General features: G+C 53.8%; 5 protein-coding genes across 6 annotated transcripts; all 5 read right to left on the bottom strand.

The window, feature by feature from the left end:
• Positions 1-10,394: 10,394 nt before the first annotated feature.
• Positions 10,395-13,459, bottom strand: LOC104259597 (sulfate transporter). Its single transcript, XM_009815029.2, has 3 exons — positions 12,842-13,459; positions 10,845-11,993; positions 10,395-10,769 (listed from the first exon to the last, which is right to left on the bottom strand). The coding sequence occupies exons 1-3, from the start codon at positions 13,457-13,459 to the stop codon at positions 10,395-10,397; spliced, it is 2,142 nt and encodes a 713-aa protein (XP_009813331.2).
• A 14,312-nt stretch (positions 13,460-27,771) lies between these two features.
• On the bottom strand, positions 27,772-32,338 carry SLC26A2 (solute carrier family 26 member 2). The gene is made up of 2 exons (XM_009815028.2): positions 31,691-32,338; positions 27,772-29,381 (listed from the first exon to the last, which is right to left on the bottom strand). The coding sequence occupies exons 1-2, from the start codon at positions 32,330-32,332 to the stop codon at positions 27,876-27,878; spliced, it is 2,148 nt and encodes a 715-aa protein (XP_009813330.1). The 5' UTR covers positions 32,333-32,338; the 3' UTR covers positions 27,772-27,875.
• Positions 32,339-44,445: 12,107 nt separating this feature from the next.
• Positions 44,446-51,492, bottom strand: LOC104263798 (E3 ubiquitin/ISG15 ligase TRIM25). The gene is made up of 9 exons (XM_059825478.1): positions 50,872-51,492; positions 48,940-49,035; positions 48,146-48,379; positions 48,008-48,030; positions 46,702-46,838; positions 46,235-46,265; positions 45,965-45,996; positions 45,092-45,130; positions 44,446-44,751 (listed from the first exon to the last, which is right to left on the bottom strand). The coding sequence occupies exons 1-9, from the start codon at positions 51,490-51,492 to the stop codon at positions 44,705-44,707; spliced, it is 1,260 nt and encodes a 419-aa protein (XP_059681461.1). The 3' UTR covers positions 44,446-44,704.
• Positions 51,493-52,246: 754 nt separating this feature from the next.
• Positions 52,247-58,793, bottom strand: LOC132318339 (E3 ubiquitin-protein ligase TRIM58-like). Of its 2 annotated transcripts, XM_059825273.1 has the most exons (7): positions 58,084-58,793; positions 57,353-57,448; positions 56,049-56,282; positions 55,931-55,953; positions 55,056-55,198; positions 53,185-53,603; positions 52,247-53,077 (listed from the first exon to the last, which is right to left on the bottom strand). In XM_059825273.1, the coding sequence occupies exons 1-7, from the start codon at positions 58,717-58,719 to the stop codon at positions 53,072-53,074; spliced, it is 1,557 nt and encodes a 518-aa protein (XP_059681256.1). In that variant the 5' UTR covers positions 58,720-58,793; the 3' UTR covers positions 52,247-53,071. The 2 variants fall into 2 exon arrangements, with proteins under 2 accessions (XP_059681256.1, XP_059681255.1); XM_059825272.1 differs by having other exon boundaries at positions 52,247-53,603.
• Positions 58,794-69,386: 10,593 nt separating this feature from the next.
• PPARGC1B (PPARG coactivator 1 beta) lies at positions 69,387-118,984 on the bottom strand. Its single transcript, XM_059825587.1, has 12 exons — positions 118,901-118,984; positions 82,567-82,740; positions 79,889-80,101; positions 77,889-78,005; positions 75,912-77,079; positions 75,258-75,294; positions 74,784-74,848; positions 73,527-74,295; positions 72,949-73,024; positions 71,944-72,065; positions 71,421-71,575; positions 69,387-69,684 (listed from the first exon to the last, which is right to left on the bottom strand). The coding sequence occupies exons 1-12, from the start codon at positions 118,982-118,984 to the stop codon at positions 69,581-69,583; spliced, it is 3,084 nt and encodes a 1,027-aa protein (XP_059681570.1). The 3' UTR covers positions 69,387-69,580.
• Between the last annotated feature and the right edge of the window lie 20,764 nt (positions 118,985-139,748).

Here is a 139,748-nt window from a genome sequence, read left to right as displayed (position 1 = left end):
CATAGAAAAGCGATGAATACATTCCTTGGCAAGGATGGTTTGAAATGGAAACAACTTTGACATATCAGCATTCACCACTGTTATTTCTCCTCACTTTATTGAACTTTAGTATCTATTATCCATTACCTGCTTTGTGAGTCTCAGCTGCTGTCTGGGTTGGCATGTATTTTACAATACATTTAATCTTGTCTCTACTTTATGAAGAAACCACAATTGTACCTGCTGAAACACACTTCTCAGTCACTGAAGAAAGAAAGAAAATAAAAGAAAGATTTTCTTCTTGTTGTTTCTGTACTTTTTTCCATAACTATGTGGGATATACGCTTTTTTTTAAAAGGTGCAACAGCTATCTTCACAGACTTTAGTGATTCCCAGGAGCCGGGGCTGTTCAGACACCCACCAAATTGCCCCAAAACTGCAAGACCTGACAAAACTGCAGGATTTTGCCCTGGATGCCAAGGGCAGCAGATGACCAGAGCTGTTCCAGTGCAGCTGAAACTGGAGTCCAGCTTAATGCTCACCCTCTAAGTTCACCTCCTCTATGTCTCAGGTTTTTTTAGACCAAGCAAATGAAGCTCATTTCATTTCAGTTCCTCTCCCTGCCTTGCCATCTCTCTCTCTTTACCATCTTCCTGCCCTGCTTTGAGCTTTTTCTTACTTTCCTGAAGGCCAAGAATCTTGGAGGTTTTCCTTGCTGCCAGACAAGTGGACACAAAGTTCCCTCTGCTCCTATTTTGCCCGTCGCAATAACGCCGTGTCACCTCCTGCCCACCTGAACTGAAACCCTGCCCTCGCCACCCCTGTGCCGCTTGCCTGACGGCTGCTAGACAGCGGGATTACAGCCTCTTAGGGGTATGTTGAAAAACAATTTATCCTCCTCACTTTTTTTCAATGGCAGCACCAAGGAAAGGAGTTTCCCTCAAGTTTCTGAGACCTATATTTTTGGTAGATTAAAAAAAAAAAAAAACAGAAACCCCATCATTTAGCTGTGCTCACGACACCAACCTCTGCCTTAAGCCCTCTGTGGAACACCATTTGCCTCCTCAGCTTGATGTGATAGCAGCTGAAGATTATTTGGGCCATCACTCACTTCTTCCAATATCCCCCGCTTTGTGCCAGAGTGGCACGTCTGCCACCCCCATGGATCATGGCAAGCTGTCACCTACTGATTGCCACACGTGGAGCAAGCAGAGCTACATCATGGAGGTGTTCACTGGCTTCTCCAGCACCAGTAATAAGGTCCCCATGGTCAGGAGTCTGCTTGTCAACTCTCCTCTGATGTCTTTTCATTCAAATTGAGGTATTCTTGGGCAAGCAGCTGCAAAGGAGGAGACAATAACAATATATCAGAGATAGAAGGTTCGGTGGCGCTTCTGAAATTTCTCCAAATCCTTGTCCCGCTCAGGTGGACCATGACCATCTCCTTGTAACATTGGCCTTGTCCCTGGGGAAGAACCTTGGGGGAGTCCCCTTGGTTATCCATGCAGTTGAACATCCAATCTCCTCTACGGTTTGCTTCCTTAATGATTTTTAATCTTGACTATTATCGTTGTTGTTATTACTAACAAGTACTTCAAACTCTCAAAGGACATGGTAATGTGCACTAATTAGCCAGCCACATCACGGCTGCCAAGAAGGCAGCACGGAGCCCGGTGCTCCCCGGGCTGGGGTGTGTGTCAGTGTTCATGTCTGTGTCCATGTCCATGCCTATGTCCACCCCCCTCCCCTCCTGCCCCCTCCTTGCTTTCCTCAGTCCTGCCGGCACAGGCTTCCCTGCTTGGACTGTTCAAATCGTAATTGCCAGTAGCTGAGCCAGTTCGTTAGCTAATAGCTGGGATATCTCGGGTGGCCAGCCAGTGCGTGTCCCCTCCTCAGGAGCTGCTCTGGCTGTGCTAGGCCAGCAGAGCTCTGCTCTTCCCTTATTCTCCCTGACCTTTATTTTTCCAACCTCCCGTCACATTGATGGTTTTCCTCGGTGGGTTACTCTTCCCCTAACACACCGCATCTAACCGGAACCTGGCCCGTGGCCATCATGACAAACCCACACCACGGTCTGGCAACACTGCTTTCCTCTTTGCTAAACAATCCCTGGGGAAGTGGCAACGTTTGACGACTCAAGCCAGGGCAGGGTAGCACGGAGGCAGTGTGGACGCCATGCATGCACTGGCACCAGTGCTGCTGCTCCCTGGACTCCAAAAAGCTCCCACGAGGGGTTCGCTGTGCCAGGCTTGCCTGCATTGGTGGAGGGCAGGGCTGGGTGGTCCTGTGCCATCTGCCTCCCTTATCTACCTGGGTCCTCAGGAGATGCTTGTTGCCAAACCGAGATGCCTCCCAAGGCCAGCCCAGCCCCAGCGCTTTGTGCCGGTGTTGCAGTATCCCCAGCTGAGGTCTTCAGCAGAGCAGTGTCCGCAGCTCAGCCTGCCGGGGCAGCGAGCAGTGCAAGCGCTTATCTCAGCAGTCCTCGCAGGTGAGGCTGCAACCCAGGGAACCGCCTTCTTTAAAAGAAGCTGCGAGGCTGTTTTTAGCTGGAGTCATCATTCCCGCATGGAGCTGGAAGAGCTACGGAGCTGTTTTCCCCATTGAGGTCTCCTAAGAGCTAGTGACATGTGAGCATCTAAGTGACTAATGGCACGTCAAGAAGCAGAGCACCCGCTTGTAACTAGGAGGGAGCATCACCAGGCGAGTGGGGCAGATTGTCATTTCCTGGGCAATGGCTGAGGGCAGCATTATTTGTCACTAAAGAGCCTTGGCTGGGCAGCACGGGGCCCTGGACTTGCAGTGATGAGTAAAATGGAGGCACTTTGATCTGCCTCCCCTCCCTGATGGACTTTCTGATTAAAAGGCAGAAAATTATCAGACACAAAGTGGAGCAAATTGACTCCATCCGATTCCTCTCCAGGCAAGGATGAAAAAAGGGCAAAGAGTAGAGCTAGTTCAAGAGCAAAACAGCAATTGCATGAAGATTTCCCAATCACCGGGCTGACTTCACTATTTTGTAGGAGAGCACAGAGACCGGCAGCTACTGCTGCTTGTGAGTATCCTGGATGCTGCAAGAATTTTGCCCTGAGTAATTTTCCTGTTCAGTTCATTCCATTTCTGTCCTTCCTCCTGTTTCTTCCCTCCGTGATAGCTGACAGCTTCTCCCTTTGGAGTGGCATTGGTCCCTGTGGGAACCAGGATGCGACCATTACCGGTAGAGCAGTGCAGGTGGTGGGGTGATGGCACAGCTTTCCCTCTCAGGGATGTACAAGGACACCCTCTCCCTACCTGCAGCCAGCCTGGGCTGTGCAATGAGCTGGGATCCCCAGGGCATGTCCAGCCATGAGTTATTCTCTCTGCTTTTGGCACCTGTCTCAGGCAGGATGATGCTCCCGTCCTCTCATTTCATCAGTGCCACAGGAGTCTACCATTCCCGTTTACTCCTGCATAGCCTGAGTGAGGTGAGATGATTCTCCCCATGTCTATCTTTCCAAAGTGGCCATCTCCCAATTTGTAGGTACAATTACCTGCATGCATCAGCTGCTAATTTGGCCAAGCAAATGGTTGTTGAGTGCTCAGGAAAGCATCGAGCATGGGGTGTGGGTTGATATTATAGCATGGGTTGATATTATGCCTGTGGGAGAGTGGGCAGGCTCTTTGCACCATTTACTCCCTAGACACCCGCTGGGGATGTCTAAATTAGACTTGTTGCCCTGGACCCCCTGTATAGCCACGGAAAAAGACAGGCTCCCTCCAAGGGCTCTCAACTCCTTTCTAGAGAAACATCTCCATTCCTGGAGAAACATCTCTGTCTTGATCAGCAGGGTTTGAGGAGACGAATTTCCATTGCATGTCTAAAATTGGAGGATGTGGCTGTGACCCAGACTTTGTCGCAGGCTCAGTGCCTCTGCCCAGCCTGACAGGACAGGGGAAGTGGGAACCTGCTGCCAGTGCCGGCTCCCCCGGTAGACACGAGGAAGCATTTCTCAGCCTCTCCAGGAAGCTGCTCTGCTTCTTTAGACATTAATGTTAATCACTCATGCAACTGCCCTTATCGCTCCAGGTGCTGCCGAGATAAGAGGTGCCACTCATGCTGTTAATGTAAATCTGCTCTCCTTTGGAAGAGAGGCTGTTTGTAAGCAGGGAAGAGTATTGCTGGGAGCCCAGCAGCTGCTGACGGACAGCTGTCACCCCTGCTTCTCCAGCACTCCCAGGGGTGCTGGGTGGCTGATTAAACTGAGGATACTGAGCCATATCATTAAAGAAAGACCAAAATGTCCTGTTTTCACAAGAACATCACTGAGAAAACCCCATCTCTTAGATTCACTGTGGAAAAAACAAATTGAGCACATTCCCAGCCAAGCAATAAGGGGGATTTTGCATCTCAAAAGCTGCTGTGTCTCTTCCCCTTGCTGTTCCTGGCCATTGAAAATCTGGAAATGCTACCAAAAATGTTGCTTGCAAAGCTGTCTGGTTTGAGCCTTGGCAGCTCCCTTCAGGGATGTGAATCTCATCACTTCCATTTTACAGCAGATGGAGGAGGGAAGGAACTCAAGGCAAAGAGGTTTGGATGCTCAATCACTTGCCAAGGATGGAGCAGGGAACTGTGTGCTATGGTCCTGTCCCCCCTCCCCAGGCTCTCACCTTCAGGCTGCACCGCCTGTGCAGCCGTTATAGCAGGGTCCAGACTTCTCAGAGGGGGAGACACGGGGGCTGGAGGCTCTTTTCCATGTGACTGTAGCAGGAAAAGACCCCAGGCTTTGCTGGCAAATTATCCCAGCCCAGTCATGCTGAAAGCTCAGCATGGGGAACCTGAGTCAGAGAGCTGGGGCTTGGAAATGGTGCAGCAGCATTGTGCCTGGGTGAACACCTACAAGGTTGGGCACGTAAGTGCATGTGCATGAGTGTGTATGCGGGGTGGTGTGCCTGGGTATGCACACCTGCGCACACTGCCAGCTCGGTAAAGGCAGCGTCGTCTGCCAGCAACATCATTTATTTGATTGCACAATAGAAATCACACTCAGCCTTTGGCCTGCAGTCATCATGGTTGGAAGGAGACTACGTCCAGGAGGAAATGTCTGTGAAAGCAGACTATTGTTTATGACAAGGACTTTACAGTGCTTTACAGTGCCCCAGAACAATCTTCTAAGAGGAGAATAAGTGTGGAGAGCGCTTCTTAAGCAGACATGCGGAGCTCAGGTTAGCAGTAAACTTGGTACATGTAATAAAAACGTGGCACAGCTAGTGCAACAGCCAGGATCGGAGAAGACCTGTCCTCCCCTATGGCCCTGTCTTTCCCTTGAGCACACAGCTTGAGCAGGGTGCCTGGGCCCAAGCCCTGCAGCTCCAGGCCTGGCTCTGCCCAAGCTCTGCACGCAGCTTTGGAGATGCTTGCCCACAATCACCATCTTGATGTTTGCAGCTTGGATTTTTCTTTCATATTCCCAGGGCATCATCCATCATCTGTGATGATACCTCTACATAGGGCACCCACACAGCACCCAGGGCACTTTTTACTAGAGGGTACGGATGAGTGGCAGAAAAAGGAAGGGTTTTTATCCAGTGACTTAGGGAGGGTTTCTGATGTGGCTATCCCATGACTTTGAACATTTTAGACCAGGATTTAAGCTGAGGGGTGCAGGTACCTCACTCAGTGGAAGAATTTGGAAACTGCCATGAATGTGTCAGAGCAAAGCCCTTCTGAGAAACACAAGTAGAAGTATGGCACAGCAAACCCATAAAACAACCCAGAGCAGCAAGCTTGTAGGTGAAGACACAGACACCCACACGGCTCAGCCTGGCAAGCTCCCAGGGAGCTGGGGGAGAAGGGAGCCCAGCAGAGTCCCTGGACTGTGCTGAAGCTCGGGAGCTTTTCACCCGCAGCTGGACTATGTTAGCCCAAGCCACTGTCCAGTGATTCCTTCATCACCAGGCTATCTCCAGTGAGGCATTAATGCTGGCCCTAATCTTCCCCCCCCCCCCCCCCCCCCCCCCCCCCAGGAAATCCAGTGTCATCGCCTGCAGCTCACTGTTTTCTCTTTCTAACTCAGTTTTGTCTGCTAGGGAAAGCTTGCATGGGTAAATTCTATGCACATGCTGGCAGTACGCTAACTGCTTTATTGCAGTTACAGATCTGCAGAAGCAACTTCTTGCCATTACACAGAGTGTGGGTTTCCAGGAACAGGCAACAGGAGTGAGAACAGCCCTCCATGCAGCAATCAGTGTCTCGTATGCTTTCTAGAAGGGGAAGAAAACACCCATCAGCCACAACAACCTTTATTCCTTAAACTTCCCCAGAGGGAGCATTTCAAAGCATCAAAAGGATTTAAACCTGTCCAGCTGCTGCTGAGGCATAATTAACAGTTGCACAGTCAGCTCCAACTGCAGCTGACAAAGCCTTAGCAGCAATCCTCTATTTATCACACTCCTGGAGTATTTATAGATCCACAGCAAGGCAGGGGGGAGAGAGGGAAGGAGAATAACAGGTGAGCTGCTTACCAGGAGGGATAACATTTGCTTTCAGCTGCGTGGCATTTCCTCGGCCCCTGGTGAAACTTTAGGGGAAAGGCACGCGAGACACCCTGGGGTGCAGCCTGTCGGCAGCGGGACACAGCAGCAGGTCCTCCTGGGTGGGAGATGCGGTGGGTCAGCCCCCAGCTGAGATGTTGAGGCCCTTTGGCAAACAGGAGCACTTGGGCTGTTGCAGTCAGGTGCTGGGGGCAGAAAAGTGCCCTGTGCTCTCAGCAGGAGCCTTTCATCACCCCGAACAGGCCCACAGTTGTTGTGGTCCCTTCCTGCTCACATCTGCCTCCACCAGGAGATGTAGGTGGTGAGAGGCCAGCTTGATCTCCCATGACACTGATTATAAGCTGACCTTGGATTGTGCCATTTGTCCTTCCTCATCTCTCCTCTGTGTCATTTACAACCCAGGGTCCCCCATAGGAACAGATATAAAAATAGCAGTTATCCTTGAATTACCCTGGCAATCTGTGGGGAGCGGAGGAACACTGGGTCACCAGGATGTTTGACTTGTGGTCTGGAAGGCGATGCTGGAGTCGATGGGCTGGGAGATCTGGGCAAGCAGCCTGTGCAGGACTGCCAGCGAGATCCCAGCTGCTCTGGGCTGGGGAGGAGAGGGAAGGAGATTGCCACCTCGGTTCTCCTTTCCGAGGGAGGGCATCCCATAAAAACTGACAGGTATCTCTTTGGCATTTTCACAGCTCTCCCAGCTCTGAGCAGAAACTGCTCACATAAACAGCCATTTCCCATCGCAGAGGGCTGTGGGAACTGCCCCTGTGACAGTAATCTTATCCGCGCTATCTTGCACCAGGCTGTGCCCAGGAATTATCAGCACTGGGTTTATTTCCTGCTGTGGCTTTATGACCCCACTGAGATCATAAATGCATCTAAAGTCTAACTAAAACAATTTAATTTACTCCATAAACAGTCTTATAAATAAAATAATGGCAATGCTATTCCAAAGGGGAAGGAAGGTCATAATCCTTGCAGGTAACAAGACTTATCTTCTCTACTGACTTGCTGTTCAGACACAAAACTGCCTACTCATTGCTCCATGGCTGATGCAACCTCCCTGGGGAGTTGCCTCACGCTGCGACAGCTTGCGAGGACCCTTGGAGAGAGGTGCTGCTGCTCCCGAGAGCTGCACCCCGCTTGCACCCACACCCAGGGCATGCTGAGCACGCCTGTCCATCCAGCCCTGCAAGGCTTCTACTGGACTCTTCAGTCAATTTAGCTTCATCTGACACTAAAACCTTGCTCCAAGGACCTGCAAGCAGCTGGGCATACCACAGTCTTTAATCCATTTGAAATAGTCTTTTGACCTCAAGAAGACATTTTCCTGAGCAGAGCCAGTAGGATTCCTTTTCCATGCACTTTATTTACAACAGCCTCCTGCCCCTGGGCTCTCGAGTGGCTGCCAAAGCTAGAGTTCCCTTCGGCGGGAAGGTGCTGCATTTCTTGGATGAGGCCAGGGGAATAGTCACATATTAAATATGCAACATAGAAGGTGTTTTTACAGATGGAGCTCATGGAAGAAAAGCTATTCTGGTACTTGGCAATGCTGCGGAGAATTCATAGCTCAGAGCAAGGACTCCCCCCTGGGATGCAGAAGCAGAGCCCGCAGGACGCTGCCTGTCCCAGCCCAGCAGAAAGGACAGATCCCCGTGTCCACTTCAGAGCCGAGGCTCCCTCCGGCTGCACACCTCCGGCGGTGCCGCAGGCGTGAGACAGCCCTGCCCCACTGCTGCGAGTGACAGCACTGTCTCTCCAGCTGCAGTCAGGATCCGGCCGTGCATGTGGAAGGTAGCACAGATTCTGCCAAACGCTGGGAGAACTGTGGCCATTGCAAGCTGTGGCTCAGGTGATCCTGATCTACAGTTTATGAAGAGCAGCTGGTGATCTCAGATACCTTTTTGGGGGAGGAAATCTGTAATTTCAGCCATGGAAGTCACGTGAACCCCAGTCTGTAAATAACAGCAGGGGAAAGTGCTTCTCCTCCCCTGCAGCAGACTGTCCTGAGCCACACAGGGCCAGGGCGAGAGCTATCAGCTGAACCAACTCCCAGCAGTTTTCTGAAACGTCCTTGTTTGTTTTTAAGGGAAGTGCTTTGCTGTTGCTGGGTTTGTTGCTGTTGTTTTGTGGCCATTGAGGGGCTGTTAAACACCCTGCCGTAGGGTGCTAGGAAAATAAATGAGCCTCTGCAATCCATTTCCCGCATTGACTCAGAATGGCTGTGGGGGAAGAGAAGGGCAGTCCAAAATAAAGGTGGCAAAAGATGAATACGCATTAGTGAGTGAAGGAGTGAGTGGGACTGGTGGTTCTCATCCCCGGGGTGCAATCAGCCCATAGCTCTCACCGCCGCACGTATCAGGAGGCAGGTGAGTGGCCTTGCTGTCTGGCACCCAAAGATGCCTTGGGGTGTGCGTTTCCACAATGCAATTTTCAAGGGACTGCACCACAAGAGAGGATGCTGGCATCCTCTCTTTCCCTAGTTATTCTGCGTTGGGCCAGTATTCGGACACTGGAGTTACACACAGAAGGAAACTCTGCGTAACAAGCTCCAGTTCCATTTGCAAAACTCCCTGGTGGGTCCGAGCCGTCTGCAGCCCCTTTCATGCCTGGCCTTGGAGGCTGGGGCTGGGGCTGTGCCTCCCCATGGGGAGGTGGGAAGCACCACCAGGGCTCCTCGGAGGAGCAGATGACAGACCTTGCTTACAGCTCCTCTCTCCTTCGCCTTAGAGTCCTGTCTCCACCCTCCCTCTCCCCAAAAAGCAATCAGGTGGTGGTTAATGCCAGGGTGCCATAGGGAATGGGATTTTCAGGCATAAAGCTTGGGTTACTCACAGACCTCAGGGGATAAACCCCTGCAAAGTCTCCTCCATTGCATCAGAGTGGTACCTGCTGCTGCCCCAAGGACTACGGCAGCACCTGTAACACAGAAGGACAGGGGTGTCCCATGCTGCTGGCCCTTACAGCCAGTGTGGGACCCAAGCCACTTCTGGATGTCACCCGGCCAGTGAGGGACATGGCTCCAGGCCGGAGGTGGCCCCGGCTCACTTTCTGCTTTTGCACATCCTGGCAGTCGAGGGGCTGTCTTGCCGGTGGGTGAGCTCCCAGGGGCGCCCCAAGCCTCACCAACGGGTGCCCCGATAGGCCGGCGGCACCCACCTTCCCGGCCAGCCCTGCCCGGGGCTGGGGGCCGGGATGCAGCGCTTCGGCCTCACCCCGGCTGAGAGCAGAGGGGTCTGACACGGCAGCCGTAGGCCGCCTCCTGCCCCGCTCCCCCGGAGGCGCGCGCCTTTAGCCGGCAGCGGGAGCGCGGCCACTGCCCGCCGCCCTGGGCACGGGGCCGGGCCGGGGGGGCGCGGGGCAGCGGCCCCGCAGCCGGGAAGCGCCGGCTCGGGCTGCGCAGCGCGGCTCACTCGTGCCCCCCAGTGCCCACGCGAGACACGAGTCCGCGCGGGAGCGGGGCGGGGAGGCCGGGCGGGCGCTGGCGGGGGGACCGTGACCGCGGCCGCGGGGCGTTTCCTTTGGAAAGCGGCGTGGCGAGGCGGGGAGAGACTGGAGAGGGGCGCTTTAATAGAAGGTGCTGGTGGAAGCCTGGCGTCCCATCTCCCCGCACGGCACCTCTTGCCGTCCCAGCCCGTTCCAAAAGGGAGAGGGGTTAAAAGCCATCCAGGCTCTTTACCAACATGACAGACCTTGAAATGCCTCTCAGATTATTTACTTGTTGGCAATCTCTCCTGAAACCCACACCTTCCCCAACCCTTTCACCCCATGCCTGCTGCTAACGGTTCACCAAAGTCTTTTTTGTGTGCTCCGACTGCACAGACTAAAACTGCTCTCAAGCACATACAAAGCCCATCCCCATTAGAAATCATTCCTTACACACAGGTCTACAAGGATGCCTGGAAGTTCAGGTCTTCGGGGTCCAGGAGAGCATCATTTTTCTCCTTGCTCCCCTCCTGCTGCACATGGTACCACCGTTCAGCAAACTGCACCGCGTCGTGGATGCTGTGGAAAGCCAGCTGACCATCGCTGTCTGATTCGCCAGCCCAGCCTCCCTCCCGGAGCCGGTGGCGGATGGAAGGGTTGCAGTTAGCCAGGAGCACCTGGACGCCTATGTCCTTATAGTCATGATGTGTCTCCTTTAGCACAGACAGACCCACAGTATCTATGAACTGCATTGCCCCACAGTCAAGGATTAAGGTGTGCATATCTATGGAGGAAGGACAGGCATCTGCTGGAGGCTTCTCAGCCCTTTTCTTGGCCTGTTTCAGGCAGTCAAACCTGGTGCCGAAAAAGCTCTTGCTGTTGCCTGTGTGTGCATTTGCCTGGGCCTCCACCCTTTGGTGCTTAGCAGCCAGCAGGATAGGATTTACCCCAGTTTTCTGGTAGAGAACAGTCTTGAAATATTCCTTGTTGGCATAGTAGAGGGATGACTCGAAGCGGAAGATTTTGATGTTGGCAATACTGCTGAGCTGCTTGTATGTGGACTGGTCCTCATAGATTTCCGTGTTGCTGACCTTGCCCAGGAGAGTGGCTCTGGGTCTCTGCATGCGGAAGATGACACAGAGCAGAGCAAAGCAGACGCCCACGAGGAGCCCAATCTCCGTGGTGATCAGCGTGGAGGACAGCATGGTTGTCCACCACACCACCGTGTCCAGCTTGCTGAGCTGCCACATGTGGGGGGTGTCACGGAACTTCCTCAGGCCCCCCCGCAGGTTGACGATGGTGACCACCCCCAGGATGGAGGTCTGCAGCGAGTAGAAGAGTGGGGCGATCCACAGCAGCACTAGCAGCAGCACCAGGGAGGTGATCAGGCCAGAGACTTGGGTCTGGGTCCCAGTGGACTCCTTCAGCAGAGTCTTTGTCAGGGCCGCAGAGCTGGCAAAGCAGTAGAAGAAAGAAGGGATCAGGTTGCACATGCCAATGGCAATCATCTCTTGGTTGGCACGGACAGCGTAGCCATGCTTTTTGCCAAAGATTTCCGCCAGCGAGACAGTCATGGCAAAGCCAATAACAGCAATGGGCAGAGCATCAACTGCCAGGCTGGAAAACAGGTTTATATCTGGTAGAGTGGGTTTCCTGAAACCAGTGGGGATATCCCCACAAACAGCAGACTTGTATCGCTCTTCGAAGTCAAAGTAGTAAGATATTACTGTGGCTACAATGACCACCAGCAGCTCTATGGGGAACGGGGCCTTCATCTTCTCCTTATACCAGTCATTGATCTCTTTGACAGGCACTATGATGGCCAAAGCAACCAGGCTGGTGACCAGGTCACAGATGTTGGTGTTCTGGATGTATCTGAAAAGGTCAACCCACGTCAGGATGAAGGACCCCACCCCTTCGTGACGAGGGATTTTCAGTCCCAGGAGATACTTCATCTGGGAGGTGATAATGGTGAGGCTGGAGCCGGTCACAAAGCCACTGAGGAGAGGTTCTGACAGGTAGACAGCCACAAAGCCCAGATGTAAAACCCCCAGCAGGATCTGAAAAGCAAGCCAGCCACACCTTTAGCATCGATGAGGAGGTCTGGAAGAGGTGGCTGGCAATTCCTGTCAGTTTGCTTCCACTATAGCTGCTCTGGCTATTCTATCTGCTGAGCATTCAGTGTGAGGCAGAGGACTTTGTCTTCAGTACTTAATCTGGGGTATGAAAAACTAAAGAGACCTACCTATCACACTCATCTGTGGCTAGAGATGCCACACAAAGAAACCAACAAGGTCACTGCTGCTGTGTCCTTACAAGCAATAAGGGCACATAGTTAACACTGAAAGCCCAGGCAGCAGCCCCATCCAAGCAGCTCTGAGTATCACTCGATGGCATAAAACTGGTGTGATGCACTGAATTTAGGTGTCCCAGTGACAGAGCCTGAAGTTGTTCAGTGACAGCTAGGCCCAGGCAGCGGGGACATTGCCAGGGACATGGCCTTTGAAGGAGACCCTGCTGACGGCAGGGTCCTTGAGGGCTGTTCTTACCAGCCCCAAACCTGCTCTAACCTGCACCGGGAGCTGGCCCAGCTCCAGAACTGGGGTGGTGGGAAGGTGGTTCACAGGTCCTTCTCCTCCCTTGCTGTGTCTGATCCTAAGGATGTTTCAGACACATCCAAGGACCTGGCCTATCACATGGGGGGAAACAAAACCCCACATTCAGCCATGTTTGGGGGTTTCTAAATCACTGCATTTGATTCAAGGGTGTCGGGGTCTAGTCACATCAGGAAAGGTTTCTCATGACTTGTAAGCCTGAACCAAGACCGGAGCTTAGAGATCTTTAGCTCAGAGAAGTTCCTAGCGGGGGAAGGACAGAGAGGAAACAGCACAACAGCGAACATTTGTACCTGGTAAAGACCGACCAGAAAGCTTAAGGAAAGGGCCACAGTGATGGCGTAGCAGCTCCTGTCACAGGCACCCGTCCCGTTACTGGAGGAGGTGGAGTTGCCCACCAGTGAAGAGCCAGCGTTGTCGTTGCTGTACCCTGCTAGCTGGAGGTGCCGGTTCACAGACTGCCCAATCATCAGGCACAGGACACCGAAGGAGCCCACAAAGTTATGACGTGAAGTGGCCATAGCAACGTAGATGATATTGCAGAAGAAGTTGGTGTAGATTCCGTAGATGGGATCCTGGTTTGCTAAGAGAGAGTAGGAGATGGACTGAGGGATGGCAACTACCCCCACCAGGAGCCCAGATATGACATCCCCAAGCAACTGCGTCTTGACATTGTAGCGGGGAAGCCAGTCCAGCACTGGGAACAGCTGACAGAAGAAGGTGATGATGGTTTGATGATTGCATGTGCAGACCTCTCTGGCTTTCTTTAGGATGAGTTCCTTGGTGCTGAAGTCTGTGGGCTCATGCTCCTCCAATTTGACATGTGTAAAATCGGCAGGACTCTCTTCTGGTGTTAGGGAGCCCAGTGCGTCTTTGCTCTGTCCTGACTTCTGGCTCGATGTGTCCTCCATTGCACCAGGAGAGCTACGGCAGGAGAGCAGGCAGCCATGAAGTGTTGCAGTCATGTACATAATGTGTTTTACCTAGCTCCAGGGCTCATGCAGATAGCATGGATAAATAAATAAAGGAAATAACCTCAGACAAAACAAACAGAAAAGCACTTTCCCATGGTGCTGGTTGATTTGTTTGTTTTTAGTTATGGACCTGATCAACCACAACCCTGAGACCATGGTTTATATTGCATTCACGCTGGCACAGATGCCCACATCAGGGACAGAGCTACAGCCCCCTGTGCTCCTTCCTAACATACCTCTTGTTCTGAAACAGAGCAGCAGGATGGGGTAAGATCAGACAGAATTATGTCACTGAAACTGAAACTTCTTCAGGAAGCCTGCATTTCTTGATGACACTTCCACTTAAGCAAAAACTATTTTTAAATGTTGAGATATTCCAAGTGATGCTTTAGGAATGTAACATCTGTGTAAGGGAGGTAATTTGCAAAATAATCTTTCCTTTAACATTTCAAAATTTTAAATTACATTGCTGCCTTGCGTCAAACAGGCCCATCACAGGGGCTCCTAGCTGCAGAATGAAAGCATCCCACTTTTTCAGTCTGGTTAAGTAACATACTCACTTTCCAGAACTACTCCAAGTTTTTCAGTCAAAATGCAGCTGCAACAAAACATACCTTTTTGTCAAAATGAACAATACACACAGAGAAAAATTCTCCTGAGAGAAGACCTAGAGTGGCTGCAGTTCAGAAATTGAACTGGGATGATGACAAATCCCATTCCCCTGCCCTACGGGTTCATTTCACATCACTAGCCCCAACCCAAATCTCTTACCTCTGGCTGCGGGGAGATACACTGGGTCTTTTATCACTGCCGGGAGCTTCTCCCCGGCAGACAGACCTGTCTCCTCACCTTGCAGCGCACACTGAACAGAGAAAGCACGAGGCTAACAACTGCAAACCTGTCTCCTTTGCCTTCGTTCTGGACCATGTGCCACTTCCCTTGAGAAGAGATCTGAGTTACTCAGCCAAGCGATCGGCCCTTTTATCTCGCTCCAGCCATGAAGACGGTGCAGCCGGCCATACAGAGCTGTATTTTGAAAACAAATACCATTCGGGGAGACTATTTTTGATGAAAACTTGTTCTGGCCATTAAGAATGATTGAAGGGGTTTAGAGAAGTGCTCCTGGCAGATAACAGTATTGCTGGTATCTGGAGATGTGTTTGCTAAACAAGGGGAATGATGCAAAGAAATCTTCCTGTGTGTGCTATTGCTCTGCCCCTCCCTGAACTGAGAGAGCATCGTTGCCTGAGTCCTGCCAGGCTTCTCCACTCAGGTTTTCATCTATTCTGGACAAGCTTTTGTTCCAAAAAACAATCAAAAAGCAAAACTTGTTCCAGAATTACTTTTCTTTCCTGGTAGCTTTTCCACCAGCTTGCTGCCACCTCCACCTCTGCTCGGCCGCACTGCGCTCACCCGCTTCCACAGAGCCAGCGACGCCAGGCTTCACTGGGGCTTTGTGACACAGGGGTCTGCACAGACAGCAAAGGTGTGGTGACACAGGTTATTTCTAGGTAGATTAGAAGAACTCAATATGTGTCAAATCCACACAATCCACGTTTTACACGTGCCTTTTAGAGACCAACACAAATTTTTTTAGCACAAATAAGAAGGGGTTTTGCATTGCAGAAGTAAGCACGATTCGGTAAAGTGCAGGGTTGCATTTCTTTTGTAGGTAAAGGTGAACAACTGCATTAGCGGCCAGGAAAAAAGGTAATGTCGTACGTATCATCCTGAATTGCAACAGCAGCCTCATAAACACCAGCTGTAACTGTTCTGCCCTTGTGATCCCTGCCAAGAACCTACATCAGACCTCTCAGCACACGCTCCCACTTACCTCATTCTCCACTCTTTCTTTTCCATCTCTTTTCCATCGACCTAGTCACTAAGATTTTGCTGGATGTGCTATTGCCCCGTGGAGCAGGACAAACGCCTGGCAGTCAGGCAGCTTGGCCCCTGCCTCTGCTCCTGGCACTGACTGTGGTCTGGGCTTGGGGAGGGGGCTGAGAGCCCACGGCGTTTGGAGAGATGGTGTGGGGTATGGAGAGACGACATTTTCACAAGGTTTTGATTTAGATGCTGGGGAGACACCCTGAGGGAAGAGAAGGGGAAAATCAGCATCCTGAGCTACATTTATCTCATCAGTGGAAGTCTGTACCTCAGTAATTAGAAGTAAATAAATAAGATACATCAGTGCTCTCTGGCAGCAGGAAAAAATGAGAGCGCATGGTGAGGGAGACAGCTGCTCAATGTATTTATCTATTTATATGAATTCTTTATTCTCTGCCATTCCTCCACAGCTCATGTATTTTCTGTTGATAGCTCCCCCTTTCCCTTCCCCTTCTTTCAGTAACGGACTGTATCTTTCCTTAGCCTTGTCATTCCTCCTGTCCTTAAAAGATGATCCCGTCATATGCTTTATAATCCTTCCTAGTTATAGCTCATTTTGTGTCTTGGCCTGTCCGATGTTGTCTCCACTCACTCGTTTTCCTTTTCCATCTTCTTTAGCAAATGACCCAAATTTCCATTTTCTGTATGATTCCTTCATCTTGAAATTCTGTCACTGAAGAACTGGTGAGTCGGTCATTGAAGAGCTGGCCAGGCTGGTCTTTTAAGTTGGCTTGTTTGCTGGGATGAAACACATCTGAGCACAGTCCATCTTTGGGTTTTGATCTTATTTAGGAAGCATTCATTTCCAGTTCTGGATCTCTGATCTATCCACCATGAAAATGGGAGAAAGCACTTTTTCCATTTGTGACAGTATCTAGCCTACCTTCAACCTCCGCCCTGCCTTCACTGCCTGCTGCTGCTTTTCCTTCCAGCTTCCAGCTTCACTTATATATTCTGGAACTCTTTTGTTTGTTACGATTTACTTTACCACCTGATATAGCTTGGTAAGCCTTGGTATAGCCATGCTCTTCCACCTCTCTGAGGCACAGGTTTTGGTGAGCAGTTCTTTTTGCATTCCGTCTCCCCTGCCATCCCTCCCTACAAATTTTTCCCCCCTTTCTTGTGCGCAAATTCCCAGTTGCTTTTGTGTACTGAACTTTAAAATATTCCATGCTTTCCCTGCAATTACGTTCTCAAGCTCCTTGTCCCAGCTGGCTTCCCCTGTGTTTGGTTCTCTGCGCTGACCTCTCCAAAACGGTGAGCCTTCATGCCAGGGCAGCTTCTGCACAGTCCTCTCTGTGCTGGAAATTCAGGCTGTGGGCACTGAGGAGAGGCCATTTTGTGTTCTCCATCCTGACAAAAAGGATGTAAGAACATACTTGGTTACACTGAACACTCTGTATGTCGCTGAAATCACTTTTACTGTATGAGGTGAAGCAAGGGCAGAAACTGCAAACATTTCACGTTTGCTCTAGAAAATGTATAGCAGATACCTTAAAAAAAGAAACCCACAATGGAACTTCATGTGACCTTGAGCTGGCCAAGGCTGTGCTGCCTTCCAAATGTAAGGTCACTACAGCTAACTGCTAAAACTGTTTGTTTTCAAATGCATCTTCAAGGGTTGTTCTTTATTGCCACTATAAACTCACTTAACTCTTTAGCTCCATCCTGGGCAAGGCTGGGTTGGACAGATGGTATTAGCTTGAACAATGCAAACGTAGACAGGACGTTGCCTGCCAGTAACATGGCACCCTCTGTTTTAAAGACAAGCAGAAAGCATGAAATCCACATTTTTCATTTATGGCATGGTATGTGAGCAATGTAACATCCAGCTATGCAACAGCCATTGCAGCCAGCTAGAAACAGAGATGTGGAAACCCAGGCTCCAGGTACAAGGAAAATGCAGTAGTGGGCTATTTTGGTTTTCTATCCTAAAGCAGAAAAAAGCCATGAAATTGTCTGAGTCCGTCATTGTTACCCAGGCATTTTGCAGTGGCTAAGTGTAGCGAATTCAAATCTCTGCTGCTGTGTCAATGCATCGTTTTTGTTTAACAGGACGAGCTGGCATCTCCAGTTTTCTTTGGAACAGAGCTAACTGCACTGCACAAGGATTTTTGATTTGCTTTAAGGCTTGTAAATACTCTTATGACTATTTGGTGCCTAGAAGCCTTGCAAGTAGCATCCCACATGTCTTGGCTCCATAAATGGGCCAACCTGGCTTAGTACATGGCTGCACCCCACTGCTCCGCAGTTACTTAGACCACACACAACTTTATTAAAAAAAAAAGGCAAGTGAGCCAGGTAATGGTGCCAGGTATCTAAGAGAGATGCTTTTCCTTCCCTTCACATTTGGGACTTGACAGTCTTTTTGGATGGCTGCTGGTTCAGTTCCACTTGGAAATGAATTTTCAATATGTTGACATCTGCGAAACATCATCTTTTTAAGGGAAAAACAAGGAAAAGGAGACAAGCCCAGAACTGGTCCCACTGCTGAGATATGGCAAAACACAACAAAAGCGCCCAAGAACATAAAAGCTGAACAGAACCTCTCCTATGGTTTCTTGGAAAGCAATTATTCACATTTCTGCAAGAGATAACACCAGAGAATGTGGAAGCAGTACACTAGGTCATCCCAGAAAATAAAACAGTTTTTGCAGCCTCCTGTTATTTTGCAGGGCAGTTTATGCTAACGTGCAGGAGTCACAGCAGAGCATGCAAGGCAAAGATAAAGTTCTGTCCAGACATAAACACTGTGAGGCCAAAAGTGTTGCTTACCCTGTGACTGCACATGGTAATGCAGTCACACCACTCTGAAGTTTGAGAGGGACCAAGGAACCTACAAATAAGTAATGATAAAGAGCATCTACTTAAGCTACTGCTCACTCCCAGCAATTAACCATGAAGACAGACACGCAAGGAATGTTTTTTAGTGTATATTGAAAGATGTGAGATGGAGCACATGTCCTTGGAAAGAAACTCAGTGCAGACGTAGCAGATCTAAAAGGATGTGGAAGAGCATCTTTGGCCGCAGAGGTCATACACCGCACATCAACTCTCCAGCTATCGAGGACACCACACGCTGGGACCACCCTGCTAACGCCCTGCTACCAGTCCTTCCCCCAGCACGGACACCCACTCATAGAAGACAGAAAAAAAGAGTGCTTCCAAGCACATCAGCTAAAGGATTTGGGGAGCACTCCCAATTTATGTAAGGAGGGTGAAAAGAATTCCTTGTCAACTTTTGCAGCACTTTGTTGCTGTTTTCCTGTCTTTCTCTGCATGACAAATGTCCAGTGCTTATGACCCTTTTCCAAATTATCCAGCTAATAACTGAAAATGCTATAATGACTCTGTAAACAGATTAAATTGATTACAGATGAATACAGTGGAATAAAAATGGGGAGAGACATTTCTATTTCATACTGAATTGGCATTCAGCCCAGGCTATTTGGCATTATTTCAGGCTTTACCTGTGTGTGTTGCCTATGAGCCCTTCACGGCACTGAGGCCATGCTGGTGGGATGCTGCTTCCCCCCATAGCTGTTGGCTGGCTCACAGGGTCACCCTACTTGCAGGTAACACAACTTGCCCCCACCGCAGCACAGCAGGCACCACGTCGGGCAGAGCTCTACGGCTGGCTCCCGAGCTTTCCCAGCAGCCATCCCACACTAGCTCATTGTGCACCGAGGCAGTGGAGAGGGACCCTACAGAGGTCACATCTCAATGTCACAGGACAGAAAAATGCTCCAGCAGATGGATGAGAAGCCCAGAAACCGCAGCACATCCCCAACTACCTGCCATACAACAAGACTGGATCTGCTATCAGATTTTAAATAGAAGGAGAAGCTTTTTCACACAACACAAACGGTGGGACAGACTGCCACAAGGTGTGGTGGGAGTCAACAGGCTCAAGAAAAGGGGTTAGGAAGCTTCATGGAGAAGTGCTGCAAAAGCTGTAACAAACATCTAAGTGCTCAGGAAGTTTCTAGCCTGCTGCTTACCAGGTGCTGGGAGGGCTCTGCATGGGCTGGTCCCTTGGTACACCTTTCCCAAGAAGCCTCCACCAGGCTGTAACCCAGGAGACAGGGCTGGGGGTCTCATCTAGTACAGGAGAGCGTATGGCAAGAATTAGTTGTCCGCAGGTAAGGTAGAGCCTTGAGTAGCACGAGTAAAGGGTGCTGCTGATTGAAGCCCATTATCTCAGCTCTGTATTGGCAGGAATCAGAGTCACTCTGCTGAAGGCAATGGCTGTCCTATGCTTTTCAAGACAGCAGAAAGCTCCCGCTGGCATTCTCCGTAATTGAGTGCTCCTACCACTCTGTTGGCACCAACACAAAAATGCCAGCATGTGCGCTGAGGTCTCCTAAGGTAAAAGGCATCCTCAGGTAAAAGCTGAGCCGTGCTGGATCAAGAAAATCTTTTGCGTAACTCAAGGACATGTATGCAGAGACAATGCTCACAGTAACTGCCCAAAACTGCACCCAGAGCTGCTCTCATTTTTGCTCTGACTCTTACAGGCCATGATCTGACCAAGTCATATAACCTGTTATGTCAAATAACATTGAAATACATCGCAGCAATTTTGTGAGGCTGAATATGTAATACCATGTGCTATAACTACACATATTGTAAAGTACAAGTAGCACCAAACCTGACCAAATCTGTCATTTCTTGCATCTTGGGAATATGGACCTGGCCCACAGGAGGGTGCTGGTCACCGGCACACGGCACATCATCGTCATCACATTGCTTATTACTTGTTATTATTCATGAGAGAAACTGCAGCCTGGTTGCACAGAGCACTGAAGTCAGAAGGAGGTGAAAGCCTGCTGCTGGCCACGTATCATCAGTCAATGCTCTGGTTTACGCTGGCAGGAAGCTTCCACACGTGCCTACCCGTGTACCACACACAGTGCGGGTGAACAGTACACACAGCTGTGTATACAATGCGCTTTGCAACGGCGATTGGGCACAACTGCCAGGAGAAACAGGGACTGGGGACTCACTGCTCAAACATGTGTGGCTTTTCTTTTTAAAGTTTATAGCTGCAGCATCTTCTAAGGTATCAAGCATATGTCTGACAACAGAAAAAACATAAATATCATCTTTTAATGGTGATAAAGAAATCCCAAAGATTTACCATATTTGATAGAAAATTCTTGTGCTAACAAATCTTCTACAATGAAAATAAGACACATTAGCATTTAAAAATTACAATTGATACAGATTTAACAGACAGACAGTATAAAAGAGAGGCAACAACACGCAGAGGCTGTATCCCATAGCTAATGGTAGGATGTAAGAAGATGACTAACAAAATACAACTTTCATCATAAGCGTTTGGTCTGTGAGCACAGTGCTCAATGAGGAGCCGATGGCAACACATCTCTCCCCGCGCTGGGCGCAAGGCAAGGTCCGTGTCAGCAAACACCCACCCAGCACGGACTGATGCCACAGAGCGAGACGGCTCCCCCAGCACCCTGGATTCTGTCACCGAACTGGGGGAAATGGTCTACCTTCTATTTACTGCACAGATAAGTCACAGTAAGAAAGTGATCTTTTATACATACTATACAACTTTTCCACATTTTATTCAAATAAACTATTTTGTAAACTGGTCAGCCGACCAACGTGATCTATTCCATTCCTGAGGTCCTGTTTGGTTAAATTGATTCTCCAACTTGAAAAAGCTACTCCAGGCAAAATTTGCCATTTTGTTTATTCTGCAAAAGATTATGTCACAAATATCTAAAATTATTCTGAATTTAAAATAATTAAAAAATCATACCCCATAACATACCAAGGTACCAGAGACGGTGGTCAGGGACTCAAGAGGCTGATGAACATAAAGCACCACGTGCTTACCAGAAAAAGTGAGGCTTTACCTCTCCTTAACCATGTTTCAGCTGCATCTTAAATAGACATAAAATTTACTTCCTTAAGTCAAAAATTAGACATAAAAAACTTGGACCCAAGTCCAGCAAAATGTTTCGTTTCCTATCTTCCTGTGGAGTCCTGAGATCATTTGGGAGCCAGACTAAGAGCTAAGTGCTTTCAGAGCTGGAGAGAGCTGGAATTCAAATATTTTTGGCAGTAAATTTACTCAATGGAGATTTGATTCTCCATCCAATGCTGAAATATTTTGTGTATTTGCACATTAGAGAATAGCAATATGCCTTAGCTTATACAACCTCTAGAAAATAAAGTAGAAAGGTACTAATTATACTATGAACTAAATATACATATATTATTTGCCATTTCACCTAACCAGAGGCCTCACTTTCAGCGTTGTACTGATCTCAAAAGAAAAAACAAGACTCAGAATTATTTCCACTTCAGGTGGAATTTGACTGAACTAGTAAAGATCAGGTAGTTTTTCACATGAGCAGCTCATCCTACAAAGGCTTACAAACATGACAACCAAGTGCAAGTAATTCTTGGGAATTAACAAGGTCATTCACAGTGCAAAGTCTGCACTAAAGACGTTGCTCCTTTTATCTATGCCAGCATAGAAGAAGTGCAAAGTCCTTCTAGTGTGGACAGTTACACAGATATTGAAGTCTCACAACGTTATCCTACATTGAGACTCAGCAGAACAAAATAAGCTACACAGATACAAAGCACCTTGTATGCCATGAGCAGCAGCTGACTGCTACCTGTGTCACAGCTTCATTAGCTTAGCCATGTCGGTTAAAAAAAATTTAAACATGTAAATCACCGCAACCATTTAATCACCCTTCCAAAGCATGTGAAAAAAAAACACAACAGAAGATAATGCCCTGAATCAAACTATTTTCCTGAAGAGTCTCACCCTCAACTCAAAGGGTTTCCTCTTGTTCCAGTTTCTATGACCTTGTAGACCAGCAGTCTCCTAGGGCCCAGCGGTGCTCCTCCCTGCGCTGGGAGCACAGGGAGGTTAAGGTCAGTGCTGAGCCCCGGCGAGCCCTGTGCCTGCCTGTGTGCCTGGCTGCAGGGCCAGCATGGGTGTTCCTGCACCACTTCTGGAATGGAGAGATGTGGGTGATGTGACTTCAACCTGCTTAAAAGCTCTTTGCGCCGGCAGCACTGGAGATGATAGCAGGCAGCTAAGCGTGGTGGGGAAGAGCGAGTTAGCAGAGCCCTTAGGTGAAAGGTTCAGGGAACCGGACCCAAGGAGATGTGTAGATCTAGGACCTGGCACAGGCAGAGTTCACGGCCGATATCAGCACAAGGCTGTGGGAGGCAGCGGGGTATCGACCGTCTTAAAACCCCGGTGCGGAGCCAGGATGCTTTCCTGCCTACAGTACCTCACCTCTGCACTTCAGACTGATCAGCAGTGGATTTTAATGTTTCTTGGCACAAGCCAGCAGAATTGAGTGGAGATGAAGGAACGGCTGTGGTTTTTCCCAAGAGAGAGAGCCCTTCCGTTCGTCACTGCAGCCCAACGGGGAAGGAGCGCAGCAGTCACGGAAGCTCTGCTGCCCTGGCTGGGAGAGCCATGTGCAGACTTAGATTGACATAAGCATGAAAACAGAAATCCGTTATATATGTAGTTCAGGACAGCGACTCATGCAGCGGCACTGAGCAGGACCTAGGTCCTGTGTTATTATTACACTCCTTATGGAGAAAGGCACATGGCTGCGCAACACAGCGTCGCAGAAGCCCCAGAGTAAAGACACCTCCAGGTTAACCTCCAGGTTCCTGGGCATCACCATTACTCCTGCAGCTACACAAACCCTCGCACAGCCCCACACTGGGCTAAAGCTCCAGCGGGCTCACAGGGGGACACGCACAGCGGTGCTCCCCCACCAGCTGCCCACAGCCCCGTTTCTCCCAGCCCCAGCACCCACAGGACTGGTGGGGTTTTGGGGTTGTTTCACACTCTTTGCTCAGAAGCTTCAGCTTTATCGAGAGATCTGGTGTGTAAACTGAGTAGCAGGTCACACGTAATAGCAACATACACAAAGGCAGTGATTCTATTTACAGTCAATCATATGCAATGTCTTATAGCAAAACACAGAAAGAAGTGTCAGAGAGGGTGGAGGTGGGTCTCGCAGTTAATTAGAGAGGAACCGATGGAGCTGCAATGGCTTACAAGGAAATCAGGATCACTAAATCGCACAAGGCTAAGGCTGGCCATGTCATTATAAATCCAAAAATAAGCACCATGTGCCCCACTGCAGTACCCTTCCCTGTTTTAGGAAGTGGACTAAAAATTGTTTCCATATTAAAACATTCACACAAGTGAAACATTTACTAGTGTAGCTACCATGTTAGGAGGAACTGACACTACTATCTATAGCAGCAATAAAGGTAAAAAAAAGAGCTTGACATTTAGCAGGAGACTACTAAAGATGTTTCCAGGAGTCTTCAGTATAGCTGAGACTGTGAGTGTTAATTTCCATAATGCCATGGTGTTGTCATTAATGAACATGCTAATGAGCTCTTAATTCTTCATTTAGATTGGTAATTGCCGATTAGCATGTTTGGGAATGGAGATCAACTGATTTATACCATCTTCCAGTCTGGCCCGGGGTTCTGAAGATCGCTCCTGGGAGGAACGTTCCTAATCCAGACAGATGCATAAACCCGAAAACAATCGTTCTGAGATTCCCTCTTCCTATAGATTACAAATTAAGCTGTGAGGCAGGGATACGAGAAGGCATAGAAGGCAATGGGTATTGCAGATTTCCCCTTATAAAATCTGGTACATGTTTTCCACTGGTCATTTAAAACAGAAGAAGGCAGAAGAGTCCTTTCCAGGACAGAAACAGGTGTATCACAAAAGCATAACTGGATGTATATAGCTGCTGCATCCACCATATAGTAGCAAAAGGTGTATATATATGTACAAACACACACATATATACGCACACATGTGTATATATATGAAATTCCTTTATAAAACAAATTCTTTAGGTCAACAGTTTTCAATCAGTGGTGCCTGATTCCTAAAGGTGAAATTGGATTACTTCTAAAAGGTCCATAAACATATTCAAGCAAAATGTGCTTCTTGCCAGTAGGCTTAATTCAGATTGATGTCTCTCTTAAAAAGTGATTCTAGGCCTAAAAGGAAAACGGCTGAAAACCCACTGTTTTAAGAAATTCCAGTCATGATAAGCTCTAATCTTCAGTTAATTCCAAAGGACTTTCTATTATACTGAACTCTGGCAAATGGCATTTATTTCTGTTCCTTTTTAACTGGGGGCTGTGTGCATTAATACAGACTTATTAATAGTATGACCTCTGGACGTTATCTTAAATAAGAACATTAGAAATTGTTCTTTTGGTTGGCTGGCTGCTTTTGCTGTTGCATTTTAATATGGTTTTTAGTGTTTTGCTTGAAATGGAATTTGGAGGCTAGACAGAGAGTCATGGCTGCACAAGCAGCACTGAGGCCAAATATGATGTGCTCTAGCTAAACACGAATCACTTCAGTATATCTTTTAGCTGTAATCTAAATTAAGTCTTTGAAAATCAATTTATGGCTGTTTTATTGTGTTTTTATGTAAACAAATACCCAGGAGCTACAAATATGCATCCTGCTAGCTGTGGAAAGTGTGTACTTCTTGGAAGTAACGTTACTATTCCTTCTTCCTGGCACAGGTAGAAATGGATTTGAAAAAACATCTTTTAAGAAATAATTACTGTTTTCCCCTTCTCAGTTAGAATTTGGCTACACAAACCTGTGCATGGTCACAGGTCAAAAAATCTCCACTTGGGCAGCATGGAAAAAGCACAGGAGAGAGGAGTTGTGAGTGCAAAGAGGAAAGAATCACCCAGAGCAATTCCTACTTCACTTCTATCCCAACCGCAGCTGACTTGCCTTAGAGGAAGCCTCCTGGCCGGCTGCTCATTCCTCATCTCCCTCTCAGCTGCCCACGGCTGGGGGACAAGGAGGAGAGAAAGAGTAGCTGGGGGTAGGCAGGAACATTTGCAATAGCAAGGTTCACTGCTCATCGTTTGCTGTGCTTTAATTTTCATCTCTTTGAGAAGAGAGCACTGCTTCTAGCACTGTTCTGCTCTCTTGAAAAATACAAGTTAAAAGCAGCATTTAAAATGGTACTGAGGCTTTTGTTCGAAGTTTTAGTGATGCTTTCTGGTAATGAGAACAAACTGTGCTGAAAAGGGACTCCCCCAGGCCCTGGCACTGCCTGAATGCTCGTGCACAGGTCTGCACGGCCCCCCTGCCATCAGCCAGCCCGTCGGTGGCCTGGCACAAACCCCCGCGGTGCCAAGCCTTCCCAAGCTGGCACCCGGCTGCGGGAGCTGCCGCGGGTGGGCCAGCTCTCTCTCAACACCAACCCAGGGGCTCTGAATGGGAACTCAATGCAAAACAGGTATGGTGAAGAATTAAAACATAATTTCCATCCTGCACTCACTCCCTAGGTAGGTGTTAACCCCACTCACTGCTTTTATATGGCTTAGGCTAATCCACTCTGGTAATACCAATTCAGTAATTATAATTATCCAAACTGCATAAGGGATTCTTAGCACAGAATAAAAAAGTTCACGCAGGAGGTTACTACAGAAAAGAAAAAATTCAGCAGTAGCTATTTGGGATTCATCTCCTTGTATAAACATGCCTTAAGGCTGAGAAAGAAAAATTGTGGGTTTTGAATACTGCAAAGCTTTAGCATTTTCTCTCTGCTATCTGGAGACCTGTTTCCTTAACAATGGCAGTTCTAGAACACATAATGTACGGATCTCAGTTATGTGCTCCTTTTCAATATATGCTACAGCAACCCCCACCTCCCCCAGTATTTCTATATGCTGCTATGATGTCCTAAAAAATGTAATAAGTTCAATTAACATATAAAGGTTGCCTGGTATCTAGTCCTTCTCTTGAGGTCCCAGCTCCTAGAGTGAAGTGTTATGTGGCTTTTCAGCTTTCACAGAAAGAAGGGAATAGTTACTAGTCCTAGTTCAGAAAAAAAAATAATAATCCTAAACTCAAAAAGTATTTCTATTTAGAAAAAGTTTCATGATTCCTATTTCATTTTATTCCCTTTTTGACACCTGACTCATTATTTTTGAATGATGAAGGATGAGAATATTGTCTGTATACAACATCTTTTCCCTTTTAAAAGCTGTGAAGAACCTGCAATTCAGACTATAAACTCCCCTGGGAGAAAGCACCATCTTCCAAGGATGTACTGTGTGCTATGTATAGCTGGTACTCAGTAAAAACTGTTAATGTCTCAATTCTGCCTTCATAATTGTATTCTATTGCTGTAAGAGAACTTCTTCCTACCCAGTGCTCCTATTTTAGCATGAAGAACAGGCACTCTTCACTGTTCTGCATAATTTAAAATCAAAGTACAAAGTTTTATTTACACTAACATGGTGAAATAATGTTCAGCAAACAATTTCTCTGGTTCCTTTTCTAATGGCTGTATTTCTTGGCCTGTCCATCCCTGTTACATAAAGTCCATGACAGAGCATGTGTAAAGGGTCTATGGTCAATAAAACCTGTATTCACACATGAAGTTTCTGTGACACGGACAAATTTGGACAGATGCTGGATAATCTATTTGGCCCCTTTCATTTTGGTGCCTGTGATTCTGTCTGCTTGGCATATAAAACTGGCTATAAGGGACTGTCTTCTGTTGAAACTCAAGAATTAGAGATTTTTCCATATCTAATGTCCACAATTCTAAAGAGATCCTAAATATTAGGAAAACAAACGACTGACCATAAGCATGAATCAGACTTCTAAACAGTCACCTCTGAATAAAAATAATTCCAAAAAAATTCAAACTAGCAAGGCAAATTTCCCTGGCATCTAAAGGCTCACGTAGAAATGAGATAACCATGTCCCCATTGCCTGGTTGCAGTAGGCTCTCAGGAGACAATGACAAAGCCTCTGGGGGTGATAGGTGGTTAGAAGCTATTAATTAAGACCTTTTCATGCATGTTTAGATTTTATTTATCTATCTGTCTCAAATTCAGGGAGGTTACAAAATCACCAACCAATCACTCCACAGTAGAGACCAGAGCAAACAGTCCCCATCAATCATTCCTTAGAAAATATAGGGTGTGGTGATATGGAAAAGCAATGCCAGAACAAGGGACAAGAAATGAGTTGCCTCATATTATTTGGCTGGACAGGATGTCCGGACTACTTCAAAATCCCATCCCTAAACATAGGGTTGCAATAAAGACTTCAGTGCTGATGATCAAAACTCAGAGGGGAACTGAGACACAGAAAGTTCAAGAGAGAAGAGAAATAAGATGAACAACCATATGAAAACTCCTAGATTCACAGATTGGCCATAATCAAGTTAAGAACTGCCTTCATTCAGTACCACCTAATGAATCACTATAGCCAGCAGGCAAATCTAAAGCATCAGAAGAGACTGCATAGTAACCAGTGTGTTAAAAGCAGCTCTGCCTCTTTTTATCTGAGTGTATATATCTTGCATAGACATACAGACCGACAGCCATTTTTTCCCAGGCTTTGTTCCAGCTTGCTCCCCTTCCACAACTAGTTCTTAGAAGCACTGGTCCCACTGTGGCCCTGTGCACCCAATGCAAAGTCCACAGCCTGGTGCACACTGTGGAAGAGAAGGTGGTCCTCCCCCTCCTTAAAGAATTCTCCTCGGATCAGGGAACTCCTCACCGAAGGATTGCACTGGGCCAGTAGCACCTGAACATCTATCTCCCTGTAGTCCTTGCAGACCTCTTTGAGCGTGCGTATTCCTGCCGTGTCCAGAAACTGTACTGCACAACAGTCAATCACTATTGTGTGAAACCCCAGAGGTTCAGAGATAAAATCCATGGAGATGCTGGTCTGGTTGCCACCAGAATCCACCTCTTTCTCTCTAAGCATTCTTTTTGCTGCCTTTTTCTTTGCTGCCTTCACCCAGACTGGGTTGACCCCAGTTTGCTTGTACAGGGTGGATTTAAAGCACTCTTTGTTGATGTAGTAGAGGGGTGCTTCGAAACGGAACACCACAATCCCTGGCTTTGTTTGCAAGTTCTTGTAAGCAGACAGGGATTCATACGTTTCAGACTCTGCCACCCAGCCAAGCAGCGGTGCCTCTGGTCTCTGAGTTCGGAAAATGACGCAGAGCATAGAAAAGCAAACACCAACCAAAAGACCAATCTCAGTACTGATGAGTGCTGAGGCTGCCATAGTAACTAGCCAGATCACTGTGTCCACTCTGCTCAAATGCCACATTTTTGGCAGGTCCTTGAACTTCCGCAGGGCTCCTCTGAGGTTTACAATGGTTATGACAGCAAGGACACATTTCTGAAGGGAATAAAATAAAGGTGCAATCACAAGGAGGACTAATAGGATTACCAAACTAGTCACCATGCCAGACATTTGTGTCCTACAGCCTGTGGACTCTTTGACAAGAGTCTTGGCAAGAGCTGCACTTGTTGTGAAGCAATGGAAGAAAGAGGGAATGATGTTGCAGAAGCCAATGGCATACATTTCCTGGTTGGCCTTCACAGAGTAACCATGCTTCTTGGCAAACATCTCTGAGAGGGAGACAGTGATGGCAAAGCCAATAATAGCTATGGGGATAGCATCCAAAGCCACATTAGGAATCAGGTTCCAGTCTGGAGGGCGGGGTGGCAGAAACCCAGTTGGGATGTGTCCAGCAACGCTCGAGCCGTAAGTCTCTCTCAGCTTCCCAAAGTGAGATGCCAGAGTAGCTGCCACAATCACGACTAGTTCAACTGGTATTGGAGCCTTGAGCCTGGATTTAAAATGTTCATTAAGTTCTTTGGTTGGGATAAGTACAAGAAAGCACAAGAAGCTGGTGATGAGATCACAGATGTTGGTCTTGTGTATGTTTCTGAAGATGTTTATCCACGTGGCTATGAGGGAGCCGATGCCACTGCTCCGTGGAATGTCTAGGCCCAGGAGATACTTGGCTTGTGAGGTTAGGATGGTAAAGGAGGCACCCGTGACAAATCCACTCAGCAATGAATCGGAGAGGTACACTGAGACAAATCCCACTTGAAAGAAACCCATGGCCACCTGGAAGGAATCAACCACACACAACAGATTAGGATGCAAATCTTACTGTGGGACTCTGGAGGGAGGTGAGCTAAAAACTGTGCATGGTCCTGGAGGACAAGGCCTGGTCTGAGCATGGAGAAAACAGTCTCCAGCATTCAGCTGCTCCTGGTACACCGTGCTTAAATGAAATGCATTTCTAACACAGAGCAGGCTTTTTTGGGGGTTCTCGTACTCTGAACCTCTGTTTGTTGTTGCTCATCGGTTCAGCTGTAACTCCTAATTGCCCTAGTGGGCAAAGAAACCTAGGGGAAAAAAGCATTTGAAATACTGGCTACTTTTGCCATTTCTTTCTCAAGTTCTTATAATCTCTGTGAACTTTTCAGGGATCCAAAACCTTTTTGGTTGTCTTTGTCCATCTTACTCTTGAGCTCACAACCTGCAATAAAACTATAGCTTATGGCATAATAGCTGTCCTGTGCGCTGCATAAAGTTTGGTGCATCTCATTCAGAAAGTATATGAGCTGCCAACTCTTGTGATGCAGATTATATAAATAGAGATAAATTTTTAAAGTGCCTTGTCATTCATTTTTATTAATGCCAGTTGAATGGACAAATCCTTGGTGTTCTCTCATAGGAATGACTGGTTTTATGGATACCTACCCTACACACGGGTCTTCGCACCTGGTAAATGACTCTTTCTCCCTATCAACCTTCATGCCAAACAGAGCATGGACCTTCTCACAACAGTTTGCTAGAAACCTTTTAATTCCCTGAGCTGGACAACAGGCCTGTCTACACTGTTACCTGAAGACTGCAGGCCAGAACTTACAGATATTAAACTTTAAGTAGTGTCAATTTGATATATACTATCAGGTAGTTAAGGCAAAATAAAGAATCAGGGAATCATTCTTTCCCAGCTAGGATCATGGCTGGAAACTTTGTAAGAACCGCAAAGCATTACTGAAGAGAAGGCAGGTTTGGGACCTGGACTGACTGGATGCCGGTTCAGAGCCAAGCTCTAAAAAAGGTTCCCTCGCAACCTTGGTAATTAAGTTAATTCAAGGTTTTTCTAGCTGTAAAACATTAGCAATAATTGTCTCACCTAGTTATGCTGTAAGCAAATGGTGTGAGCAAGTTTGCTTTTTCTGATTTGATTGTAAAGTTTCTGATACAAAGAATATGTGACTTTGGTTGGAGCTTCCAATAAAGAAAATATTTGAGGGTGTGAAGACCTATTGGTTAGTAGGCAGAGAGACAGCAAGTAAAATATGCCTAACATTCAGAGGGACTTAAGATAAAGTAATCCGACTTCTTCATATAAAGAAACTTAATTGTACTTGAACTTGCAAAGAATATTAAACACAATTCACAACTCCAAAACTGCGTCCACCCTACAGCGATGAAACACAAAATCCAGTGTACCTCAGGAGTCCCAGAGTATTACTGAAATTACTCAACACTAACTTGCAGTACAAGAAAAAGTCCCAGGTTGTCTAAAACCAGTGTTTTAAAGTACCACAGGTATGTTGCCTTTTCCTCTCCTCTACAGTTTGATTAGCTATCACGCTGGACGTCACTGTAGGAACAAACGAATGTGAACTCACAAACCAAAATACCACAGCTCTGCAGTACCATTAAAATGAAACCCATTCTGGTTAATGCATTACACACTAAAAACAAAGATATCTGCTTTAATTTCAGCAAGCAGTGAATTCTAGGAAGTAAGCAGAGATGGACTAGTAAAATATTGTTGAGTAATATATTTTAATACCGTAATAAAGAAAAAGTTTTATTTCAAATATATTTTATCATCTCAGTAGTGTCCTTTGCATACAATGGCATTGTTTTGGCTTTGAATGGGCAAAAAGCAAAGTTTTACAAGCACAGTGACAAAAATAAACCTGTCTAGATTATTTTTTGATAAAAGGCAAAGGACTGAAGTCTGGGATTAAAAGCTGCCACACCACATTTTGGCTCAATGAAATGGAGGCCTAAGTTATAATCAAAACAAAAAAGAAAAGCACTTCAGGCCACAGCGAGGAAGGTGGCGAGCAGATTGTGTGAGAGCAGCAGGTGGCTACATGGAGGTCCTTACAGTCCCCAACAGAGTAGCAACGCAAGCACAAAATGCTATTAAAAAAAGGAGAGGACACAGAGGGAGTTTCTTGCACCACAGTAACTGGAGACCTCCAGTCCTCCCTGTGTCCGCTCCCCTGGGATGCAGATTGAGGACACATGCAAGCCCAGCAGGCTGTTCATGTGGACAATCACCTACAGAAGAATTAAAACTATTTCCACAGAATACCTGTTTGTCCACCTCCTCTTACCTGATAAACTCCAGCTATGAAGGTCATGGTGGCTCCCACTGTAATTGCATAGCAGCTTTTATCACAGAGCAGCTTATGCGATGTCAGATTCACAGGCGAAATGGTGGTGTTTACATGCGCTGCTGTATCTGTGAGGACACTGAGCCCAGCTGGCTCTATGTCATAGCCAGCTCTCTGTATTTCACGATCTACCACTTGTCCCACCATCAGGCAAATCACACCAAAGATGCCAACTGAGATGTGGCGGGAGGTTCCAAATATGAAATAAATAATGCTAGCGAAAAAGGATGTGTAAAGGCCATAAATAGGCTCCTGCCCAGCCAAGAGAGAATAGGCAATTGACTGTGGGACTAGTAAGACCCCCACAATCACACCAGACATTATGTCTCCCAGTAGGTACTCTCTTAGTTTGTATTTAGGAAGCCACTGCAAGACAGGAAAAAAACTGAAAACATAGTCTTTAACTTTGGCTGGAGTGCAGCTGCAAGTTTTCTTTGCTTGCTTAACCACCAGAGCCTTCATGCTCCTCTTCTTCTCTTGGGGTTCCAAGAACATTCTGTGATGGAAACTGCCTTTAGCATCACCTCCTTCTGGCACTTCAGTCACTGAACAGACGTTGTTGAATTCTGCCATTGTTGCCATCTCGAGGACTCCCTAAAAACACAAAGAAGGACCATTTTCATTAAAACATAAATGAATGTGCTACATGAGACTTTTTAACGGAGTGAATACAGCATTTATGAAAAGCAAGGGCTAAACGTCTTGATTAAGCACAGAGAAAGCAATTTCCAAGCAAACTTGGAAAGAGCCTCCCCTTTATATGCCTGTTAAGCAAGGAATCACCTTCCCTAGGAGGGAAGCTGATATCCCGTAGAATAAACCCGCTGCTGGCAATGTTGTGAAATGGAAAAGAATGCAGCAGCACTGTCTCTCTGGGAGGCTTCCTTGATAAAAATTGCTATCTGCAGCCTGTTCCACTGTGTGAAGATAGACACAGGGTTTATTGTAGTCCAACAGTCTCTTCAATTCAGTTGCTGAAAATTAACTACAATTAGTTTATCTCTAACATTGTACAGCGTGGTCTAAATCTCATTTTTTTTTTTTAAATGCAGTGATTACACCTGTCAAATATTGTAAAGATTTTTTTTTTACCTAAGATGATGCAATCTTTACACAGTGGCTTTATTTCAGCCATTGTCACACTGTCAGAAATGCTCTCCACACTTTTTAAAAGCTGGTAAATTGCATCTGACCAAAACAATACACACAAATGGAAGACATATTAATGGGCACAATGTAAGGTAGGCAGAACACTTCTGCCAGAACATTTGCTCTAGTACAGGCTGCCTACAAACAGTAAAACAAGGTGATTATATCAAAGCACATTTAATACTGGAAACAAATTGCCTGAATGTGAAAGAGCAAAGTCTCGATGAGAGAAGCCCTAATGAAACTTGACAATGCCAACAGTGATTGCTGGCATTCATACAGCACTCCCAGTTTCCAGAAAACATCCAGAATCCTCCAGAAAACTCTTTTAGCCACAATACCTGCTACTACTAGTATGCTGAAGTTGTTAAATTTCAGCCAGAAACTCATTTGCCTGATGCTACAGTGGAGTCAAGGCCAGAGACAGCAGCAGAACCCTGAAAAATCTAACTCCGAGGCTTCCCTTTTGAACACTGCCTTGAAGTCCCAGTGTTCTAATAACAACATACTCCTTATGTGCTAATTATGCCTTCTCCGTGCAGTGCGAACATCAACCAAACTAATGTTCTATGCAACGTTTATGACTGAATTAATTACCAAATCAGTATTGGAGCTAGCCATGCTGAGGATGCCACTGAAGAGTCCGTCTCAAAATTTGTTCACTTAATCAACATTTCCCAAGTAGCTAGAAAACGTTCACTGCTACTATCACTTCAGTGTGAGTCTCTCAAAAACATGCAAGGGGAGAAGTGAGAGAAGTGAGTTTAAGCGTGGTGCTTAAACTACCTGTTTCCCCTGCAGTCAGCCTATTACAAGGCACTGATCCTAGAGCTATGCAGAGAGGAAATGCCTTCTCTCAGACCTCAGTCTAGCTGGCTGGAACATACGATTTCCTTTCTTCCATTCCAGCTTTGACGCTGTCATACGGAGGTATCTGAAGTGCCCTGCATCAGCCCTATATAATGGTTTATACACAGCCATGCCTCCAGCAGTCTGCTAGCTCAGACAGAGATCAACTGCCTTCAGTTCTTCCAGCTAGAAAGACAATGCCAACCCAAGCACCTACTGTCTTACAACAACCTAAGCAAATGATCCTAACCATATCAAAGGAACCCATGTGAGAGTAGAGGCAGCTACAATACTTAATGTTTAGACTAACTTCTCTTTCCAGATAAAAATATTCAGAAATTTCTAGAACAGCCTTCCAATCAGAAAGCAATTCAACCCAAGTAATCCAACTCTTCCACCTTACACTGTAGCATACTTCTCCCTAAAGCTACCAGGCTACAGCGTGCAGAGGGCTATCTAAAGTCAACACAGGCGTCAGATGCTGATAGATAGCCAACAGAAAATACCAGAGACAGGGGTTCGCATTTTATCTTCTGCTCCACACCAGGACTCCCAAAAGGTGTTTTCATTCACAACAGACCCAGAGACAGCCAGCGTCTCTCTGGTGGGTAAGCTCCTGCATCCTTTCAAATAACAGAACACAGCTCACTCTTTGCTAGCCTGCCACTGAACTGCTACTGAAAGGGAGCCGTGTTTCAAACAGAGACTTCCCTGGCTCCAAAACTGTGAATAGCACCATGGCATCAGCAGGGAGGGATCTTCCGCATAAGATGGGGGATGTATGTCTTCCTGTTATCACGACCTTTCCAACTCGTGCTCTGTTACGTGCCAGGGCAGACTGAACAGCATTGCCAGGTCTCATGCTCTGCGTGAGATACTTTATTAATACCTACCTCTCGTTCTCCACACCTACCAGGTATTTCTATCAACGCATCAATGCTTTTCTCCAGCTCCTGCCCTGTTTCATACTCCCATACCTCCAACTCTACGCCTAATTCATTTGAACCACGCATGGGGTCTGCAGGGTGGTCTGCAAACCAGAAAGATGAAAACAGCTCTAAACACAACTGGGGAGAACATGCCTCTTTGTGGCTGTTGTTCTGAGCACAGGCAGAGGAGCTGCTTAGGGAAAGTCACACTGCAAAAAAAGGAAAAATGAAGCTTTAATGCACTGCTGGGTTAGGTGAGACGCAAGTGGAAAATTCCATAGTTTGAACACAAGTCCTATTTCTGGTCTCTATGTCCTTCTTTTGGTCCTGGTCCTTATAATTGGAGAACTGAGAGTTCTGGGTCCAAAGATTACTCTACCCAGAACTTCAATACATATATATTTTAGGGGTAAATTTTCAAATGTATTTATTTGTCTCCTTATTTGCTCATTATACAAGCCAATGACTTAGTACACTGAAAGGAAAGAGAAGAAAGCCTCAGTTCTGCCTACCTGCCTTCTTGATTCTTCCAAACTTCTACCTTACAGCCTCCTGGCCATGCAGAATTACTGTATCACACACCTATATACACCTCGTAATGACAAACTTCCCTTGGCTAATGCCTTCCAGTATAGCATCTTCATTGTGTTTTAGAATAATTATAGGCTCAGAAGAGCCATAAGAAGAGTTAGGGTCTTTACAACAAGGAAACATGCACTGCAAGAAGCAACATACTCAAGACCACATAGCGATCACACCTGGAGGAGAACCCATCCCCACCTTCCAGATACCTAATCTCACCCACCCATACAGTATTGCAAAGTCTGCTCAGGGATTATTTATAGTGCTTACAAAAAAAAGCAAATACTACACTGTGAGAATGAAGTTAAAATAGTGTACAAAAGCATGTGTCTGCAGTACTCTGCACAAGCACATTCTGTAGTTGTATTTGCTCAAGCAGTTTTACTAATTTCACAAGCACAGAGTTACAAATCAAAAAGCTTTTCACCCAAAGCTCAGCAAATCAATACTGTAAAAGCTGGGGGGAAAATTCACCCCCAGACTACTTTTTATGTGTTGCAAATTACTTGAATGAGTTTGTTCTCTAAGACTTTAGTAAACTTTTTAGTAATGAAAATCCTTCCAATTACCCTCTCCCTCATCCAGGACTTGCAGACAGCTCACTCAAACCTGCGAGTTTTTCTTAACGTACCAGGGAACTCTGACACGAAACCCAGATAGTTCAGTTTAGTTCTGTGCAGTGCCGTAAAACATCTGTATAGAAGATGATACCCAGGTTTTTTGGTCGTGTCTAGACAGTAGAAAAATGTTCTAACTAAAAATCCTTTTGGCTACTAAACTCTGGGCATATACTGGGTCTTTGTGTTGACCTGCATGACAGCTTTCTCTACGTGGCATGAAAAGGGCCTTTCATCACACAGTCACTGCCTCTCGCGATGTCAGGACACTAGGAAATGACACAATTTTCAACACCCATTTCACCCTTTTCTGCCTGAAAGCGTTGCTCTGTATTATTTTTGTAACCATTTAGCCCAAGCTTACCTAGTAAAACTGGAATTTGTTCTTAAAAAAAAAGAAAACACCCTTTGGTTCAGTATACTGAAAGATACTCTGTATATTTGACTTGGAAAGGGAGCTACTGTGCTTTTTGTTTTGAAAGCGGCTATTTACGTACAACTAATTTGTATGCCTCGAATTCACTTTTATCAGCTCCTTTTGGCCTGAATAAGATCTTCAGGGGGTGTCTGATTGCCACAAAGCTTTACTTAAGATACAAAGAAAAAGACTACAGCACAGAACTGAGGACATTTCCAGTATCTCTCTGTTATCAAGTGACTGCCATAAAAATAAAGATATGAGGAGGTACTGCATTCTTGAAATCTGATGACTTTTACAGACTGTTTCTGAATCCCATCCCATTCTTACTGATTCCCATGACGTGGTAGAGGTGAGCTAGCATCTGCCTAGCATCTGTCTTTGGGGAAACACTACCTGCAGCACAGGGCTTTGCTGGCTCGGACTTCTTTTCTCTATCGCAGATCACAGTCACCTTGACAGTAAGAGAATAATGGATTGTGAAGCTCACTCACCTGCTGAAATAACGTATTACAAGCTTAAACTTAAGACGTGAGCACTTAAGAGTAGAAACTAAATCAAAAGTGTTCTTTCTATGACGCCAGTTATTTTTCTAGATTTCATGTGCATGAGTTGTCACTATATGCAATCACTACCCACCCTCACATACCCGCTTGCTAGACATGAGAAGTTGCATGCACTTAAATACTAATGCACAAACACATAATCTAAAGAGACACGAACAATTTTTGAAGAGAGGTAAAGGAGAAGCAGGTGAATCAGAAATCAAGTTCCACATGAACTGAACTGGAGTCTAGCTAATACCTCTGGGTCCGTGGAAAATCTCATCCTAAGAGTATAAAAGGAAAGCATATCACAACATTTTGATAACGAAATCTTTGTCCTTACTCTTGTCGGACAACAGCCTTTTCCAAATAATCTCTTAACTGTCGTGGAGCAACAAGGAAATTCAGTACTGCCATGATAACACCAAGATAGGCACTGGATAGCATTGCATGTACCTTGGAAGAAAATTCAGATTTTTGATAAAATCCTGAACATCCTCCAACAAAACATTCAAGCTACAAACATTTATTTCAACAAGAGACTTAAAAATCATATGAATACTGAAATCTTACGAAGAACTGTAAAACAACATACCACATTTACCCATCTAAGCGACACATTTGGGAACAGAGCTACCTTACTGTCAGCACAATAATCACCAACCATTAACTCAAGCAGGAAAACCTGCAAAGCCAGACAATAAAACCTTGCTTGAGTGAAATATTCGATCTCCTCCTCCTTCAAATGTTAGTTCTCCCGAGCAGCAGCAGCAATGAAGCTGCCCACCAGCCTTGCGCAGCCCCCAGCCTCTTTGGGGAAGGTCCCATAGAAGTTGGTGGCCCTGCTTACAGCCAGCCCTTCCAGGAAAGTTGGCTCACCTCCGAGAAAGCAGCCGTACAACGAGAGTGACGGTTACACTGCCCTGCCATATCTGAAGCGGATCCCTCTTGAAGATAGCCAGCTGCAGCCTCACACAGTACTCCCGCAGTTTCCATCCGAACCGGGTTTGTTACAGAATGTTTGCCAAGTAGTATTTTCAGCAAGTCATTTCTACGTTAGGACCCTCCTCCCGCCCTTACCGTTAGCTAGCGAAGGCAGACCACCGAGGAGATGTGTTCGGGCAGTGAGGGCAGGCGGAGGACGTACTGCCCCAACGGCACTCGCTCGGGCAGTGGCCACCGGCCCATGCCAAGCCGCCGGCCGGGAGCTGCATGTGCACGGCCGGGCATCGTGCGGGAGACCCGTCCTGCACGCACAGGGAAAGGCACACACAGGGTTTGCACCGGATAAGGGAGCACTTAAAGAACTGTAATTTTTAAAAATGAAAATCTGCAAGAAGAACATACAGCAAGAAGAAATCCACGCGCTTTTTACACTGCTGGAATTGCGGGTTTTTGCCGGCAGCCCGTGTGTCACTTTGGAAACCAACCAACATTCGCGTTTCCAGGACAGTGAAAGGGAAGTTACAATGTTTTTGATACAACACTCCGTTTCATCCTCTCGGTCCCACCGCCCCTTCCTCCACGCGCAGCCCCTCCGGCGGGCAGACAGCCCCACCTCAGGGCGAGCCCTCTCCTCCCGGGCCCGGCTTTCGGTTTCTGTGCTCCTCTTCCGATTTGGAGGCACCGCCTTGCGAGCCCCTCCAGAAAGCGGGGCTGTGAGCGGCAGCCCCCCGTGGAGGGCCGAGGCGGGCCCACAGCGAGAGCCCGCTGCCGACCTGCCCGCCCCTGCCCCGGGGACCCGCCGCTCCCCCATGCCGCCCCGCCGGCCTCCCTCCCCGCCTCACAGCGCCGCTGAGGCGCCCACTCACCGCAGGGCCGCCGGCGGCTCCGGGCAGACCTCGGGCGGGCGGGTCCCACCGACCGACCGGCCGCAGCGGCTGCCGGGCAGCGCCGGCCCGGTCCTGCGCCTCGCCCCCGCCCGCCTTCCCGCGAGGGGGCCGGGAGCGGCGGGCAGGGGAGGGCAGGGGAGGGCAGGGCCGCCCCCGCCGCGCCTCCCGGCGCAGTGCCGAGCCCGCCCGTCGCCGCCCGGGGAGGGGAGGGGAGGGGAGGGGAGGGCCGGGCCGGGCCGGGCCGGGCCGGGCCGGGGGGCCGCGGGGGCGCCCGGAGCCGGCCCAGCGCGGCGGGCCTGGCCGCCCACACCAGTCCCCCGCCCTAAGGCCTCGGTTTTTACTTTCTAATTAATTCCACGTGTGTTCCGAATTACGCGCGGCCTGAAAAGTCTGGTGCAGAGAGTGACTCACTTCTTCTGCTCCCTAACCCAGAAAAACAACCACCCTGAAACGAAAAACAAACCGGAGGAACTCTAGTGAAGGTTCCACGTTTCAGCTAAGTCACACTCACGCTTTTAAGTTGAAAGATTAATTATGTGTTGGTAACGAGGTAAAGTGATCTTGAGCTTTCCATGGCTGTCGCAGGTAGGGATACCCTAACAATTTCTGACAGAGAAAATGGCCCCGTTTTGCTTTGGGGTACCACTCGTATTAATAAAAAAAAGTCTTTTAAAATCCCACAGTGTTTTCCCCAGTGTCCAGATCTGTCTGGGCGGTACTTCCAACTGGGAAGGACAGAGGAACTCTTAACAATGTCAGTATTGAAAAATACCAATTTTTTGTTCATTACTCTTTATTTATCTCTGGACTGGAGGTTCAAGGTCAGAGGGGCCATATCCAGCCCTGTCTGCCTTACCTTCACCGTTTGCACAGAAAAGCAGACATTCCCTGAAATTGAACATTGCCTAATATTTGCATTTCAGGTGGAACTTCGGGCTGCCAAAAAGTCCATCAATACATGGTTGGAGAAAGCGAAACCAACTTCAAGCCTGCAGAATCCATGCTCGTGTCTTTTAGTGTTAGGCAAATGCTATCAATCTTGCTGTAGAAATACAGAGTACTTCCAATAGCAAACACTTACCCTCCCCACAAGGGTTTAGCTAGACGTGCTGGTACCTAGAACACAGAAGTTGCAAAGGAAATAAAAGAGCTCCCTCCCTCTCCCCTGCCTACCCACCATCAAAAGCATCTGCCTTCCTAGTCCTCTTAGGGACTTCCACGGGAGTTTTAATTGAGTTTGAAGTATATGCTGACTCCAAGAGTACCAGAGTGAATCCTTGTGAGGAGTGACATCTATGACAAAAGCATTAAGAGGAGCCTTTTGTGTCGGGACTCTGCAGAAGCCTAGTAAGAAACCATAAAACCAAGCAATGGGCATTATAGCATTTTCGTTGTCGTTCTAGAGGCACGTGGAACAACTTGGATCACCAAATACATCATGTCTTCATGGAAGAAACAGGGAAATAATATCTTCTTGGAGCGCAAATAGAGAACATGATATTAAAAGAATTCCCAAGCATTAATTTTTTTCTGAATCACTGCTATTGTTAGGGTGTTTTTTTTCTTTTTACTGTACACTGATTTTCTAAAAAGTGGGGGAAAAATCCATGTAAATATTTAAGATAAGTAAATCATTTAACTTTCAACTGCTTTCCTCTTCTGAAGGTATATTAAGTTGTATGGTTAATATATTTCTGTGCTAAGGGAGCCTTTGGCCGTGGAGAAATGTGCCTCTGGGCTCCTCACGCTCCAGAATCTCCTGCCAGGGAAGGGTGAGCTGAGGCTTGCTGACACACAAACACCAGCATGTGCCATCTGCCCATCCCACTCAGTCTGCCTGTCAAATCTGCTGCCTCCAGTTCCCCAGATTGCCTCATCATCTTTATGATATCAAATCTCCAGAGACCAGTTTCCCAGACTACAAACTAATCTTGAGAGCCGCTCCATTTTGTTCCACCAGGCACGTACTCCTGGGCAGCCCTGCACACCACAGCCGGGGAAGGCCTCCCACCTTGCCTCTTGCCTGGCAGCTCTCGTACAGCCCTGCTGCACCCTGGTCCCCTCAGAAAAGAGCTCTACGGGCTGCACAGGATGGTGTTACCGTCCCTCTCTGCTCCGCCAATAAAACCCCCGTGCAATGGCTCTCCCTAGTTCTTCTCAGTCCTCTCCAGGCTTCCAGCTCTGCTTTATCACTCAGTAGATAAAGGCACCCTCTGATTTCCCCCAGCTCTTGGCTGATTTATGCCGCTTGGCTCCGAGCCTTGTGTAAGGAGCCTCCTGCTTTCAGTCGTGTCCTCCTACTACCTCCTTGCCCACTGCCTCGCTCCCACCAGCCGTACGGCTCCGTGGCAGGACGGGTGGGCTATGGTGAAAGCAGCTGACAACGTGTCATTTTCTCTCCTTGTCCTTCCTTCCCGGTACAACTTGCCATCCACTGAGATTCGGGCCTGCAGTTGCAAAATGTTGCATGAAGTTTGGAGATGGAGAAGATGGGAACTGCCTAGCTTGCTGCCCAGAGAGTGAGATCTGTCTGCGTGTCGGAGCTCGTACAAACCTGTTTCCCCATGCGGGCAGCTTGTCTGGCCACCCAGACAAACATTAATGGTGTAAAGGAAAATAGGGACAAACCAGAAGTAATGTTAAGCTACCCTGAGATTCTTGAACTGGAGCCTTTGGGGGAGCAATCAGGGGCCTTGGGACAACCTCCCTCAAGACCTCCTGCGGCTTCCTGTGTGCAAAATCAAAGCGGTACCCCTGGGGTTCGGTGTCTAACCTGCTGGTCCTAGAAGGCCCTGGTGCCAGACACATGAAGGTCTAGATGTGGCATGTCTGACTTACTTAGAAAGCCCATCAGACTAAGTTGCAGAAGGAAGCCCGTCCAGCTTTTGAAATGCATTTTATTTATGTGTTTGATTATAAATTCAGCCACATCATACAATGCTTGGCAGAAGCAAAAAAAGAGCCATAAAATCAGGTGCTTCACTCCCCTCTAAAGGTTTTCATCAAGGATGAGAAAAATGCCAAGTAAAAATGAAGTGGGTGGAGGGAAAAGAGCATAATAAATAATGAAAGATGCAATGAATCAGAGTCCGTAGGTAATCAAAATACTTAAGCCATAAAGATATCAAAAAGAAATAAGCTCTGTCCATATCTCAGGACTACATCTCTCACAATTATATTGCTATCAAGAAAGAGTGTTCTGCGCAAATATCTGTGCAGAATTGCTACACTCTCAGTGTATGCCATGGTCCAATATTGTCTCCTAGAGTCAAAAACTAATTATGTGTTAATATTTTCAGAGTGTTGTTGTGGGTTAGAAGGCTTAGTTAAATAATTGCTGGACTCCAGTGTATTTTCTTACATTGCTTTCATCTAGTCTTCCGCCTCTCTTTCCTTCCTCAAGGCTAATGCATGGAATATTAAAAATATGACGTCTCAAATTCAGAGGAGTCTATCTTTGCTAATCCTATAGCAGGCAAATGTATGGGGGAAATAAACTGCACCATCAGCTTAGTATGTAAGTCAGAAAATCTACCTTCCTAGATACTCATTTTCATCCAAAAGCTTTGTGAGCCTGCAGCAGTATTAAAAAATGTTTTTTTTCCAATCTACTTGAAATGAAATCCTTTGCTTTTGCCATATAGCAGCGATTTTAATGTCCTTATCTCCTGAATCATATTAATTTTGCTTACAATAGAGTCACCTTCTTCTGCTCCGTTTTGGCAAGTGTTTACATCAGCCACAAATTTGAGTCCGATAAGCGTAGCAGTGAAGAGCTACATGCACTTTTCCCTCCAAATTAGATGCTAGGCAAGTTCCATCCAGAGAATTACTGTCTTCGTTTTGGTCGATAAGTCCCATTGGTCCTGGGTTTTAGTTATACTAGGTACTTCAATCTTGGTGCGATACTGTGTTATTTGTGATGGATGCTTCAAAGGCAGCGTTACGACTGTCTAGTGAGGGCTGCAGAGCCCTTCCTTAAAGCACAAACGGCCTTTACCCAGCCTGCTGCAGACATACCCGCTTCTCGACTGCTCCCAGCCCTTCTGAAAGCCTCTTGTGAATGTGACTCCATTCATGAGAACTGGATGGTCGTCTGCGGTGAAGGTTTCTGGAAGGACCCTTCTCTAAATGGGTCACAGACAATTCTGCCAGGGGCTGAGAGATTCAGGGAGCTGACGGCTGGCAGTGGAGAAAAGATGAAGACAGTACCTCATCCTCCCTGGGGAAAGAAAATATCATCATGGCTTCTCCAAGACTGTCAGAAATGGTGTTTAAAAAAATGAGAATTGCTTGCAGGCAAGGGGGTAGCCATATATGCAGAAACATGCAGGTGAGGGCAGCTGCCTGGGAGCGCAGGAATTGCTCAGCACCCTGCTGCCAGCTGCCTCTGCTGGTGGGGGGGAGAGTGGTGCTCCGGTTCTCCCACAGCAGCCTGTGGCTGGAGGCATGGGAATAGGTGTTTTTAACGTGGGTTTCGCTGAGGAAATGCTAAACTGGTATTTCAGAAGGAGCTACAGAAGTGCTGATGTTTCCTAAGTGTAGTCAATGCAGAATGCGCTGTGAGAGGCGGAGGGAGGGAGTGACTTAAAATACTGTGCTTGAGTAGATCTCTTGCTCTCTGTAGTGATTTGCAGCAGTGCAGTAACTTGCTGTCTGCAGCAGCAGCACTGAACTGCATTGGCTGGTCATGGCTCCTTCACCTGGGGTGAAAGCAATTACTACCTGGCAGCCAGAGAGAAGCCCAGGTAATAAAAGTGCCGAAGGACAGGCTCATTTCTTTTGCCTTATTTGAGTGGTTGAGAGCAGCTGTCCTTCGTGTCTCGCTGGCTTCGAGCGGTAGGGAATATTTGCAAAGTCACCTTGAGCTACTGCTGAGCTCCTAAAATGTGGCCACGCACTTTCTGTTACGCTGACAATTGATGGGTACAGCAAAGCAAGAGCTGCGGATCCATTAGAGCTTGGTGAGTCTGTTTAAACTACAAAGGGAGACATTACTCTAAATCTGAGATGGATTTTGCTGAGTTTGTTGTTTTTAATCCCTGCAATTAGGTATATGTTGATTATCACAAGTGACAGACTACAGTTGTAGCCATGAATCCTAATTTATATAGAAGCACCCAGAACTTTAACCTTTATTTCTTAAAAAATGTTCATGTTGGCAACCCTGGTTTGCAGTAGAATATTTTTATCATCTGCAGAAGAAACACACAGGTTGTGAACCTACGTGTTGGATCTGAACCACAGCCAAGCACAGAGCAGCCTACAGCAACAAAGACTGAGCCTATCTGCCTGGCAGCGCCCGTGAAATCCCTTTGTGGAGTTGACATGTACAAGAACGGCTACATCTGGAAAGCACAGCACGTGCTTCATCGGAAAAGAACATCTGTACACATGGAGATGTGGCCAGTAAAGCATCTTCGTGTGCTGCTGACTGTGGTATTTTGCATGGCTCTTTGAGTGCTCTGTAGGAGAAGTGTGAAAATGTGGCTTAGAGGCTGACTAAGCTGATTTTGTACAAATATAATTAATTCTTTGCTACAAAGATCACTTGAGTTAAATGTGATAATCCAAATCTGTGGCATGGTCCTGAACAGCTTTCTACTGCAGCAATCCACAAACAATGCTCTCAACAATTAATTCTGGTGATGGCATGAAATCAGACAGCCTTGCTTATCTGTATCTGTAGCCATTTATTTCATTATCCAATCACATAATGACAAGATACTCACCACAATTAATAGTACACAAGTATCATTAGTACCATCAGGTGACATAGTCCACAGTTTGGAAGTCAGCAGCAGTTGGAGATTTTCTTATGTTCATGTTAATTCTTAGCACTTCTTTTCTAAGTTTGCCTATGCTACAGAACTGCTTTTAATAGCAAGTATGCAGGGGAGGTCAAGACACTTGGCAGGTCCCCATTATTAGAGAACATTTTTGACAATATTTATTTCTTTCTTTCCATCTCAGTTCTTACTTCTTTTTTCATCTCTCCCTTACTTCTGGGCATATGTGGACCATACACTTTGTTCACATCTGCCACCTGAAGCGCACTGATCCTTTCGGTTGGTTTTGTGCTGTAGGAATACACAAGATGGAAAAACTTCACTGACTGTAATAATAAATGAATATTTTATCGCTATGCTAATAACATATTTGACAAGTTGCTTCCAAGTACAGCTTTGCATTGCCTCAGAAAAAATATTTCTTCTCTCTCCCATTTTGAGTAACTGTCTGGTTCTGTACAGAACACAGACATTACTATGTCTGTAGAAGCCTGAGCTCACAACACAAATAAATGACCATGTACACTGATTTAAAAATATACCTCTAGATTTGAGGCTGGCATTATGTTAACTGAAAGCAACTGTATTATTAAGCTGCACTGTGTAATTAAAACTCCATTTAATCGCTTACCTGCACCGCATGCCTCTTGTGCTCTCCATCCATTGTCAGCTACATGAATTATTGAAAAAAGAAAACAAGATTTTTTTCTGGTTTTTCAAATGTGTCTGGTAAAACAAATACATTTGCATTTAGGGCAAGACTACATTGTCCTCAGCCCCCGCACTGAACAGCTGTTCTCAAACACATCCCTTCTGAAGTAAAATTTTACCATTAACCTATCCCTGAGAAATGCTTGTCAGAAGAGAGTATTTTTCCCTTTCAAAAATTAAAACGTGGTGAAGAAAGTAGGATTATATTTTGAATTTATGAATTAAGAAAAACTTGTTTGCAAACTGAACTTCAGTTGCAGCAATTAAAAATATAAAAAAATCTTTCAAATAACTTCTAAATAAGTTTTCTTCAAAAAAGCTTGTCGAAAAGATGCACCACTGTATGCAGCAGCAGAAATCTGTTTGAGCATTGGACTAGTGCTATCTGAAGAGAAATACTGTTTACAGATTTAATATCTCCTGCAGCATTTGGATTTGTCTGGGAATGGTTTCAGGCGCTGGGCTTGCTCCAGCTCCTGCTCAGTTGGTGGGAACCCCTCCATGGTCTTTCCTTGGAGCAGGCTCAGACTTCTACTGAGTACTGAAGCAAACCCAGTCTCTCCCTCAGGCTGAAGATAAATGATGTCTCTGGTGAGTTCCCAGAGCTTTCTGCCCACTGCAGATTTTGAGAACTGTGCCCTGAGGCTGCACTCCTGCTGGTCTCACCTCTGGCAAGGAGAGGAGATGCATGCAACAAAATAATGGTCGCATTTTTAGGCGAAAGATTTTCTCTGCAAGACTCACAGCCCCAGGCCGGAGTCCTGAGGAGTAACTAGTATTTTTGAACACTTACATTTTGAAGAGTTATCGGTATCTGAAGCTGCACTGTAAAGAAACAGTGTTGAATGTTAGTGCCTCGTAAAACACGAATCACATCTTGTTAATAATGAAATAAGAGTGGTGAATAGATCTGACCCCCTCTTCTGAGATGAGGGACAGCTTTCTAGACTCTGCTTGGCTCTCCTTGAGACCGAAGCAGAGAAGCACAGGACACACAGTCCTTAAACAAACAACTGCTGGAGAAGTTTGCAGGGAACATTGGTAAGTAAAGAAAAGGATTTACCTGTTCCACTTAATTTGGTTGGTAAGTTCACCTAAGAGAGATGGAGAAGAATGTTTTACAAAGCTCGCAATGCATTCAAGTTTGGGACTTGGTACTGTGCCCCTGGATCTCATGGTCGGGATGAACTAGGTGGGGATTGGGGTGGGCAAATGAAGAGGACATTTCTTGAAGGCATGACTGAGCACTCAGGAGGTTAGGTGGGAGCAGGAAACCACATCAGATGCTGGTTAAGAGCAGACCTCTTCCTTGTTATCCCCAGAAAGAGTCTTGCTCCCCTTTGCTCTCCCCTCTGCAACACCCCGAAGATCCCATCCAAATCCTCATCAGCCCCTCAAGGCAACGCACACGCCGCGTAGAAAGGAGCCAGAGTTCGGCAGCCATCAGCCCAGCTCACTGAACCTCATGGCTGGCTGTTTGCTGCTCGGGGTCAGTGGTGTGTGGCCGGCGGGTCGGGGCAGATCACTCACCACGCACGCCTTGCAGCAGCAAGCCCAGGCGACTCACGAAGTCCCGCGTTAGGCGTCGGTAATTGTCAATCCTGGCCTGATCCAGCTGCACCACCACCACGTCCATCCGACGGACACCGAAATTCTGACTCACAATCCTAGGGCGCAGACAGTCGTTTCACCAAGGAAAACCATTTAGCATTAGAAATTTAACAAACTAACTCCTTCATTAGGAAGGACACTACAAAGAGGAGGGTGCTTTGGCAACATGAAGTATCAGGTAAACAGCTCTCAGATAAGGTGAGTTGCAGTTGTTATTTATTTGGCAATGCCTTTTGCTTACCAAACCTGGATGGGAACTTTCAATTGCTGAAAATGAGAAAGGGGGAGGCGTTTTGCTAATATCCTTGTGCGAATAGTGCTTTGACCTGCTGCAGGCAGGCTCTTTCTGTTCGAGCACAACTGCGGTTGTGATAGAAAGAAAATGCCAAACATATTAAATGGTGTCCAGGCTTCTGGAAAATGACTTTGATCCCACAGGCTAGATTTTGAGTTGCGGTGGCACAGCTGTGAGTAATGGACTGTGCTGCTGCCAGCACAGCCCCTAGGTACACGGTGATTCAAAGTTATCCTGACAATCCAAGTTCAAACTCAGCTTTAATTTGTACAAGTTACAGAGGTGACATCTGAAAATCCTGCTAGATGTTTGAGTTATCCCTTCATGAGGCTGGGGAGTTTAGTGCTGCAGCAAAATCTCTTGTGGATCTGTAACTTACTGTTGGTGTGGTTTTGCACCATTGAATTACAGGCATCAATTAGGAAGTGATAAGTTATAAATTAAATGTATCACTTGCAAGAGAAGGGATAATAAATCTGTCCAGCTATTAAGCTTGTCCACAAGCAGAAGCAAAAATTGGTGGGAAATGAGCCCGTTACCTCTGCAGCCAAAGGCTCTTCACCTGGGACTTACGTGCAGGAGTGTCACCAATATGCATCCAAGAGAGTGTTGCTGTAAACTGAACCCTATGGGCTTAATCTCTCATAAAAACGTTTTTCTGGTAATAAAAGCCAGTGGTTTTCATCAGAATCCAGCAACCGTGTAGCTGCCAAGGAAACTGAAACTTAAAAGGACCACAGGAACAGCAGGCAGATATCTCTCCATCCTTGTTAATTGTGTGGACATGGTACCCTCTGGCTCGGCTGGAACAGGGAGCGCCTTTGCAGCATAGGGTGCCAGGCAGAGGGGCACAGGCAGTAGCGTTTGATCCCAGTTATCAACACCGCATTTTTTCAAAGAAGAAAACAAGTGGTTTCAGGTGGAACATACCTGTCCATGGCCAGCTTAAATTCCTACAAACAGGATTGCCAAAAAAAAAGGAAAAAAAATGTTAGTGTGTTTTCCAGAAAGGGCAGCTGGCTGAGAAATAGCCATATTCATGAAGAAAAGCAGAATACCACTGCTTACTTTGAAGAAGATGAAAATATCTGGTTGCTCTCTCATCTTCTGCAAAGACTGAAGATGCTGCGCAGCCTCATCTCTCCTCTGTTCCATTTCCTTCTTCACTTTGGTAATGTCTGCCAGTTGTTTTTTCTCATTGGACTGAATGTCACTCAGGATCTTCTTCTCTTTCTGAACCATCTCTGACTTCATCTCTTCAAACAGCTTTTGCAGCTGAGAAGTCACTGTTTTCGTATTGGTCTAAATGAACAGATAAGAAAATGGCTTAAGAACCCAACACTTCAGCTTAATGTCTCTGTTTATTAATTCGGACTGTATCTATCCTTCGCACTGGCTTTAGAAGGAAGCAGACAAGAAGAATTTGCTTAGAATATCTGATTAAGCAGAGGGTTATGAAAATTATCATTCTATAGTAACAAAATCAGATAAAATTCAGCTACTGGTGTATTGGTACACATTGAAAATCCCACTTATAGACTCAAATTGTTTTTGTTTTATTTAACAGATAGAAAACTTTTAAAATATATAATGATATGCACAGTCTGTGGTGTGCCAGTCCTGCAACCTGGTCCGTGCAACCACAATAAATGGTGGAGTCTCGCAGCTGGTTCCTCCTGTGGAGCTGTGCTGGGAGGCTGTGAGACAGCTTCGCTTCTGGCAGTTTCTTACACCAGTGTTTTCCCTGCTTTGGACTATATCTCATTTTATTCATCTGCTTCTAACAGTATAGTTGCCATCACTTATTTCTTAGAAATTGTGGAGGCGAGGTGCTCTGAATTAGTGACAATCTGGGAACCAACCTTGAGCTGATTCTCATTTTTCTGAAGCTCTTCTAGGGCGGTAGCTAAAGCGTTTTTACGTTCCTGCAGCCATGTCACGGTGCCTGAGAGTTCACCCTAGCAGAAGGAAAGACAGCATTGAACTTCATAGCAGGGAAGCAGCATGGGTGGCTTTAAACCAGACGGGCAGTTATGTGGTAGGTTAATAAACAACTTTCTCTTTGAATAAGTAAAATTCACTTTAAATGAGTAAATCTCACTTTATCCGTTAAAGCTCTGTTCCTGCCAGAACCTTCACATGTGCCTAATGTGATCCAAATCCTTAGTTTTCACATATGTCAGCAGCTGTGGGATCTGAGGATAAGGTAATAAGCAACCCTTTTCTGAAGATCAGCAAAACAGTGGTACTTACTCACCCAGCTGTTTATTTTAACGGATACCACAATCATTGAATGCTGTTATACTGCATGATAACACATTTCAGAGGGGACATTAAACCTCGTTCTTTGGGGATTAGACAGTGTCTGAATGGTTCTGGTTGCTCCTGGCTGCCTCCAGCAGTGTTTTCACACCTCAAGCATCCATGAATGGCCATGGCAGTCACAGCTGCCAGATTCCCATTTCTTTAGTATAAATGATGCCAGAAAGCTTAGGTTTTCTGTGGGATAGTTGTCACAGATGGAAAGTTTTAATTTTTGAAAAATTAAAAGACAAATCAAATTTGACTGAGGTTCTTTGCACCAAAACCCTTTTATAATTCCTCCTGAAGAGCTGCATTCCTGATTTCCCTGGCTATCCTGGGGAGTTTAAAAAACAAAACAAAACAAAACAAGAGGAATATGCACTGGAGATCTCAGCTTTACCCATGGAGATGGCTTCCCCATAGACAGGGCAGTGTTGCTCCTTTACCAGCTCCAGGGACGAAGGAAATGGCTGCTTTCCTACACAGGCCAGTTGTGTTTGGCAGCCCTGAATTTTTATATGTAACTTGGGGGAGAAAGTTAGTTTGCGATACGTATACCTGCCAAGGATGCTTCCCGCTATTTCCCGAGGAGGCTGTGACCTGTCCTGAGATCCAGAGGGAGCCAGATGTTTCCTGCCCATGCACTGCCTTGCTGCAGGGTGTTTTGCTTGGGCTCTAGACTGAGCCCAGAAATTTCAAATGCAAGGCAGTGAGTGAGCACAGCAAATGCATGTGATCCCCTCAGACTCAGCTGATTCTGGAGCATTTCAAGGACAGTAGCTGGACTCAAAGGCAGGGACATCGAGGCCCAGCATCTCTGTGTCCGCTGGGATGCTGGCTCAGCAAAACTTAGGGCAGAGGGAGGAGGGAGCCAGAGGGAAGGGCCTCGAGTGGGAAAACCTGTTTCCCAACCCAACATTCAGCAGTGGTGGGATCCCCGAGGCTTGGTGGAGGAAGAGACTTCTGAATCCGTGCAGGAATACTACTTAATCCCAGCCAGGAATACACTTGTCAGTGGCAGTTTGCAGTTGCCTGGGGCTGCAGAGGACGGGCATGCCCTTCAGCGGTGTGGGACAGTGGAGCCACACGCCTGCCTCTCGCTTGCTCTCCTGCACGCACGTCCATGTCAACACACGCTTCAGGATCTACCCACCCTTGGCCCGGTCAGCCCTAAACACCTTTATCTGCCCTCCTCCCTCTGCTTAGCCTGCCAGGCTGCTTTGGCAACACAAAGGAGGAAATGGAAAGCAAATTCCAGCACAATGAACCAGTCCCTGCTAGGGTGGAGGTGAACCCCCCCCAGGTGACGGTGACACGAAATCCCCCCCCGAGGTGATGGTGACATGAAATCCCCCAAGGTGATGGCCTGCCTGCCCGTCCCCATTCCCCTGTGAAAGCCTTACCACCCCTCCTGCGGCTTCCCCCCTTCCTCCAGGTCAGGAGTTTGGAGCAAGCCCTGAAGGGGCGGTGGGGACGGGAGAGCCCCTTACCAGCTGTTTGTCATGTGCCTCCTTCAGGGTGATGATGCTGTGGCCCTTATGGCACCCCACGATAGAGCAGAGCACGCAGATGTACAGCCCCTCCTCCTGGCAGTAGCACTCCAGCAGCCTGCCGTGCTCCCGGCACCTCCTCTCCTCCGCCACACCGCCCGCGCCCACCTCCACCAGGACGTGGTCCTGCTGGGAAGCCTTAGCGTTGTGTTTGTTCAGATGGGCCTGGCACAAAGACGCATCGCAGATCAGGCAGGTTTTCACCGCTGGCTGGGCCCCATCCAGGCAGAAGTCACAGGGAACCACCTCCTTCTTCCCCTCTGCAGAATCCTCGCCCCACTGGCCTTTGGAAGCAGTGGCCAGAAATGCCTCCACGATGCTGCACAGCTGGAAGTTCTTCTGCAGCTCCAGGATGGGCCCCAGCTGGAGCTTGCACATGGGGCAGGAGTAAGGGGCCTTGGATTGCTGCTGGGCACCGAGCGCCTTCTGGATGCACTGCTTGCAGAAGCTGTGACCGCAGCTCAGCGACACCGGATTCCGGTACAGACACAGGCAGATGGGACAGCTGAGTTCGTCCTCCAGGCTGGCACCCCCTCCAAATTCTTCCCTAGCTTTTGCCATGGCTGCAGAAATGGTGTGTTAGCCAGTCTGCGAGAAGCGAAACTAAAAAGACGTCCTTGGCGTTGTGCCCTGGGTGAAGACACAGCCCAGAGGCCGCAAGTCCTTCCTCTCCGCCCTGTGAAGTCCCAGGCTCCACCCAAAACAGCTCTTGTGAGCTGTGGCAGCCACGTCGAGGCGTTTGCCCTCAGTCTCAGGCAGCGCTGCTCCGTGTGTGAACCCCCAGCAGGCTGGGGGAGCCGGGGGCGCTGGCGGGGGCACGAGATGGACAATTCTCCTACAGCCCTCTGCCATCCCAGAAAAATCCGCCATCCCACGCCGGGGCAGCGAATTAAAGATAAACCCTGGATGAGAAGAGTGTGAGCCTGGCAGGGGTAAGCCAGGAATTCCTTCTGCTTTGTCTGGTTCTTCTCCGCAACAGTTACAGATGCTCCCCTAAAGGTAAAACAGGGAGAACCCAGGGGAAAGTTTTACTGGGACTTGTCGAGGCTGGTCTCCTACCTGCAGCCAGCTGACAGGGAAATGGGGGCTGGTAAAGGCTCCCGGAAAGGTGCTCTAGGATAGCAATATCCCTGTCGCGTGTCGCGAGCCGTGCTTACCTCGCTTTGCGCCCGTACCACCTGAGACCAGGCAGAGCAGCAGCCACTGCATGTGCATTTGGGAGACCCAACTCTACCCGCGCGGTTTTTCACATCATTTTGGTGTATAAAATGCAAAAGATGAAACACAGCCACTTTCTTCTAAGAGTGGACAAGGATTTATTTTAGCATATGCAAAACTGTATTGTCCCTCAAGGCCTTTCACTGTCCCTGCTGGGGTGAAGAGCTCCTGCCTGGACCTATTCATGCAAATACCCTGTCTCTGTCTGAAGGCAGCAGAACCACAGGCAGCAGGCAGGAATGTCATCTCTTCCTCTCCAAGGTGTTTGGACAACCGTAAGAACGAACTAATTCAGGCCCCACACGGCACAGACTAAAGGCACAGGAGTTTTCCTCTTTATTATCCCCTTTGCTGTGAGATTTTGGCGTAAGTGAGGAGAAAATTAAAATTGAGGCAAGAAGCAGTTAAGTGATCTATCAGAGAGCTCACAGGGCAGAGGCAGAAGCAGAGAGCAAGGGAAACCAGGTGTCTTACCACCTAGTCTCTTCTCGCCTCCCAGGCCAGCTTTGCTTCTCCAACAGATGGCTTAGGTTGTGCAGGACGGGCGGAGGAGAGCAGCGGTAAAAGCAGATGCATTAGGGCGACGATCAGCATTGCTGCTGCTTAGTTCTGTAGTAGTTAACATTATGCTGTCATCTTTTTTATAAACTAAATCGCCATTGAGTTTTGCAAACTAAATTACTGTAATAACATGCAGCCAACACAGCATTGGATACAGCTGAGCAAAAAGGCACAACTTAACAGTATTTCCATGGTGATTAACAGAACAAATATGATAGGAGCTCTTGCAGAAAGCGGCAGTGTGCTGTGATATACCCCACAGAGGCCTTGCCCTCACGCAGATGAGCCGTCACAGCAGCGCAAAATCCAATTTCTAATATGCCAGCTTAACACAGCCTCGGCGCAGCAGCAGTCCCAATACCTAGGCCTGGAAATACAAAACAGCACCTTGTCCCCACATAACTACAGGAGCTTCAAAGAGCCGTCAGACACGCTGAAGGTAGCATAGGCGGGGTAGTTCGAAGGGATGCTTACTGCCTCTATAAGCCCGAGGCTCTCAGCAGGATCTCCATTCTTGACAGATGCGTTATAAAATGACAGTGTATTTCTTCTGCAGTCTAGCTCTACCCTGACCACTTGGAGGGCTGTAGGAAAGTGCTTTGCTGTGGTCATTGTTCCACCTAGGAACACACGAAGCTCATGATGAAACATTTCCAGGTAGCACTGAAAGTTGGAATTAATGATTCCAAGCTTCCAGCACCTTGAATTGCTGGTGTCCACCTCCCAGAAGTGACAGCCCTCCGAGAAGCTCTGGTCGCTCTGCGTGTGTTGGATAGCATTGCATGAATTTAATGTCCCAAATTGGAAAGGAGAGAGTGAGGATGCAAAGATTATGTTGTCACTGTAAGCAAATCCACCTCCTTGATGCATTGAAGAAGTCAGATGTTCATGAACTATAGAAAGAAAAAAACACATTATGATTAACAGATAATTGTGCAGATTTGCATACATCCCCATTGCTGAAAGCTGGATTTCCCACTCCAAGTCATCCAAGTCAATCCACATCATCCTATCCAAGTCATCCAATTCAAGTCCAACCCACCCAAGTCATTAAAAGCATATGTTAACTGAAACACCTTATGCACCTCTCTTAGCTGCTCCTATGTAATTCTAAAGGGGATTGATATCACATTTCAAGAAATGCTGCTCTTTCACAATTTTAAAGTGTCTTTTTGCTTTTTGTTTCTAACTACAGCAACTCTTAGATTCTAATTTTCCATCATTGTCCTGCAGAGCTTCCTTAGGCATTTTTAAAAACTTCCCAGATTAACTTCCGTGTACAAGAAATGTATGAACAGTAGCACAGCCATTTTATAAATGATTATTTGCTTAGGATCATTTGAAGTCATTTTCTAGAACTTTCAAAATTTCCTAGCATGGCCGGTCTCAAGAAGTTAATTTTATACCCAGCAATTTGCAGAATGTTTTTATTCAGACCTTCTCTTGCACATAATGCATTTCAATATTGTGGCATTTTCTGCTCTGGAAGTTGCTCCTTCAGGAAACTGAAACAGCGGCAGTGACTTGGGCAACTAACCAAAATTGCTCAGATTGCATAGATACTTAGGAAAACCTGGATCTGAGGCTTTCTAGCCAGAATCGGTCTGGACTATGCTTACAGGGAAGGTAGAGACTGAGCTCAAGAGTGGCTGTGAGCACAGTGTTCTTCTTAGCATACCCGAGGCTGTACGGATGGCAGCCGATTAGGTGTGCACGTCGCAGACTGTGGCACACACTCTGGACAGAGCCTTCCCACCCCGGCTGTCTCTCGGTCTTGATCCTAGGCTGACTGTCAGCAAGGGCTCAAGCACCACCAAGAGAGCAATAACAAGCCAGCCCTAATTTTTTCAATTCAGTTGGACAAGCATCCCACCATGTACAGCACCGGGACTGTAGGTTGATCTTAGAAAACATTACAAAAGAGTAGAATTATTTACATAGAAAGAGTAGATTATTTATGTCGTGAGACAAGCTCCACCCGAGTGCTCAACTTTCCCCGTGCTTTGAATCAAAGTGATGCTACAGACAGTAGTGGTGTTGCTATTCTCTTCTCTTAATCCTCTCAGAAAACTCCTAGGACATCCACACCTCTTTATGCAGAGCCCCTTTTAACAGGGTGTATTCAAGGCATGTCCCAAAGCGCTGAAGCCCAGGACAAGCACCCTTTTATGTACACATATATGAAAATAATCATACAGTGTCAGCTGATTCTATGATTCTGTGTGATTCTATACTCAGTTCTTCTAGAGGTATTTGGTGTACTTGGTGTCTTATTACAGTCCTTTCTTAAATATGTTTTGTTACCTTCTCCATCTTGCTTGTCACATAGTGCAATGATCACTTACCAGGTGGTGCTTTAAATAAGGACTGCATGTCTGAGAGGAATTGCCGAAAAAGCCTTAGAATAGTGTCAGTTGTTAATTCATCCAAAATAATGGGTGGCACTGGCAGTTTTACAGCAGCTTTTTTAGGAGCTGGCTTGCATTTTCTAAAACATGCAGAAAGACATCAGAAGAGCAGCAAGTCATCAGAAAAACATCACTGAGCCCATCCCTGAGCCAACGACTGCATCCCCTGCTCCACACCCAGCCTCGATGGGAAATAGAGAAAGCAGCTTCTATCCTCCCCTCCCTCTGCAGCTTTACCAGGGACTGACCGGTCTTTTCCCAGAACCCCAAATCTCTTCAACATTGTTAGGATGAAGTTCACTCCATGGACAGTATCTGTCCCCAGAGGACCTTGTCTCAGCCACCTCAGCCCCAGCTTTTGCCAGGGCAGACCCCAGCATCATGTTTGCTGTTACAGTCCTCAAGTCCCCACCGCAGGAGCTAACGAGGTGTCAGGGGCAGCTGCCGGGATGCTGGGACAGCAAAGGAGAAGTGCTGCGTTATCGCAGCCAAGGGGCAACTGCTGCACCTGAAATGCAGGGCTGGGGAAAGGCCGGGCTGGGGGAGCCTTGTGCACGCCGCGGCGGGCTGTGATGGAGGAACAGCGCTGGGCAGGCACTGGGGGAACAGCTCAGGAGGAAAGCCATGAACTTCATGGACTCCTGACTTCACTGCATGTTTCGGCTCCTGCTGCATTTGCTTCTTACAAGCACAAGGCAATGCAAACTGGAGGACGACTCAGGATATCTAAGCTGATCCTTCTGGGCTAGCAGACCTGCACCGCTGCACTATCAGTCACCTGAAGCAACATGTAATGCAATAGCAGGCCTTACCTGGCTCGAATCGCTGAAAAAACCTGTAAAAGTCAATTGGAAAGTAGAATTAGCATAGCTCAGGGAAAGGCCAGCCCAAGAGCTGAGTATCTCTGGGAAGGGAGATACTGTTAGGTACCTTGGTGAAAAGAAGCATGTCTTTCTGATCTTTCAGAGCCTCCAGCTCCTGTACATCACGGCTGGATGCATCCTTCCCCTCTTCGTGTGTTTTTATCTGTGTCTGAATCTGAGAAAGCTGTTGCTCCTCGTTGTGACTGAGGACTTTCAGGACCTCTCTTTTTTTGTTATTTAGCTGCAGACACATCTCTTCGAAGAGGTTCTCCAGCCGATTCCTCCGCTGGCTCTCCTTAGTCTATTAAGAAAACACTTTCCAAGCTGTTAGGTACTGAATCTTACATTTTCCACACTAACTCTCACTCAGAAAAGAGCCTGGTCTTTTCTGGGCTGCGAGAAGTAACTACTAACTTGGTGCCTCTCCATATGACAACAAACTGAGATGTCCCACTGACAGCAGAAAGGTCAAGTGACGTAAGTGGCCTTCCTCAGCATCTGGCACCTGACTAGAAAAAGATGAAAAAGTAATGCTTCTGGCACAGTGCTTGCTGAAGACTTTCCACTATGCATATATTTCCTTACTCTGCCGTGGTATTTTTCTACAGATGCATTGCCTCTGGTCCTTTTAAGGATTGGTGAGGAAAAACAGTTTCTCTGCGTCCTGCCTCCACCAAGCTTCCTTCACTGTTTGAAAGCAGCTACACTGCCAGATGGGACGCTGCCAACATGTACAGTTTGGTCTTCAAATTAGAAGGGAACCTTTCTTTTGCCCAGTGCCAGGATTTCTAGTCCCATCGCTTTTACTGGTGGAGGAAGGCAAGTGCCAATTCTGCCTGAGCAGAATGAACTAGGATTTGGAGACCCATGTTAAATTCTCCGCTCTTTCAGAGCTTTTAGATAGGTATTTGCATGCTGGAAGCAAAAACCAGACACTTTGGGGCAATCTTTTAACCTCATTCCTACCAACTTCTTAGACCCACAGGCTAACCTAAAGGGATTTCTTGTTGTAAAGAGGAGTAAAATCGCTATAACATGGTCTGTATCTTTTCCATAAATATTTTAGAGTCTGCAAATTGAATAAAGTTGGGGGGGGGGGGGCAACTACCACCCACCAATCAGGAGGCATGGACTTAATAGCAACTTTCTAGCTCAAAGGTCCTTTGGAAACTAAGAATGTAATTCCCAGAGTGATAAGAAAGTTGTTTATCATCCTCCCTCAAAGAAGAAACTTAGAAAATATCTGAGAAACCACCCAGGAGATAAAAAAGCTTCAGAATCCATGATCTGGGGAAGGGCAAAAGAAAACCTTGTCTCATCAGCTACCAACATGCATCCATCCCCAAAATTATGTGGGACCTTGGAACAAACCTTTACTTCCTCCTCTTGTTTCAGCAGGTTTGCTATGCTTTTATTCAGCGCAGCTTCGTGTGTTTTCAGAGTTTTCAGCGTTTCAGGAAGAACACTCTATAAAAATAACCAGAGGGAGATATCAGGCTAGGACCGACATACGTACACGAGATCAGCAATTTTACGGAAATGGGTTAAGCTAGACCTGCAAAAAGCTTGTTCACTGCATGCTATCAGGACAATCAATACATAGAGGTTTCCTGGAAGATTTTATCCCTGAACAAATACCACAATTTCGAGCACGGGAAGGACATTTTGAAACTGAAAACTGTTCACGTGCAATAGCCACATAAAGCTACTTCCAGTGCTGACAGCTTCCTTTCTGTTACTCTGTCATTAATTTTCTTTGCATAAACGCAGCTGAGGCTGGTCTTCGGGCTTCAAAGTGCACCGAGGACTAAAAGCATAGCCACAAGCACTCGGTCCCACCTGTTTGGGTCCTCAGGATGGGAAGAAAGAGTTTATAACATCGTGTTTTATATCACGAGGGGCAAGCCCAGAGGCAATCTGGGGCAAAACTAGGAGTAAAAGCCCAATATCCCAAGATGGAGATTTAGCCCTATCCTGAGTCTGCAGATCTGAAACTCGGGAGATGTTTCATTCCGGTGCTGCAGGCAGCTCTCCATGCCACAGACCCCTGTGGTTTTCCTAGTGCAATCTGTGCCCGGGCCACTGCCCGGGCAGCCTCTTACCTGAGCTTGGCCAAAAGCCTCCTCCAAAGTGGTGATCTTGTGGTTCTTGTGGGAGCTGGCGACACAGCACAGCACACAGATGCAGAGCGAGTCCGTCTTGCAGTAGCACTCCAGCAGTTTGCCGTGCTGGGGGCACCTCCTCTCAGCCAAAACCTGAGCATCACGGGGCTCTATCAGGACATGGTCTTTCAGGGGGCTCTTTGTGCTGTGCTTGCCCAGGTGGGCTTGGCATAGGGAGGCCTCGCAGTTCAGGCAGGTCTTCACAGCGGGCTGGGGCTCCTGAAGGCAGAAATCACACAGGATCGCCTCATCTTGCTGGCCCGAACTTTCCCCCTTCTCTTCGCTTTGCACTTCATGCTTTTCCTCCTCTTGATGAGCGGGAGCATCCAAAAACTTCTGCACTATGCTGCGGAGCTGGACGTTGGGCTGCAGCTCCATAGCGGGGTCTGCCTGGGCATGACACAGCGGGCAGCTGAAGGGGCCCTGCAGGCAATGCCGGCGGCTACACACCTCCTGGATGCACTCCTTGCAGAAGCTGTGACCACAACTCAGGGACACGGGGTTGCTGTAAATGCCCAGGCAGATGGGACAGGTCAGCTCCTCCTCCAACGCAGCCACAGCACCTGCCTTGGCCATGGCGCCCGAGCCGCCATACAGGGCTGGGTGCCAGAGGGAGGGCACTGGTGGGAAGAGAAACAGAAAGCGGCAGAGGCGAGGTGCCTCCCACTCTCTCTGAAGGCAGGGAGCTGCTGCCTCCTCCCCCTTGCAAGGGAAGGTCATCCCCTTCCTCCGCCCAGCTGCCTGCATCTCATCCACCACGCTGGCGGAAGCCGTGGCCATCACAGGATGAACGCCACGCAGGCAGGTCCGGCACTGGGAGCTTGGCCGCTGCAAGGGGAGCCGGGCAAATAGTCCACCCCTGCTTAAACGGGGAGCGCAGCGGCCAGGAAATGGAGCTGTTGGCTTCTGTCTGCACCCTATGTAACTTTTCTTTATCCCAGTCCTCTTGTATGGATTTCTTGAGATAACATCTGGCGATCCTCCATCCTTAAAGCCTGTCCCTGTGCCCACTGGTCCTTTTCCCTGCTCCAGCACCACCCAGGTTCTTACCTGCCCTCAATATTCGAGTGCAGAGGAGAAAGCAGGAAGAAAAAGGCAAGGTTCCCTTGCTGCCCTTCGGCCAAGTGGGTGTACCACGGCCCAGCCCTCCTCTGGGAGCTGTAAGAGGACTCTGCTCAGGGCTGCTGCCTCCTTTCCTCAGAGCTGTCAAGCCTTTCTCCTAGAAACAGGAGGGAATGGAAGGCTCCTTCGTTTCAGGAGCAGGGGATAGAGGAGGATGGAGGCAACTTATTTTTACTATTTTAAAAGCTACTCCTTTCTCTGTTCTCGTTGTCCCATTATTCTGAGAAGCTGTTGAGAAGCTTCTGAGAAGCTGTTGGCACAAAGCACACTGTCAGTAAGTGTCCTAGCAAAAATGGTCCCCGTGAGCCCCCCGTGGCAGAGACATTGCTGCCTGTGGTGTTTGCAAAGGCTGGTGTTATTGGACTGCTCTGATTGCTCCTGGATTCCTGAGGACTTGTTAAACACGTGTTACTTGAACCAAGCAAGATGACTGAGCCACTGTCCAGGCAAGGACTCTGTACTTGGCTAGATGCCCAGAGGAGCAATAGTTATTTTAGTTATTTTACAAGAACGCGTCATACAAATCTCTTCCTGATGGTATTGGCCTCTCAGTCCTCTCTGACATGATGCACCTGCCAGGGGTAGGTAGAATTATTCCCTCCATATCAGAGCACAAGCTCATTTTCAGCTTGCTGCCTATTACCTGCTCCCTAATGCTTTCTTATGACCTTGGCCCACTGAATGAGGATATTTCAGATGCTGGCTGTACTTTCTAAGTGATGTTTCTTATTCTCATTCCTAACTACTCGGTGTCTTTTACCGCTGTTTTTCTCTCCTCCATGGGGTTTGTGGCTTCACACTTCACTACTGCTAATCCCTTTTCCACAGCTGTCTCGAACGTGACTAACACTGTATGCAGTGCTCACCTGGCTTTGCTGTTCCCCCAAAGCACATGAAACTGCTGCCATTGCCCTTCCCCACCTCCTCCAGCGCAGTAGAACTTGCATTTGCAAATGCTGCCCTTAGTGCACATGGCACCGGCTGACTGCCACGCTGCTGTGTGCATCCCAACCCCAAAACCTGGTGCTGCTTAGGAAAAATCCTTTGTTTGATCTGCTTGGAGCCTATAAAGGCTGCAGAAGGGCTTGCTCTCTGTGGGAGCCTGTGGGGGTTTTGTGGATCGCCGCCCCACTTGCAGGCACGAGCTGAGATAAGCTGCTGCTCCACCGCTGCGTGCTGCTGCAGTCAGCTGCAGCCTTGCTGCCTGCAAATTGCCTAGCCTAAAATGTGCTTTCTTTACCCTTCATTAATTAAAGTTCTTAATCCTTCCATGGAAGAAAAATTAATTTCCTTAATTTCCTTCAGGAATTTGGATAGCCAGTAGATGCTGGAAGCTGCAGGTAACGGCACTGTAAATAATCTGCTGGTATCTCCTGGGCCACTTGCGGGCAGCCCGCATGGCAAAAAGGTGCATGGCCACAGATGAACAGGCTTTTTAACTCTTCCCTTTGGCCTCACATCTACACAGCAGCACTGAAGGGAGGGTAAATTCAGTAGCAGGGACAGAGCTTATACCAGAAGCACCATGGAGAGAGCAATAGCTAGTTGTGAGATGTGTTTATTTTTCTGTATAGTTTTTAAATACAACAGTATTTCAGTGCTGGTTGGTTTTGACTGATTGCAAAAACACAGCAGAGTAAAACTGGACTTCTGTTTCCTGGACGTAAACCTGAAGGTGAGCTGAACCCCAGGAGTGATGATGCTCGGAGCAGCGTCCTTCCCTCTGCTGCCTGAGTGTGCCAGGAAGGGCCCCACATCACAGGGGGAGTACATGAATTATCTTTTCTCCTTGGACTGCTGAGTTGCTGCCTGGAGCTGACTTTCAGTAGCTGGCAGTGATGAAGGGGCATGGCAATGGTGATGAAAGCCAGGGCTTTCCCCCAAGAGTTTGCCCATTTAGCAGTGCTGAGCCAAAGCCTTCCCATGCCTTTCTCCAGGCAGACACTGCTATTTTGCAGACCCACTGCAATGAAGACTCCGAGTGATCTGAAACCAGCGTGAGCAGATACAGATGATAGACAGCGTGTTCCAGGCTCCAGGGCAATCTAACCTCTCTCTGTGCCCTTCTCTAGCAGGTTCTGCATGGGCAGTCAGCCTTCGGTGGTTCGGGGGCTACTGAGAGCCCAGGGCATCGTGCGCTTGTGTGCACTACTGCAGGGTGGACTGATTTCCTCTAAAATCATCACTATTAGTAAGGGGGTGAGGAGGTGCCTTCCCTCTGCTCCACAGGCTGTTGACCAGCAGGCAGGCAGAGGGCAGCTCCCGGCAAACCTGGGCTGCCCCGCTCTCTCCAACCATCTGCTGTTCCTTCGGTGCTCAGCCTCCGCCCAGGCAGATGCTTGCTCATAGTAAGCAAAGCACAATTGCAGGAGCAAAGGGGGGTCCTTGTGGATGTCAAGCTGAAAGGGAAGCAGAGATGCTTAGAAAAGGAGAGAGGCGGCAACCCCAGCACTGCTGCGCCGAGCTGGCTGCCTCCTGGCCCCCCCGCACCAGCACCTCGCCCATCACAGCCGCTGCCGGGGCAGATTTGCTGCTGTTCCTCTGGTCATCAAAGGGTCTGTTCAGCCCTGCCAAGTGTGGCCCACTGTGCACCACAGGCAGCAAGAGCCTGCAGAGCTGGAAACACTCCCTCAGAGTCAGCGGGGCGGGGGGGGAGTTTGGGGAGCGGCGTCAGTGCTAGAAAAGCTGGTGGGAGAGGATGGTGCCTTCTTACCTGCAGGAGGTTGCTGAGAAACACGAGGGGTCCAAGTCTGAGTTTGAAAAGGTATTTGGAGGCAGAGGTGGCACATGAAAAATTAAAACATATCCAGCCAAGGACTGAGGGGGAGAGAAAGAGGAATCAGAGATTGTGGAACCCAAAACCAGCAGCACCTGTAGAAAGCTCTCCATCAGCATTTAAAGACACACAGCAAGCACAGAAGGCAGGAGCTGCAGGTGCCTTAGGGAGATGCAAAGTTTGGGAGGGAGTGGGAAGGAAACCCAGGAGTCATCCCTTGTGGGCATGCGGGCAACTGCTGCTGACAGGGAGGGCAATGCAGCAGGACCAGTGGGCAGAGAGGTCCCCGAGCTGGCAGGGAGCAAAGAAACCGATCCTGTCCCTGTTCTTCCCTGCAAAGACACCTGGACGGACCTGGACGAGCAGCTGGGACTGATAAACGCTGAGCGTGGACAAATGCATACATTACTCTAAGCATGGCCTCCAGAGCCCCCTGGACAGACCTTGCGTGGCCCAGAAGCTGAGTGTTTGGGAGCAGGGAGCTCCTGCGCCCCGCAGAGCCCAGGGCAGGATTCGGTGTTGGATGCCACTGCCCAGGGCATGGTGGGAGCTGAAACTCCAAAGGGCAGACCAAGACAGCTCGCTAGGCAGTGAAATAAATCCCAAGCAACAGGCATTTCACACCGGTTGGGAGCAGGAGTCTGGCATGGCATTTCCAGGCATTGACTTGCTGTGCCCCTGCCTCCCTGCCCATCCATGGGCCCTTCTGTGGGCCCTTGCCTGTGGGGTCTCTGCTCTCACTGCCCCCGCTGCCCCTGCAGCCCCTGCTGTGCCTGCTGCCTGCATTGCCTGCACTGCCCATGCTACCTGCTGCCCACGCTGCCTGCCAGGTGCCAGCCAGCCAAGGTCGGCGACAAAAGCTGTCCCTATTCACAAAAGCCCGTTATTGACTTATTTTCCCCTCCCACAAAGCACGGTGTGCCTCGCGCAGGAGGAGATAACACCGCCTCCCTTCCCTCCAGCAGCCAGACAGCATCCATATAAGCTACTACAAAAGCAGTGCCCGTCTGAAGCCATTTTACCACAAAGTTATACCAAAATGAAAATTGCTGCATTGGGCTTTTTTCGAAATGGTGGGAAGAAATTGCTGGGACTAATGGAGCTGCTGAACTGATGCTGCGATTCACCAACAGCTCCCTTCAGTCTCTAGGTCTGCTTGCAGGAGAATACTTGATCAACAGTATCAGTCCTTTATTTTCCAGGAAGCTGCCTGGGAATGCAGCATCGGGTGGCACAGGTTGGGCTGGGAGGACAAGCCTTAGCTGCGGGTCTGTCCCTCCCTGCAGACCCTTCCTTTGTGTGTGCCCGCTCCATCCCAGAGCCTTGCCAGCTGGGGACCCTGCTCCTGTGCCACTGCTCCTGCTTGCACCCACCCTGGGCACCCCGACACCGGCTGCCCCAGCTGTATCCCCGTATTTCCTCCTTGCAATTTCATGTTTTAATCTGCCTTGGCACTGGCAGCGTCACTGTGCCTTCATGTAGCTTAGAAAAATATTCATCTTTGGTGGCCCTGAAGTCCATTTTTTGGGGAAAGCAGCAGGGAAATGGGCTTCCTGTCAGTTGTCCACTCAGGGTGCAGCAGTGGCAGGGACGAGGGGCTGGGTTTGGGGTGGGAGGCTGGTTCTGGCTCTGTGGCTGGGTGGGGGGACGTGTGCTGGGCTCCCACTGGTTGTGCTGCGCCAGAGACGGGCAGGTCTATGGCAGCTGCCTAAATCGGTGCAAATCGGCAGGAAAAAAAATAGCTGGGACAGCTCAGCACCTTGCAGACCTCCTCCTTTTGGGCCGCTGAGGTCCTCCCTAAATTCAGTGCAACGTCTCCAACCTGGCGAGCCCTCGCAGGGGCGATGGCTGGCGCTGGGCTCCCATGCACCAGGTGCTGCGGCAGAGCTGCCCCCGTGCTGCCGCCAACTGCCCGGGCTTTCCATCCCGTCCCTTCTGGAGCCTGCGCTCCCACGATGACCAGGACACCAGGACACCCTGTGCTGGGAAAGAGCGGTTCAGCCACCTCGGCCGTGTCTGTGGGAGAGCAGGCCGGCTCCTGGGGGACTGCTCTCCTGGTATCGGGGGACTATCCAGGAGCTTCTTCTGCAATGGGTCTTGCGGCAGCAGCACCGCTCCAAAAGTCCAGAGTATGGAGCCCAGGCTTTCCCTGCACAAGTTAAACTGGAAGAAGCCACACTTAAAATAGCAATATACAGGGATATTCCCCCACGGGAGTCACATCCCTGGCAGTGGTGCAGCGTTGGTGTGAGTGAGCTGGGGGGCTCCGCCAACCCCTCGGCCCCAGCTGTGCCCCCACCATCCCGCTGCCGGCCAGGCAGACACAGGGGAGCACCTTCTGCAAAGCAAAACACCACCTCCCAGAGCAGGCTTGCACTAAGAAACTAAAGTATTAGCAGCACAGACTTGTTCCTTTTTTTTTCTTTCCACTTTATAGTATATATGTTATTGTTTATTTATAGGCAGATCACTTCACTATTTACAGTACATGAGCGTAGAGATTCTACAGTCTTTTTGATGTAAACAAGTAACTCCACGGCAGGGGAGTCTGGAAAAAGAAGCCAGTTCTGAAGTATTTACACAATTTAAAATAGAACTTTTATACCCACCGGATAGATATAGATAATACATTGAGCGATTTGGTTAAATTATCTATGAAACTATAGAATCTGACAATGTAAAAATACAAGAAAACGTTCTCTCGTTTTAGAAGGTAGACAGTTAAATCACACTAGAAATAAATCTCTTTTTTAAAAATAATAACAATAATAACAAAGGAAAGGCATAAGAATCCATGCCATCTTTTAAGGTTAAAGTATATTACATAAATAAGGACACAACGGAACGGAACTGGGCAAAAAAAATTAAGTGAAATATAAAAAACAGCTACCAATTAAAAAAAAAAAAAAAACAGACTAAAAACTTGATTCTTAACCACAGAGGGATCAATTCTGCTACTTTTACTTACTCTGCAAGTAGAAAATTGCAGAGTTAAGTAGTACTTACTCGGCATGAGGAAGGGAGGCAGAATTGGCCCCTAATAATTATTAGCAGTGTCCTTTTACTTAAAAAAAAAAAGAAGAAAAAGACAGAATTTAGCTTTTTTTTTATAAATAACAAAGCAGATGTGCCCCTTTTTAGGTGAAATTCTTACACCTTTCTCAAGAAATGCATCAATTTAATCTTTCTCTCTCTTTCTCACATGCATACACACACTCCCTCCCCAACTCAGTATCTACCGCAGCGTGGCTCTCGGCTCAGCACCGTGGCCGTGGGCACTGTGGCCAGGCTGCCGCCGCTGCCCCTGACCCCAGGAATGAGACCCCAAGGCTGCATTTGGCGCTATATTGCTTGAGATTGTCAGGGATGGACTACGATGCTTAGAACAGAAAGGGTGTCAGGCCTCAGCTACAAACAACGATGTATCTCAGTATTCAGCATACCTCCAAAAAGAAAGGAAAAAAAAACCAAAACTGAAAAAAAAAAAAGAAAAAAGTGCTGGTCTGCGATTGCAACACTCCTTTGCATGGACCAGTGCTGAAATCAGACACTCAAGAGTGTAACGTGGTGACTGAGCTGCTGCTTCATTAAAGAAGATGTGCAGCCCAGCCAGGTGCGCCGAGTAGGAATCGGGATAAACCTTTTCTTTGGGGCAGCATCGAACCTAAAACCTGGGATTGTCCTCTGCATTCAGCCCAGGCACTCAAACATTTGCTCCTTTCCGCGGAGCCCCGGGGACCTGCTGGATTCCAGCCAGAAACCCGGTACCGCACCCTGAACAACGAGCTTTTCTGGGGCAAATCTGTGCAAAAAAAGCAAAGGGGCATTTTATCACGAAACTCTTCACATTCAGCATTTCCCCACAGCACCTCCAGGAAACTACTGGGGGACACTCTATAGTTATATATTTTTAAAAAAATAAATCTCCTCCTTACTTATTGCCTACCATAAGATACCCTTTAGCTCCCAGTTTCTCTTTGAAGTAGCACTCCTACCCGCCGCCCTGCAGCCCCGGCCCTCGCCGGCGGTGGGGGGCAGCTTCCCAGGGCTGCCATGGAGGCCAGGGTTCAAGGGTTCCCTTTTTGGGGTGCCCAGCCCCGAGCTGCACCCGTGCCAGGGCACCTGCTGCCATGCCACAGGCTGGGCGGGATGTAAAGCTAATCCTCGGGGGGGGTGATCCCCGATCCCTGGCCACTGCAGCTCCTGCAAAGCACTGGGTTCCTTGGCTTCCCCGGCGGCGTGGGCTGCCTCTCCCCGCGCACTGCCCGGGAGTTGGCTTTGCTCCTGCCCCATTTCCCTGTTAGCATCCAAAACAGTCACAGGCCGCTAAGGGCGTGAGATCTCACCTGCCCCTTGTGCCCGAACCCTCCTTCCTACCCCTTTGCAGACTCAAGCACTGCGAGCAGAAGACACCTTTATATTAAAAGAAAAAATTTTTTAAAATCGAGTGGAAACTTATTTTTCACCACAAACCCCACATGAGGGATTCTAAACCCAGCAGACCTGTGCTTCTTGAGCTGAACACCCTCCACTCACCCAGTCCTGAAAGTTGGGGGAAGCCCCCGGGGCAGGCAGCACACAGCCCCGGGGCAGGCAGCATGTGCCCCTGCTTTTCCCTGCTGCAGCGATGGGCTGGCAGGCGCGGGCAGCTGAGGGCTGCCCCAGCCACAGCTGTGCCTCTGCGCCTTGCACACCTCTGCGTCTACGTAGTGCATATGTCCTGGAGAAATTCCTTGGGGGAGGAGGGAAAATAAACCATCCCAATTTAACAGAAAAAAAAAAAGAAAAAAACCCCAAACAAAATAAAACCCCAATCCCACTTACAGGCTTCAGGCACCACGAAGACCACTTATTGCATCTCTTCCTACCCTACAGATGCAGCACTGATCGGCTCTGTGCAGAACGAGCCCTCCCCTTCCCAAGCACCAGCCTGATATCCAGAAGCCAGGCACGGATGGGGGCTGCGGGCCGACCTGGGACACCCAGCCACAGGAAAACAATGTGAAATTGTATATCTGGGTGCACCGAAACCAATGCTTGGGAAGCGACTGAGTGATCCCCCAGGAGAGGGCTCCCCCCCGGCTCTGGAGACCCCCAGCTCTGCACTAACCCTTCCCCTCCACCACGCTTGATGCATCCCCAGCGGGGCCCGGCCCTGGGGGCTCAGTGTGCCCAGCTGAGCTGGAGATGGAAGAATTCCACTTATTTTGCTTTTTTTTGTTGTTTTTTTGGATTGATCGTTTTCTGAAAAACATCAGCACAGCACAGGACAGTACTACCCACCCTAAATGTGTCGCTATATACATTCTACATAAGCTCTATAGCAATCACATGTAAACATCATCGTTGTGAGGAAATACTAGGACAGAAAAAGGCAAAGCTACAATGAGGCAATTGCCAATAGCAGATGCTCAGTCTCGGCCAGAGCTACTCGTGTTTGCTAAGGTGGGATGAGAAGTGTGGGGAGCTTGTGGCAGGAGAGACGCCAAACCTTGCTGCTGAGACTGAAATGGCACAAGGACTGTTCCCTGACGGTGATGGTCACCAGCGGCAGATTGGGGACCCACAGATCAAACCCCGCAGTGGCCTACGAGCCCTCGCACCATGGGCTGGTTGTCATCAGAACCATGGCTCCCCCAAAGCGGGGAGAAATAGCCAGGTAACTGTGCTGGTATCGGCGCTGCTGGCGTTCCTGCTCCTGCCAGAGACCAGCTGCACGCATGGCCCCAGAGCCAAGGGCCACCTTGGCAGGGCTCAGGTTCTTGGCATTGCATCTTGTGCAATTTCGGAGGCTTTGGTCATACTCCCTGCAAGACAAAATAGTACCCACACCAGGGAAATGAGAATAAAACCCCAAAGGCATGTCAAGGGGAGACCCCAGGAGACTCTAATCTATCTATTGGCAGAGTTAAGGCTATAATATTCTATCTACATAGGATGGCTGAATCCCTAGTGGTCTCTGGGTCTGAAAAATAAATGGAGGTGATGGTGATGGTGATGGCGATGGCTTGAGGAGCAGCGAGATTCCCGCTCCCTCAGGAAAACAGTGTCTCTGGCCGCCTCGTGGTGGGGTTTGCTCCAGCCGGTGGTGGGCTCTCTCCCCTTCCCACCTCGCCCAGAGGTGGAGGGCAAGTTTGCAAGCAAATTTCAGGGGGGGCTGCTGCTTGAGCATGCCTTAAATCCAGCACTGCTGGGCAGCCCCGAGGGCCCCCAGCCAGAGGCAGAGAGGACGAGTGTGCCACGGGGCGCTGGCGGGCATGGGGGACGGATCCCGGGTGCCAGCTGGGTGCTGGGGAAGTGTATGGCTTATCAGGTACGGGGCAGAGCACGGGCAGAGTGTTGGGTAGGGCAGACGTTGGGCGCAGACGTTCGGCGCGGCTGCCGTGCCCCCTCCTGCCTCCCTGCCTCTCTGAATTTTGGGCTGGCTGCTGGGCAGGAATCACAGACGGGTCTTCTTGCCCTGCTTGCTTTGCAGGGGGTGGAAGTGAGGGGGGAGCAAGCCGCTCGGCCTGGCCAGTCTCCCAGCCACCCAAGAAGCCGGAGATAAGCCAACTCCCTCGCACGGACCTGGAGGCGCCCGTCCCTCAGGCTGTGCCGGATCAAGCCTGGCTCCGGCCCCTCTCTCCTGGCTCCAAAGGCAGCGGAGGGCTGGAGCAGCACTGGATGGCAGGCATTGGTCCCGCAGCCTCCTGGGTAGTGCATCTTTCTATCACCCCTCTCCTTCATGCCTGCAGAGCTGCCTGGCCCCACGGCGAGAATGACATGGGGCTGGCATGCCCCACCACCCGCTGGCTCCATCATGCACCAGGGACCGAGTCGGGCTGGGGGCTGGGGGGCTCGGGCCATGCGAGCAAGAAGAATGGCTTTCACAGCAAAGTGGGCGACCCCAACGCAACTGCCGAGCACCCCGGTTTGCCGGCGGGGGAGGTGGATGCCTCTGCGGGCAACGGGTAAATGCTGGCTATGTGACTCTGCTCTGACCCCCCATTTGCTGAGTGGCAAGTGCCTCATTACAGTGCATAGTTAAAAATCAAGGAAGCGGTACAATAAATCTGAATTACAGTACATCTGAGCCATAAATACATTTTTTAAGTATATACTTTTTTTTTCTCTTCTATTAAAAATTAGTTTATAATCCTGATTCTATTCACAATTAACAATTTCATCATCACACACTACGGACAAAAAAATGTTATGGTGAACACAGCTGCAACTCCGCGGTGGGAGCACGGGGGGGGGGGGCTGGGAGGGGAGAGGGGCAGGGGGGCTCCTAGGCTCACCCTAAAACAACCAGTCAGAAGCAGGGGGACTAATGTGTGGCAGTGAGACATCAACACCATGGGGACTCACAGACAGAAGCAGCTTTGTTCAATGTAAACATCGATCGGAAGGGACAGCAGTCTCTCTCTCGCGCGTGCGTGCTCTCGCTCTCTCTCGCTCTCTCTCGCTTTCCGTAGACTGAATAATTTCTTTGAAAACGTAAACATATTGGAAGTGCCTTGACTGAGGTATTGAGGTATTCCTCCAAGGTTAAGGCTGTTACCGATGCAGGCTTAGCTGGGCCTCCTGCAGCAAGCTGTCGAAATCCATGGTCTCGTACTTGCTTTTCACTGGGGCTGGGGAGGACTCCTCCGCACTGCAATCTGGGGACACAAGGCAGCCAGGTCAGGGAGTGGAGCACGAGCCCGCTCGCTGCCCGGCGGGGAGGGAAACTGAGGCACGGCAGGGCACTGCTCACTCCCCTGCTACCAGCATGCTGCATCCCGGCACTGCAAAGCCAGCCTGGACGAGGCGGTGATGGCGAAAGGCAGCAGGGACAGTGCTGTCTCTCCCCCACTGCAGAGCAGCTGTTGGGCAGAGGGGCTGTGGCAGTGCCCAGCCTGGCAGGTCACACACCACAGACACCCCTTTCCAGGTGCGCAAAAATCTGCGGGGTGCAGCTGAATCCCGAGGCGCTGACACAGGGCTGCCCCCGCAGGAGCCGTGCCGGTTGCGGGGAGGAGGGTGCCTGCTTGCAGCGCTCCCCAGCCTTCCGTCAGAAGCTGAACAAAGTGTCACCGCAAAGCCTGGGAAATTCAGCAAATGCCAGAAATAAGGCTGCCTGATTTAACAGCAGCTTAACCCTTTTGGGTGTATATTTTTGCATGAGCCATGAATGGCACGCTTGCATTTCACCTCTGCCTGTGGGCTCCCTATCTCACCCCGTACCAAGGTGAGCAGGACCTTAGGAACGAGCCGGGCTATGCAGTAAGGGGGTGACTGCTGGCCTTGCAGCAATCTGCAGGTGAGGAGCACCGAGAGGGGCTCTCCTATGCAGGGGGGCAGCTCTGGCCCCCCTCCCCACAGCACTGCACAGCCATGTGCCAACACCTTCATCATGGGGTGCTGTTTCCTATCTTCTCTGTGCCCAAAATGAGAGGCCCTTGGATTTATTTAGATGAACAATGGGCATTTGCACCCACAACCGAAGTCAGAGGGATTGCTGGTGTGAACAGAGGAGATATTACAAGGTGCTACAAGATCGGGCAGTACTTGTGTCAGACTGGGCAGACATCTAGAGATAAGTTGAGACTTAGGGGTTTATCTTCTGGGCTTCAGTCTCTCGTGCATGAAGTAGGATACTAGAACCACTTCACCTCTTACAGAGGCTACAGAAATAAACGCGAGGTGTTTGTGAAACACCTGAAGATCACAGCAACAAGGGCTGAGCAAAGCCTGGATCACATTTGTCTTGCAGGATTAGCATAGGGTTTCACTCCTGTCCCTCAGCTCAGGCTGCAGCCCTGCCACCCGCGGAGGGACGGGGTCCAGCGAGGCCCCGGCTAGCGCGGTCACCGACTGAGGCAGGAGGTCTTGCAGATGCCCATACGGCACAGAAAGAGTTAATGCGACCACAGCACATTTCAGCGCTGTCATTTTGGCTCAAAAGTGCATGTGCAGCGTGGTGAATCTGTCCTGCAGAGCAGCAAACCACCCAGATCACCTCATGGGCTAATGAGATGTTGCGGACTGCTTTCCCTAACGACTGGGAAGGGACTTCTCTGCTGGAAAGCATCCAGTGCTGTGTAGAAACACAGCGGAGACAGGATGGGCTCTGGTCAGCTGAGACCCAGCAGCCCTGGGGTGTGATGCTACGTTTTGCAGCCAACACACTCCAGGTCCTCACGCCAGTCGCTCTTCTTCTCTCCCCCCAGTTTCCCAAGCCATCCGACAGAGCCAAGAGCAGAAACTGAGCCACAGGAGATCTGGTGGGCTTTCCCTGCAGGCTCTAAAGAGGTTTCGGATCCTTGCATGACTAGGGTTCAGCAGTGCAATGTGCCGTTATGGCTCTGTGCTGATAAGCAGGACGCTTCGGAAAAAGCAGCTCCTGCTTTCTTACCCAAGTCAGCGTATCTGGTCCAGAAGAAGTGCCCGAGGCCACCAGAGCTGAGCTGGAAAGAAGGCTCATTCCTCTTCCTTAGCGAGGTGCCGTTCTTCAGAGATAAGGCGGCATGCTCTGAATACCGGTAGGTGATGAAGCCGTATTTATCCCCCCTGAGCAACCAGAGAAAGAATTCAAGATGCGATGGGCCCCGCAGCCCCTCTGAACACGGCTCTGCCCAGCACTGCACCCCTGTGCATCCATCCCACCGTCCCTCCATTCTGCCATCCCTCCATCCCTCCATTCTGCCGTCCCTCCATCCCACCGGCCGTCTCCATGCCCTTAGACCTGGGGACACACTGCATCCCCTTGCCCAAAGCGCCGAGACCGTGGGAGTGACTGACCGAGGGGGCTGGCGCGGCGCAACCCCACCGGCACAACCACAGCACTCGCACAGCTGGGTGCAGGGGTCACCCTGCACCGCCTGGCAGCACTGAAGCTGCTGCAGGAGAGGGGTTGCCCGTAGCTGCTCGCCACCCACCTGGTAGTCCTGGACAGGACCTGACACTCCACAATTTCACCAAACACTTCGAAGCGTTTCTTCAGTTCGCTGGAGCTCATGCTGCTGGAGAGGTTTCTGATATACACCACCCGGCCTTCCCCCTGGAAAAGCAAGCGAAAGGTTTCAGGTGTCGGGAACCCCGTGCCTCTGTGCTGCCGATGGGCGCTGGAAATGCAGGGCCGCCGAGGAGCCCCAGGAGCCAGCACCAGGAATCAAGCGGCAGCAGGGTGATGCTGCTGCGGGCACAGGCTGACATCTCCGGGGTCTGGCTGTCTCCGCTCCAGCTATCTCACAGATGTCACCCCCAGGACACCACTGCTGCAGGGGATAGCCATATCCATGCCCCTTAGGATGGTGTTACAGCCAGGCTGAAGCAGCCACCCCCGCCACCTTCTCGTTTAAATTTCTCCTGCACTCCTGCAGCTTTTTCAGCTTCTGGAGAAGATGCCAGGAAACATTCCCAAGAATTGCTAGGGGCAAATTTCAATTGCATTGCAGAAAAAAATGCCAGAGGCATGTGTGTGTGTGTGTACGCGCGCGCGCGTGCGCAACAGCAGAGAGGACCAACAGTTATTTCCCTGCATGCCAACCACCCCACCCAGCTCCCACCCGTGGGCACACGCAGGGTTCCCGGGGCACAAGGCTGCCTCTGCAGCAGGACCACATCCATAACGGCTGAGCAGCTTCAGGGATTCCCTAGCTCACCCCGCTAATTGCTAATGCCACTTGCACTGAAGCACCGGCGTAGGATGCTCTGGGCATTTCTGTGCCAAGGACTCCGTGTATTGCCAATCGCTGGTGGCTTCCGCTTCATGTTAGGTTTTTCTCTCCCCCCTCCACCCCCATGTCCTTGTTTAACACTGGCCTCGCACCAAGGGATGCTGAAGCCAGGGCTAATGGGCTCCAGCGCTGCTTTTCTGGAGCAGGAGATGAACTAAGAGTTGGGGTTTGCTTTGTCCCAGCGCGGGGTCCCCGCTCACTTACGATGGCCTTTTCCCGTCTCTTCTCCAGCTGGCCCCGGTGCCCGCTCCCGCCCTGACACTGCTCGCCGTTCTCACACCTGGGAAGCGAGGGAGAGGAGGTCAGCCAGGGCAGGGGGATCCGGTGGGAAAAGCTTCAAACGTCAAAGAGAAGCCGAGGCACCCGGCATCTGCAGCAGCGGGCAGGCGGGCACTACGGAGCACCGACGAGCCGAGGAGAGATGGGGGTCTGGAAACACTGGAAAGGACACTGCAAAGTCCTTTCTGACAGATGCCGGGGGGGTCCCAGCTGGCACTCGCGCCTTCCCAGCCACGGCTCTGGCCCCTGCCCATGCCCCATCGCCCCCAGCGCGATGGAAATCCCTGGCTGCTTCCCCCCAGTGCTGCTTTCTCTGGCCATGGCTGATGTTTTCAGCAGCTGCTGATGTAGTACCAATTATTTCAATGGTTTCTCTGTCATTAATTAGCATCTTTATTATTTGGGCTAGCAGACCAGAAAGAGCTGGGGCTGCCACGCACCAGGGCAAAAACACAGGGTGCAAGAACAGCCCGAAGTGCCCCCTCCCCCACTGTCCCCTGTACCTGAAGGTGCGTCTGCTTGTGGGTGATCGGGACCGGCAGCACGAAGACCCCGAGCTGGACCTGCTCCGGGAACAGTAATGCAAACTGGTCCTGGAAAGGGGGTTTCTCCGCAGGCACAGCTTGGTGTCGCCGTGCTCCTCCTCCTCCTCCTCTTCCTCCTCCTCCTCCTCCTCCACTGGCGAGCCACTCTCACTGCAGCTGTCTTCAAAGACAGTGTCATACTCAGGGGTCTTGCAGAAGACCATGTCCTCATCATCGAGAGCACTGTCCAGAAAGCCAAAGTGCTTTGTTAAGCTGGCTCTGATCTCCTGGTCTCTCAGCTGCTTGACGCCATCCTTCCACAGCATCTCGCTGCCCGCCTCCTTGCCACCAAGGTCCAGCCCCTGGTAGTGGGCAGCCGGGACCCTCCTCTTGTGCTCCGTCTCCACCTGGCCTGGGGGGTCCCACGACTTGAGCACCTTCCTCTGCAGGGCGGCCTCGGGCTTCAGCACCTGGCAGTAGTCATGGTCCCCGAAGGAGCGGGAGAAGGGCCGCTTGAGCACGCCCTGCTGCTCGGGGAGCACGGGGCGCCCGGCTGCGCGGCTTAGGTGGGCGAAGAGCTCTGTCCTCTCGGGGTGCTTCTTGGAGGCTTTCCGGGAGGCTGCCGTGTCCCCTGCACCCCCAGGGCTGGGGGCTGTCCCGTCCTCCTTCCCTGGCTCCTGGGGGATGTCTGGCTTGTACAGGTCCTCCTCAGCAGGCTTGTACGGCGGGGTGGTGGGCGGTGTGAGACCTGAACCCCCCCGAACAAAGAGCAGGAGTCAGCTCTGCCCCCACCGTCCTGCCCCGTCCCACCCTGACGCCTGAGCTGCACCAGGCATTGCAAGGGAGGGAGGCTGCTGGGCCCCCGCAGCCTCATCCAACCAGTGGCACTTGGGGAAAAAGGATGCCTGATCCCAGAAGGGACCAGAGGACTCTCCCTTCCCTCCTGGCTCATGCAGGGGCCCCCTGAACTGCCCCCCCATCCCAGATGCATCCCCCCAGCACTGGCATCTCTGAAGGATGCAGCTTGCGAGCTGCTTGCAGTGCTCGGATTCGGAGGCAGCGCACGGGAAGTCCCCTGCATTTGCAGTGCAAAGGGGGGGCTCCTGGGCCGGGGGATGAGCATGCCCACTTGGCTGGGCTTGGCTGGAGCTGGCAACTCCAGGCTGAATTTAGGGTAAATTTGCCCCCTCCCAGGGAGGATTTTTGCAAAACTAAAAAATTAAAAGCCTGTCCTACCTGCTGTCCCACACAGCTCCACAGTCAGCATCGGCTCAAAGTTCCTCTTCCCAAAGGTCGAGTCACTGGAGAAGAGAAAATAAGGAGAGGGAAGGTGTTTAGGTGAACCACAGTCCCAAAAAACAAAAGGAAGCTGAGAAAACACTGCCTACAAGCAAGCCCTGCCTGATGGAGTAACCCTGCGGAGGGCTGTGAGGGGCAGTGGGGAGAGCAGCATGCCCTCCCAGTCCCAGCCATAGCGCCAGGGCATGTTGCCCCTGGCATGCAGAAATGCCCTGCCCTCGGCCCAGGGCTCTCTGAGCTCCTTGCACCCAAATGAAGGTCGTGGGTCCCCACAGCCCCGCGCCCAGCTGCACGGCTCAGTCTGCTCTGCAAAAGCAGCTTCGCTTGGTCACTGCAGATGCACGCCCAGCCAGACAAACCGAGGCAGCTTTTCAGCCCCAGCGCGATTCATTGAGCCCCATGCACACTTACGTTTGTGCCAAGGACAGCGTGAGACACCTGGGTGTTTCTGAAAGGCAGGGAGAGAAGCAGGGTTACCAGTGGAGCTGTGCTCCCTCCAGCGCCCGCCGTGCTGGCGGTGGGAGCCGGGGCCCTTCCACCCACCCTGGCCTGGCAGGAGGCTGGGGACTCTGGGCTTTGCCTGCCTGCGAGGCGGCAGTGTCTGCGGGAGGGCTAACACTGCCAGGGTTGAGCCATCCATGCTCACCAAGCGCTTGCGGATAGCTGCGATTTTGGGGCACTAGTGCAGCTGAACCCCGGTGGCCAGGCACAGGGTGAGCTGGTGGGGAAGAGGGAGATGGAGGGATGGGGCAGCCTGGTCCCTGCTGGGTTAGTGCTACACCAACTCCTTCACCTCATTATAAGGATGGGGAAACAAGCAGAAGGCCCCCATGGATTGAAACAGCATCCCAAAACCAGAACAGGACCCCAGCTCCCCATGCATGGGACCCCACAGCCAGCCGGCACATGGATCAGGGCTCAGCTGTGCTTGGGGCTGCTCACAGCTTCACTGCCAGCTGGGTGCCAGGCGCCTGGCCAGCAGCGCGCGCCTGTGGCAGGGATGGCATGGGCAGCGCAGGCACGCTGGCAAGGGGTGAGCAAAGAGACAGTCCCAGCGCCTCTCACCTGCTTGCTCCAGGACACAGCGCTGGCTCTCAGCCCCGTCGCCCACCTCGCCATCCCCCGGCGTGCCCAGGGAGAGGGGCTCCACCAGCGGTGCAGTGCTCGTACCGTCTCCCTCCTCTGTGCCCCCCACCTCCACTTCGGCCGCGGGCTCTTCAGCAGAGAAGCCCTCCAGCGCTGGGCACTGTGTGGGCTCCCTGCCAGCCAGGGCATCCTGGGGGCCACGGCTGTCCCCTGCCTCCCGGGGAACAGAGGGCTCGGGGGGTGGCTCGTCGAGGAAGGAGAGCCAGTGGCCGAGCTCGGGGTTGAGTCTCTTGGACCGGCGGACGGCGTAAATGGTGCTCTCCTGCTTGCGAGCCACCTTCCCTGTGGCTGCACCAGGGGCACCTGCACGCTTCCCAGAATCGTCCTCGAGGCCACCAGACTCCCGTGGTGCCTCCGCCTCAGCCCCAGGGCTCTGCCGTGGCTCGCCCTTCTCCGGTGCTGTTTTGCCTCTGGATGTGCAGGTCCCACCAGTGTCCTCCCTGTCCTGAGCCAGTGGCACAGGGGAGCGGGAGCCGGGCGGCCGGGCCAGGGCAGCGTACACAGGCTTGCCCAGGCGGTATGGCTTGCTCACGTCGCACAGCAGGTCCCGCGCCAGCAGCTCCTTCAGGATGGAGAAGGATGCTCCAGGCTTCTTGCAGCCCCCAGCCACCTGCCAGGTGCAGCCCGGCCGGCTCTGGGCGCAGCCGGGGGGGCCTGGCTGCGTGGGGCAGTCCGGTTTGGCTCTCTTGAAGGGGCTGCTGCAAGGCTGGGGCTTGGCGTCAGCGGCGTCGCGGGCGGGCAGCTTCCGCGGCGGCAGGCAGTAGGTGTGCATGTAGCGGATGAGCTCCACCACCGAGTGCATCTCCCCCTCGCAGGAGAAATGGCTGCTGGAGCCATCCTCCGCTGAGGAGGGGGTGGTTACCGAGTCGCCGGAGCTCAGTGAGTCCTCGCTGGAGTCACTGTCATCCTCGTGATGGGTGCAGTCGCCTGGGGACGGGTGGTGGTGGCTGCTGGGGCACTCCTCGGGCGCCTGGGGTGCTTTGGTCTGGGGGCAGGGGGTGGCGGAGGTGAGGTGCCGGTGCAGTTCGGTGCAGCTGCGGCTCTGCGCCTGTGGGACGCTCGCCCTCCTGTCCCGGGGACCCTCCACCTTCAGAGAGGAGAGAGGAGAAAGTCAGCCCAGAGCCCTGCGGACACAACCTGACACACGTACCAGGCATGGGGGGAAAAGCCCCCAGGGCTAAGAGAGCCGCTCCACATCCTCAAATCCCCCAGTCCCAGCCCACCAGCATCCCGACCTGCCTGGGGGTCAGCCCCACACCCCAGAGGGTTTCCACCAGGCACACGGGGCGAGCAGCCCAACCACTGCCCCTCCAGCAGCCGGCTCGCAATGATGCTCCTTCTCCCTGGGAGGGATTTGCTGCTCTTCCCAGGCAATCCAATTTGCCGGGCCTAATGCACGACACAATTACTATTAGCCAAGTAGAAAAATCTTTGATGGCAACTTCTGCTGGGTTTCAGGAGAGTAACTGAAGTGATGGGGTCGGCTCTGCAGCACGGCACGCAGCTCTCCCTGGCCAATGGCTCCCGGCTTGGGCTGTGAGTCAGCGGGGAGGGGGTGACGGGGCAGCCAAGGAGCATGCGGGGCTTTCACAAACCAGCGCTCAGGGAAGCTGGGAGAGGTCTGACCCCACTGGGTCCAAATGAGATCAAGAGGTTTCTCAGCCCAGCACAAAGCCCGAAAGTTTTGCTGAGCCTGGACCGCAGCCCCCGTGCACACAGGGATGGGAATGCCATGCGCTGCTCTGCCAGCGGTGACGGTCCCCGCCTGTCCCCAGCCCCTGGCTAAGCTCAGAGGCTGCCCATGGTCCCCGACACCATTCTTCGGTGACCTCCTTTAGGACGGTTCCCGAGAGGTCAGTGCTGGGAGGGCTCGAGCTCTGCCCGCCGAGGAAGTACCTTTGCGCAGGGACGTGCAGGTCGGGACTTAGGGGTCCCTGGGCGCCGGGCGCTCCCGTCCCGCTGAGCCTCACAGCTCGGAGGCACATGCGATGGAGAGAGGAGCAACTTCTTCAGCTGCAAAGAGAAGCGGCAAGAAAACAAGTCGGCATCGCAGCGAGGGCAGGAGAAAGTGCCGGCGGGGCCACAGCCCCTCGGCTTGTGCCTGCGCTGGGCACGTCCCTTGCTGAGCATCCGACCCAAAAATGAGGAAGGAAAAATAAAAAGGCAGGGAGGTGTTTCCCAGCTCCCCACAGCTGCGGGGCAGGCGCCTGGCCGCACACAGCCCTGAGGGGGTCAGGGCCGTCTCTGCAGCATTCACCCACATCCCCAGGACCCCCAAGCAGGTTGGGGCGGTGGGGACACGAGGGATTTTACTTCCCAGGGGTATTCCCATTCCTGTCAGACACACAGGAGCTGTCATGGCATCCAAACTTCTCATTCCATCAATTCTGCCTTTAGGTGACAGAGACTTTACATTGGCATGAGTGGCGGGTTTGGACAGCTCACTCGGGTCCCCGTACAAGGCTCATTTAGCCGAAACACCCAGAGAGGGCCTTGACTCATTAATGAGCTTTCAAGGCATTTTTCAGATGCAAGTCCCTGTAGAACCTGTTGAGGATCTTCCCCAACACGCTCTGTCAAGCCCACGGGTGGTAGGAGTGGGGTTTTCCCTGGGGATACCCACAGTGCCACCACTTCTGATGGCAAGGTCAGCATAACATTTTTCTTCCTCTCAAAACCATTTCTGGTTAGGGGAAAATCGAACCAAACCCCACACCCAGCAACAACATTTCATATTCCACCCATGTCGCGCTAACAACTAAAGGCGACACAGCTCAACAGCAAGACGACTGCGTAGGCACCAGGGGACTGCACGGAGGAGATAGATCTGGGGCTCCCACGCTGGCTGGTGGACACGGAGCCCCGGGGCAGGCACAGGGGGTTTTAAGGGGTGATAGAAATAGGGGGTGCCCGGGTCAGGGTCTGCTGGGAAACATCAACCAGGGCACCCAAGGTTTTAGGCGTGCAGCTCCTGTTGGTGGAAGCAACCAGCACCTTTCCCCCCCACCCCTGCAACGTATACATCCTATATATACACATACATATTGTGTGTGATATATACCCCCCGGGTGGTGGGGTGGAAATGCGCGTTCTCACCACTGGATGTCACTCCTCCCCGCCACAGCCCCGGCTTTTGGGGAGACCCCGGGGCCAGGCTAGGGGTCCCTGGGGGGGACCATGAGCCCCAGGAGGGAGCGGGCTGGATACCCCTGTCCCAGGAAACCTCCCGGGGACGGTGGCGGTTTGCAGCAAATGCTGCCAGTTACTCCGGGCCGGGGTGGGGAGCGGGGCTGGAGCCCCGAAATTGCAGGGAACCAAGAGGGATGCTCCGGTCACCAAATCTGTAGGGACTGGAGGCCACACAGCCCCTGAGGGGGTCGTGGTGGAAGGCACGGGGGGGGGGTGTCAAACCCTCCCGCTGAAAGCTGAGGGCATAGTCTGACACTCCGGCCGAGCCCCCTCCATCCCTCCTGCGAGAGCAGCTGGAACTTGGCCCCGAGGCAGAGCCAGGTGGGAGCAGCCGCCGTTGCTCATGGGCACAGGGCTGGGGTGCGCTAGGGAGACCCCCAGGAAGCCCCACATCCACACATCCAATTAAAAGCAGGTGTGGGTCTTGCCAAAGCAGCCCCCACCCCTTGACATCCGCCCCCACCCCCTTCATATATATATTTGTATACACACAGCTTGTTCCCATGAGGATGGTGATGGAGGTGACAGCAATGATGCAGAACATGTATACGTATACAATACAAGTATATGCTTTGGTATTGACGGTTAAAGAGAGTTTTAAGCCTAGAATGAAAAAATTCAGACCTTTGCTTCCTATCATACCCATGCAGCCGGCTTATCAGGGGCTCATCCAAATCCACCTTAAACAGTAGGAAGTGGGTTCTTACTAGAGACAGCTCATCAAACTCGGGGGCCGGGGGCGGCCCCCCCGTGACCGGGGCGGTGGGTTTGGGGGAGGGGGCAGGCGAGGTGTAGGCATGGTTGAGCGTGTCCCCCTCTTCCATAGTTCGGAAGGCAGCCAGGCCCATGTCATCTCCCTGTATATCATCCAATGTCTCGGTGAGGGCTGCCAGCAGCGCTTCATTCTCGCTGTCTATTATCTGAAAGGAGCAGGCAGAGAAGAGAGGGGGAGTTAGGCTGGGCAGAGGGACCGGGGGATGCTGGGCAGGGGGGAAAAGGAGCTGGCAGTGCCACACCAGCACCCACACTTCCCAGTGACCCTGCAGAGGACCTGAGGGAGCTTCTCCCCAGCGGAGCACTAGGATGGCATCAGGAGAGAGAGACACAATTGGAAAAGGAACATTAGTCTGTCCCCCTGCACCCCCAGTGGGAAAACAATGAATCAGAGCATCTCCTCTCCCCATAGTCACCTCCACCCTGACATGAGGCAAACAGCAGCAGATAAAGGATCTGTGATTAAAAGGCTCCTTGCCCAAATCCTCCTGACTCTGGGCTGCCAGCCCCCCAGTGCTGGCTATCACACGGCTGGGAGCAGCATCCAGCTGGGACAGTAACCCGGAGAGGGGGCAGGCACAGCCCCCTGCCCTCCATAGGGCTGGGGAGGCCGGAGAGAGCACAGCTGGTTATTCACAGCTCTACTGACAGGGAAGGCAAAGAAAATGTGGAGAGCCGCAAGCTCAGCCTGGGGCTGCCCAGTCGACAAGAGGGCACAGCCCCCCCGGGAGGGCACAGGGGAAGCTCAGCCGGGGCTGCACAGCTGGCCAGATGCCACAGCTTGCAACAAGCAGCATGGGGTTTTGTTTTCACTAAAAGCCCCCAAACGCAGGCACCTCCACTTCAGCATGGGCTCTCAGCCCTCAAGCTTAAAGCAAGGGACCCTATTGATGAGGCGGACCTTATGTTACAGCTACCCTGATCATTTTTTTCAGTGAATGGCATGATCTGGGGATGCTGACGGGAGATTTGTGAGTGTCTGGGGCTGTGCCGGGGCTGCACTGGCCCCCTCGGGCCCATCTTTCCATCTGGGCTTCGCCTCGGCCGATGCACCTCCGGCCCTCCCAGTGCCCTCCCAGTGCCGCGCAGCCCCACAGTCCCCTTCCAGTCGAAATACACTGCAAAAGCCCAGAACAGGATGCAGAAGCCAAGGAATGGCTGGAGTGAGCCAGGAGTTCCTTCTTTTTGGTCCTCCTCCATCATATTCTTAAGGTAAACCCTGTCCAACAAGAAGCAGGCTACCATCAGCTATAAAATTAGCACAGGGGTAAATTCAGGCTTGCAAGGACTGTTGACTGCACACAGCCTCCCGTGCTTCTCTCGTCTTGTTTGAAAATTAAATATATTTTGTTCCGTGCCCTAACCTTGCTCGCAGTTACTAGAGCAGGCTCCAGGGAAAGGCAGCAGGATGCTCCATTTTTGGCTCCATTTCTTTTCCTCCTGTTATTGGCACGAGGCTGCTGTGCATACAAGTTCAGTGGGATACATTTCATCATACTCTGCTGCTCCTAATGGGCCTGTCTTTTGCATTTCTTTTCTGTTTATCTTTTCCCCAGGAAGTTCAGCGGAAAATATGTATCTCGTGATGAAGGTCCCTCAGCTGGACTGGACCATTTTCAAGCACAGCATCAGCATAGCATAAAAGCCAGAGGGTTGTTATTATGGCCAGGTTAGAAACTATTGGGGCTTTTTATTTTTTTCCCCCTTGTTTAAACACAAATCCTCTTCCCTCCCAAAATGTAACCCAGATTTGGTGACTAGTGGGCAGTAGTGGTCGCAACCTCCTTGTCCGAGGGGGTAAGGGCCTGGGTGCTGCTCAGGAGGGCATGGCAACCCCAGCCCCCGAGGACGAGGCACATCCAGAGGGTAGCATGAGCTTTGGGAAAGGCGAGCGGACTGCCCAGCCTGCTCTGCCCCCAGTCCCCAGGCAGCTTCTGCAGCTCCCTGCCTCCAACCTGCCTGCGCTGTGCTCACAGCCCTGCCCTGGCACCACAGCTCTGCGAGATGCTCAGCTCTTCTGCAAGGAGAGGCAAAAACGTGCCAAGGGACAAGGACCAGCCCTGCCAGTGCCAGGGAGCATCCTCTGCCCCGGCACTGCTTTGTACTGCGTGGTCCCAGGTGCCAGCACAGTGATGGGGCCATCCCAGCACAAAGGCGAGGAGAGAAACCAGCCACCCTCTGCCAGAGGGACCCCAGCCCCAACACAGGAAGGATGCCAGAGCTGAAGAGCTAGGGGAAGGAGCTGTTTTCTGCCCCTGGAAAACAAATACACCTGCCCCATGCCACAGCGCTGAGACCCCCGCACTGCTGCCCGGCACACCCTGCCATCCCAGGAATCGAACGGGATGTGCTGTGCACTAGCTGCAATTCCCTTTTAATAATACAACACAGGAGGGCTGGCTCAACAGCCCTCCTCTGCTCGTCCACCTCTTCATCAACTTTACTCTGCTTGCTCCATTTAGAGCCGGTGCACAAATTAATGGAGCACTAATCAGCTGGGGAGGAGCTATTAATAGTTGTGTGGGTCCCCTCCTTCCTCCCTCCTTCTCCCCCTCTCCTGCCCTCTCCCTGCCTCCATCCTCGGTCCCCCGTGGCAGGAGGATGGGGGTACCTGGAAAAGCTCGGAGTCGTCGGTGCTATACTGGCTGGATTCGGTCTCCGAGTGCTCCCCGCACCACTGCAGCTCGCTGAAGCAGCCGGCAGAGTCGAAGTCGCTGGCATCCAGCTGAGACAAATCAATCTCGGGGAAGTCAGAGTAGAGGTGCTCCTCACCAGACACCTCGTACTGAGGAGAGAAGAGAAAGGGGGTAAGCCCATCGCCACGCCAGAGGGGCAGGCAGCAACAGGCAGCAGCAACCACCTGCGGAGATGGCCAGTCTCCCCGCGTGCCATTGCCTCCACTTGAGCCCATTACTCAGACTCTCTTTCGAATCAGCTTTGGCAAGTGGCTCCAGGAGCAATTACACAGCAGTGGAGAGCACAGAGAGCACCTCTTCACTGCACATCTCGCAAGTCAGTTTGCACAGCCTGGCACTGGCACTGCCGGTTACTGAAAGACACCCCATGACTGCCACCAAACCCTCCCTTTTGCATCCCGTGCTGTGGCAGGCATCAAAGCAGCGTCTGCACGGGAAGAGCCTCATCCCCTCCAGCGAGCAGAAGCCCGAAGCACAGCACGGCCGCCCGGACTGCAGTAAGCAGCCGCTGGTGCTCTTAGGGGAAACTGAAGCCATTCCTGCCTTTGGTGCCCTAAGGGTGACATCCAGGGTTATCCAGCTGCCCTGGGGATCAGCGATAACAGAGCAAGGCAAGAGACCTGGGCACACACGAGACAGCAACGCACGGGGCCAGGCTCCGGTGGGCGGCCTCACACCCAGTCAGCATGCCTGCCCTGTCCCCATCCCCGCCACATGGCACTGAACTGCTCAGGGACAGTCCCTCTGGGGAAGCTGCACGTCCTGCATGTCCCAGGGCACCGCCGAGGCAATACAGACCCTGGGCCCCGCATCGCACCCGCAGGATGAGAAAAACGGCATGGAAACGAATCGATGTCTGCGTGCGCACGGGGCGATGCGAGCTCTAGGAACAGAGCTAAAAATCTCCATTTAACCACAGAAAGCAGCTGGGACCTGCCCCGCTGCTGCCTGGCTCCCAGCTGCTGCCCGGCCACAAAGCCCCCGCGGCTGCATCCAGGCACGGCCCTGCCCGCACCGCCGCTCGCTGCCTGCACCCAGCCCTCCGGTCACGCTTGGGTTTGCCCCCGATCTCCAGGTTCAAACGCAGAGGGGAAAGGTCTGGTGAGACTCCTCCCGGTATTGGCTGGCGGGGGGGAGTTTTCTGGCGATGAGGGAAGCAAGTTTATTTACAGAGCAAATGGATTTTGGAGCAGGCAAACATCTGAGCACGTGAGGCTGCAGGGGCAGGAGAACATGGGGGCCTCCCCTCCTGAAGTGCCCTGGAAGGGTCTCCTCCAGTGCTCAACGGGAAGGAAAAGGGGTTTCAAACGGAGCTGCAGGAATGGAAAAGACAGTGTTTCTCTCTTTCTGTTTTTTAAGTGGGATAATCTGGGATTATTGATTGTGGTCCCATAGACTGAGGAGCCTGTGTGCCAATGCACCCCACTGGGTTTAGGATACCCTGTGCCACACCAAAGGACACTCCTGTGCACATGCACACACACCCCACCCCACCCCCCCATTTTGCATTTCTCTGCTTTCTGCCCCGTTCCCTCCCAGGGGTGGCAAGGGGAGGGTGAGCGCTTTGGAGGACACAGCAAGGGCAGGAGACAGCGGCTTCATGGCCCGATAGCGAGCCAGTGCTGTGTCCCAGCAGTGGACCACTGGCCTGGCCATCCCCACAGCCACAGCAGGGCTGGGGGCTGCGGGGAGCTGATGATGCTGCCCCAGCCTCGCTGGTACAGGCAAACCCCACGGGGGGACGGGGAGCTGCCCCTGTACTGGGGGGATGCTCTCCCCAGCATCCTCCGTCCACTCTGCTGCTGGAGGGAGGTGTATCAGGTAGACATACACAAGCATGGTGCCGCCAAGTATACTGGGCACAAAAAAACCATCTATACAACCCCTTGAATGGTTCCGGGATCCAGATATTCCTCGTGGGCCCAAGAAGGCTGGGGCTTTTCAAACCTGCCCTGCAAAACCTTTGCTCCCCGGGTGGTCAGAGCACATGTAGCAGGTCAAGGGTCCCTGTCCTCATCACTGCCAGCTCTGGGGAACACAGATGTTACCTTTCCCCCAGCTCTCCTGTCCTCTCTGCTCAGGGGCATCCTGGGCTGCTCTGGGATCAGATGTCCTTTGGCCTTTCAGATGTGTCCCTTTACCTGCTGTGGCTTGTCCCTGCTTTCCTGCCACCACTCTCGCACCTGCTCCAGAAAAAGTCTTGCAACAACTTTGGCTCCCCCTTCTCCCCAAATCTTCCCATGGGAACACAGGCAAAGGCTTTTATTTTTAGAAAAGCCATACATACATATATATATATATATATGTGTGTGTCTGTGTGTGTGTGTGTGTGCACATTCAATTAAAAATAGCAAAGCAGTCAAATTCTCCTGATCCTTTTGATATGCCACAAGGGAAAAGATCCTGGTGCTGAGATCACAAGGAGCAGCTGACACCAGTGCTCGGGACGTCTTTTGATCAACTTCACAGATGTGACATGTCCCCATTGGCAACAGCGCTGGGTAAAAATAAACTCCTGCAATCTAATGCCGCTGAGCTGCCCTCTCTGGGCACGCCGGAGGCAGGAGTGCCCCGGCACTGCCACGCTGCATGCAGCCGTCCGGAGGCAATGGTTGGCAGCAAATGTTCCCAGGTTCCCAGCCAGCACAGGTCAGGAGTGCCCGAAAACTCAGCTCTGCCTGTGTCAGTCCCCCTCCTCCTCGGAAAAAGCGGGGATAGCCTTTGCCCAACGCGGCCGCCCGCACAGGCACCCGGCAGGGCATCCCAGCACGAAGCTGCGACTCCAGCCAGCCCCCTCTGCTAGAAAAGGTCATTTAACCGGCCCAGCCACCGAGGACTTGAGTCTCTGGAAGGAATCCATCACTCCGAGCACCACTAGCCCCGCGCTGAGCACTGAGAAGAGCCCCGCTGGGCTGGTCGCAGGGGTGGGGGAGGACCCAGCCACCCACTCGGCTAGGGGGTGGCAGTGATGGGGAGGCTGCCTGTGGGCACTGGACCTCATCTGCTCTGACTTTCCCTTTTCCCACCCTTTGCATTTCCTGCTGCCTTGGGAGAGGAGTGAACTTTTGTTCTAATTTTACTCGGGAGTTTGTAGGAAGATCAGCCATGGGTTCTTGGTGTGCAGCCAGCAAACACCCATGGAGACATGCTCAAAAATTCAGAGGCATCCTCCAGCCCAGACACCTGGCCCATGTGCGCTGCAGTGTGGCCACAACCAGAAAGCTGCCGGCAGCTCATTGGGACTTGTCTGATGAATCCCTGCTCTGGGAAAGAGGAATGCCCAGGCAGCCATGCGGGTGCCCCCATGCCACAGACCTACATCCTTTGGGAGAGCAGGAGCCCAAGCCTGGACATCCCCTCCCGCAGCAGGAGCGCCCCGCGGCAGCACCACGCGGGCAGCTGCACCTGAAAGCCAAAGCTAAAAGGTGGAGGGCATTTGGGGAAACAGCCTCCGTTCAGAGACGTCCTTCTCGGCTTTCTTTAAAGCATGAACCTACTCTGACCTCAGCCCTAGCAGCAATGCAATCGCAATTACAGGACAAAGGCAGCCGATACTCGCTTGCACGTTGCACAGAACTTCGCCTCTGCAGAGGCTTTGCTTGCTGGGAGGACAGAACATTAACGTTTTTATTCATTTGCTGCTGAGCGCAGACAGCTCTTCCCCGCTGCGAGGGGTTTCTAACCTCAATCATGGGAGCACGGGTTGCCCCAGGAGGCCAGCAGGGACCCTTGCGCTGAGGATTTGTGCTCATTTCATGCCCCTGTCGAGGCTGGCCGGATCCAGCAGCAGCCGTGCTGTGCGTGCCCTGGAACAGCCTGGAGAGCAGGAGGGCTCCGCGCCTGCCGCGGCTGCATCGCCCCGCTGCCAGCCCCACCGTCCTTGTCCACCACGGCGGAGCTGGCAATAGCAAGAAAGCGCAAGGCACAGTCTCCAAACCGATGTCAAGGACATCCAGAGGTCACCTCGCCAACTCTCCTGTTCTGGGGAGTCTCAGCTACCGGCGGGGCCTCTCCCTAAGCACTGTGGGTGGGGAGGGGGTGGCTACCCCCCCCAGCCTGCGCTATGCCTTCTCCTGGAAACCCCACGTGAACAAATCAGTCTGAGAGCTTCTGGTGGCTCCTTGGTCAGCATCCCTTTGTCTCCCGGGGCTGTGAATGGAAGAGCTCCTGGGTGCTCTGGGGACTGCACCCACCAGGGCACCTGCTGCTCCAACTCCCCGTCCCTTTGCAGAACCCCCGATCTTTGCCCTTCCTGGGGCAGTGGCAAGGGGGAGCGGGATGAGGAGATGGCATGGGGGTTAGCTCCATTTCCCTGCCTGATTGTGAGGGTGGCCAATGCGGACAACCATCTCTAGTGTCCCCAGAAGCTCTGGCACGTGTCCTGGGTTGGACCTGCAGCAGAGTGAGGGCAGCCACTGGCTGGAGCCACATCCAAGGGTGCCCCATTGAGCACAGCTCAGTGCTGGTCCCCAGTGTCATGGGGACGGCAGGTGGGACATTTCCCCTTTCAGGTCTTTCTCTTGCTTTGGAGCAGTGCTAACTCTGGTGCAGGAGCATGTGAGCCCTTATGTCTGCAGAGACATGAGGTTCCTCTCCAAGCCCAACTTTAATTCAAATATTGGATTAATGAGACAGAAAATGTTTTCCTCTTTTTCAGTGTCAACTTGGGCTCCTCAGACTAAACCCCCCTGTCAGCAGGGCTGGAGAGGCCAGCTGGGGCCGGGCTGCTGGCTCCCCGGGGCAGCCGTGCCCACTGAGCCCACCAAGAGCAGACAATGGCTCCGGTGTGTGCAGCCAGCCTGCCCAGGGAACAGGCAGCACATGGCCCTCCTGCCCGCCAGCCGGAAAACGGGCACCTGCCACCCGGAGTTCAGCAGCCTTCAGGCAAATGCTGATGCTCTGGGGTTTTGCCTTCCCTGCAGCAAGCCTGGGAAAGAAGCAAAGGGGCAATGCCGCCTCCGGATAACATCTTGGAGGAACCGCAGCCTTTCTGCCAGGCAATAGCAACCTAAAGCAAGGCAAGCAAGAGAGCTCAGCTGGCCATTGCCTGCAGTGCTTAGCTGGCTCAGAGGGGCTGGGGATGGGGCAGTGGCTGTGACAAAGAGACCTGCAGGTCCTCTCCTCTGTCACACCTCTGACAACAGCACGGGTAGAAATCTCCCTTATCTGCAAAACCCCTGGGTCCAGCCCCTTGAAGTTGTGGCCAACTATTTTGCAGTGAGGCTCCGAGCGCACCGGGCATTGTGCTCATGCTTAGTGAGGCTGCAAAAGTTTCAGCTTCTGAAGTCTGCCGGTGCAAAAGCACTGCTGGACAGGCGCAGCGCCTTTGCGGGACCTTAATCCTGTTTAAGCCTGCGAGGCCAGATTTGCATTGCCACCTGCACACACAGCCCCAGGATGCTCTGCAATTGCCTTGTCACTCACATGCCACTTTGCTGTACAGAAAAAAGGAAGGAAAGCGGCAGCTCCTCGGAGGGGCCAAAGGACCCAGCCAGAAACAGGCAGCCCATCTCCTCACCAAGGAGCCGAAGTAGTGACTCAGCCCTGCGCAGAGCCTCCTCCCTCCCCACAGCCGAGTGCCTACCCAAAGCATTAAGGGATAAATATACATCCACACACGCTGGAGACAGAGCCCCAAATTAGCCAGTAGCATTTAGGCTGGGACCCAAACCAGCAGAAGGTGAGAAATGCCGAGAACACGAAGTGCTGGCTCCTGCCAGCCCTCCCTCGGCAGCACGGGCAGTGCCGGCTCCCGGTGCCCGCATTCGCGGCCGGCCGGGGAGTTTCCCCTTCCTCACCCTCACCCCAGGCTTGTCTCTAAAAAGGAAAGAAAATCCTTGGGCAGGGTTTTTTGGAGAAAGCCATCCAGGCTTATCAAGGAAATCCGTAATTACAGACTGCTTGAAACAGGGATTACAGCCACGCAGGGAGACGGGCACCGCGTAGCTGTTTCACCGGGATGAACTCTCCCCCAGGCAGGCAGCAGTGGGCTGGCTGGTGTAGTGGTGGGCACGGCTGCCTGCCCCGCTAGCTGCTCCGGGCAGCTGGGAGCCCCACTTGGGCAGGCAGGGACGGGTGCCTGCAGACCCCCAGCACCCCCCCAGGCCACCCCAGCACCGGAGCAGGGAGGCAATGGGGGCACACAGCCACTGTGACCCATGCCGGGCCAAACCCAGCCCCGTCCGCCCCCAGGGTGCACGCTGCTATCTCTGCCGCTCCCACCCAGGGGACACAGTCCCCATCAAGTCAGGCCACCAGCACCCTGGGGGGTGAAGCTGGGTGCTGCCAGCCCCTTATCATCCCCAAGGATGCGCCAGCTCCCTCCCAGCCCTCTCAGCCCAGAGGGGCGGGCAGCCCCACTCCAGTACCAGGGAGGAGGGCAGAGGTGTGGATGGAGAAGAGAGCTATAAATAAGTGTAAATACAGCAAGAAGGCACCTGGCCAGAGCTGTGAAGGTCACTGGAACATGTGCCAGCAGATAAGCAACCCCCCTCCCCACTGGCATTTGACAAAATGTCACTATGAATGAGGGCAAGGTGGTGTTGGGTTGTGCTTTGGCCCAGCTGCCCCTCGCCACCCCACAATATTTATAGCTTGACAGCCCCAAACTGGAGGGCGAGCGGTCCCTCCTCGGGAGGCAGCAAAGGCAGAGGGGACCCTGCCTGCAAACACACCGATGTGACACGGCAGAGGAAGGCACGCGGAGTGCAGAGACAGGGCTGTGCAGCAGCGGGCTGTGCAGCTGTAGGTTGCTGCTCCCTCATCCAGCTCCCCAATTTTGGGGGAAAAGGAGCACAGGAATCTCCCAGGCTCCTGGGTCTGCACAGAGGCATGCAACACCTCACTGTCCTGCTAGGGCATTTTGCCCTCTGCACTCTGTTGATTTTTAATTTTTTTTTAATTTCTACTAATCTGTTTTAACGATTCAGCCCAGCCAGCACGAGTTAAAACTAGCACCAGCATTTAAAGTCCGGGCAAAATAAATAGCAGGGTGATCCTTTCTTCCACTCGAGCTGCTCAAAAACAACTGCTGTTTGTCCTCACTGCCGCGGCACGCAGGAGCCGCTGCAGCAGTGCCGGGCCCCACGCCGGCCGCCCTGCATCGACACGCGTGGAGCAGCCGCCCTCCCGATGCAGCCGGTGAAGTGCAGAGTGGGCAAGGGGATGGGGTGCAGGCAGCACCAGGTACCCGGCCCAGTGGCACCAGCAGGACGAGGGGTGCTCGGTGCCAGGCTCTGAGCCACAGCCTGAGCGCGAACGCGGTCTCACTCACTGACTTTTGTCTTACATTAGAAGGGTGCAATTAAGATCAACCATGAGATGCCAGTAATAGGAAATATTAAACATTAACTGCAAACAATAAACATGAACTTGCCAGGGTGTCTTTGATATGGAGGAAAGATGGAAGAAATTGCACTAAACTATCCCTGAGTCACAGGATAGAAAAAAGGAGCCTGAGATAGTGGTAATAATGCCCTGAATAAACAACACTTTGCTGGAACACTTTAAACAAAGGTGTGTCGGGTTTAGGAAGAAGGGCAGCAGCAAAGTATATCACAGGTTACAGAGCTGCATGTTCATACTATACTTGGCAGCCATTTATTTGGGCTCCAAATTACAGAATCCACTTTATGTCTGCCTGAGCTCCAGGACGAGCCAGCCCAGGGCTGCAGGACCCGCCTGTATGGCGGCAGAGCCAGGGAGACCCCGCAGCCCCAGCCGCCCTGCGCAGAGCCCAAGGCACCTCCCCACTGCACCACTGCCGCCGGGCCAGCACCACCAAGCACCAGGCAAGGGTAGAAAATGAGAACCAGTGGTTGTTTTGCCCTGTGGAAGGAGAGGGGGCAGCAGGTAGACACAGTGAGGAACAGGCTATTCCCAAAGAGGGACGCTCCTCTCTCAACACCGGCTAATGGAAACAGCACCTGCTGACTGTGGCTTCTGCCAAGCGCCGTGCCGTGCCGGCTGCTGCTGCTGCCATGTCCCTGGGTTACGGTCTGCCAGGCAGAGGGCTGTCTGGGCAGTGCCAGCACACTCAGGCACACAGAACATGCTGGTAGCAGTGTCTCCCATCACAAGAGAAGTGTGACAGCTTTATTCTGCACCCCTTGAGCCAAACAGCAGCACCCCGTGCCAACCCTGCCAGCAGCCAGCCCGGCAAACACCACCCACCACCTGCTGATCCCCAGCAGCGAGCAGCACCCCCAAATATGCATGTGCCAGCAACTGCTGCCAGCCTTGCCCCAGTCACTGACGGGCGCTGCTGCAGGCAGCAGGGCTGGCACTGCTTGATGGCATCAGCCAGGCACGGCACGGGTCTGGTCCTAAACCCTGGTGGTGTTTTCTAAGAAATTCCTTGTTATCTGCCCCAAAACCAAAGGCAGGACCAACAGACAGCAAACGGCATGTGCTGAGCCGGGTACAAAAGCACAGTGGGAACTGAAATGTCCCACGAGCTCGGGAGCTCTCCAGCCCTGCCATGAGATCCCCTGGCCGTGGGGGGAGAGGCACAGGCAGGATCAGGCAGATGTTGCGCTCCAGCATGATGCTCACCTCCGCCGCAGCAGTTCTCCAGCGAGGCAGCACAGCCTGCGCAGGGCAAGGATGGAGCAAGAGGCGGCACAAGCCCTGCAACCTCAAGAGGCTCCGCACAGAGGATGCCCAGCAGGACAGGGAGCAGTGGGGCCGTGGCCGAGGCCAGCAGGGGCATCCAGACCCCGAAACTCCCGGGACTGCTTCCACTGGCAGACCCACAGCTGGAGGTGGCAGGAAACGCTGTGGCCCTGTGAGATAGGCTGGGAAGCCTCAGGAGCGGGGGTGCCCCCGAGCTCCAGCCACGTTGGCAGCACAGGGGGGCCAGGCTGCGCCGTGGGAGGGGGCAAGCCCTTGACTCACTGAGGAGCTGACTATTAGCCAGCTCTGCTGGTCACAAAAATTCCCCACGATGGCAACTGCCTCCTTTTGAAAGGAAAACATGAGGGGGTGATTATTTTCAGACCTTCCTCTTCTGATGTCCTGGCAGGCAGCAGCCACATGACAGCTGTGGGCAGAGGGACGCCAGCGAGGAGGCTCCCCCGGGGTCGGGGTAACTGCAGGGGCTGGACGAGGAGCAGCCCTGCCCCTGCCCTGCTCCAGCCACCGGCCCCTTTGGAGGTTTGGTCACCAGCTTGCTGGCTGACAGGGCTCCACGAGGCCCTTTCTGTCCAGAGGATATTGCAAACGTACTCCCGTGGCACAGCCCCTGACAGCTAACACTAGTTCAGCTCCGTGGGCACTGTTCACCCTGGCACCGGCAGCTTTTCACCCCTCTCAGCTGGCTGCAAGAGCAAATTCCAGCCAGGAGGCAGTGAGCAACTGTCCCTCCAGCTCCCCAGACTACCAGTGAGGTTGAACCTGCAGTAATACAAGGAGAAAAGCAGAGCCACTGCCTGCAGAGACCATGGTAGGCACCACCGTGTTGTGCCACGTCGGGTTCCCACTCCAGCTCCAGAGCTGCCCAGGTTGCACAGGCGAGCCCAGCCTCGGCCGTTCTCCCTACCCGCAGCCGCAGCCTTGGGATCTTCCGTGGTGTTGTGCTTGGAAAGCTCCCCTTGGCTTTGCCAGGAGCCACAGCTGCAGCCTGTGGTCCCGGGAATCCCTCAACTATTCCCGGGGGCTGACACAGGCAACGTGGGGAATCTGGGAGGCTTTCAGGGTCCACGGGCAGCTGGCAGGGAGTGAGCGTGCCGGCGGGGCAGGGTCCCAGTTGCACTGGAGCCCCTCACCCCATGGTGCCACCAGCTCTGGGGTTGCTGCCTTGAGGCTGTGAAATGACAGGGGAGGGGAGGCCAGCTCGGGGTGAACTATAATTACTGAAATATCCTCCTCCCCTGACTCGGGACACCAAACACAGGGCTTTCTGGGTGGCAGCTAGCGGGAGGCAGCGGCTCAGCACACGGCCTGGCTCTGCCACACTCGGCAGGGGGGCTGTAATTCCCGGAGCATTCTGGTGCTCGGTGTCAGCAGCTCCGCGGCCGTGAAACGGGAGCTGAGTTTAAAGCCAGCCTGAATCCTGTCCCTTTACATACACACATGAAGAGCCGGTGATGAGAACCTGCTGACTGCTGTACACCACAGCCCAGTGTTATCCCTCTGCCAGGTCTGTGGCTCTCATCCGCAGGATGCTCTTCACCTCCCCAAGCCACAGGCAGCTTTTTGGACCTCACTGTTGCTCCCGTGCAGAGCAGGGACTGTCCAGGCAGCCTGTCTCCCACTGGGAGCACCCCCAGTCCCTTTTGCCAGGGAGGTGGCAGACAGGGGAGGGAGGAAAGTATCTCCCCCGCCTGCCTGTCCGCAGGTTTTGTACCGAAAGGCCCCCCCAACCTCCCCCACCACAGAAGACGGCACAGTGCCCCGCACTGTCTTAGTGCTGCTAATCAGGACGAGGTGGGAGACTGGGAAGGTTCAAGCTGGGGTTAAGAAGGCGCAAGGAGGATCTTCCCGCATTAGCCTGACCTCCCAGCAGGTCCAGCCCCGATGCTCTGCTGCCACAGGCATGCTCCAGTGATGCGCCGTGCCCTGCCGGGGGTCAGGGCACCATCACCAAACCCAGCCCACCGTGACTTTCAACAGACCCTCTCTCCTGCCAGACACCGGCTGTGCTGGCCCTCCTGCCGGGGAGGCCTTGGGGGAGCCCCCGCTGTGCCCAGCTCCCATGTGAAAAATGAAGTTTTCAGCTGGAAGCGTGAGGCCTCAAAGGATGAACACCGCTGTGGAAAAGGCAAAACCGCTCAGAGCTGTCCATACCCTCCCGCCAGACCTGTCCATGCGTGCCCGGGCCCATATCCCAGAGTGGGTGGAAGCTCCAGCCCTGCCCGACCCACCCTGCCAGACGGGTGGGCGCTGCCAGCCACCCCTCGCTGCATCCCCCTGTGCAGGGGAACGGGCAGCGCTGCCCGCGCTGGCTCCTGCCTGCTGCCCTGCACGAGGCCCTGGCACCCCACAGTGTGCCCATGCTGCCTGCACCTCACCGCTCCCATCACCAGGGTCCCCTGTGAGAGCGAGGAGAGGCGTCCCCCCCTCCCCTTCTCCTGAATCGGGGGCTCCCTTCTCTCCCCCCTCCAGCTAAGCCCATCAGTCAGGCACTGCAGTCTCCCTGATTAAATTGCTGCCCATTTTCTGCACAGCGCCTGGAAGCGTCCTGGCCGGAGGAGATGCGTCACCACCCGGTGTGGTCACTGCCTGGCTCTGCTCTGGCACAACTGTGCCCGTGCTCCCTGGGAAAGCCGGCGCAGGGAGGGCAGGGGTGCCTGGGCACCAGCGGGCAGGCACGGTGAGGGCACTGCTGCATCTTGGGCTTTTCCAGGTAGGGCTGTGCCAGCCCCAGCACCCCAAAACCACAGAGAGCCAGCACAGCCACATCACCCCTTCAGTGACTGAAACCACCTAAAAAACTGGTGGGGAAGAGGGATGCCAAACAGCTGGGTATTTTCCAGGTAGGCATCATCAGTGCTAGGAAATCACCAATACTAACTGATCAATGGTATTGATACTACTCCAATTATTACAGGGGGGAAACTGAGGCACGGGAGGGTGAAATGAGAGCAGGTTACAGCAGGTCCCGTGACCACGGGCTATGTACACGGCTCACAGGGTGGATGGCGGAGGCGTGATCCCTGAGCAGCACCTCTGGGGCTGCTGTGCAGGCGCTGCCAGCGCCCGCTGCACTTTCACTAGCACAACCTGTTTGGCCTGGGGATTTCCCAGTGCTGCCCCAACTGGTACAAGGCTTTGCTGTGCCTGGGTCCCCGCTGGAGCACTGCCGGTGTCCCGGGAAGTGGTGGGTGGCCCAGCCAGGCCACCTGCCCCTGGGGACCTGGGGCTCTGTCCCTGCTTTTTGGCTCTGCAGGGAGCATTTCTAGGAGCCGCAGCTGGGAGCCGGCACTGCCAAGCTGGCTGCTCCTCTGAGCCTTCCCCAGCATCGGACCAGGCGCTCCCCTCTCCAACTCCCCCAGAAAACAACTGACTCACCCTGGAAAGAAACTGCTCCAAGATCTCCAGATAGAAAAATCCCTCCGAGGGCAAAACGCTCCTTCAGGAGCACTTGCAAACCTCAGCGATCACCCACATACACAAAGCTTCGTGCTATTCCAAATTCCCCCCTGTGAGGGACCACACCTTTCCCCTGCCCAAAACCCCAGCCCAACAGGCTCCGGCGGGGCACGCAGGAGCTGCACGCCTAGGTGGGGTCCGGCCGCTCCCCGCTGCAGCAGCTGGGGGCTGCGGCCCCTCTACCGCCCCCCAAACCAGTGGGGTGAAGCCCACAAACATGACTTCCTATGCTTAAATCAGACCCTTTTACCTGCTGTGTCCTGTGCCAGCTTCCTCCCAACCCTGCCCTGAGCTTGCCTGCTCCCAGGACTTGTGCCCCCTATTTTTGACCCTAGCTAATCCAGGGATCAATATAAAGCCAGAGACCCCAGGGCAGGCTGACCTCAAATCCAGACCTGAAATCTGAATCCAACAGCCTGGCGCCCAGGAAGTGGTCTGACCCAGCATCCGCCTCTGGGTCAAGAGCATCAGAGCCGAGGGTCCCCTCCGCACATGAGAGGCCACCTCTGCCCGGGCAGTCCCCGATGGCCCGAATCCCCATGCAGGCTCCCAGGGGTTAAGTCGTCTGCTTGGTGTGCCACCTTCATACACCCTGAATGGTCCCAGCGCCTGGCAGCGGCTCCCCAGTCATGTGAGCAGCTCCAGTTACCAGCCCCACCACCACCTCCGCATTGCTTTTATCCCGTCTGTCTCCCCGGATCCTGTCTCCCCGGATCCGTCTCTCTTGGCTGCCTCTGCGCCCCGTGTTGGGGGCTGCCATGTGGGAGCACGGCCAGGTGTCCTTGGGCAGAGCCTCCAGTGTCACCTTGCAGGGGAGCGTGACAGGTCCGGCAGGGAAGCAAGGCAGGAAGGCCCCTGGCCGCGCTGGGCACTACACTGGTGGGAGAACCTCGCAGGGATCCTGTCTGGGCCACAGAGGCTGAGCCCACGGGTAAAGCTGGCTTCGCACCCTCCCACCGCTGCTGGAGGTGAACGAGCCACCCCTGCGCCTCCGAGCCCCTGGCAGCACAGGCACGCTGGGCACAGCGGGCACAGCACCACAGCAAGCAAACCCCTCGGTCTCTCCATCCAGCACTCCTCTGCAAGTGCGGTTTCCAATCGTGGGCGATCGGGTGGAGCCGCACGTCCCCAGACCCGGCTGAGCCGTGCTTGGTTATGCAAACCGCAATGGGAGCTGTTTCAACTAGTTGGACTGCTGCCTAGCAGTCAGGTGCCTTCCTCCTCCCGAAACGGCTGCCAGTCCCCTGTGGGCAGCTGCCCAGGCTCCCACGGGTGCCTCCATCCCCACGCTGAACACGCCGTGCCTGCTGTGAACAAGGGGCTCTCCCTCCCTGGGGTGCCCCGGGAGGTGGGCACAGGCGCAGGAGCTCGCCGTCCCCCAGCACGATGCGCTGTTTTTCCCCAGCACAGCTGTGAAGCAGCCCCGTCAGCGGGTTTCACAGTCCTTCAGGTGTCCTCAAGTGTCCCAGTACTGCCAATGCACAGAGTGCACCATAGGCAATCAAATAAAAGGTTGTCCATGCACAGCTCACACCCACACGACACCCATCACACTCAGCCAGGAGCAGGGCGCTGGGGCCGTGCAAGCCCCAGGGTGCAGCAGAGGTGGGGAAGGGGCCATTTGCCCCGTTGCTGGTGAGTTTTGCCCTGCACCATGGCCATACTGGCATCTCCCACCCTGTCTGCATCCTTGCTGGGATGCAGGAACCCAAGCAAACTGCTCCCTGTGACCTGCTGTGATCAAATTTTGGAAGGGTGCAGGAAAAAACAGTCAAGGTGCTCTGAGCCACAAAGGAGGCCTCTGGCAGAACTGGTCACCATGTCTGTCACCAGCTGGCTCCGCCACACTCACGTCTCATGGCAATGGCTCAGTGTCTGGCTTTGCATGGAGAAACTCTCCCCAGGCTAGGAGCGGAGAGGAGCCAGCACGTGGAGAGCATCTGTTCTCTGACATGAGCCTCTGACATGTTGCAAAACGGGGGAAAAAACCCAGTTCCAAGCACCAGGCATCTTCATGCAAATCTCATCCTTCCTAAACCAGTACCAACCTCACACTCTGGGATGGCAGGAAACCTGTAGCTCGGCCTTGCGTACAGCTCTTCCTCTTCATCCTTTGCACAACACTTCGGCCTCTCCTTAAATTTCAACATGGATTGCACGGAACTTCATATGCTGACAATTGAGTCAGTGGAGGCCCGGCAGCCCTGGCTCTGGCAAGGACATGTTCCCTAACCACCCCCGGCTGCTCCCAGCAGCTCCAGCCGCACAGCCAGGGCAGCCAGGCTGCTGCCGGAGGTTTAGGCACCGTATGGATTAACAGCTCCGTGCAGCGATAGCTGACGCTGTGCTGAAATGCAGAATGAAGTGGGATGAAGCCAGCCGCCCACCTGCACCAGGGCTGCGGGGCTCCTGCCACGGCCAGTGTCTGACCCAGGGAGCCCAGGTGGGAATGCGGAGAGCTAGAAGTGCTGCAAAGCCAGCCTTTTTACTGCTCATTGGAAAAGGGAGAGGAATCAGCCAGCCCAGCACATGGAGAAGAGAGACGCCAGCCCGGCTGCACCAGCGGCAGTGCCGGGAGAGGAGCTGACACTGGGCTGGGGTGGCACAAGAGACAGCTCTATCCCTGCAACCTGTTTCTTTACTACAAACTTCTGTGCAACAAAATAAGGCCTTTGCCAAACTAAGCAGGCCCCGAGCCAGCTCCTTCCAAGGCTCCCTGGGATGTTCCGCTCTACCCATCCCTCAGCGGGTGCCAAGCTCTTGTTGCGGGTGTCAGTTTTTCTGTTTGGGGTGTTTTTCCAGCTGGTGCTGGATGCCCTTGACGAGCTTTTCCGCAAAGGTGGCATCAAGCTGGAGGAGCAGGGAAACCTGCCTGCGCTGAATAGTAAAACCCACCAGCAATGCTGTCACGCTTCTCCAGACACTGCATCTAAATATAGACTCCTCATTTATTACCCTGCTGGCTGCTGGATTGGTGCGAGAGGAGCCGGGGGGGCTGCACTGATGCTCCCCCTCAGCCGGGGATTGCCCATACACATCCAGTGCAGAAGCTCACATTGGCTTAAACAGGATGCAAACCATAAAATAGGCCATGACCCTGCTCCCTGGACATCTCCTGAGAAATGGGGCTGGTTTGCTGGTGAAATGCTGCGGGTCCAAATCCCCCACTCTGCATCCTGGAGGGGTTTAGAGATGTGCTGGCATGAGCAGGTCCTGACTGGGTGGGAAGGGATTCCCCCTGCTCCTGGCAAGAGCAGCGGCGGTACCCAGGTCTCCCAGCGAAGGATGCGTGGCCTTCCTGTGGCTTCCCTGCCGATGAAACGCAGGCATCCTTCCTCACCCAAACCAGCCACAGATGCCAGCGCTCGACCCTGCTGCACTTACTGTCTCCCTGGGACTACGGGCAAGGGATCGCTTCTGCCAAACACTCGGGTCACACCAGGATGTGGCCCTCTGTTGCACATCCCGGAGGGAAGGAGACATGCCTCAAAATTTGCTGGGGACCTGCAGCCTCCATGACGACTTGCCAACGTTTTCCTGAGAGACCTGGTTCCCTGATAGGAAATGCGGTGCTGGGGGGGAAGGGGTCGATGCTCAGGGCAAGGCAGGCAGGGGAGGATGGAGACCACATCCTGCATAGCCAGGAGAGCACAAAATCCCACCAGGCTCAGCTCTGGGACATGGTGTGAAGGCAGCTGCCAAGGGGCTGAGGCATGGGCAGAGGCAAGAGGGGTGAAGACCAGGATGCTGTAAAACGCTGCTGGCTGCTGCCCACACTCACACGCGGCTGCGAGCTGCCATGCCGCAGCACCGTTCCCCTGAAAGCTGAACCCACGCTGCCCCGCGCAGCCTTCCCAACCTGGGCCAAGCTGTGTGGCCCCAAGACCTGAGCTCCCCAGGGGACCATTTGAGGGGGTGGGACTGGGTGGGACCCCAGTGGTGCTCCCACTAAAACCCCAGCACTGACTCCAGCCCACGGCCCCATCAGAGCAGTCCCAGAAGATGCAGGGCTAGTGTGAGCTGCCCACAAGCCTCCTGCCCGGGCAGAGCAAGCTCCCGGGACCTTTCCCATTGCTTTCTGCGGGGGACAACAGAGCAGGGGCCCCATATAAGAGGCAGGAGGGGCAGGGAGCTGCGCTCTGGTGGGTGCTATCAAGCCCCAGGCTGTGTGCTTGCTGCCTCCATCACCACACCTGGGAAAAAAGGGTAAAAAAAGGGGATGCACTGCAAGCCAGCCCCTATCCCCGCGCGGCCGGAAAGCCAGGCTGGGCCGAGGCGCTGCTGGCTGCTCGCAGCAGCCTCCCCCCCCGCTCTTGGCGCCAAGTCCCATTGAGACGGGGCCAAGCAGGACGGGAACTCCAAGCATCCTGCCTCTTGCCATCGGTGCTCCCGGCCGGCTGGTTCACGCTGGGACACCTGCTCCCCGGACAGCCAGGACACCCTGCTACCAGCACCACCGGCCTCAGCCACAGCTCCTGACCCATGACCACAGTGCCGGCCAAAGGAAACACCACTCCGACTACCCAGCCCACCTGGCCTTTCCCCCACAGCCACCCCACTGGCCAAATGGGAGGCTGGGAAGTGGCAAGAGAGAAGGGGTTAAGCCATTAATCATCCCTGCTGGAAAGCAGCTGGAGGCATGGCCCATGGCACCCACAGGAGTGCCAGTCCTGCACCCCACACACCCCAGTATTGGGACCACCCACGTGTCTCGCAGAGCAGCGGGGGTCTGCTGGGGGCTGCCTTGTCCTGCTGGCAGCCAGGCCGGCAGCGTACGATCCTCTGGGTGAATCGGGTCATGTGGTGGTAGCAGCAAAGGCAGCCATGGCGCCCGCTGCATCTGTGCCACCACTCACGTGGGGACTGGGAAGCTGCCAGGCTTGCACGGCACTCCCACTGCACACCCACCCATCGCACACCCTCCCACTGCACACTCACCCATTGCACACCCTGCCATTGCACACCTGCCCATCACACACCCTCCAGCCGCACACTCACCCATTCCACACCCGCCCATTGTATGCCCTCCTGCCGCACTCCCGCCCATCGCTGGCACAGGGAGGGTGCGATGCAGGCACCCCAAGCATCCCCCAGGCAGGGGCAGGGGCAGAGGTGACTCCCCCTGCTCCTGAGCATCTCAGCCGCTGGCTGGAAGCTGAGCTGGGTGGCTGCAGAAACAGCCCAAGGCCCCAGGACACAAGGGATGCTTGCACCCAGGCTGCCATCCCCACGTGGGGACAGGCAGGACAAGGCGTGGGGCTCATACAGGGCAGCTGAAAAAGCCACCCTCCGACTGATGGGTCCTCAGCCCCCATGGAGTGTCCCAGCTGCCATGGGGGCTGCAGTGAGACTGTTGCTGCCAGTGGCCCACGGGGACCCACAGCATCACAGTGGGGAGGGAGCTGGGGCTCTGGCACAGGAGCCCCGTGCCCATCAACATCCCTCAGTCCAACCCTGGATACAATGGGATGCTCCCAGTCTTGAAATTCCCCTTCAGTCCCCACTTGGGGACCTGATACAGGGGACATGTTTTGACCCTTTCCCCCCAAATCTCAGCATCTTCCAACCAACCTTCATGTTTTCAGAGTGTGGGGAAGCCTGAAGCAGTCCGACCCTCACTGCATCCCCATGCTTGGGGTGAGCTGGCCAGTCCCATGTTCCTCAGACAGACCTTAAGATGGCAACAGCCCTTCTGTTGGAGGAATGTCTGGGCTCACGAGACAGGAGCACAGCAGGACCTCCCTGTGCCTTTGGGGGCTGCTCCCCCTTCTCCCCTCGTTCCCTGCTCAGGGACCATCCTATGCACAAAGACTTACAGCAACCCAAAAAAGGCTAAAACCTGGTCTTTGGATGACCTCGTCCTCCCTGTGCCAATATCTGCTGAAGGAGCAGAGAGGGGACACATGGACGCTCTGCTTCTGCCCCCCCCCCCAGCCCCGGAGGCCTTTCCCCTGCTTTCTCCGGGCTCACAGTGGGCATAAACCCTTCGGCTACTGCTGGTATTTGGGTAACAGGCCACCGGGCACTGGGGACAGAGAGCCAGGAGCATGCGCTGCTGCTGTCCTAACGGATGGACGGCTGAAGCCATGGTCGTCCATCCGTCAGGACAACAGCAGCGCATGCTCCAGCAACTCTCCCACGGCCGCCAGCAAACCCCCCCGGGACCCCCGAGTCCAAGATGTGGGGGGTGGCAGATGGGGGAAGGGCTCAGAGGGGAGCAGAGCCTGCCTGCCTGCCTGCAGCTCCATCCTCCCTGCCTGCAGCTCTCTGGGCTCAGGGGGGCTCCCATGACATCACTGCTTTTGTCCCCTCAGGACTGCAGCTCATTTTGGATGGTGACATGTGCCAGCTGAGGTTTTGCTCCTCTCCTGCTGGAAGAAGCCCTGTCCCCATCCCCGATGGGATGCTCTGCAACAGGCTCCTTCACCCCGAACAGCTTGAGTCCGCTGGCTGTGCCTCAGTTTCCCCTCCTCACCCTCTGGCTAACGACAGTGACCCTCTCCCACCTTTCCCCACAGGAGGATTTCGCTAACGCCCGCCAAGGGATTTGCAGCTATAACAGGCTCACTAAGTGCTAACCGTGCCCCGGAGCCGGCTGGCATCCATCTTGGCAGACACCCAGCATCATCCCGTAGAAACCTCCGCAAAAATCACGCCCTGTGCTTGCCACCCCCTGGCCCCAGGCAGCCCCTCGCCCCTGCCATCGCCCCTTGCCAGGGGCACGGGTCCCACGGGAGGGAGGCAGCACCCGGGCAGCAGACACCGGGGACATCCAAAGAAGGAAAGGAGCCGGATGGATGGAGGAGCCGGCTGGGCTCCCTGGCCGGCCGGCCGGCCCATACTGTAAAAGGAGTGGGAACAGGGACTGCACAGCTCCGGCTCCAGGGCTCCAGCCATTTTAAGATGGCTGTGAAGCCGGGAGGAGGAGGAGGACATTAACCCTCCCAGCACCGCGCTGCAGCCGAAGGCCCTGCGATGAGGACGGATGGCAGGTTTCCTGAGGCTCCGCTTAACAGCAGATGGACATGGGGCCCCCTGACTCCCACCGATCAAATGCAGCCAGTAATGCTTTTGGCCCTGGCAGTGCCCAGCCAGGAGATGCTGTCCTCAGACAGGCTGTGGGAAGGAGGAGGAGGAAGAGGAGGGAGAGGCATGCGGCGGATGCCTCCAGGAGTGAGATGACCCTTCATGGGTGCAGGACACTCAACAAGGTCTTGAAGACCCCTTGAACATGGGCTCCCTGGGAAGGTGCCCTCCCCCTCATGCTGCCCCCAGGAAAGCACCCCACCGGGGGCTCAGCAGCACCAGAGGGGCAGGAAAGGGGCACCCATGGGTGCCACCCAGCTGGGTGCCTGCCTGTCGGCATTGCCATCCCTTGCCAGCTGCTCAGTGCAGAGCAGCAGGACTGAGTGGTTGCTCAGCTTCCCTCCTCTTTTCCCTGTGGACGCGCACATGAATAATCACTGTTTTCCTGCTTAACGTTTTCCGTTAAAAACATTGGGCTTGGCCTTCCCTGCGCTCTTCTGTGGGATTCATCAAGAGCTGCAGGAACCCAGGCACAGCAACTGGAGGAGCAAAGGTATCGGGCACTTAACGGCAACTTCCCTTCTCCGAAATGTTTATTGGTCATTGACGTCAAGTAATTATTGAGAATTATTAATTAAGAAAGCATTTAAGTGTGTTGCTTTTGTTGAGGTTTTGTCATTACAATTAGTTTATTGGCCAACAGGAGAAACATCAGCCTTTGCAGTTGCTTGGCGTGCAGCAAAGCACCTATAATTAATTTCCCTTTCCGCAACAAGCGTTTTGCTTTGACCTACCTTGGGGACTTGCCTTTCTCCAGGTGTGCCAACCACAACAGCTCTGGAAACACCCAGCCAAAGGGACCTCAGGAGACTGTCGGACGGGAACATCATGTCCCCTCCAGCCTGTCAGAGACAACTACATGTGGATAGCAGCTCTTTTTGGGAAAGCACTCTGGCCAGGCACCCCGAGCCTGGGGAGGGAGCTGTGGGGTTAATGGGGTTGAGTCCTGCAGTCTCTCCATGGCCACCCTGCCATGCTCCCATGCCACCCGCTGCCATGCCCCCAGCTCTCATGGCACCCACCTCCCCATGCCAGCACCAGCATCGTGCTGCAGAGCAGCGTGCTGCGGGTGAGAGCTCAGGCATACTGTCATCTGCAGCCTTGTGTGACGGCCAATTCGGCAACAGACCCTGTCCCCACATGTGGGCACCCTTGCGATGCTCTGCTCCGACGGCATGGCTCAGGGTGGGCAGAAGACCTGTGGGGCAGGACAGAAGATGGCTCTGTGCAGGCACCTGGGGCAGCTCAGGCAACTGCAACCTCTGGGAGCTCCCAGCCCCTCTCCTACCAAACCACAGCACACCTGGCCAGCCCCCCTTCCATAGGGACAGACGCCCCTTCCATAAGGCAGCAGTATGAGCCCACCCAGAAGGGGTCGGTCCTTCTCACTTCACCCCTTGCCTACCCGTGACCAGGAGGGCCATGGCACGGGCAGGTGGCCATGCACCCCGTCTCCTCCCCGAGAAACCAGCCGAGGCCTGCGCGGGTGCAGACTTTGGAGAACCGATCCCTCCTCGCTCCCTTGCCCGGACGACCTGCGTGCCGCAGCTATCACATGGTGGGCATCCCACCAGTCACACTTCGAAAGAGATTTTCTTTTCATCTCCTTCCCATCCTGGAGAAGTGGCTGGCTCCCAGGCACTTGGCACTGAGAGGCACCGCTTTGGCAACCCAGTGCTTTCCAAGGGCTCCCCCAAGCCCCTCATATGCCATCAGCACCCACCACAGGCAGCAGCAGGCAGCTGGAGGGGTGAGCTGGGGGTGGGGGGTGCCTGGCGATCAGGACAGCCCCACCAGCACCAAGCAGAAGAGAAGGACGCAAGATTTGTGCTCGGAGTGGTCCAGGGCATGAATTTTGGTGGGTTATTGCTCTCTTATTTCCTGGGTCCTCTGGCCCAAGGGAACGTGACCCCATAGTAGGGCTGCATCCTCGTCTCTTACAGCCCACTCTCCTCTTGCCACCTATCCTGCTCAGCTCCGTCCTTGTTCCCTGTCCCCTGCAGGAACACGAGCCTGAGAGAGCACCACACTGTGCCAGGCTGTGCCTTTGAGACGATGTGAGCCCCGGAGATCAGCCCAGCTCCTCAGCGACCAGCGCACAGGGTCAAGGTACCTGTGCCTCTGCCACCCTGTCCCAACCACCTCAGCACTCCTGCCTGCCCGCTGGCTCGGAGCCCCCCTCCTGGGGCGGGCAGCACAGGACGGGCAGCAGGACATGGCGCACACCAGCAGCACCGGCACAGGGCATGCTCAGCTATGCACGCGCCCAGCGCGTGTGGTGGGAGCTGGCCGCCGCGGGCAGCATGGGCGCCGTGTGCTGCAGCTCCTGCCTCGCTGGTGCATGCACACACATGCCCCATGCACGCCTGCTCATACAGACCTGAGGCTAGCAGCAACGTGGCTGCTCCAGCACCCAAACCCCCAGGCCTGGCTGGAGGGGAGGGGATGGCCAGGAGGCAGGCTAACCCCACAGGAGGCTGGGCTGCCTCTCGGGATGGGGGTTTGAGCACTGACCTGGGCTGGGATGCTGCCTCAGCCCAGGCACAGCCAGGCAAGCCTCAGGCTGGTCCCTCCAGCAGCCCTTCCTGCCCGCTCCCATCTCTGCTGGGGCTATGGTGGTTCTTCCTTCCCTGGGAGAGCCAGGCTGCCAGTGGGTGGGTGAGGCTGGGAGGGGTGCTGGGGAAGCAGGCAGGCTACAGAGCCTGCACCCCCTGAGTGGCAGGCAGCACAGCTGCAGCCTGCGAGCGGAGTTCCTGCAGCCCTTCCATAGAGCAGGCTGCAGGCGACTGCAGCCCAGGCACCTGCAGGCCTGTGCTCCCAGGCTGATGCTGGTGCAGCCCCTCGCAGCCCCGGTGCACGCACGCACCCCCAAGCGCAGCACCAGGAGGGGCCGGCAGCCCCCGCTCAGCAAGTGGGTCAGCTATATATAAACAGAGCAGCCCCAGCAGCGCCTGTACCAGGCACCTTCCTGCTTTGCATCATTGCCACCCTAAAAACCATGGCCTGGAGACAGGGGCCGGCTCAGCCCGGGCTGTGGCAGCCGTGAAATGCTGCTGCATCACCAGAGGCACTGCTGAATCTGCTCCTCCCTAGCCATTGCCCCAAGCGCTCCCAGCCCCGCGCCACGCTCAGCCAGGGCAGCCGCCAAGGAGGCTGGGGGGACGAGGTGGCAACGATGTCCACTGGACAGATGTTCCTAGGAGGCCACAGCTGCCAGCTGTGTGTGTACTCCTCCGCACAAAGCAGGCCCCCGGGAGGGAGATTTCCACTTCCATTTATTGAAACCAGCCTCCCCAGCTCCCAAGCACCACGGCAACAAGCTCAAAACCCCTCATTAAGGCTGGGCAGACACCTTCTGGGCCCGAGGCGCACAGGCATGCCCGCTCGGCAGCATGCACGCATGGGTTTGACTCGTAAGGTGCCGTCGAGCAGCCCAAGTGTGGCACATCACTGGGTAAGGGCATTGTGCAGGAGGACTGGGCAGCAGGGCAGTTTAGTCCCAGTATCCCCGGTTTGCTGCACCCCAAGGGCAGATGCCTTCCCCAGTGTAACCTGCCCCCCTCAGCTATACTGCTGAGGTTTGTAGGTCCAGTAAATCTGGTGTTGGAGCCCAGGAGAGGCATGGTTTGGGATGCTTTGGGCTGCTGCCCCCTTCACAGCCTTGCCGGCACTGTGCAGGAGGAGAGGACTGGTGTTCATCCTGCACCCCCGCAAGCAGCTGGAAAAGCCCTTTGCAGCCTGCAGGTCTCCGGTTGTCTACAGTCGAACATCACCAGCCTCTCGCCCAGCCCGGAGGGTTGGTTATTAGGGAAAAACACTTTAATGAGGCAGCTCGTTAAAGGCAGGAACAGATTAGCCTGGGAACTCTGTGACTGCCAAGTTCAAGAATAGGAGAAATAGACTTTTCCCTGGCAGTGGTAGGAGATGCTGCCTCAAAGCGGTGGGCTGAACCCATGAAGCCTCAAAGCCCCTTCAAAGCTTTGCACCCTCCCAGGAGTCTGCGTGAGCTCTGAAGATGGAAGATGCCAGAAGGGAGGACCATAGCTTGAAACCCATGAAAACACCCCCTGAAATACAAGTGGAAAATACTCCATCCCCAACAGTCAAGTTCAGGCACTGCCTTCTCCTCTGATCAAGCAAAACCCCAGGACCAGCGTGGACTTCCAGCAGGGATGCTCCAGGGAGAAAGCCTTTGGCATGACACAGCCCTGCTGGACAGGAGCGACGTGGGAGGAGAGGGAAAGGCAAGCAGAGTTCAGAGTTACGGTCACCAGAGAAAAATTAACCCTGGAAAAAAAATCCCACTCCATTTTCCACTGCAGGGAAAGGTTTGCAGACCATCTCTTTCCACAGCCAAATGAAACACTAGCGAGCGGTGGAAGCGCGGGGTGAGTGGGGCACCCCGGGAGGTTGGAATTACCTCAAAACCAGTTGGGCAGCAGGGAGAAGAATCAGGCCCGTGCAATGGCTGCTACGAGTGAAGGTGGGAACCATGTTGCTAAAGACAACTTTGTGAAGAGGTACTATTAATAGCAATACTATAGGGCTTTTTTTTGTGCTTTCTGCAAGGCTCTCTCTGGGATTGGTGAATGCTAATGGATTGGGCCCTGCTACAGTGCCAGGGAAGCAACCGTGCGTGTGCATTGCTGGAGCCCAGCAGCAGACTGATGCCCTCAAGGAATAAGGACCAGCAGCAAGTGGCGGACTGAGACGGCCACCCGCCACCGCCACGGCAGACCAGCGCCGGCCGGGTGCTCAGACCGAGGATCCCGCGCGGGAGCTGCTGGCGAGGCTGCCGCCGTGCCGGTTTCCATGACGACTTCAGCACTTGGCGTGAGATGGAGATGACAGGATCAGCCAGGAAAGTAACTGAGCGGAGCTGGCATCCTCCGTCTGCCGTGGCCGGCGGCACAGCCCTGCCAGCCCTGCGTGGCTGGCTGGCACAGGGCAAAGCCCTGGGATCCTCCGGGCATCTGGGTCCCCCTCGCCTTACAGGGCATGTGCTGGCTACCAGTTGTCCCCATGAAGTGGAGCCTGCCCATCCCATCAGTCCCTCACCGACACCTCCATGAAAGCACAGTCCAGGCCCTGAACCCCAGCCCCATGCTGGCTGGGCGCACACCAGCACCAGAGCACCCAGCCAGGTTTGTGCCCCTGGCTCTCACCCCGGTGCCGCATTTCCACTCCTGGTGGGGCTGTGTCCCCAGCGGCACCGCCTCCAAGCACACACATCCCTCCACACCCCAGCTTGTGGTGCCAGGGCCAGCTGGCACAGCAGACAGCCTGGCAGGGTGGTACCCAGCTCCCCTCTGCAGCTGAAGGAGATGCAGCAGGCTGGAGCCGAGCTGGCACCAGGGCCAGCCAAGCCCGGCAGTACCAACCTGCACCAGCACAGCCCTGATCCTCACTGGCCCTCGGCTCCCACGGAGGCTTTTCCTGGCTTCCAGGTAATCTAAGATCGAGCGCTCCAGCCAGACGTGCTCAGTCAGACGCCGAGGGACACCACGGAGCAGTGGGGAACCAAACACCTGCAGCATATGACTCCCCAGCTGGCACGATCCCCCCAGCCCCAAAAGCCACTGATGCCCAGCCGAGGAGCGCTCCCTGGGGACCGCGTCCATTGCCAAGCCGCTGCGCGTGGCCACTGCTTTCCCAGGCTGCTGGCGGGGAGCACGCAGGGCCGGGGCAGCGCAGCGGGCGGCTGGGACCCCCGGCACCCCCTCCCACCCACGCGCAGGATCCTGCCGCATGCCCTTTTATTCCAGCAGTGCAATTAGCCTTGCTGACCCCTGAAATCCTCAGCCTCTCTAAGCAGCCATGCATTAAATCCTGGATCCAAGAGTGGAAATAGACTTCGTAAAAGGCTTATGGCCCTATTTATTACATTTTACGCATGACGGAGTCCGACAGCACAGCAACGGCACTGCGGTCGGCACTGGCCCTGCCTCAATGCCGAGGCAGACGGACAGACGGATAGGCAGGGTCTGGAGCGGGCAGCGAGCCTCAGCAGGTGTCTCCTCCTGGCCAGGCTTGGGTTGCCAGCTGAGTGCTCCCTCAGACGTAGGCAGGCAGGGATATCGATCTAGATGAAAGCTAACACCGCTCTCGGGGCTGGGTAACCGTATCTGCCACACATTTGTATTCCTTAGAGCAGGACGGGAGGGCTGCAGCCATCTGCCAGAGTGGCTCGGGGATCCTGGGGACACTGCGAGCCCTCTGGCCGGATCTCCACCACGCTGCCTCCTCCTGTTTCAATGCACAGCCTTTACCTTCTCTATTTCACCTCCACCTTGCTAGGGCCCAATAACACAGACCTGAGGAGGGCATCACCAAAACGGCAGGGTCATTTCCTCAGACCCAGGCCACCTCCACCCAGCAGGGACCGGTGGGGCTGCCATGGGGCAGCACTGAACCTGCCTGGTCCCTGCCTGTGCAATGGGAGCTGAGGGGGCATCACACCCGCGTTTGCAAGGTTGTACAAGGGCACCGTGTGAAGCCAGCGTGCATGTGTTCACTGACACCTCCCCAGGGGTCCCACCGTTTAGCCAGGTGGCTCCTGCCCCGGTGGGATGGCAGGGGTGGCAGCGGACCCTGCACACTGGGGTGAGTGCTGCCACGAGGCTGCACAGCTCCAAGCTGGGCAGAGGGCACGGTGAGGGGCAGGGATGGGCAGCAGGGAGATGTGGAGGCATGCAGGGAGACAGAGCCGCCCCTTGCAGAGCAATCAACAAGAGCAGCACAGAGATGAAGGCTCAAATAGCTGAGGGACACTCTGCTTCCCCACAGAAAACATAAGGCACCTGCTGCGCATCTCCATCAGGGCCCAAATCACAAGACAGATCAGGGAGCCCTTGCAGCAGCGCTGGTCAGGGAGCCAGGCTCTCGCTGTCAGCACTGCAAAGCAGAAAGGAGCAGAGGGGGCACACAAGGGTGCTCCTTCCATGCACTTATAAATAGCCAGCTGCAGAGACTCAAGCAGCATGCATCCCATGCCCCAAGTCCCTGGGACACCGGCACACGTGGACACGAACGGCTGTTCCACACTTCCTTGGAAGGGACCCATGGCACCCTCATTGCAGGGCAGTTGGAGATGTCAAAAGACAAAAGCAAGGGCCACCCTGCGCACCTCTGAGAAATTCAGTTTCCGTCAATACTTGGTGCAATGTGCAAGCCTTGGTGATCCCAGGTGGTACAGGAGAGCCCCACCACACCACATGGGCAAGCTAGTGAGGTGGTCAGACCACTCAGGCAAACCCACCTCTTGTGCTCACTTTGAAGGCAACAAGGGGTCTTGTGTGTATGAAGAAGCAGAAGCAGGTCTGTGGGATATGCACACTGCCCGGATCCTGCTGCCGCCTGCGTCTCGGCCAAGCGCAAGGGCCCCAGTGCCCGTGAGGGTGGGGAGCGTACGTCCCTGGCAAGGGGAAATGGCACCTATGGGGCATCCCTCAGCTCAGCATTTCAAAGGGTTGGTCCCACATCTTTCGCTAAAGGAGCTCAAAGGACTTTGATGCCTGCAGTGCCCCGTACACCTAAGGGCAGAAGGACCTTCGCCCTTCCTTGCCTTCCCGCCCAATCCCACGTTGCAGTGGTGACTCTGCTCCAGCAGACCTGAATGATCACCCTGAGGTGCCGCAGCCCCACGGGGCCCTTTGGCAGGGCAGGACGCAGAGGTTTCACCCTGTAGCTCAGCTCTGCTTCTGTGCTTTGGAGCACAGTTCCTTCCTCCAAGGGGAGGCGATGGCACATTAGCAAACAGCATGTTTGGGCATAGATGGGCTCTGGCCTCAAAAGGTATCGAGACATTTAGAAAAAACCCTGAAGTCCACATCTCCGCAGGTTCCTTCTTCCCTACCAGACTGCACAGCCCAGTCACTGCTGTGAGCTCCCCGCTGCCCCAGGAGGGCTGCAAGCCCGCCGTGCTAATGGCAGGGGAATAACCCCCCCCGGGCATGACTAACAAGGTTTAAACTCACCCCAACACCCATCCACAAAGGTCTCATACCCGCCAGGGCACTCCCAGGCTAATCCTCCCACCAGAGCAGATGCTATATTTAGGTATCTAAATGAGACAGAGTGGCTCTTTCCAAAAAAGAGTTAGTTTGGGTTACATAAATACCGAGAGAAACTTGAAAGCTGTGTTTCCAGGTCCTTGCACGGCCATAAGTGAGCAGCAGAGATGGGGACAGTCTCCCCCTGATAATCTGCCTTTCATTTATTTTCAACTCAGCTGGATGTGCAGATGGGTTTCCAGCACCTCTGGGCAAGACAGGCAGCAGGCGAGCGGTGCAAGCTGAGACAAGGGACCGTGGGCAAGCAGACCCTCATGGGCAGCCCCTGGTCACCACAGGGAGGCAGGGGCATGCGGGGTGCCGATGCACCGCATCCCGGACACACTAACACAGGAATGGAGAAGCCATCACTGCAGGCAGGCCAGGCAGCACGACCGAAAGCACGGGCAGGAGGAGTCAACAGAAGAAAATAAACCAAGCAGCTCCAGCCCTCCCCATCCATGCCTGTCCTAGAACAGTCCCCCTGCGACACCCCTCCCCGATCAGTTGCTAACTTCCATCCTCCTGCACCCACTTCCACATCCCGAAGCCTCTGGTCCCGCGAGGAGAGGGGACACCTACTGCTGCTCACCCCAAGCCCCGGGGCTGCAGGGCAGGGGCTGCCCCTGCTCCCCAGCTCAGCTGCCGGCGCAAGCTGCTGGGGAGGGTTGGTTGCTGGTCATCAGCAAAGCAGCATCTGCACCAGAGCTGGGTGACAACATGCACCATGGGGATTTCTGGGGATGTGTACCACATGCTTTCATTTTCAAAATATATATAAATAGACATGCTTATTCCTTCCTAAAAGGACATGGCCACAAGAAAAAAAAAAAAGCAGCTCACATACCATCCAACCTTTCAGCCTGAGAAAACCACACAGTTCTCATAGGCTTGAGTTCTGTTACCTGGGAAATGGGTTTTAGCACGCAAAACCCACATGCACCACTCTTCTGGTGGGGCCCACATACAGACACAAACTTCCTTTTTAAGAAAAACATTTGCAATTTTTTCTTTTCATTATTAGCACAGTTAGGTCGTGACTATCTGTGTGCAAGCTTGCTCGCAAGGAGAAACGATGCTGGTTGGTTTAAATCTCCAGCTCCAGCTCTGCAGAGCTCTGGGGTTTATGCTGTTCAAGGGAAGGTTTAAAAATCCTCCCATCATTAAGATGCTGGAAGGTGGCTATGAGCCGCACACACCTTGCGCAGGCAGGGCTGCAGGCCCCAGAGCAGAGGGGGAAAGGGAAGCAGCTAAGTAGCCATAGTTTAAAGGGAGCCAACAGAAATGCAAAGTTTAATTAGCTTGAAGCCAAGGGCCATGGAAGTTGCAAACATTGGCACCAAGGCTGTGCAAGTCCCAGGAAATCAGGAGAGAGGGACTTAAGGCAGAACAAAGTTCAGCCCCGCCGTGCTGGGTGCCAGGTGAGCAACCTCTGTGTGGCAGGAAAGGGCACCGCCGGCTCGCCTGGCACAAACCACTGTGCAGCCGCCGGTGTCCTGCTCTGCCCTCTGCCAGCACTGACTGCGAGCAGGCAGAGCCCGCGTCCTCCCGGCACACAGGCAGCGGCTCTCCCCCTGCTCCGAGTCCAGGGAGCACACGCTCTGCCTGGGCAACGTGCAAGGAGCCAGAGGACCACGGCCGCCCCATGCTGTGCCCACCGGCGTCGCACACGATGCTCACAGAGGGGCTGGCCTCTGCTAGGGAAAGAGAAGCCGGAGCCTGCTCCTGCTTTGGCCTTCAGGGGAGCTGCGTCAGTGCGATCTTTTACACCTCCGGCTCCTTGCTGTTATCCAAGCACGTGTACAACAATCACCCCAGCTGCAATCAGCGCTGCTCTTTGCTCTAACCCAGCCCGGCTGCTGCGGGGCTGGCTGGGGCTCAGCCCCGTCAGTCTCGTGTGCGTGCAAAGGGTCGCAGCAGTGCCCCACTGGGATGTTTCCTGAAACACCCCATGGCTACACTTGCACTTTCTTAATAAAAAAAAAATAACGTAGCTTGCTCCTACCTAGGCACTTCGGCTAAAAACAAAGCAAGAAAGGGCTCAGCAAGAAGGCTGCCGAGGCTGGGGGACAGGGACCATGCTGCCTGCTCCTGGCAGCAGCTCCCCTGCACCCCAGCTCTGTGCGCCGAGGGACAGCCGGGGTTGCTCCAGCCGCGGATGCCCTTGTGGCAGGACAACCGGGTCCCCAGCTGTCACTTGCAGGCGGCGAAGGCGGCGAAACCTGCAGTCCCCCCTCATCTGGGCAGGAGGGAGGAGAAGAAACATTATTAGAGGCAGCTGGGCTTCCTTCCGTCCGCAAAGCACAGCCGGCCACCCCAGCACGCTGCTCCGGCTGCAGCACAGCCCCAGCTCAGCCCCCCGCCTGCTCCGGGGATGCTCTGCCCTCTCCCCTCCATCTCCCCCCGCCACAGGATTTCCTTGCTCTTGATGTGCACAAAAATTAGGAAATGAGGGTTCCTCGGGGACTAGGTGGGGAAGGCAGCTTTTGGCAGGGGGAAAGGATGACACCTCCCACACCGCTCGCCCGCCACCCCATATGCTGGGGTCGAAAAGCGTCCTGCAGCCTCCCCAAACAAAGGCCGGGGAAGCAGAAACGACAGCAGGGATGAACTTGCTGCAAACTGAAACAGGAACTGAGGAGCCTGACCAGTGCCGCTGGCTCAGCAGAAGGGGCTGTTTCGGCCAGCGAGCTCCCTGCCGCTGCGGGCAGAGACCACAGGGCGCAGAAGCAGCGCAGAGGAAGAATTTAGAAAATGCATCTCAGTAAAGATATGCTGCCCTGCAACCATAGTGGCTGCAAGAACTGTTTTATCCTCCACCACCTCAGCACAAAAACATCCATATAAAGCATGTACCGCTCTGTCCCAGGGGAGGATAGAAGTGTCACGACAGCCCTCCCTGCGCACTGGGGTCTCTCCCACTTCAGCCCCCATCACACAGGCTCCCCCTCGCCAAGGGCAGAGGCCTCCTGCTCCCAGCTGCGAGGGCAAACGCCTGCCCGGTCGCTGCCTGGGTGGGCAGGGTGCCGTGGGAAGGGTGGGTGCGCACAGGCAGATAGAAAAAGCTGCGATACTTCAGCAGGACCCTCACTGTGCTCCCCCGATGAAGCTCCTGGTATGGGGGGCACTGGGGGGGCACCCAGCACCCAGTGCCTACCAGCTTCCCCTCGGGACAGCAGGGATGCAAGATAAGCAAAGTATTTTCCCTAAGCCCCACATTGCTGCCCGGGAGCCAGCAGTGATCAAAGGTTAGTCTGGCTACAGGATGGGGCCATCCCGAAGAGCCCCCAGGGCTGCCACAGTCTCCACACTCCCCACAAGCAGACACCAGACTTGCCGCATGGGGAACCCCTCCCTGGGGGGTTTCCAGCCCTTACAGGGCCAAAGGAGATTTCCAGCTTTTATTTTTCCCTGTCTTAATTCTGAAGTGAACCAATTTAACACAGCAATTTGCAGCAGCTCAACCCTGGCTGTTGCCTCTGCCTGGGGAGGTGCAGCGAGACGGAGCAGGGTAAGGACGGGGCTGATGGGACCCTGAGCGCAGCCAGATCTGTGCAAAGTCCTTCGGCATTTCTTGGAAGCTCCCATTATAAAAATCCAATAGATAAATAAATAATAATTCATGAGCCAGAGCTGAGGAAAAGTGCTGAAAAGCAGAACAGCCAAGCGATAAGGGAAGGGAAACACATTGGCTGGACCACCCCCCCCCCCCCCCCCCCCCCGGTGCCTATGGCACGGCACGACTGCCCCTGGAAGTAGGTCACTACCTCACCTGACCACCTGCCCCATTAACTTCAACCTTTAGTCTCTGAATCGTTACTACAAACAGAGGCAGCTTAAAACATGCTCTTCCAGGCGTTCCCAAGAGGGTAGTTCTCCAGGCAGCAGGCAACTGATGGGAACCTGCCCTTCCTGACACAGCACGCAGGCAGGGAAGCCGGCTGCCCACTCTTGGGGTGCAGGAGAGGGGCTGCCCTAGCCCATAACCCCCAGGGAGGAGGAGTGCCGCGTGGCTGGGACTGCAGCGGTTGGCCCGGCACGGCCACACTGGCAGCGGTGGCTCCGGCGCGTACAAAGTTCCCCCTCTGCTAAATCACTTCAGGCTGCCAAGCAGTCATGAGAAATATAAGCCCGCGCGAGGTTGCCATGGAGCGGGGCTCAGCTGTGGGAGCCCGAAGCCGATTCCTCCGGCAAATGCGTTTGCCGGCCGAGGGCCTGCCAGCACCTCGTGTCCCCAGCTCCTCTCGCCCCGGCTCCTCGGTGGCGGCGAGTGAGCGCAACATGCATGGTCCCGGCGCAGCCTTATCTCTGGGGACAGCCCTTCCCTTCCCCGGCAGGGCCAGGGCCCCCTCCATGCTGGAGAGCCCCACGGGACGCTCAAACTCAGAGTGCCCTGCAGGGACGGTGGCCCTCGCCCCGGTGACGCCATCTTCCCAAGGCCATCAGCAGGCAGCAGCAGCTGTGGCTTCAGTGGCATCTGCCCCACAGGCACCGGGCAGCAAAGGCACAGACTGTCCCTGCACAACACCGCTGCCCCAGCCGAACGGGCGATGTCCCCGAGCTCCCGTGGGTGCTGGCACATGCCGACCAGGGGGAAATGTACCCTTGCCAGCACTCTGACCACCAGCAGTGCAGACGCGGGGCTCCCGCACTCTGCCACCAGCCGGCCCCCAGCCCCCCCAAAGGGGATTTCAGAGCCTGGCAGGCTCCTGCACCTCGGGAGCGGCAGGCAGCAGTGGCTGGCAGCGCAGCGAACCGCCTGTCAGGAGCCAGCCCGCAGTGTCCCTGTCCCCAGCCCTGCACCGGGGACCATGGGACCCATTCCTCAAAGCCAGGAAGGGGTTTGGGGCAGGAAAGGCATCCCCCGGGCATTTTTCATTGGACAACCAACAGCGCTGAAGTGCCGGAGCAAGTGGAGTGTCTAACTACAAAGAGGCTTTTGACATTGGAAAGGTTAATGTGAGAGAGATCCGTCTCCCTCACAAAGCTCCCTTTGCTGGAGGCACTAGGTTGAGACCTTAATTATTCACCTGTTGGAGAGGTGCCTTTCCATTACGGCATGAGAGTGGGGCAGGGATGTGCAGGCAGGAGGGAGGAAAGCCCACAGCATGGGGCAGCCCTGGGGCCCTGCCAGGGTGGGGAGCACCAGGGGATCCAGTCAAAAGCAGGGGGTGAAGGCAGGCAGGTGTGCAGGGAGGCTCTCCCAGGGGCCAGGCTTCAGGCCAGCCCTCCTTTCCCCTGCCGCTGCTCCCTCCCGCTGCTCCCAGCGGCTGCTCTCTCCCGGCTCCGAGCAGCAGGCTCAGCAGCACGCTGCGCTCGCCATCTCCCGCAGCCAGCGCTGCGGCGCGGGGGGCTGCCGGCATCCCCAGCAACCGCTGCCCCCAGCTTTGCAAACGTACTGGCGTGGCCCCTGCTAACTGCCACCGTCGGTAACAGTCACCGCACCACAGCCACCACAGCCACCTCGCAGTGCCTTCCTGAGAGAGCAAGGGGGGTCTCCAGCCCCAGCAATGCAGCGGCCCTTCGACCCAAGCTGCAGCAATGCAGCCAGGCTGGAGATACACTTTGCACAGGCCCGTGGGCTGTCTCAGTCATCCAGACACCCCCCCCCAAAATCTTTGACAGAAAAGCCACCAAAAAAGCAGAATATTGGTCTGCTCAGTGAGGACTATGGGAAATTAGGGATGCGTCTCCACTTCATTACTAGCAGGAACAATGCACCCGATGGACCGCTTTTCCACCAAAGGCTTCACTGTGCCTGCTGCACTCATCAATGGATTAAGCTGTTAGCAGGAGGCTGAGAAGTTAAAGAGGGAATATTGTATTTCAGTTCATGTGATCTTTAAGCATCTCTCCGAGAAGAAGCCTGGGGTTTGGTTATTTTTCCCCCTGCTGCACTTTGTTTGGGGTTTTTAAACAAATCGAAGCCGTAAGAGTCAAACTGCTCCTGCCTCTCGCAGGGATGCTGAGAGTCGCCAGCCGCTCCACGGTGCTCTCGGCAGAGCTGCCTGGCTGGCACTTTCCAGCGCCTGGTGCCAGCAGACGAACCAGCTACAACCAGCTTCATACCTCTGAGCAGCAAAGAGTTGCACAAAATGGATTAAGCGGGCCCAGAAATGACACATTTTGAGTTGCAGCAAAACATAATCACTTCTTTTGTTGTTAAAAAGGGAAAAGGAGATGGCAGGAGAAAGGCAGATATCAAGTGAAAAACCCTGATTTTCTTTCTGTAGCAATGCAGGTACCACGTGAATCATCGCTGTCCTCGATATGTAAATAGAGGTTAGCAGGCATCCTCAGCACAAGCCCATATAATTAAGGGACTGATGCAAATATCCATGTCAAACCTTCACCATGCATCTCCCCGAGAGCCTTCCTGAGGATTCCTTCCCTGGAGAGGAAGGGATCACCTGGCACCGGCACGCACCCAACTGCGCCTTTTTCAAAACCTACTGCGAAAGCAAGGACTGGGGAGGAGCACAGGGGAGAGAGGAGGAGAGTCAGAGTTCCTCAAGATTTCCACGAAGGAAATGGCTAATATTCATGATCTCATGGCCTCCTGACATTGTAGCCTCTCAGGATAATCTGATCTTGTGCTGGAGCACTGGGGACTTTGCGGAAGCAGCTTTCGGGCTTCATTGAGAAGTCAGTAACCCAGTTGTAAGCAAAGGCTCGTACAGTAGTAATGGGGAGAGACGTCAGCGGCCAGCCCGGGACCGCCTCCCGCTCCGAGTTATAAAGCAGGCATGTGACAGCAGCCAGGGCTGGAGCCTTCCCTGCAGTTTCATCAGAGGTTAAGGTACAAGCGCAACACGCGCTTACAACTTCAGGCGTTTCTTAAGCAAATGCATGCAAATCATAGCTGGGGGGGGGGGGGCTTTTTTTCCCCCTTTTTTGCTTTTCTTTTTACCCCAGCCTTTAACCCCTCTGCACACATGGGGACAGAGAGGAAATGCAATTGTCAAAAGCAGGCACTGGGCAGGAGAGCAAACACAGGCTGCACACCGCTGCTGAGGGAACCTGCAGCGGGCTGCAAAGATCCCTTTGCTGCTCTTCACAATATACACCCCGCAAACGTCAGGCTAGCACTAACTGTGTGCGCGTACCTCCACCGCTCCCTCCAATATAGTGCACCTACGGGAGAGGGAGAGAAACAGAGGGGACAAGCACAGCAAACCGTATTTTAGAAGATGCCATAAAAACGGTCTTATTTCATCACAAGCCATTTCACAGTCCCAAATTTTGCAGGGGATGTTCACAACATGGTGGTTTTGCACCAGAGAAAGATGACAATTTGCAGGATTTTTTTCTTCCCCTTAGCAGTCCCTTTTTGGAATAAGATTTCTAAATTGGCACATCAAAGGCTGACCAAAAAGCAAAAAAGAAAGGAGCCTTCAGATGTGTGCTGCAATCACACAAGCTTTTCATTTCATGTTAAGCACGCAGAGAACAGGCAGGTTATTGCAGGGAAGCCGAGCCAGGAACTTTCACCTGCCCAGGGAGCGACGGGGCTGGTGGGAGCTGCAGCCTTTCTGCCATACTTCCTAGGGATGGCATCCCACACAACCCGCCTCCTCTTCTCTAGCCGACGGTTCCCTCAGCAGTAATAAATCCGTCCAAATCAGAAAACGCAAACTGCTTACAAAATCTTCTCGGCCCACTTCTCACCCTTCTTGACCCTTCTGCTGTAGTCAGTCCGTCAGTAGCTCTTCGTTAACAACCAAAGCTCCTACCTCCCCCCTGCTCTGCCCCCCAGGTCCCATGCCAAGCCGGAGCGCTCTGGAGCTGGTGCATGCGAGGAGAGGCGCTGGGACTACATCAGTCTAGCTGGAGGCAAGACCTGCCTGGTTCTGGCACATGCACCCGTGGCAAATCTGATTTACCAAGTCTTGAGACCTCATTTGTTTTGAACCCAAACAGCAGGATTAGTCCCCGTCATGTTCCCCACACACATGCTCCTGCTGTTTGCAATCCCGGAGCTGAACTGGTGAGAGAGCAAGGGTTGGGATGAATGTGCTAGCTTCACAATTGAAGCTATTTTGTAATCTGTGGTTATGAAAGTGAAGGGCTGGAGGAATGATATATAACTACAGAAAACTCTTCCCACTTGCACCAGCCTCATCAATCCGACTGCGAAATGTGTGCTTGTGCTCCAGATCAGTCACGGCTCTTGCTACTGCCCGGCTTATTGTATAGCGCCTCTCTTCCACCCCCCAAAATGGAAAAGCATGCAAGCCCTATAGCCAGCACGGCTCGCTCTCGTGATCGTGCCGGAGCTGCCAAGGAGCCTTAATCTGATTTTAATACCCAGCTCCGTCCAAAAGCGAGCCCATCCAGATTTCGGAGCCGCTGCCTCGCAGCACAGAGACCCCTCTCCCTGCCATCCCCCCCTCCTTCCCCAAATTCTCCATCCCCCAAGATCCCAGCCCGTATGCGTGTAACTGACGCTCGGCATGACTCATCCCCCAGCCCGGCTCTTATCAGCCCCCACCGCGCAGCCCCCTGCGGAGCACCCCCCGCCGCCCTGCACCGCGGCGTCCCCCTCCCCACCTTTGCGGCGGGGGGGCTATTGCAAAGGGGGGCGGTTGTGCCAAAACCGATCAACCCATCAACTTCTCCACCCCCCCCCCCCCCCAAAATCCCCGCAGAAGGGGGGGTGGGGGGGGCGGGAGTCCACGTGCGAGTGGTGCTGAAAGCGCCGGCGGGGCTGCGGGGCTGCTGCTGCGCCGGGGCCGCCCCGAAGCCACGGGGAGGGGCGCGGAGAAAGCCGCGGGGGCGGCAGGGTTCCGCGCGTCCCCCCTCCGCGCATCCCTGGAGCAAACGGGACCCCTGCAGATCCTCCGGGCACCTGGGGGAAGAGCCGGTCCCCGCACCCCCCTCCGGGTGCCCTCCGGGAGGGTGCGGGGACCGGCTCTTCCCCCAGGTGCCCCGGGAAGGGGTGGGGGGGGTCTGCCGGCTTCCCCCCCGCAACTGCACCACGCCGGCGAGCCGGACAGCAGAGCCTCTCCGCCGCCCTCCCTACCTGGCTGTCAGCGAGGTAACTGAAGACGAAGGAGGAAAGATCCTCGTCGAGCAGAGAGCTGCAATCCGGCCCCGGCTCCGCCATCTTCCACCTCCGGCTGGGGCTGAGGCGGCACCGAGCATGCAGCAGGCGCGGCGGCGGCAGCGGCGGCGGGGAGCCGGGCGGCCGGCGGGGCGGAGCCGCCCGCAGCCCCCGCCCGCCGGCTGCGGGAGCCGGGGAGGGCGGCGGAGCGGGAGGGGGGTGTGGAAGTGAGCGGGGGGGGGGGGGCACCCGCGGTGGCAGAGTGCCCCGTGGGGCTTGCAGCCACGCGTGGGGCACGAGCAGCTTCCCGCGGGACGCGTGCTCACTGGGGGTAGCCGCTTCAGGCACCGCTGGGCACGCCTTAAAAGTGCCAGCTCCTAAAAGTGCGACCCAGGGGTTGGGAGCATCACTGGGTGCCGCTCCACAGTCCCTAGATCACCCCGAGTTGAGATCTATAAAGCCTGAGTGCAGCGCGTCGGGCTGAGGTTCCAGGTATCCAGGTATTCCAGGTATCCAGGGCTGAGGTATCCAGGCTCCGTGGGGATTCACCCGTAGTTGCAGGGTGCCCAGAGTGCCTCATGGGGCTTGCAGACACGCATGGGGCACAAGCACCTTCCCACGGGACACACACGCCCACCCAGGGCACCCACTTGAAGCACCGCTGTGCACACTTTAAAGTGCTAGCCCTTAAAAGTGGGGGTACCCAACATCACCACGCACTGCTCAACAGTCCCTGGGTCACCTCGTGTTGAGGTATACAAAGCCCGAGAGCAGCGTGTTGGGCTGAGGGTCACATCCAGGCTCGGTGGGTTGGGGGGACACACATCTGCACTTGCAGAGTGCCCCCCAGGGCTTGAAGCCACGCATAGGGCACAAGCACCTTCCCACAGGTCACACACCCACCCAGGGCACCCACTTTAAGCACCACTGTGCACACCTTAGAGGTGCCAGCCCTTAAAAGTGGGGGCACCCAGCATCACCGGGCACCACTCAACAGTCCCTAGATCACCCCGTATTGAGATATATAAACCCTGAGCGCAGCGTGTTGGGCCAAGGGTCACTTCCAGGTGGGTCCGCGCTGGAGTGGGGCCAGGTGACTGGCAGCAAAGAGTAACAAGGAGCAAAAAAACTTCAGATTTCCCTCATTTTCGTCTGAATGCTCATCCCACTGTTGCTGCCAGTATCTTGATGTCACGCACGTCATTTTTCTGTCTGGGGTTTTGAGGCATACGCTAAAAGCCCTTTCAGAAATAATTAATGACGGGACCAAAAATCTCATGAATGTTCTATTTACTTACCCGTAGCAATTACATAGGAAAGAGCAGGGCTTGGCACTGCAGCCTGAATTAGCTGATAGACAACCAACCAAGTGGCAACACCTGCAGCCTAATGGCTCCAGATCCTCAAATCCCCTCCGATGGCTCAGACGGGCCTGCAGGATCAGTGTAAATGGCTGATGAAGCAAAGTGGTGTGGAGCAATCTAGGTGGAGAGTTCTGTGTCAAGCTCGGATGGGTGAACAGAAGGTGCTTCCTCCTCTGCTAGGAAAGGCTTGCTGCCTGTCCGCATTCTCGCCTTGCTTTTCTTTCAAAGGGAGAGCTGTTTCCAGCCACCCTTTAATACCCTCCAGCCTCCCTTTGGTTCAGGACATTCTCCAAACACCATGCAATGTAGCAACGTTGGATTTTCCCTGATGATCCCGAGCCTTGCACCAAAAGAAGATGTCAGCAGACTGTGTGTGTTATATCATATGGCTGACGAGACCTTGGGGCAGGGGTGGCTCGGCTGCTGGGATGGGACAAAGCAAAAGAGAAGCTGCCACCAACTCTTCCTCATTGCTGCGGCACTTTATTACTAATTACTGTTATGAAGTGCTCAAACAGTTACCCAAGGTGCTTTTTCAAGCTGCTCCGCCAGCAATGAAACTTCTCTTCCCGTGGGTGGGAGGTCTGGGCCCAGAAGCGCTGCTGCCGGGATGCACAGCTGTAGCTCACAGCAAGCGCAGCGCAGAGCACAGCGCTGTCAGACTGCATCAGAAGGGCCGGGGGAAGGAAATTGCCTTGGGGCATGTGCAATTCCTTGCAGATCAAGACTCGAAAGAATTCCCAGTTGACCCTGTTGGCCAGTGATCTGGAGTGCATTCCCCGCCTCCCAGGCCCTTGCAGAATACGCAAGTGCTGAACACTACGGAGAGAGGAGGTGAGCTGAGAACAGGAGGGACGTTTGCCCCATGAGGGGAAAAAGCCAGACTGGAAGGCACCATAAAAGTAGTCTTTGGGCGGAATTTGTTGCACAAAAGATGAAGTTCTCGCTCGAGTATCTTGTGATTTCCTCTATACCAGTTGTACTCAAATAGGAAGTAACCATTCATGGGAATTACTTGTGAACGGTTGTTCTAAAATCAAGTTATGAATAGCCTTGTGTTGCAGAAATACCTTTTCCCTTCTGGTGTGTGTGCAAGCACAGTTCCTCCCTCCCTGCTTTCTAACCCAAGAAGATGAGCCCTTTCCAGTCCCCAGCTGTTGGCAGCCTGCGGGGCCGTGGGGTGCCCATCCCGGCAGCAGCGACCCACACGGTGCGGCTGGGCCGGGCAGCCCAGAGGCACCAAGGAGCATGAGGAAAGCAAAGCCCAGCCTGCCCCTGCCCCATGTCTCCTCTAGACAGAGAGAAGTTAGGACTTCTTTCAGCCAAGCAGGCAAAACTAGATGGGACGTCGGGGTCAGACTGCTTTTGTACCAGGAGGGGGCCAGAGGACAGCAGGGACGGAGCAGAACGGGGGCATCTCAGAGGGGTGGACTTGCTGCTACTTCTGGGTTTCAGCGGGATCCCGGAGTACGAAGTACAGTTGTTCATGTGGCTGCAAGTCAGTGTTAACATGCTCCAACTTCTGCTCCTGACTGCTCTGGACTTTTGCACAGTCCAAGCGTTTTTCTGTGCCTTTTGGGTTTTTTCACCTATAGAACAGAGATCACACCACTTCCTTGTGCCCTGGAGCTTCTGGGGGGATTGGTTGAATAATGCTCATAAAAAGGGCTTCGAAAGCACCAGGAGAGAGGCAAAGGAGGACAAGACGTTATAGCTGGTATTGTCTCCACCTTCTTAGAAGTCAGTCATGTGGCAGCCTCAGAAATACCCATGGTGGGTAGAGAGAGCATCCGATCCACAGTACTTCAGTGCAATGGTGTGAACGGGACGTTATATTCCCCGTGTGCACGCACCCTTCTCTCTCTGCGCACAGAGTGACCATGCAGTTTTGCTAAGTGCTCATGGCTTTCCTCCTAAACCGGAACCTGAGCTTTGTGAGCAGGACAGCTGCCAGAGCTCCAGCTTTATGTACTTATGTACTCAAAGAGGTGTCAGCCACAGTTGGGCAGAAATAAGCCCCCCGCACCCACCCCTTGCCTGCCAGCCCTGGCTAAGCTGGAGCACTCCATGGCACTGCGCCGGCGCTGCAGCCAGCTGCAGCAACACGATGCTAAGCCCGGAGAGGCTGGGGATAATATTACCAAGGTAAAATATAACAGGAAAAGTCTGCAAATGCCCTTTCAAAACAGCAGAGAGCAAGTAATGTCATTAAGCCAGCGGTCAGGAGGGGACAGGGTTTGAAGGTACCCTTAGCCTACCAAAGGCCAAATGTGGGACAGGGGCAAGAGCCAATGAGCGGTGGCTGGACAGGAGACACCCCGCGCTGTGCAAACTCCCGCCTTCCGTTTCATGTTGCAGCTGCCCCTGTTTGTGGATGGGAAAATGTTGTAAGGACCGGGCAGCACAGGCAGTGAGAGGCAGCGGCAAATGGGGCTCCTCCGAGTTACAACATCCCCAGCCTCCGGTGGGTCCTCGCCAGCCCCCCGCATTGTGACACTCTTTCTTTGGCACTAAAATTAAATGCAGCCCCAGGGGGAATTTCTGTGGTGGCCAGGACGGCCACCCCGGCGGTCGCTCCTGCTGGGGACCCAGGGGAGGGGGCCCTGTGCTGGCTGGGTCTCTCTGAGCCAGCGGCTGGTAAACTGGCGGCAGCTGAAGGGGAAGGTACCCCCGAGGCTCTCCCAAAGTCCTCCCCTAAAGCAATCTTCATTCATGTGGGCTGCTAATTGGAGGCCCCGCTCACCACGTGGCAGCAGTGGTTAGCAGTGCCGTGGCCCTGAGTTTCACTGAGTTTCTCCGCTTCGCTCCTTTCCACGAGCTCTGCTTTTCTTTCCCTCAGCCCCGGTCTGCACTCAGCTCAGCCTTGTCCTTCACCTGAAGTCACCTAGCACAGGGAACCTACTGTCACTTTTCCTCCACGCTTTCTGTGTCCAGTGGCTCCTGATCAGCCGTGTTCACCTGGCAGCTCCTGCCTCCTCCTCCTCCTCGGTTTGTGACATGAGGGCTCCGTGGTGCTTAACGGTCAGCAAGGAGTGAACCTCTGGAAATGCACCGCTGGGCAATGTGTCCCCTTGCTCCCCACAAGCCTGGGTGGAAACTGCCCCTCTGCTCTCTGTCTAATGTCCTCTTTGCCACAGGGCTGAGGATGTGGTCTCTTGGGCTAGAGAGGACCTGAGAAACAAAAGAGTGGCTTCAGAGGCCAAGTGGGTGCTCGCTGGGCTCCCAGCTCTGAGCTCCAGCTTGTCCAGAGAGCTGTGGCTGTGTTTGTTCAGAGGCTGCTGTTCCCACTCCAGCACCCCGGGCATCATCGGGGAGCGATGCTCCACCGTGCCGGCAAAGCCCCTCATGCAGGCACACATGGGCACTGTATCTGCCTGTGCCATGGCAGAGACCCCCCAGTCCCCTCTCTGGAATGCACCTGGCAGAGGGTCCCTCCCCACGCCATGCCACCAAACTCAGCTTGCTGCAGCTCTCTTTCCCTGGAGCAGAGACAGGCACTTGGGCTGCTCTGGCAGAGGAGCCCACGGGGCTGAGGGCTAGGGGGATGCACACGCGCAGGGTGATGTCGTACAGGACTCCAGCCTGACCGATTCTGCAGCCTGCTCCTCTCCAAAACCACAGCCTTGCACATACTGTGGAGCTAAAGCCTTGCAGTTATTGCAGAGGAAACCTATGAAGAGAGAAATGTGGTGGCAAAGGAATAAGAAGGGGGTTGTGGATGAGCTATTGAAACAGATGGGAATTTCCCGGAGCAAGATGCAGAGGCCAGGCAGCACAGCGGAGGGTAGGGAAGGCTCCTGCGCGATGGCTCATGCTGCCCACCAGCAGTGTGGGCTGAGCAAGGAGACCAGGATGCCCATTGACTCCTTATGGTGTTTTCAGTGACTCATTTTTCCGCGGGAAGCAGCACACCCCCAGCAGTCGAAGCAGCCTGCCCTCCTCCCTGGGCTGCTCCCAGGGATGAGAGCTTGGCAGCAGCCCCGGGCACTCAGCTCACCCCATACCTCACTTTATCTGGGGGAAGAAACCCCCTGTCAGAGACCCTGCACTGCTCTTTCTACACTGCCTGACATCCCATCACGGAGACCCAAGCCTTCTCCTTTGCTGTTTCGCCAGAGGTATCCCCACGTGCTGCCCCAGAGGCAGCCTGGTGCACTGGCACCAGCCAGCCATCATCATGCAGGGACTGAAGGGAGCTGCACCTTGCGGCACGTGTCCCTCGTGCTTACTCTTTTGCTCTGGCTGAACTCGGCTTCTCCGCCACGCCGTGCCACTGGCGGCTCTCACACTGCGCTGATGGTGTCTGTCATAGCCCATTGATGTCATCCCACTGTCCACTCGCTGGCCTGCCTGTCTTGTCTCTGCCTGTTGGGCTGCTTCTGTCCTGGTGGCATTGCTTGGCCTCCCTTCTCTGCCTGTCCCTGCCTGGCAGGACAGCACCAGGAGCTGGGGTGTCTCCTCCATCCCCATCATCCTGCTGCCAGCCGCTCCTCTGCTCTGCTCCCCAGGAGGAGAGAGGTGCAGGGGGGAGGCTGGCCGAGACCCAGACCAACCCCATCATCCTCTGCTGACCCCGGCCCTGAGCAGGACGACTCCTCCTACCACTCCCCGGGGGCTGCTCAGAGTCTGGGTGCTGCCATCACTACTTTCTCTTTCTGTTTAACTGCCTCCTCCTGGAGATGTGCCACGATTACCCGAGCAGGTCCCGAGCCCCCTGCACCAGCAGAGCTGGCCAAGGGGCCAAGCAGCGAAGGGAGCCACTTTGGATCCCCAGCGCTGCCAAGCGAGGACTTGCTGTTCCTCAAGCAGCCGTTGCTGGCAGGGATGTTCGTGGGCATCTCCCCGCCTCATGGCTCCCAGCCCAGGGTGACCACCAGCCAGGCTGCCCCTGTCTGTCCCCGGGCCCCCATCCTGCAGCACCCCCTCCACACCACCCCTGCCCTCCTCACCAGCTCTCCTCCGAGCATCCCCCACAGCAACTGGCTGTTGCTGTCCCCAACTACTGCACCCCCAGCCCAGGTACCAGCGGTGGGAAGAGGCTGGTTGTCAGGTCCTGGCTCCCCCTGACCACAGGCACTGGTGTTAGAGCAGAACCCCCTCTGCAGGCATCCCCTCCTGCTCCCCTTGCCAGCCTGGAGAGCGGAGCCGCCCGCAACACTTTGGGGAGCAGCAGGGACAGGGACGTGAGCTTGGTGGGACTGGAGCCCGGGGTGCTGGGGCAGCAGGCACTGGCACATCTCCCGGCCCCACGCAGACACTGCTCTGCTGTTCCTCAGCACCTCGGCACCGTGTCCCTGGGCCGGAGACACTTCAGCTCCAGCCAGCACTATAAATAAAATGACGCTCTTTTATCCCACCAAATAGGTTCTCGTTGATTTTACCTATTCCTCCCCCTCCCTCCTGTGTCCCTTTGATATGTGAAGGCAGCTGTGGAGGAGCTTGGGGAGCCACCAGCCTGGTGGGGAAAATGCCACCCCCTCCAGACCCTCTCCCCCAGACATAGCCGCTCTCCCCTGGTTTTCACTCTCTGAACAGGCTGCACCACTGGAGGAGAAGAAACAAAGCTCCCTGGTGGAAGTTTGCCGGCTAATTATTTATTAATCTCCTCCTGACAGTGCAAACGCCGCAGCAAGGCAGCCCCCAAGCCTCCCGCCATGGGGAGGAGGATGAGGAGGAGGGTGGAGAGCTCTGCTGGTGGGGCCTTCTTGCCATGGCCAAGGTGCTCGGCGTGAGCCGACACATCGCTTCCTCCTCCGGCTGCTTCAGTTACGGTTGTACTGGTGGCTGAGATAAGGGGGGCCCATCTCAGAGGCCCTGGGTCCCCATCCCGGGAAGTGCTGGGGGCTGGTCCTAGGGTGGTCCCTGGTCCCTTGTGGGTGATGTCAGCCGGGGTCTTAGCCCCCCCCAGACCAGGCAGTGCATGCATGCCTGCTTGCTGCAAGCAGTTACTCTGCACGCAGGAGCTCCCCATGCAGAGATGGCTAGCAACAGAAATAATGCAGCAAAATCACAGCTCACACAGTCTTCCTGGCACTTGAAAGCATCTCAAGAGCTTAAAAAGCTGCAAGATGCTCTCATTCCCATCCTTTCCCTGCTACCCTTGCTGCTCACTGCCTGTGCTTCGGGCCCCCCTTCCCGGGGGGGCGTGCAGCACTTTCCCAGCCAAACGGTACCAACTTGAGCATGGCGAATGCTGCCCGCACCATGCAGCAGGAGGCAGGGAGGCCGCGTGCTGCCCGCCGGAGCGGGGCTGCGGGTGACTCATCGCCATGCAGTATGCAATTACCAAGGCAAGTGCAGGCCCCTGCTGTTTTGCACAGGTATCTGTGTCAGCCAAGGCTATTTCCAGCTCTCTCCGCACTCCTGGCTCCTTCGAGAGGTAAGGAATACAGCTACTCTGCCTGCCACAGGGACAGGCACGATATTCCCATGAGCAAAGAGCCAGAGGGTTGGATATTGCATCCCAAATTGCACAACTGGGGGAGGAGGGAGTGGTGTGCGATTGCCCACACGTTTTATGTATTTAAGGGCGCACGCACAGCCACAGACCAAATGCAGACACAGAGAGATGTAACGAGGCTGCACAGCGCCCATTGCCACGGACTAAGCGCCAGGCGAGGATAATTTAGAGCTGTTATTATTAGCGGTGCTGGTAGTGCTAGAAAGGAAGCGGCAGGGATGGGATAAAGCAGAGTTTGGAAAATGCTCTGGCCTGGAAAGGCAGGGGAGGGTCCAGCATAAAAGGAGCAAAGCAATGTGCGGCAGCGCCTTTTCTCCTCCCCGCTGGAGCAGATAACTGCAAGCTCCATGGGGCAGTGTCTTTGTCTCCTGATCTGTACATTGAGCGCGCGCCATCCCCCATCAAGCTGTTAAGCCAAACCACGGTCAGAGAGTGAGGTTTTTTGATTTCCAAAATGTTTGCCTAAGACTTTGCTCATTACTTTTCCCTCTGGTCGCTGTGAGCAGGAAGCAGGGGAAAGCTTAGGCGTTGAGCGCTTCTTGCACAAGCTCCAAGTGAGGGCTACAGCCCTCCAGCCACAAGCCTCGTTCGCTGCGGGGGTTTTGCAACTGGGGTTGTCACAACAGGGCAGCAGCTGCAGCCCAGTCCCTATGGCCGTAAGTGGAGGCAGCTATATCGTTGCACCAGTGCTCTGTGCACCAAAACACATCTGTGCTGGGGTGGACGGGGTGCACCCTCCTGGGAAGCCTGAGCCAGCTGAGCCTGCCCAGGGGAAGCGAGCTTGTCCTTACACAGCCTTCGGGAGTTTTCCCGGGGTGGTAGGGGTTTGCTCAGCTTCACCTGGAGGCTGTGATATGTGGGAAGCTTCCGTATGCAATACAGGTGTGCCTGGCGTGGGCCACTCTGTGCTCGTGCAGCACGGTGAAGCGATGGATATATGACATTACCGAAGCCCCAGGGACCCCATAAACTGCTTGTCAGTGCACATCGTACGTCCTGTTTAACCACCCTGAAGATGAGCGGTGTTCATCACCCAGCTGGGCTCAGGCAGATGGGTCTGCTGGAGGCAAGTGTGGGGGGATAACAGCTAAAGGAGGGATGGATACAGAGCCGGGACCTGCGAAGGGGCTGGGAGGGCTCCGTGCCTCAACCTCCCGCCTTTGCCTGACACATGTCCACCAAAGCCTGGCCTGGGGAGAGCGTGAGGCTGCAGTCAGACCTCTCACGAGCATGGGCTGTGCCCTCTGCAGACAAGCCACCGGGCTGCAAACAGCACAGAGCACCTTCATCCTTCCCACATCCCCCGACAGACTCCTCAACAAGGGAGAACTGTTACTTTTTTTGGCGGAAAAATCACATTAATCACCCTCAGTGCCACCTTCCTGGCCTTTGTCACAGTTTGGTGCCCCAGTGCCAGCTTCATTTTAAAAGCATTATTTATTTTTAATAAAAGCTGATCTGAACAGCGACACTGTTGGGATGATAAAAATAAAAATGCAGGAGTTGTCACAACTGTCAGCATCCCTGGGAATGGGGGACTGGCAGTGCCCAGCTGCGCGCCCTGTTCAGCCTGCACTGCTGCTCGGGCAGAGGAGGAGACATCCAGGAGCATGTGCCTATGGGCAGCCTCCGCCAGGAAATGCAGCGCCTGTTTTTTTGTTTAATACACAGGGGCTCTTCTTATGCATACTTGTTATTTTCTAAATGTTTAGAAACTTTTATTTCATTTATTGCATGAATAAATGAGCAAATATGACATATACAAATGTTGGAGAGTAAATCAGTTTGTTAAGCCCCTTCATTAAAAGAACTATGTATTATTAAAATATCTCTGTTGCAATACACTGATATCACATTTGCAACAGTAATAAGAAATGCTGTTTATCTATATGAAACTAGATTTTCAGGGCACAGATCTGGCAGCGTGCATTGAACCGATGCGTGGCTGAGACTGTAAGCCACGGCGACCAGTGGCATCTCCATTTGCCCAGGGAGCCACGGTGGGTCACGGGGCAGCGTTTCACATCCCAGGCTGCTGGCCAAGCCAAGAGCTTCACCCCAAGGTTGTCCCTGGAAAAGCCTGCCTCCGCTCCCCAGCCCCACGGCGGTGTCACACCAGGCGGGGTGAGTAGGAGGCAAGCAGGAAGCGTGCAGGAAGCGAGCAGGAAGCACGCCTCGCTCGCTTCCCGAGTGTCTCTGCTCCTTCCATCGCTCGTCCTTCTGGCAGATGGGAATAAAGCTTCACCAGAGGCTCCTGCACCCCTGCCACTATGGCTCTGCCCACTCTGGCCAGCTCCGCTGGTTCCTGCCGTGGGGCCATGGCTTTTGGCAGGGCTGGGCAGGGGCAGGGTGCCATGCCAGGGCTCCTCTCAAACTCAGTTTCTCCCTGGATTTTCCAGACTGGCTTTATTTGCAGGCGCGAGCCCCGTGAGTGGCTGTATTTGAATGCTGCCTGGCCAGAGCAGAGTGCAGCCGCGGCTGGGACAAAACAAAACCTGCTTTCACGGGCGATCATTTAAATTCCCAGCAGCTGTTTCCTCCCAGCACACTCATGCCCACCCTCCTTTGCCGTCCACAGGCACTTTCGGGGGCTTTTTACCTGGGCGGTAGGGGAGTGGGTCTTCCGGCAAGTGCACCTGCGACCAGCATCCCTCCTCCTCCTCCTGCCTGCTACAAATAAGTGGCCAGCCCTGGGGGATGGTAGCTGGGGGTTGCTCCTCACTTGGGGGTCTGAACCCACTGGGGGTTCAGCACACATGGTACCTCCTCCCTGCCCCAGTGCAGTGGGTCATGTAGGGCCAGTTGGGTCCCTACCATGCGGCAGGAGCCCCATGTGCTCACCAGCACCCCCAGCCCCTGAGCCAGTTACGGGTGCCCTGACGCTGCCTCCCTGGTCCCATCTCGTTCCCATTTCCTTGTGATGGTGCTTCGCCCCCTGAGGCTGAGCCTTGCTGTGGGGGCGGCTGCCCAGCCCTCCTCCAGCACCGCACCATCGGCTCCAGTGGGAGAACCGGCCCCCCGCTCCGAAGGACGCTCAGCTTTCCAGGGCAGGGGTAAGGACAGGCGCACACCACCGGAACACCAGGGTAAACCCAGTGTGACGGGATTTTGGGCCAGGCGTAGCTGTGGGACCCTGAGCAGGAGCTGAGCAGTGCCTTTTGGCTCCTAGCACACTCACATGAGAAAGCAATTGCTTGCGCGTGGTTTGCTCCCGTTGGGTTTAACCCCAGCCCTATTTTCCCACGCAGGCTGCTGGCACAAGGGCCTGGCAGGGAGCAGGCAGCAGCACGCCGGGCATCGGCAGCAGGAGCGAGCATGCTGCGGTTTTCCAGCCGGAGACAGGCAGCTGCTGTGAAGAGCTGGTGGTGAAATGCTGCCTGCAATCCCATTACAGCTGCGAGCGCGAATGAGTTTAGTGGCCTCAATTTAATTCCCATTTGTCTATGGTGAAAAAAAAGAAAAAGAGGAAGAAGAGCGAAATCACGGATCGGCATGGATTGGCTGGGATGGGGATGCATGAGCTGCAGCCACATGGGAGGCAGGAGATGCCAGGGATGCACCCAGCCCCAGGCAAAGGGTGCCGCACTGGCAGCAGGGATGGGTGGCACAGGGGGAGGAGAGGGAGCCATCGTTCCTGCTGGATATGCCCAGCATGCCTGAGCCCAGGCTGGGAGAGTGACCATGGTTTTGTGTAGCTGGAGCCCCTTGGCAAGGGAGTGCACCAGGCACAGGGTTCCCCCATCCCGGCTGGAGAACCGTTATCGACAGCAAGCGCATGGGCTGCTGCAGGCCAAGCTGAGCTCTGCAGGGTGGATGCCTGTGTCTCCCTCCTCTCCTTGTCCCTGGGACATGTGTGGGGCTGGGACAGACCTTGCTGCGGGAAGGCTGGAGGAGAGAAGACGCCACTTAAAGCCCCGAGGAACTGGGGCTCTGATTTCAAAAAATAAAATGAGGATTTTCATCTATATTTGCTTAGTGAGTTAATGACTTTATTTCTGATTTGTTGCTCTTGTCTCTGATGACTCAGGCCCAAAAAGGGAGAGCAGGTAAGAGCAAAGAGGCCTGGCCAGAGGGATGCTGGTTGCTGCTCAGTGCCCAGCATCCCTCAGCCTGGATCTCTTCCAGGGAATTCCAGAAATGCTGTCTGCATTGGGAGCAGGACTGCAGGCACAGGGAGGGCAGCAGCTCAGGGAAGTGAAAGCAGAAGCAGCCACCCCTGATAAGAGATGGGCTCTGCCCCATTATGGCTATGGCAATCGCACTAACAAGAGCGCTAGGTATTTTATACTTGGCATGACCTGCCTGGATCGCATTGTACAACCCCATCCCTCTGACTTTGTCCTTTTCTGGGAGGAATAAACCTCTCTGATGGGGAAGAGAGGAGCACTTCTTCCCCTGACACCTCCAGCTGGAACTGGGGACCTGGCTGCCCATCCCTTTCCCCCTGGGTGACTGCCGAGACCCGGCAGGCAGCGGGGAATGCCCCCAGCCTGGAGGAGTTAATCAGTCCCAGAGCAACCCAGCCACTCCTGGCTGCATTTCTCCATCACGAGAAACAAACAGATGTGTTTAGCCTGAATGAATTCGCTGGTTTAGAATGGGAGGGCAATCCCAATCTCACTGGACCCAGTACCCCCAGCCTAAACAAGAAGCTGGGCAAAACGCACATTTCCTTTGGTGAGGGGGAGGTTTCTCCTCTCCCCTATAGCTTGTTTCCAAGTTCCACAAGCCCCGCAGAGACCTGAGCAGAGCTCTCTGCAGCTGGAGGGCTAACATCTCAGTTCTTCCAAATAAATGGAAAATGACCCAGTTTCTTTATTTTCCTCTTTTTCCAAAGTCCAAGCACCCAAAAAATGAGACAGTAAGTGGAAGCCACAAATAGATTTCATGTATCCTGACAGAGCCAGGAAATGAAAGCAGGGGAAACAACTCCTGCCTCCCCTGCTCTGACCCAGGTATGGCGGCACCACATCCTCCCCAGGGTTAGCTTTCGCAGCGCAAAGAAGCAGGAGAGTCTTTGGGGCTGACCCCCAGCTCAAGTCCCACGTTGCCTACAAACTGCTGAGGAAACCCATCATCCCCTGTTCAACCCCAAGAGCTCTGGTGCTCTTTGGCCCCAGGTGTGGGGGTTTCTGGACCAGACAAGGTCCCAGACTGGTGCAGGCGGGATGCGGGCTCAGTGGCTCCAAGGAACATCTCACTGCTGTGGTTCAGCTTCACAGCCCCAGGCTCTTCCAGCACCGCAGCTGGATGCACCTCCACTTCCACCTGGGAATGGCTTGGGGTGCAGGTGCCCCTCTTTTCCCTAGGTTTTTTTTCCCTCCATCTTTTTTTTTGAATGATACCAAGGGGGTTCATACAGTCCCCGCACCCCGTGGGGACCAGGCTCTTCTGAGGCCAGGTAGGAGCCTCCCCAGGGCTGCTCCCATCGGCCTTCCTCCAAGTATTAAGGTGAGCGGCAGAACGTGCCCAGCCTTCAACTATTCCTATCATGTCCCATCTGGAGACAGAAATCTGCCTGCTGGCTTTACAATTAAAATTGAAATGATTTGATTATGGGGCTTCATTAGTAAAAACACACACCAGACAGCCTTCTTCCCTCTCCCCCCCATCCCCACCCAGCCGTTCCGCCCCGGGGGTGTTTTAGGTAAATCCCAGCCAGGATGTGGGCTGGGCATACAAAGGGGGTTTGTGTCTGCAGCTTGTAGCTATAGTTGGGTGCAGCCCAAAGGAGGCAAATCTTAGACCTACAAATCACCTTCATCAGGTAGAGATGCAGCAACAAACTCAGATAGACGGCTCGATGGACTGCCACCCAACAGCGGTCGTAGCGGCGGCTTTCGCAGCAGCAGGACGTTTCCCAGCCCTGCACAGCTTCTGAACACTTGCAGACCTTACTGGGGGGCTCCCAAAGCCTTTGGGGCTTCTGATTTACACTTTGACTCCATTCCCTTTGTCTGTGAGTCTTTGCAATGAGGCCATTTGCACCTTCACACCAACCTGGACTTGTCATTGCCAGGTCCGTTTTCCTTCCCCAAAGCTGGATCACCCCGGGGAAAGCGGGAGTGCGGGGAAGGGCTGAGCCAGCGTGGTGCAGGCTGCCCGTGGTGTATGCAGATGTTCAAGTCCCCGAAGCTGCGGCAGTTCTGGGGGAAGTAATTCAATTAATACTCAGGGCATTGGGAACAGGCTGTGCAGGCTGGGAGAGGAGGAATGCTAATGAAGGAGGGCTTGGGAATGCTGCTGGGTTAGAGTGCTGCTTGCCCGGCTGCTCCCAGCGCCGGGTTTTCTCTAGTAGATGGGATGGCTCTGGGCAGTGGGGAGGTGAGGTGGGCATTAGGCAGCCTTTCTGCCTCCCGTGCCTGATGGGAGGAGAGGGCTTTGAGACGGCTCTTGACGCTGAATTGGTGGCCCATCTGAAAGGGCCTGTGGCAGAAGAGGTATGTGCTATCCCTCCTGCAGCATGCCCGCAGGCACCCCCACAAGCGACCCATGCCTGCAGAAGGCAGGATGACCCCTCTGCGCTCTCCCTGCCTGCGGGCAGGGACACTTCCCTTCGATGCTCACCTGCGCTTCTCCATCCCTGCCTCCCACTGCACCGTCTGCATTTGCTGCAGGAAATAGCTGCCTTTGAGGCCTCCCCAGCGCCGGAGCACGTGCACCAGTGGGGCCGTGCCGCTGGCAGGCAGCCAGCTGAGCCGGGAGCTGGCTGAGAAGACCGAGCTATGGTGCCTGCACACCAGAGGCCCAGGCTGTCTGGGACTCAACAGCCCCTTTAGCCCTCCCTGTATAACAAGGGAAACGCGGGCCCAGAGCTGCAGGGCGGGGGGCTACAGCCGCAGGGCTCTGGCTGGGGAGGAATCCCCTGGCTCGGAGCAGGGCCAGCCGTGCCAGCTCCAGCTGATGGATGGCAGTGCCTGGTGGCACAAAGGGATCACACACACAGCTTTTCCCCAGGGCAGCAAGCCCGGATGGGCAGGGGAGGTGGAGAGGGGAGCAGAGCCGGGCTTGGGAGTCCCCATGACCAAAATGGCTCAAGGCCATTGCAGTCCGGGGGCCACCAGTGCCTCAAAGTCGGACTGAAGGTTTTATTTGGGATGCCTTTGCAGGGATGTATTTGGGATGCATTTGAGGTCCCAAGTACCACCGTAACAACCGCGTGCAGCCACCCCGAGGATGCAGGCACACGGGGCCGCAGGAGGAGAGCTGTGGCCGTGGGAGTCTGTCCCCTTTGCCAGGCTGGGCAGCGGGAAAGGGCAACTGTCACAGGAGCCGGCAGGAAGGCAGGAGGGTGCTCTGCACCCCCTCCCCGCCACGCTCATTCCTTAACTCCTGTGGCCTCTGGAAAGCCCCTGGGCACTCTCTGGCCAGCAGAGTGACCTTGGGGACAGGACAAGACCACAGGGATCTGCCTTTTGCTGCCAGGCGAGTGACGCCCCTCATGCCACGGGGCTGAGGAAGCACCAAGGGAAAGGGTGGATTGCCCCAGGACCGCTGCCTCCGGGCTTCCCTGCCTGGGGACCCCCTGGGGCATGGCAGGGCAGGGCTGCAGGGTGCGGGGGCCGGTGTGCTGGCTGAGCTATTTGCAGTGGGTAGCACTGCCCGGCCGCTCCAGCTGACTCATGTCACGTCAGGGCCAGGCTGGCTTCCCAGCGGCATGAAGACTCCCCCCAGCCAGTGGCACTGGGCCGAGCTGCGGCCAGGGCAGGTGGCAGGGGGGCACGGGTTATAAGGTTTCACCAAAGAAAGAGCAGCTCCTGGCAGGACGCTCCCCTCCCCGGCTGCATGCCATCTGCCCGCCCCGCCTCAGCTCGGCGCCTGGGGATGCTCCAGCTCCATCCCCTGTGTGGGGGCCTGGATGCACGGCCCAGGGATGGCGGGGTCTGGCTGCAGGGATGTGCTGCAACGGCGGGGTCCGGCTGGGGGGCTGTGCTCTGACAGCAGGGCTGAGCTGCAGGCGGGGGGGCAGCAGCGTTAGTCCCCTCTGCCTGGGCAAGTGTGACCAAGTCGGTGGTGCTAACAGCATTGTTGTCCTACCCAGGCTTGCCTTGTGTGCTAAATCTTTAACCAGATCAAGGGTTTAACTTTATCAGTGGCTGGAGAAACGTGGCACCGTTTCCCTAGGGCAAAGTATCTTGATGCCTGCAGAAATCCTAGACACAGCTCCTTTTCCTGGGCCCCACTCGGCAGCTCCTTGGCACTCGTGCCCGGCCCTTCAGCACGGGGACCCACGGGACCTTCCGCAGCATGGAGCACCCTGTGCCCCGTGCAGAGCCTGGGCTCCCAGCTGGCCCCATCTTCCCTCCACGATCACGGTTTGCACAGACCCAGGCACGCTGGCATCATGCCAGCATCGAGGAGCTGGCACTTCCCCTTGCAGGGGGCAGCTGGGCACAGATTGCCCTTGCAGTGGGCAGTGCAGGAAGAAAGCCACCGCCTGAGCAGAGACTTCCATGTCCATGCGAGGGGAGCCCCCGCCACTGGCACCACAGTCCCCCTGCCAGCCCTGCCGGCTCCCCAGCCCTGGAAAGCGTTCCACAACCCCTGTCCAGAGCAGGATGATTGATTATTGTTATTAAGGGTGGAGAATGGTTCCTGTGCACATCCAGGTGGTTCAGGAGCAATTAGTCACCCTCTGGCAAGGGGGGGGCTAGGCTGCCCTTCTGTCCCTGCCGAGGTGGGAGCCTGAGTGAGGGTCCAAGGTGGCTCCTGGCACTCCTGGCACTCCTGGCACAGCCGGAGGGAGCCCTATCTCCTTGTGGACTGTATCTGATGGGCACGTTCTCGGCTCCCCACCAGCCCTTCCTGGGAAAGGGCAGGGCTTTGGCAGCAGCACAGCCCCAGGGAAAGGCTCGGAGCTGAGCTGACCCCTGCACCCCCCAGGCATCAGATGGGGGACAGAAACAGGGTCTGCAGCCCTGCAGCCCTGTGGCAGGGATTCACCCCCTGCCAGGGTGATAGACCCACAGCAGCTTGTGCTTTTATGTGAGGTGGGCACAATGTAGGGGCTGAGGAGGAGGGGAGGGGTGCTCATCCCTGGGACGGCAGGTACCACCCGGCAGCCCCCAGCACAGCGGTCCTGCGGGGCCATGCCAGGCACACGTCCAGCCAGCGGCTCATCTGGCAGCACCGCAACAGCAGGGACATCGGCAGCAGCCAGCTGCTGGGTGGGAAGGGGGGGCCGTAATGACGGTCCATCTCAGCAGAGGTAGCAGAGCATGAAAGCAATTTCACACTTTATTAGACAATTCAGGTGCCGGCTGCGCAAGTCTGGAGTGAGCACTGCTGCTTGCACCTCTGCTCCCATCTTGCAGCTCTGGGGCTGCTCTCCTTGGGGCCATCCCTCCCTTGGGCCACACAGCACCGCTGACCTGGGTTGGCGGCACAGCGAGCAGGGCCAGCGCAGGCTGCCGGCGTCAGGGTGCTGTGGCTATGGGCTGCTTCACGTGGGCCACCCTCCTCCTACACACGAGCGGGCACTTGGGGACAGCGCAGCCGCAGGCTGGTTCTGCTCGGAGCCAGCTCAGCCTGGCAGTGGTGGTGAACTTGAGCACCATGCCTGCAAACACAGCTCCGCTCGGGCTGCCTGTGCCCTTCAGTCTGGGGCAGCCACCCTGCTCCTGCTGCATCCCCCCCACTGCCCTCCTTCCCTGCCCACTGCAGTCCTGCTGCACCTCTACTTCTCTCCTGGCATCCCACGGCGAGGGGACGGGTCCGGGTTTGTGAGCCCGGGCTTGGGGCTTCCCTGGCGGCTGCTTTTCTCTTGTGCCTCCCCACCACCTGGGTGCCCCAGCAGAGCCAGCGGGCACATCGACATCTGGGCATGCGGCCATCCTCCCTGCGCTTCAGGTGTCTCCATCCAGACAAGCGCTTTGCAGCTCCCCACCCTGCCTGGGGCCACTGCCGTGTCCCCAGGGACAGGCATGCCCCACAAGGCACAGGAGAGCAGAGACTGAGCTGCCACCATTCTGCTCTCCGGCATGCGGCCGGGCTGGCGCCCTGCACCCCGGGGACACGGCTGTGTGCTCTCACACCCCACGGGTGGACGCTATCCAAATGCCTGCACGTCCAGGATATGAATCAGCCTGGAAAGGAGTTCAGCAGCCGCTCCTGGACAACATGAGCTGCCTGGCGGGCTGCTCCGGCAGCCAGGCTGTACCGGTGCCAAACCCCTTGCAGGTCAGCAGGCAGGTTGCAGGCAGCAGTGCCTGCCCAGCTCTGCTGCCACCTTGCAAATCAGCCCCAGGCATGGCAAGACCCCAGCCTGGCATGTGTTTCCCTCCCCCTTGCACAGCCCTGCTCTCGTGGTGCTGAGCTATGGCACAGCAGCGCCTGGGCAGGGCAATGCCTAACCTTGACCTGACCTCCTGGCAAGGAGCCGTCCCTGCCCGGTTGTCCCCCCACGCCCCGAGCCATGAGCATGTTCCACAGGGCCAGCCAGAGCATTCCTCCCAGGAGAGCGTGTCCTGGCCGGGCTATTTAAAGGCACACTGGTGCCCTTTATTCCCCCTTGTGTTTAGGCTGGAAGAGCCCCGTACCCTCCGGTGACTTCAAGGGGGCACTTCCAGGCTCAGGGCAGCAGTGGGTGCAACAAGTTTGGGTGAAATCATGGGAGAAGTGAGGGATGTCGGCGCCCCGTGTGCTGCAGCCAAGTACTAGGGCATGTCCTGGGACAGACCCTGCGGGGAAGGCTGGGAGCAGGGCTGGTGGGTACTGCAGAGCCCAGCTCGCCCCTTCGGGTCCAGAGGCCAAAGGACCCACACAAGCTAATTCCGCTCTTCCTAGCAGGGACATCCACAGTGTGCTCCAGCTGCTGCCAGGACCTCAGGGTAGGCAGGGCACTGGTGCCACTGCCACTGGGCAGGGTGCTGGTGCTGGCTGGCTCAGCAGCACACGAAGGAGGCTCTTGGTGCCTCGGCTGCACCTGGCTCAAAGCACAACCGCATTATTTTGCAGAGGGCTGGCAGCTGGTGTATGGCTGCTGTATGTCTCCTGGTGGGATGGGCAGTGGGCTGTTGCCACCTTGCCCTTCATGGCCCTGTCAGCCCTGGCAAGCACTGGTAGATGGACATTTCGTGTGCAGAGCAGCGATTCAGGAAAGGCAGCGGGGGTCTAGGACACCTTGCAACCACCTGCACCCCCTGTGCCAGCTGCAGACAGGGCTCCTTCTGGCCAGCACCAGGACGCAGGCAGCACCGGCGGTGGCAGGAGGGAGGGAAAGGGGGGCTGTTGCTTCAAAGCACATGAAATCCAGAGTCTTGATGAGTGGGATGAAGAAAGCCCAACCAGTTTTATAAGCTGCCTATCAAGTCCTGCCCACCCCAGGTCTCCTTCCAGTGGGCAGATCAGGGCACAGGCAGCAGCACTTTCTCGGGGCTCCTTGTCCTACTGTCACCTTTCACTCTCACAAGGGTCCCGGGAACCCACGGGCTGCGGAGCGGGACCTGCCCGAGCCGCTAACTCCTGCCGTCGTCTGCACTGGCGTGGGCCTGATTGCATCTGTGCCCCACTGAGCTGGCAGGAAGGCAGCTCAGGAGGGAAATACGACCTGGTGTGATTTGATTAGGAACGGAAAAATCAGGGGGAGCCATCAGCAGTGAGCTGGAGGTGTGGGCCCTGCTGCTGTCCGGTGGGGCTGGGTGGGTCAGCCTCAGAAACACAGCCCCTGCCTAGCGGCCCTCGTCCCCCCACCCTGCCTGCTGTACCCATCCCACGGAGCCCATCGGCCTTTCCCCAGGCTGGGAGCATCCCCAGGCAATGTCCCCAGCTCTGGCGCTGCTGTCCTTCCCAGGCTTCGTGTAGGTGAGCATTTGTTCAGGGCTTTCAAGGGCACCTGGGTGGAGGTAGCAAGCCCCCAGCCTCCCTGCAGATAAAGCCCCAGGACCCTGCAGGTACAAAGGAGGGTGAGCCCCACAGGCGGCTCTGCCCCGATCCCAGAACCCAGACCCACATGTGGGGTGCACAGCGAAAGTGGAGCAGCATCTGGGGCCTGTCCCCATCTGCCTGGCACCCATGCCATCCCTCTCCACATGCTGCAAGCTTGGGTGAGGACATGTCACCTCTGCCCCCTGACCAGACTGCAGCCACAGCCACAGGGCAGCACCATGGGAACTCGCACCCAGCCACTGTGTCGCCAAAGCACATCCCGTGGGGAGCCCGTGGGCAGCGGAGCATGTCGCTTCCCTGCCGGGCAGGGCGCAGGAGCCAGAGTTGCCAGCGCTCGCCAGCCAAGCCATCACACCTTTGATGCAAGAAACGGCAGGTGCCTGGGGCAGCCGGGACAACACCAGGCTGATGCACTGGTGGGTGTCTCCACGCTCCACTGCCCACGATGGGTGAGGGGGTACCCACAGGCTGAGCTCTCCGTAGAGGGAGCGTGGTGCCAGTCCCTGAGGGGTGCAGCCAGGACCTCCCGAATTCCCCTCTGACACCATATCAGTGCCACCGTTGGCATGGCTCCCTGCCCTGAGCCCCATCAGCATCACATAACATCAGAGCAAGCCATGGGGAAACCCAGGCACAGAGCTGTGATGCCCCACACCGTGGTGGGAGGGAGGGCTGCCTCTGTTCGCAAACCAAGCCTTAGGTCAGGGACAGACCAACATATAGGTTGGTTCTCCCAAAAGCCTCTTCCCAGGGCCCTGTGCTTCTAGAGAGCGTGCACGTGTCAAGCCGCTGGAGATTTGTGTGGGTCGCAAGGGGAACGCGGTGCCCTGAGAGCCCCGGGAGCTGCGGGCTCTGTCCCCAGCCCTGAGCAGCACCGGCTGGGAGGGAAGCAGCGCACAGCTCCCCTTCAGCCGCCGCTGCCCCGGCACGGCCGTGCTCACGCCGGCACCGCCACCCTGCCGCCTCGGGCTGTCCCCACGCCGGCCAGGGACACGCACACTCCACCGCAGCAGCGAAACCCCTCCACGGCCTGCCAGCGCCCCAAAACCAGTGCTCCCAGTGCCCCCGCCGAGGCGCGCTGGGACGCGGGCGGGGCGGCTCTGCCATCTCGCGGCCG

Source organism: Gavia stellata, chromosome 16 (assembly GCF_030936135.1).
Source record: "Gavia stellata isolate bGavSte3 chromosome 16, bGavSte3.hap2, whole genome shotgun sequence".
Lineage (NCBI taxonomy): Eukaryota > Metazoa > Chordata > Aves > Gaviiformes > Gaviidae > Gavia > Gavia stellata.
Note: the sequence above shows the minus strand (reverse complement) of the source record. Positions and strands in the feature narration are given on the sequence as shown.

Bases quoted from the DNA above. Each gene is read 5' to 3' on its own strand.
- LOC132318339 (XM_059825272.1), bottom strand. From the start codon at position 58,719: ATGGCCAAGGCAGGTGCTGTGGCTGCGTTGGAGGAGGAGCTGACCTGT. The intron at 56,283-57,352 runs GTTTGTTCCAAG...TTTTCTTAATAG, and splicing joins AACAAGAGGAGGAAGTAAAG to ACTAAGGAGAGCCAGCGGAG. The intron at 53,604-55,055 runs GTAAGTGATCAT...TTCTTTCTATAG, and splicing joins CTTATTTAAAGCACCACCTG to TTCATGAACATCTGACTTCT.
- LOC104263798 (XM_059825478.1), bottom strand. From the start codon at position 51,492: ATGGCAAAAGCTAGGGAAGAATTTGGAGGGGGTGCCAGCCTGGAGGAC. The intron at 48,031-48,145 runs GTAAGCAGTGGT...TCCTGTTTGTAG, and splicing joins ATATTTTCATCTTCTTCAAA to GAATTTAAGCTGGCCATGGA. The intron at 44,752-45,091 runs GTAAGCGATTAA...GTATTCCTACAG, and splicing joins ACAAGAGGCATGCGGTGCAG to CACAAAACCAACCGAAAGGA.
- SLC26A2 (XM_009815028.2), bottom strand. From the start codon at position 32,332: ATGGCAACAATGGCAGAATTCAACAACGTCTGTTCAGTGACTGAAGTG. The intron at 29,382-31,690 runs GTAAGAGGAGGT...GATTCCTTCCAG, and splicing joins TCATAGCTGGAGTTTATCAG to GTGGCCATGGGTTTCTTTCA.
- LOC104259597 (XM_009815029.2), bottom strand. From the start codon at position 13,459: ATGGAGGACACATCGAGCCAGAAGTCAGGACAGAGCAAAGACGCACTG. The intron at 11,994-12,841 runs GTACAAATGTTC...CTTGCTTTTCAG, and splicing joins TTCTGGTCGGTCTTTACCAG to ATCCTGCTGGGGGTTTTACA. The intron at 10,770-10,844 runs GTGGAGGCCCAG...TGCCTGAAACAG, and splicing joins TGGCTGCTAAGCACCAAAGG to GCCAAGAAAAGGGCTGAGAA.
- PPARGC1B (XM_059825587.1), bottom strand. From the start codon at position 118,984: ATGGCGGAGCCGGGGCCGGATTGCAGCTCTCTGCTCGACGAGGATCTT. The intron at 78,006-79,888 runs GTAAGAACCCAC...TTCTCTTTGCAG, and splicing joins AGTTTGATGAGCTGTCTCTA to CTGAAGAAGTTGCTCCTCTC. The intron at 69,685-71,420 runs GTAAGAAAGCAG...TTGTGTCCCCAG, and splicing joins GACCAGATACGCTGACTTGG to ATTGCAGTGCGGAGGAGTCC.